General features: G+C 35.0%; 2 protein-coding genes across 6 annotated transcripts; one reads left to right on the forward strand and one right to left on the reverse strand.

Annotated features, from left to right (window-relative positions):
• The first annotated feature begins 3,047 nt into the window (after positions 1-3,047).
• Positions 3,048-48,685, forward strand: LOC128986854 (glyoxalase domain-containing protein 4-like). Of its 2 annotated transcripts, XM_054407425.1 has the most exons (7): positions 3,048-3,495; positions 15,777-15,826; positions 21,505-21,770; positions 41,147-41,230; positions 42,688-42,843; positions 42,978-43,153; positions 47,950-48,685. In XM_054407425.1, exons 1-7 carry the CDS (start codon positions 3,400-3,402, stop codon positions 48,070-48,072), a joined length of 951 nt encoding a protein of 316 aa, XP_054263400.1. In that variant the 5' UTR covers positions 3,048-3,399; the 3' UTR covers positions 48,073-48,685. The 2 variants fall into 2 exon arrangements, with proteins under 2 accessions (XP_054263400.1, XP_054263401.1); XM_054407426.1 differs by lacking the exon at positions 41,147-41,230 and having other exon boundaries at positions 3,050-3,495.
• A 2,651-nt stretch (positions 48,686-51,336) lies between these two features.
• Positions 51,337-95,838, reverse strand: LOC128987720 (INO80 complex subunit B-like). 4 transcript variants are annotated; one of them, XM_054408716.1, is made up of 9 exons: positions 95,723-95,838; positions 95,456-95,545; positions 92,862-93,015; positions 89,945-90,092; positions 88,733-88,868; positions 81,630-81,730; positions 67,077-67,246; positions 62,330-62,472; positions 51,337-51,532 (listed from the first exon to the last, which is right to left on the reverse strand). In XM_054408716.1, the coding sequence occupies exons 2-9, from the start codon at positions 95,499-95,501 to the stop codon at positions 51,405-51,407; spliced, it is 1,026 nt and encodes a 341-aa protein (XP_054264691.1). In that variant the 5' UTR covers positions 95,502-95,545; positions 95,723-95,838; the 3' UTR covers positions 51,337-51,404. The 4 variants fall into 4 exon arrangements, with proteins under 4 accessions (XP_054264691.1, XP_054264692.1, XP_054264690.1 ...); XM_054408717.1 differs by lacking the exon at positions 95,723-95,838 and having other exon boundaries at positions 92,862-93,012; positions 95,456-95,702; XM_054408715.1 differs by lacking the exon at positions 95,723-95,838 and having other exon boundaries at positions 95,456-95,702.
• Between the last annotated feature and the right edge of the window lie 48,341 nt (positions 95,839-144,179).

Consider the following 144,179-nt stretch of genomic DNA (forward strand, 5'->3'; position numbering starts at 1 on the left):
CGAACTCCAACCTAAAGGTGAGTGAGCGTAGCGAACGAACTTCAACCAGGACCTGATTGAGCTATGCGAACGAGCTCACTTATGAAGTTAAACGGGGCAAAGCCCGCGGGTACAGCTAGTTAGGTAAATCTGAATTGGTAATAATCGGACCACAGGACTTTTCCCTACGTGAATTTAAACTTTTAGAAATTTAACATGGGCTCTTAAAATAGGTTAGTTGGTTGCCATGGCATTATTTTCGAGATAACTACTAAAACAAAAGGGTACTTTCCTGTTAAAGGGAAACAAGAGTCGAAACTTGTTAGTCAACGAATCGTCTGAAATAGCTGACTAGTGACTACAAACCGTACAGAGGAAACGGGGAGAACAATCGTATTAATAGCATTGAGCATAATTTACTACAAAATGAATAACCAATAATATAGGGGTTGCCGGAATCCGGAATTAGGCATATTGCGTTTGGATACTGTAAATAAAAATAACTTTTACAGTATTTTATGTGAGCAAGACGGCACATTAAGACTTTGAATATGTACTGCAAACCCTATTTGAAGTCTACAAATAGGAATACCATTAATGTAAACCAAATATAACACTCATAGTTTCGATATACTGCAATAATTAGACAATTCGTTGGCGTGAACCCGTTGTATCATTGACTTTGAATACTGCACATAGACATAGACATCCCATATAAGTGAAGCAGAAGTACGTCCAAGCCTACCATTTACAAATTTACCATTTACATAGTACCTTTACCTTTACCGGTTCTTCATCGTTGCCCAGCCATAGCTAGATAGATTGCGTTATGAAAAATTAAAACTTTGACTATATACACTATATACAAGGCGGTGGATCATGACTATGTTTTATCTATGACTAAACTGAGTCAGGGGTTTCAAAAAATTCCCTGGTTGAGTAAAGGCAAGGCCGCACTAGATATACACGTGCTTCAACTCCCTAGACATGTGTGCTACGAACGCTTTAACTGGTAAGGCCTCTGATCTCAACACTGAGACTAGCTTTATGGCCAGAGTGGGGAAACTAATTATTGCAGTCTTACTGAGCCGATGGGATGGAAGGTCAATTTGGCTCCGCACGAGTGTTGCAGCTATGAAGGTCACCCCTGAAGCTAAAATCATTTAAGTTTTTCTTTATGTGTACAACACTGTTTAAAATGTAGGGTACTGGGTACTGGCTGAACAATGTCAAAACTCTAAACCGAAGTACTCTTCATGTTTATACAGGCAAGCCTGGGTTAGAGTACGTATTTTATGTGAGCAAGACGGCACATTAAGACTTTGAATATGTACTGCAAACCCTATTTGAAGTCTACAAATAGGAATTCCATTAATGTAAACCAAATATAACACTCATAGTTTCGATATACTGCAATAATTAGACAATTCGTTGGCGTGAACCCGTTGTATCATTGACTTTGAATACTGCACATAGACATCCCATATAAGTGAAGCAGAAGTACGTCCAAGCCTACCATTTACAATTTACCATTTACATAGTACCTTTACCTTTACCGGTTCTTCATCGTTGCCCAGCCATAGCTGGATAGATTGCGTTATGAAAAATTAAAACTTTGACTATATACACTATATACAAGGCGGTGGATCATCACTAAACCATAGACTAAGGAGTATGTTTTATCTATGACTAAACTGAGTCAGGGGTTTCAAAAAATTCCCTGGTTGAGTAAAGGCAAGGCCGCACTAGATATACGTGCTTCAACTCCCTAGACATGTGCGCTACGAACGCTTTAACTGGTAAGGCCTCTGATCTCAACACTGAGACTAGCTTTATGGCCAGAGTGGGGAAACTATTTGCAGTCTTACTGAGCCGATGGGATGGAAGGTCAATTTGGCTCCGCACGAGTGTTGCAGCTATGAAGGTCACCCCTGAAGCTAAAATCATTTAAGTTTTTCTTTATGTGTACAACACTGTTTAAAACGTAGGGTACTGGGTACTGGCTGAACAATGTCAAAACTCTAAACCGAAGTACTCTTCATGTTTATACAGGCAAGCCTGGGTTAGAGTACGTAGTTTTTAAAACACACAGGTTTTTTATGGATGCAGGCAAGAAATTGTACATTTTAACACCTTGGTACTCAAAACTATTTTGAGTGGCTGTATACTTGCCTTAGTGTAGACAGATTATCTTTTGATCTAGTACAATAGTTGTGCACATCAGATATCTTTTCAAAGTGAGAAATGTTTTCTTTTACATACAACAAACTTGCCAAAACATACAAAGATGGATAGCTTGTCGTAAGGTGGGATATATGGTCTTCCCACGAGAGCTGGCTGTCCATCCAGAAACCTAACAATTTGACATTGAGTCTTCGATGGAACTATGTTTTTTTTAGAGTACAGAGGTTTTGGGCCTTAGAACCATTCAGCTTAAGCTTATTCTGCGCATTGACTTCGGATACTGCAATTAGGCATTTTATTTATGTGAAAAAAATAAATAGACCATTGATTTAGGATACTGCAAGTAGACTATTCATTTACATGTAGCCTACCATTGAGTTTGGATACTACAAGTAAACAATCCGTCTACGTTAACCAGACGTACCATTGACTTTAGAATCTGTAAATAGGCATTCCATTTATGCGAACCAAATATATCATTGGCATTGGATACTGCAAGTAGACATTTAATTTATGAGAACCAGATGAAACTTGGATGAAACTAGAATATGGTTCCTGCAAGTAGACAATTCATTCACTTAATTCTGACTTATGATTGACTTTGGATACCTCATGCAAATAGGCATTCTAAATGCGAACCAAATATATCATTGACATTGAATTATCTGGCTCCGCTCAATATTGCAAGCAGACAACTGCATTGTACACCTAGTTTTAATTTTGGATGATATCATTGACTGATGCTATCGAGGATTCTGCGAAAAATTTTAGAATCCTTTCGAGGAAAAAAAGAGGATTTCCGTCGTTTCCCGCGGGGAAAACCAAAGAGGTCGGTTGGCAACAGTGCTTACTGGACAGTGTCATACGTCATAATCATACCTTCTGTCTGCTGTGTTTCTGCTGCTGCTGCTGTAGCATAGCAACTAGCAAGTGGTTCGTCGAAGTGCAACTGCAAGTTGGATGTTGGATTTGAGTAATGTTTCTTGGGATGCTTGCTTATGTAACTTAAAACAGGAAACTTCTACCAGTTCTACGCCTAGCCGACAATTACTGACGTCAGCTCAGTCGCTGGAGACAAATTGGTGAACATTCAATTTCACCGAACGTGTGCATAAAAACTATTCACAAAGTGATCAGTTTTTAAATTTATAAATCGCGAGTCTTTCAAGGATTGTGAATAACTTAAGTCATTACTATATTTTTCCTTTATATTGCCAGTTTTAGAGTGAAAAGAAAATGGTTGTAAAAAGTGGCAGAGCATTGCATTTTGTGTTTAAAGTTGCTGATCGTGCTGAAACAACAAAATTTTACCTTTCAGTATTGGGAATGAAGGTAAGCACATTATTTAATGTCAGACTAGGGTACAAAACAGTTTCTTAACAGGCTACGCTAATATCGATTGAAACTATTGATTCGATTAGTAAACCTTCATTCGATTTTTTCATTATCATCAGCAAGTTTGGTTAGTTAGGTTAGGCTATGACAGTTTCATTGTAGGCCTATACTGCCCTCGTAAGCTAAAAGGCAGTAACTACAAAAATATCACATTTCGAGGTAAGTGCAAATCTTTATGTTTTGAAGGTCGAGGAATCCAAAAATGTAGGCGAAAACGCCGTATCTCAAGCCGTTTTTGAGATATCAAACTAGTTATTTACCGTATCTACCAACAAATGTGCAAATACTAAGTCAAAACACCGTAACTTTGGTTTACTTGGCCAGAAAACAGTAAGCAAAAAACAGTTACGGCTTTCTGGAATAGTATTTCTGCCTTACTGTTTTTTGGCTTAGTATAGTCTCGCCCAAATCCACTTACGGTTCAAAATTTTACCATTAAAATGCATAGGAAAGCAAAACATTAAATTTTGAAGACCTTCCTATAATTTCTGTTTTACATACTCTATGCATCACATGAACATCTTGTTGTTAGGTGGTAAATGAATTTTACAAAAAAACAACTTGGAGGGAAAGTATCACAATAGGCTGTTTTCAGTGGGACTCCCTATTTTGTTGACCCGGGTCAACAAATGCAATATATTTAGAAAAAAAAACCACTTTGAATGTAGAAATTTACATGAAACTTGGAACGAAGGTATATCCACATGTATTCTACTCGTATGTAAAATTTGGTAACGATAACAAAATATTTACCTACCTATTTTATTAACTAAAAACCGGCCAAAATAGCTCATTTTATTTTGTTGACCCGGGTCAATCGCCTAAAAAAAGGTACTTAGAATTAAACTATATACATGAAACTTGGAAAGAAGGTATATCCACATGTATTCTACACGTATGTTAAATTTGGTAACAATTAAAAAATATTTAGGTATCTATTTCATTAACTAAAAACCGGCCAAAATAGCTCATTTTATTTTGTTGACCCGGGTCAATCGCCTAAAAAAGGTACTTAGAATTAAACTATATACATGAAACTTGGAAAGAAGGTATATCCACATGTATTCTACACGTATGTTAAATTTGGTAACGATAAATAAATATTTATCTATTTTATTAACTAAAAACCGGCCAAAATAGCTCATTTTATTTTGTTGACCCGGGTCAATCGCCTAAAAAAAGTACTTAGAATTAAACTACATGAAACTTGGAACGAAGGTATATCCATATGTATTCTACACGTATGTTAAATTTGGTAACAATTAAAAAATATTTATCTATTTCATTAACTAAAAACCGGCCAAAATAGCTCATTTTATTTTGTTGACCTGGGTCAATCGCCTAAAAAAGGTACTTAGAATTAAACTATATACATGAAACTTGGAACGAAGGTATATCCACATGTATTCTACACGTATGTTAAATTTGGTAACGATAAATAAATACCTATTTATCTATTTTATTAACTAAAAACCAGCCAAAATAGCTCATTTTATTTTGTTGACCCGGGTAAATCGCCTAAAAAAGGTACTTAGAATTAAACTATATACATGAAACTTGGAAAGAAGGTATATCCACATGTATTCTACACGTATGTTAAATTTGGTAACGATAAATAAATATTTATCTATTTTATTAACTAAAAACCGGCCAAAATAGCTCATTTTATTTTGTTGACCCGGGTCAATCGCCTAAAAGAAGTACTTAGAATTAAACTATATACATGAAACTTGGAAAGAAGGTATATCCACATGTGTATTCTACACGTATGTTAAATTTGGTAACAATTAAAAAATATTTAGGTATCTATTTCATTAACTAAAAACCGGCCAAAATAGCTCATTTTATTTTGTTGACCCGGGTCAATCGCCTAAAAAAGGTACTTAGAATTAAACTATATACATGAAACTTGGAAAGAAGGTATATCCACATGTATTCTACACGTATGTTAAATTTGGTAACAATTAAAAAATATTTAGGTATCTATTTCATTAACTAAAAACCGGCCAAAATAGCTCATTTTATTTTGTTGACCCGGGTCAATCGCCTAAAAAAAGTACTTAGAATTAAACTATATACATGAAACTTGGAACAAAGGTATATCCATATGTATTCTACACGTATGTTAAATTTGGTAACGATTAAAAAATATTTATCTATTTTATTAACTAAAAACCAGCCAAAATAGCCCATTTTATTTTGTTGACCCGGGTCAATCGCCTAAAAAAGGTACTTAGAATTAAACTATTTACATGAAACTTGGAACGAAGGTATAACTGATAAATATTTTTTAATCGTTACCAAATTTAACATACGTGTAGAAACTTGTGTGAACCTGGCAATAACTCCAGCCATAAGTAGTTCGCGCGCCCTCAAAAATCTATTGCTGGCCGATTTGCGGCAAAATACGGCCGCGTAACATAATACCGATGATGTCACCAGATAGAGGACACTTTAACGGACACGACAGTATCAATATCATGTACCTGGGGGATAAGGAAGGGGGGGTAAAGTCAGCAATAAGTAGAGCGCGCGCCCTCAAAAATCTATTGCTGGCCGATTTGCGGCAAAATACGGCCGCGTAACATAATACCGATGATGTCACCAGATAGAGGACACTTTAACGGACACGACAGTATCAATATCATGTACCTGGGGGATAAGGAAGGGGAGGCAAAGTCAGCAATAAGTAGAGCGCGCGCCCGAAAAATCTATTGCTCGCCGATTTGCGGCAAAATACGGCCGCGTAACATAATACCGATGATGTCACCAGATAGAGGACACTTTAACGGACACGCCAGTATCAATATCATGTACCTGGGGGATAAGGAAGGGGAGGCAAAGTCAGCAATAAGTAGAGCGCGCGCCCGAAAAATCTATTGCTCGCCGATTTGCGGCAAAATACGGCCGCGTAACATAATACCGATGATGTCACCAGATAGAGGACACTTTAACGGACACGACAGTATCAATATCATGTACCTGGGGGATAAGGAAGAGGAGGTAAAGTCAGCAATAAGTAGAGCGCGCGCCCGAAAAATCTATTGCTCGCCGATTTCCGTCAAAATACGGCCGCGTAACATAATACCGATGATGTCACCAGATAGAGGACACTTTAACGGACACGACAGTATCAATATCATGTACCTGGGGGATAAGGAAGAGGAGGTAAAGTCAGCAATAAGTAGAGCGTGCGCCCGAAAAATCTATTGCTGGCCGATTTCCGGCAAAATACGGCCGCGTAACATAATACCGATGATGTCACCAGATAGAGGACACTTTAACGGACACGACAGTATCAATATCATGTACCTGGGGGATAAGGAAGGGGGGTAAAGTCAGCAATAAGTAGAGCGCGCGCCCGAAAAATCTATTGCTCGCCGATTTGCGGCAAAATACGGCCGCGTAACATAATACCGATGATGTCACCAGATAGAGGACACTTTAACGGACACGCCAGTATCAATATCATGTACCTGGGGGATAAGGAAGGGGAGGCAAAGTCAGCAATAAGTAGAGCGCGCGCCCGAAAAATCTCTTGCTCGCCGATTTGCGGCAAAATACGGCCGCGTAACATAATACCGATGATGTCACCAGATAGAGGACACTTTAACGGACACGACAGTATCAATATCATGTACCTGGGGGATAAGGAAGAGGAGGTAAAGTCAGCAATAAGTAGAGCGCGCGCCCGAAAAATCGATTGCTCGCCGATTTGCGGCAAAATACGGCCGCGTAACATAATACCGATGATGTCACCAGATAGAGGACACTTTAACGGACACGACAGTATCAATATCATGTACCTGGCGGATAAGAAAGAGGGGATAAAGTCAGCAATAAGTAGCGCGCGCGTTCTTATCCGCCAGGTACATGATATTGATACTGTCGTGTCCGTTAAAGTGTCCTCTATCTGGTGATATCATCGGTATTATGATACCCGGCCGTATTTTGCCGCAAATCGGCGAGCAATAGATTTTTCGGGCGCGCCCACTACTTATTGCTGACTTTACCCCCCCCCCTTTCTTATCCCTCAGGTACATGATATTGATACTGACGTGTCCGTTAAAGTGTCCTCTATCTGGTGACATCATCGGTATTATGTTACGCGGCCGTATTTATCCGCAAATCGGCCAGCAATAGATTTTTTGGGCGCGCGCTCTACTTATTGCTGACTTTACCCCCCCTTCCTTATCCCTTAGGTACATGATAATGATACTGTCGTGTCCGTTAAAGTGTCCTCTATCTGGTGACATCATCGGTATTATGTTACGCGGCCGTATTTTGCCGCAAATCGGCGAGCAATAGATTTTTCGGGCGCGCGCTCTACTTATTGCTGACTTTACCTCCCCTTCCTTATCCCCCAGGTACATGATATATATACTGTCGTGTCCGTTAAAGTGTCCTCTATCTGGTGACATCATCGGTATTATGTTACGCGGCCGTATTTATCCGCAAATCGGCCAGCAATAGATTTTTCGGGCGCGCGCTCTACTTATTGCTGACTTTACCTCCCCTTCCTTATCCCCCAGGTACATGATATTGATACTGTCGTGTCCGTTAAAGTGTCCTCTATATGGTGACATCATCGGTATTATGTTACGCGGCCGTATTTATCCGCAAATCGGCCAGCAATAGATTTTTTGGGCGCGCGCTCTACTTATTGCTGACTTTACCCCCCCTTCCTTATCCCTTAGGTACATGATAATGATACTGTCGTGTCCGTTAAAGTGTCCTCTATCTGGTGACATCATCGGTATTATGTTACGCGGCCGTATTTTGCCGCAAATTGGCGAGCAATAGATTTTTCGGGCGCGCGCTCTACTTATTGCTGACTTTACCTCCCCTTCCTTATCCCCCAGGTACATGATATATATACTGTCGTGTCCGTTAAAGTGTCCTCTATCTGGTGACATCATCGGTATTATGTTACGCGGCCGTATTTTGCCGCAAATCGGCGAGCGATAGATTTTTCGGGCGCGCGCTCTATTTATTGCTGACTTTACCTCCCCTTCCTTATCCCCCAGGTACATGATATATATACTGTCGTGTCTGTTAAAGTGTCCTCTATCTGGTGACATCATCGGTATTATGTTACGCGGCCGTATTTTGCCGCAAATCGGCGAGCAATAGATTTTTCGGGCGCGCGCTCTACTTATTGCTGACTTTACCTCCTCTTCCTTATCCCCCAGGTACATGATATTGATACTGTCGTGTCCGTTAAAGTGTCCTCTATCTGGTGACATCATCGGTATTATGTTACGCGGCCGTATTTTGCCGCAAATCGGCGAGCAATAGATTTTTCGGGCGCGCGCTCTACTTATTGCTGACTTTACCCCCCCTTCCTTATCCCCCAGGTACATGATATTGATACTGTCGTGTCCGTTAAAGTGTCCTCTATCTGGTGACATCATCGGTATTATGTTACGCGGCCGTATTTTGCCGCAAATCGGCCAGCAATAGATTTTTGAGGGCGCGCGAACTACTTATGGCTGGAGTTATTGCCAGGTTCACACCAATCGTGTAGAATACATGTGGACATACCTTCTTTCCAAGTTCAATGTGTTTAGTTTTGTGTGTTTAGTTTCGTGTCCCGTAGGCCTACCGTTTTCAGTATTTTACAGCTTTAAATGTTCTTTTTTATGTCCGTGTACGTGTTTGTGTTTTGTTTATTTATTTATTATCCATTGACGACCTTCGAATGAAGCGAGAAGACATCTTAAAACTGCCTGAAGATGACTCCATTGTGAGTTGAAACCGGTAGCAACTCAGCTACAACACAAGATCGCATAAATGCAGGTATTTTACACCAATTTATAGAATGAAATAAGCTTTTTACGGCAGTTTTCTGTTTATAAAATAGGTAAATATTTTTTAATCTTTACCAAATATTACATACGTGTAGAATAAATGTAGATATACCTTCTTTCCAAGTTTCATATATATAGTTTAATTCTAAGTACCTTTTATTGGCGATTGACCCCTTTTTACTGTTAATGTTTACTAGGCTAAAAAGCCGTATCACAACCTACCTCCTTTTGGCATGGGAAAATTTTGTTTCTTAAAAGACATTTTCCTAAGCCAAAAAAAGGTAAGTTGAGATACGGCTTTTTGGCCTAAAAAACGTTAACAGTAAAAAGGGTAACTGGATTAAAAAATATGAATGTATCATTATACATTAATAAAAATATATTCATAGTCTCCTACATTGAAAAAGAAGTAGTTTGAAAAAAAAATTATTGAATTCGGTCAACCGGTTAAATTAGAAATCGAAAAAACATGACTCTGACTGGCTTTGACAAAACATCCATTTTCTCAGATTCGTCATTTATGTTGATACGGCCTTTTTGCTTACCACGGCAGTATAGGGTAGGCCTAATTGAAATTGTTCAGTTTTCAGAACTCACCTAAAACGTCCTATGAGTTAAAACGTTTGGTACAAATTTAGGACCCAGACCCCAGCTTAAAAACACTTTCTGAAGTGTGAAATTGTGTTTCAAAATGAAGTTTTGGAGGATTAATTGGGGAAAAGCAATTCCAGTCCCAAAAATTGTCTGTAATTTAAGTTAATAAAACTGACCCTAAACAATAGTTCCTCCAAAACCTCAATATACACCAATTTTACACAATTCCACACTTCAAGAATGTTGGATTCACTATATCGACGTGAAAAATTCACAAGGAATATGCACTCGACATATAATTTACTGCTGTCTCACTCAAAGATAACCAAAACCGGCACGCACGGAAAGCACCATGTCTTGGTTTGCCGATAGTCAACCAGCAACTAAGTTTAGCCTACAACAAAAATTAAAATCACTTCGTCCAACAAGTACATATTGATAGGTATCCACATATTTCACCAGGAATCACTCCGTTTCCTACATAATGTCTAACGTGATTTTCCGACACAATCAGAATGAAAATTAATCACAAATTTGATTTACGTCCTCCTTTGTCACTACCGGTACTTCAATTTGAACTAACAACATGGAGTCATGGAGACAGTTCTAAACAAACAACTAACGAAGAAACCACCAGCCAATCAGAGAACTGCACGATTACGAGTATCACCACTCACCAGCTGTTTCAGTACGGATACTGAATTAAAAGTAAATATTTAATATAGATTCTACTGATATGGTGGCAATTTTCACTGTAGGCCTACTTCAATTACCCCTAGAATTCCCTCATTTTAACGTTTAACCCTCCGAGTGTTATGTGTCGAAAAATCGACACATAATACACTTTGTTAGTGTTTTGTGTCGATTTTTCGACTCACAAACACTGTTTACGGCAAAGGCTCTATGACTGACAAAATCTGATTGAACTGGATCGAGTTAGGTATCGTTTTATTTGGCAGATTCTAAGCTTTCTCCCGAGGTCTGTCTCTAAGCGCTTTTTTTTCTCGAGGTGATCATAATTGTAGCAGACAGCTGACGTGCATATTTGTAAACAGCTTGGTTAACCTCGCACTGATGACTGATGTGTTTTATTACCTTTATCATTGTTTTAGTACTTATTAAAAATCAAAAGTAGTGATATACGTGGTGCATTATAAGAAGATTTAAGTGATTTTGAAGGGCTGGTTGATGATCCTGAAGAAGTAGGTAGTGATATTGATGTAAATTATCAGCCAGATTCCTAGCTATGGTTAGGCTACTTATGCATTCTTAGCTAAACGCTATGTACTGAAATCTGTTTTTTGCCCATAACTTATTTATATGCAAATCTACTTCCTTATATTATTATATATTTGTAATCCTCATAAAATTTAGAACAAAGTGGCTATTTTCAAATATTTATAGGCCTATAATTTATACAATTTCGTTGAGCGCAAACTTATATTTTTGTTGAAAATTTTCCAAAATATTTTTTTTTACCTAAAAATTTTTTTTGAAACAAATGTTTCTTATGTTTTATGTATAATATTGAAGCCCATGATTTTCCAAACAAAATGGTACATAGAACAGTATAATTAACATTGTTTTTAAGCTTCTCAGATCCGTTTTAATAAAACCTTGTGCAAATGCGCAAAAAATAGGCAAACATTAAGGCCAAAACTAGGGACACTCGGAGGGTTAACCTGAATTCCCTCTGTATTCCCCGTAAAATCCCGGTTTCAATAATGAGATGAAACTGTTGTAAACTAACCAAACCAACCAAACTTGCTGTATGAGTTCATGAGAAAAAAATAATTGTTGATTATTAAATGAAACTGTTCTAAACTAACCAAACCAACCAAACTTGCTGTATGAGTTCATGAGGAAAAAATAATTTTTGATTATGAAATGAAACTGTTCTAAACTAACCAAACCAACCAAACTTGCTGTGTATGATTTCAAGAGGAAATAATAATGGTTCATTATGAAATTAAACTGATCTAAACTAATCAAACCAACCAATCTTGCTGTATGATTTCATGAGAAAAAAATAATTCTTGATTTTTAAATGAAACTGTTTTAAACTAACCAAACCAACCAAACTTGCTGTATGATTTCACGAGGAAAAAATAATGGTTCATTATGAAATCAACCTGTTCTAAGCTAACCAAGCCAACCAAACTTGCTGTATGATTTCATAAATCGGTTTTATAAGAGAACTCGTTACCCAGATACAACAAAACAGTAAAGTACAAACCATGAAGCTAAATAACAAATAAATAACCCTATTAATAAATCAGATTTTGTAGACACCAGCGCCAGTGTCACCAACATGAATAACTGTAAACACAATAAACGAGTAACAACTTGTGTTGGTTAGTTCCATAGATATGTTTATTTATTTATTAACCCTCCGAGTGTTATTTGTCGCTGCAGCGACCCACAAACACTGTTTACGGCGAAGGCTCTATGACTGACAAAATCGGATTGAACTGGATCGAGTAAGGTATCGTTTTATTTGACAGATTCAGAGCTTTCTCCGGAGGTATGTCTCTTAGCGCTATTCATTTTAGTTCCAAAAATATTGTAGCAGACAGCTGACTTGCGTATTTGTAAACAGCTTGGTTATCCTCGGACCGATGACTGATGTGTTTTATTACGTTTATCATTGTTTTAGTGTTAAAAATAAAAAGTAGTGATATACGTGGTGCATTATAAGAAGATTTAAGTGATTTTGAAGGGCTGGTTGATGATCCTGAAGAAGTAGGTAGGTAGCGATATTGATGTAAATTATCAGCCAGATTCCTAGCTATGGTTAGGCTATGCATTCTTAGCTAAACACTACCTATGTACTGAAATCTGTTTTTTGCCCATAACTTATTTATTTGCAAATCTACTTCCTTATATTATTATATATTTGTAATCCTAATAAAATTTAGAACAAAGTGGCTATTTTCAAATATTTATAGGCCTATAATTTATACAATTTCATTGGGCTCAAACTTATTTTTTTTTTAATTTTTCCAAAATATTTTTTTTTTACCTAAAAATTTTTTTTGAAACAAATGTTCCTTATGTTCTATGTATAATATTGAAGCCCATGATTTTCCAAACAAAATGGTATATAGAACAGTATAATTAACATTCACTCGCCTACGGCTCGTGAGTAAGTATTTCTCTCGAGTGTTTTCAAGCTTCTCAGATCCGTTTTAATAAAACCTTGCAAATTAGCAAAAAATAGGCAGACATTAAGGCCAAAACAAGGGACACTTGGAGGGTTAATTCCATACTCCTTGAGGAGTTTGTTTTCTCTATGTATTCGTAACATATGTCTGCAGAAATATCGATATATCGTTTCTAAGTACAGTGAAAATTGCCACCATATCAGTAGGCCAAGCATAAATTTAATATTCTAAAATATTTTTATTTTCAATATAAACAAACATGGAAATAGGCCTAGGTTATGATCTGTTTAAATATGTTTTATTGATGTTTTGAATGTAAAAATTCAGTTAAGATCGGTGTACGTTTTTAATGAACTTGAATGAAATAAAACTATCTATCTTCAAACAAAAGAAGACTGAAAACTTAACTTCACGTTTTTAGAAGTAGGCCTAACTTAAGGATAGGCTATTCATACAGGTGATAGATGTTACACCACTTTTTATTGACCTATTTTAATATTTTTAAAGCTATTTTTGACTAAATACATAGGATAAAATAAAGAAACAACTTTATTTTTACTTTGTTATTGTTTTTATTTATATCATATGGTACAATACAATTCTGATGGTCTTCCTGTATCTGCCGGCTCTGCTGGTCGTTGTCGGCGGCAAAGGAAAGTACCCATTTATACAGACTAATTTCCCATTCCTGCTGGGTAATTAGGCTACCTACCTATAAATAACCCTTTTACCTGTTGAATTACCCTTTTCTCCACATTATTAACCATGTTTTATCTCCCCCACCCAAAACCCCGAATTCCCACCGGCCCCCTAGTGTGTTGGGATTATTGTATATATATTTAACTAGTAAAAAAAGGAGGCCTCGGCGCCAAAAAATTCTTTTATAAAGTTGTGTAGGTAGTATTGATGTCCTAGAATACCATAGTTCAAAAGATTTTAGAAAGTTTAAGCTGGATTCTGGGTCCTAAATAAATACCAGATGTTTTTAAACTGTTCCTAGTCACCAGCACTACAACTTTCTCAAATGACTTTTTGGTCGCCGACAATTCCTGTAGACACCATGCCTAGATTACTAGACACCACCCCTGAAAAACTCGCTTAAACATCGTGACAGGGCAGTTTACTATACTATACACCCCATCAAGTTACTAGACACCACACCCAGATTACTAGACACAATTACCAAGATTAATAGACACCCTACCTAGATTACTAGACACCAAGCAAATCTTACTATACACCGTTACCTACATTACTAGACTCCACGCCCAGATTATGGTTAGGTTAGGTTAATCTAGGTAATGTTGTCTAGTAATCTAGGTAATGGTGTCTAGTAATCTAAGTAATGGTGTCTAGTAATCTGAGCGTGGTGTCTAAGTGCTAGACAGATTGCTCAATCTTGGTAAGGTGTCTAGTATATGAAACGACCCTGTCACGATGTTAAAGCAAGTTTTTCAGGCGTGGTGTCTAGTAATCTAGGGAGCGTGGTGTCTACAGGAAGCATCGGTGACACAAAAGTCATTTAAGAAAGTTGTTGTGGTGGTGTCTAGGAACAGTAGAACGTTTTAGGTGAGTTCTGGAAACTGAATATTTACCGATGTTGTTAAAAATATTGATTTTTAATCAATATTTTCAATTGATATTAGCGTAGCCCAGTTAAGAAACTGTAGTTACCCGGTTAGGTTATGAGAGTTTCATTTTGCCTAGTTAAAAATATTGGTTAACCGGTTAGGTCGATCGATATTTTTATTTGGTTGCTTGTGCCAACAGATGTAGAAGTGTACCCAATATTAGCATAACTTAGCCCACTTAAGAAACTGTAGGCCTACCCGTCAGACTAAGTTTTACCGTTATGCTACACCTCGATAAACATAAATAGTACAGGACTAAATGATATATACTAAGATAGTAATTAGATATATAGACTCTATCGGTTAAATAGAAAGAATGTTTTAACCCTTTGCGGTAACTGTAATTATGTCTCCCTAGTGTCCTTTGAGGTATCTTAGGCCACTCTTAGTGCCCAGAATTCCACAGTCAAGTATTGGCGGTTAACCAATGGCGCGGGCCCCCAGATGTCCCTCAGATACGTTAGACCATTCAGTGTGCCCACTAGCGAGTAGCGATATGCTCGAACGGTCTCTAGGTCACTCATAGTGCCCAAGGAAGTTAGTTCATACGGTTTTACAAATATGTCATTCAAGCTAACTTAGTATCTAGCCGTCTGTTTAAAATAATGCAATTTTTTCCCTACCCCTTGAAATTTGTCTTATAGAGGTTTGACTGTATAGGTATAGGTATTCTAGTTGTAGTGAAGTGAAGTGACGTCATTAACCTTATTGCTGATGACAGAATCAAGATTTAGTTAATAAAGCCGTCACTTTCAGTTGCTTGGAGTTTAAAACAATCAGCTGTAGGACAGTTCATTCAACTTGTAAATGTCATCATCCGTGCTTCCTTGTTTATTCAAACGTTCTATATTTGAACAACGATATCTTCTTTACTATTCATTTGCGGTGAAAACTAATGTTATTATTAGATTCAGGAGGTAAAAAACTATATTAAATCCATGTAAAAGTTAGTGTAAATCCTAACTTCTAGGCCCTACCAATATTTGATTTCACAAACCAATATCAAATTGATGTTTCAGGCATTAAGACATGAAGAATTTCAAGAAGGATGTGATGCTGCTTGTAATGGGTTAGTACAAATTGTTTAAGCATATATAAATATGCCTGTCCAATCCTTTTATTAAATTTCTTCTTTTTGATGAGGATAATATAAATGCTAGGTTCTAGGCGACCGGTACAAAAAACACTGCAAACAGTCAGATATATCCGACCCTCTATTGGTTAAATTTTTATTTTTACTTGGGTTCTGTGTGTACCCCAAAGTTTTAGGTCAAGCCAAGCTAACAGTTTGGCCTAGAGTAAATAACTTTTGGGTCAAGCTTGGGTTGGGTTATTTATGTTATAGGTGTGTGACTGGCTTGAATTTTGAGCCTGGTGATGTTTGCAATCTTATTAAACCTATGCAGAGATTGTGCGATTAAAAATTCACGATTTAATTGCCATTACGGGAGATGTTCACTAGGATATTTATAGGCATGCACTGTGGATGCGATACTCCCTGGTGTGGATTAACGTCCGCACGGGTGAGTACTACGACTATCTGCAGTACTATCCTGATAATTAGACCGATTCGTAATTACCAAGGCTCGGATAGATGTGGTTCGGATTCCACTATAAACTGTAGGTCCCTTAGTTGCCATTAGCTGTATGGGCTATTAATTAACAGCTGTGTCTAAGGAATGTCGGCCTTAGTCACTAACAAGACTACAAGATCGCACCACTCATCCTACACTCATCTCCATTCATACTTGGCTTAAAATACCTACTTTGTATGGTCGCCATTTCCTAACAGTATTAACAGACTTGACCACTAGATTTTTGCAATATCTCAATTGTGGTATGATAATTATTTGTATCTAGAAAAATATATTTTGTATACATTTTTCAATAATCAATATTTTTCAATAAGCTATTCATTATATTTTTCGAAGCAACCCAATTTTTAGGCATACTTGTCCTGATTTTGGTCTGAGGACTAAGACACCTCGCCATTTTAGGTAGAAGAAGTGAAACTGTAGAGAACAGTTAATAAAATTCACAAGGTTTTCCTTTATGCTGTAGTTTTCCAGAACTCATCTTTTGCATTAAGTAAAACTAAACCTATACCTAAGTGCTCTTTTATGGATTCGATTACCTGAACTACCTACCATAACCTTAAACCTTAATGATTGGTGAATGAGTGGCTCAGTCGTTAGTGCAATCAACTGTAGAATTATTGCAGCGGTGTCATGAGTTGTAGCATTAATGGTTGAGGTCCTGGTTCTCGTCACTACATTTTATCAGTACAGTTGACTTTTGCTTTGCTGGATGCGTTCCAAGCACGGGCCCAAGATCCCTGTGGACGGGTGCACATAAATGCAAGGTTATAAGGGGCTAACAATCACTTGTCTTACAAAATTATACGCCAATCAATGCAATTCAATTAGTTTATTAACCAGTATCAACCAGTTAACATTATAGACTTGAATTAGTAGCCTACAAGCATTTTACAATTGACAAGATGACATGTATTTTCAATCAAAATCCAACTAATCCATATACAAAGTGTTCATTTTTTATCAGAACAGTTTTATTTGAGTAAAAAAACCTTTTTGATAAAATGTTTAATACAAAACACCCTTTTGGCCAGCACAAAGTTAAGTCCAGTCACAGCAATCATAATGAGTAAAGGTTTCTCTGTTGCTGATGCTTGCAAGAAATGTTTGGGCAATTATTCCGTATGTTTACACTGGGAAAAGATGTCATTTATTTTTATGTCTTCCTACAGTTTTTCACACTGAATCCACAAATGAGATAAGTTTTTGTCGGAGAAATTCTTTAAGTGGCTGTAAAATTAAGGTTAAAATTACAAATCTAATGTTTATTGAACAGTACTGATAGTAATATGGCGTGGTCTGGACACCCGTATGTAGGCTCAGGACTGAGTGAAGAGAGCAAACAGCTGTTTATACTCGACTTAATGCAGATTGAAATCAATTCATTTTGAAACTAAATATTCAGCCCTTATTTAGGCATGTGGGGAAGGTAAGTCAGGTTTTATGTGGATTTGTGACTGTAAGTGTATTAAATTTATATTACACTAGCTGTTGTACCCGTGCTTTGCAACGGGAAGAGAACACAAAATTGAAACATTTTTATCTTTACATATGGTAATGAAATAGTTACGCATAAGCCTTTAAAAACAAAATTTAACCTTTATGGCCTTTATAGGATAGATTTTGTCATAAATGTAAAAAATAATAGTACTGCACCCTAAGCCTTGTAACTTTTTAATGCTATTCAATATCATAGAACCAACTTGTGTAGTTGAAACAGCTGACAAAATTCTTTTATTCCTTTTAAATATTATTATACATAAGGTTAACATGGGAAACTCCAGAGCCACTGGGGCGGAGCCCGAAAGGACTTTTGAGATAAGAATGCATACATATATGTTAATTGGGAATGTGAGCTATCATCATACCAAATTTCAGCCCAATCTGACGAGTATTTTTTGCGTTTACTTGTCACAAACATACATCCATACATCCAAACTTTCTCATTTATAATATTAATAGGATTAGGAAGTAGTGGGGTCGTATAGCTTCATATGATGGCAGAATATTTCAGTTCTGGCAGAGAGGCTGCAATTTTAGGTGGTTATAGTATACAAGTTTCTGAACCTAAAACCGCCCAGACCCCAATTTTTAAGGACCTCGGTCGTCCGTAATGACGTCATCAAAATGGCGGCCGTAAGAGGATGCTGGGTCCCCATGAATTGGCTATAATGACCGAATGCCTGAACCGATTTTCATGAAATTTGGCACACAAGTGCTTGAATACATTATCTCGGCCTGGGTTGAAAATGGTCAAGTTTCATCAAGTCATTTCAAAATGGCGGCTGTTCAAAACTAAAAAAAATATGAGGAAAATAATTGTGAATTGTTTTATACAGGGTGAGTTTCAAAAGAGTTCCCCCCTACTTTTTTATACATTTCGTAAGATATCAACTCCGAACCAGGTCAGATAATTGTAGAGTAGCGAGTACTTCATTTTGACTGGGTTTTATTTTATCCGTTTTTTGTTATCAAGCTTTCTTGATAAAATATAACAATTATTTTGATTTAAAATGTCAATATTTCAAAAACCAAATATGACAATGAAAAACGGATTGCGGCATTGAATTCAACATAAAAAAGTAGTTCACAATGATGGGTCACAACACCACCTTCATATTTAAAATAATTTATCACACTTCAAAATGGCGGATCCAAGATGGCGGCTGAAAAAAATACATCCGTCATAACTGAGTGAAAATAGGTCAACAATGAATGGTGGTGTCCACTTATCTTTATCTAGCACTATTTTGAGATTATGACCTTAGTTTGTAAATGCACAATGTTATAATGGACTAAAAATAAAGTTATAAAAGTTCTCATAACTTTAGAATGGATCAACATTTTTTTAAACGGATTGCAGCATCGTATTCAGCGTAAAAGTCTTGTTTGAAACGGTGGGTCACAACCCTGCCTTTACATTGCGGATCCAAGATGGCGGCCAAAAATTTAAACCCAGTCAAAATGAAGTACTTGCTACACTAGAATGATCTGACATGGTTTAAAGTTGATATCTTAAGAAATGTATAAAAAAGTAGGGGGGGAACTCATTTAAAACTCACCCTGTATAAAACAATTCACAATTATTTTCCTCATATTTTTTTTAGTTTTGAACAGCCACCATTTTGAAATGACTTGATGAAACTTGACCATTTTCAACCCAGGCCGAGATAATGTATTCAAGCACTTGTGTGCCAAATTTCATGAAAATTGGTTCAGGCATTCGGTCGTTATAGCCAATTCATGGGGACCCAGCATCCTCTTACGGCCGCCATTTTGATGACGTCATTACGGACGACCGAGGTCCTTAAAAATTGGGGTCTGGGCGGTTTTAGGTTCAGAAACTTGTATACTATAACCACCTAAAATTGCAGCCTCTCTGCCAGAACTGAAATATTTTCCTGCTACCCAACCTGACTAAAGGTAAAGTTTAGGTTATAACAAACTGACTCATCAATTTATGCTACCTCCAGACTGCTTCAGCACAATCGAAATAGTGGGTGAAACATAATGAAATAACAATATCAAAAATTCTTGATGTTGGAGTTTTGCAATGAATGTTGGTAAGGTTAATACATTTTAGCGAACTTCCCTATTTGGAATTAGCGAATTTCCCTATAGGAAAGTAGCTATTACTGTAGGTCTCATGGTAAGACTTGAGCCCGGAACCGATTTACTTTTTCATTTTGATGTGATCAGAGGCCAAAAACACTATTCGTTCAAATAACTTGAGTAATTTTGTTTGATTTTGATTAAATTTGGTTTGAAGGTGTAAGGTGGGATAAACTTGAATGAGTTAGTGAACCAGCAAGATCGGCCGATGGGAAATAGGTTTTGCAGGGGGTTTTATGGGGTAAAAATAGGTTTTTCTCATTTATGACCATCAAAAGACAAAATTTACCAATTTCTTTCTAGACCATTAGAGCTTTAAATGACAAATAATTAAGTTTTCTGAAGTGTTTTGTGCAATTATCAGTTACGGAGAAAATTCCAAAAAATTAAATTAAAAATTCCCATGTTATTCTTATAGAGAATATTGTAAAATGTTGTAGTTTGCTTGATTATGGATATATAGATCAAAGTTGGCAAATTTATTTATTTTACACTAAGCCATTATTATTTTACTGGAAACACACTTTATTGGCCCCCCTGTAGCAGCAAACCTAGGTACCGTACTCGTTTAACCAAATGTTATTTAAATAGATTTAATCTTACTAATATTATAAATCTGAAAGTTTGTGAGTTTGTGCGTGTGTTTGTGCGTGTGTTTGTGTGTGTGTTTGTGTGTATGTTTGTTGCTCAATCACGCATAAACTACTGGACGGATTGGGCTGAAATTTGGCATGATGATAGCTCACATTCCCGATTAACATTAAAGCATATTCTTATCTCAAAAATCCTTTCGGGCTCCGCCCCAGTGGCTCTGTAGTTCCCCATGTTAACCTTATGATTTTTCATATTTAAAGGAATTAATGAATCTTAACAGCTGTTTCAATTAAACAAGTTGGTTCTGTTCTATAATGCCCAATAGCATCAAAGTTACAAGGATTACCAATAGAGTGCAGCACTATTATTTTTTTTTATTTATGACAACAGCTAATTTCCAACCAAAAGGTGAGTGAGCGTAGCGAACGAACTTCAACTTGGAAGCGAGTTAGCGTAGCAAACGAGCTAACCTGAAGGCAAGTGAGCGCAGCGAACGAGCTCTAACCTAAAGGTGAGTGAGCGTAGCGAACGAACTTCAACCAGGACGTGAATGAGCCATGCGAATACTTATGAAGTTAAACGGGGCAAAGCCCGCGGGTACAGCTAGTTGTATATAAATTCAGTCAAATGGAAATTCGCTTAGTCTGCAGGTTTGCTGCAGCGGGGTATTTATATTGTAATTTTGCTTGTTTTTTTGGTTGGAAATGATTATTTAAGTTTCATAAATATTTTTTTTTGTAATCTCAGTTAAGATTGTAATATTTTTTGTACTATTTCCCATGGTGCCTAAAGTTACTTATGGTCATTTGTCCTGTGAACTTATCTTGCAACTTAATACATTCCTATTGTTTGCTTTGCAATCACTGTGCATATTATTTTCCTATATTTAAGTTTTCTTTACTAGGTACTTAAGTAGGAAGTTTCCATAAAGTATTTATATTTTTAGGCCTTACGACAATCGATGGAGTAAGACAATGGTAGGATACGGCCCAGAAGATACCCATTTTGTGGTAGAGCTCACATACAATTATAATGTTCACAAGTATGAACAGGGTAATGACTTTCAAGGAATCACAATCAGATCTCGTGAAGCTATTGAGCGAGCTAAAGCTGCTGGTTGGCCAATTAAGGAGGAAAACGGAGTTCACGTTGTCGAAGCACCTGGTGGATACAAATATTTTCTGTTAAATGAACCTCAGCCTACAGATAAAGGTAAATTCAACTATGCTTCTTCTGTTGATAAAAATTGTGGTTTGTTAATTGATATGTAGAGGTCGTACGGAACGAGGTGAAGCTTGGAGGGGAATAGTGGTGTGGCGGGGGAAGTTTCGCTATGCGAGGCGACGATCGGCTCGTCTCCTACCCCCACCATGGATTTCCCCGCTTTAGAACGTTCCCACCGAAAATCTCAGGCTTCACCTCGTTCCGCACGACCTCTAACTGGATAAATTCAAGTGGAAATCAATACCTATTTAAAAGTCAAACCTGCACAAAACAGTGCAATCACTACTATTTCCTCTATGTATTTTTATACCTATTGCATTTTTTAAACTTTTTAAGGTAACGGTCCTAACCCTAGTATTATTTCTATGTAACATTGACCTTTTGTTAGATATAAAATTACTATCAAATGATAGACTAATGAAAAATGGAATTTGATCTCGGTCCAGAATCCTACCTGGGATTGGGATTGAACTAGAAAAAACCTAAGATTTGAAGGCAAGCAGAATTGCCACTCCTATGCCCAGATAATTATCCCAATATCGCTTTAATAATACAGTAGACTCCCTCTTATCCAGACTCCTCGGGACTGAGGCCAGTCCAGATAACGGTTTTTCCAGTTAAACCAGGGGTGCCCAGAGGGGGGTACTGTGGCGCGTTTGCGCCACAGGAATTTTTGGGGGGGACTATTTTTAAGGGATTTTGGGGGGGATATTTAATTTTTGCTAGCTGTCATAATGGCTGTATAATTTTGTACAAGCAGTCCGAAAAAGTGTTTCTCACTAAAAGTAGCTCACTATCAACACCAACATTTTGCCGTTCGTAATTAAGATTGCTTCTAACCAATCTAAAATGAAATCTAAGCTACAAAAATATGTAAAAACTTATCAGATTTGTATAGCAGGAGATTTTAATATAGATATTTTAGAAACCTGCAGCTCACCCAGCCATAAAACTAGGTTTTTAAATTTAATCAGCATGTACGGTTTTACAATTAATTTTCGTTCTCCAACTAGAATAACTATAAATACAAGCTCATGCATTGACAATATTTTAACTAATGACAACTTTGTTTTTAACCAGAATATAAGATCTAAAATGAACCTTGAACTAGGTGTTTCGGATCACAGGGCACTTTTTATTGAAATTTCAAGAAATACTGCACTTTGCAAAAAAATACAGTACAAAAAAAGATTATTTTCAAAACAAAATAAAGCGCTTTTTTATCAACACATATCAGGAGTTAATTGGAATACATTGCCTCAACAAGATGCTCAAACTAATTTTAACCATTTTTTCAATCAGTTGTTAGTAAATTTTGATAAATGTTTCCCTCTTAAATTTTACACTAACAAACCACCCAAAAATAAATATAGGAAAAGCTGGGTGACTAAAGGTATTAAAATATCAAGTCAGAGAAAAAGAGAGCTAAGCACTATTGCCAAAACGGTTCAAGATGTTAATTTTAAAAAGTATTACAAAAACTATAGAAAAATATTTAAAGCTGTTTGCGATAAGGCTAGGAAAATGTTTAATTGTAAAGTTATATCATCTTCAGATAATAAGAGCAAAGCGGTGTGGAATGTTGTGAAGTCTGAACTTGGAGTCCTGAATTCCAATCATTTGGATTTCCCTGATTTGTGTGTCGGAGACAAGCAATTAAAAGATGGACAAAATGTGGTAAATTTTCTCAATGATAAATTTTGTAACATTTACAAAAATATAAATTGTATGCCTTGCTTACACACTGCAACTAATTTGATTAATAATACTAGTAGGCCTAATAATATAAGAATGAAATTTCAGTTCAGACATGTATCGATTTTAGAAATTAAAAAAACCGTTAGAAATTTAAAAAATAAAAAATCTTCTGGATGGGATGAAATTCCTATTGAATTAATTAAAAATGTCATAAACCATATTGCAGAGCCTCTGTGTCTAGTAATCAATCAATGTTTTGATGAAGGAATTTTTCCTTATCAATTAAAAATGCTGGGCTGAAACCACTTTTCAAAAAAGGCTCAGTAATGGACCCTGATAACTATCGTCCTATTTCAATACTCCCATCTTTGTCTAAAATCTTTGAAAAAATTGCTTACAACCAAATCTATTCATATTTCGAAAATAATGATTTATTTACCAATAAACAATATGGTTTTAGATCTGGGAAAAACACTATATCTGCTGTCTCAGATTTCATAAATCAGGTTTCTGATGGCTTGGATGGGTCTCAGAGCACAGCTGCGGTGTTCTGTGATCTATCCAAGGCATTTGACTGTGTAAATTACAATATATTAATGAGTAAACTTAAATATTATGAATTTTCTGATATGGCTCTGTCTTGGATGCATTCATATTTGACTAACAGACATCAAAGAACAATAATCGTAAAAAATGGTAAAAAATGTATTTCACAGTGGCTTAACACTAAATGTGGGGTTCCGCAAGGGTCAATACTAGGCCCCTTGCTATTTTTAATATTTATAAATGACTTACCTCGAAATGTATCGTCTAACCTTATCTTATATGCTGATGACACTACAGCAATAGTTAAATCAAATAATTTGCAAAATCTTAAACAAGAAATCAGTCTTTCTATTCTTAATTTATCTAATTGGTTTACAGCCAACGGGCTAAAACTTAATAATTCTAAAACGCAGGTGATGTTATTTCAAACAATTCAGAATAGGCAAAACTCCACTGTTGAATTATCTTATGATAATAATATTATATCCTTTACTGAAAATGCAAAATTTTTGGGTTTAGATATCGATAAGAATTTAACATGGAAAACACACATAAAAATGGTAGTTGGTAAATTAAATACGGCTTGCTTTCAAATGTATGTTTTGAGAAATGTAATAGATTTAAAAACTAAACTCACAGTGTACTATGCAATGTTCTTTTCTGTCTTGCAATACGGGATTGAATTATGGGGAGCAACTTCTTATTCTAAAGCAGTTTTCAAAATTCAGAAGAAATTTATAAGGATTTTATCATTTATGCCTAAAAGAACCTCATGCAGAGCTTTATTTGCTAAATATGAGATATTAACTTTGCCTTCACTTTATATATTTAAAATGATGGTGAATTTTAAAATTAATTATCAAATGTACAATGATAAACAAATCAGTCATCCATATCTTACACGCTCAAAAAATTTTCAATATCCAAGACATCGCCTTTGTTTATATGAAAGATCTCCTTATTATATGGGATTAAGGCTTTACAACAGTCTACCCACTAATTTCAAAGAAATTAACAGTATTTCAAAATTTAAAAATGATTTCAAACGATACCTTTTACAGAAAAATTATTATAATATTTCCGATTATTTAAATGATAAGTAAATATATTTTAGTTTAAGCTATGTGGATTTTAGTTTTGTTATGTAACTTAGTGTTTAAGATCTCTGACAATATCACCTGTTTCACCAGCTAACGCTGGATCTGTGAAATGTTTTGTGATAATAAAGTAATATTTCATTTCATTTCATTTCATTTCATTTCTAAGAATGGTAAAGCACCTTGTCAGACAACCCTTAACATACCAGTGTAGAATTTTACATGCTACATATGTTTTGTTGGTTCTTTAACTCCACCATAGTCAGGATTTACAAAAGATCCCCTTCTGGAGGTGTCGTCAGTATACGTTACAAACATTTAACACAAAACACGAAACGATTACAGATAGGCTTATCTATTCACGCACGTACATTGCCGTCGGCAAGACTGGAAGTAAACTGAATCGGGTTCAGGTTATGACGGACCGACGTGGTCTCTGAATTGTCGTCTGCGTTTTCAACAGCTGATATTGGACTATTGTTATAGTGACTGAGAAGAGTATTGAAAATATAATGGCTTTCATAATTAATTGAGTGTTTTCACTCAAAAATGTTGTGCTGTCCCCAATTTTATGTATTCATATATTTCAAACTCCTCAAAGTATTTAAAAATTTCCTTTCGTGCAGTACTATAGAATTTCGAGACCATCATTTATATCCAGCATATAAATTGGTTATTATTGTCAATAGTTTTGAATGGAAAACTCAATTATGAATCCCGTTGTATTTTCAACATACTCCGTCACTACAATTAGTCCAATATCAGCTTTTGATAACGCAGACGACAATCCAGAGACCACGTCTTTCCGTCATAACCTGATTCAGTTTACTTCCAGTCCTTCCCGCGGCAATATACACGCGTGGATTGATAGGCCTATCTGTTATCGTTTCGTGTTTTGTGTACAAACGGATTGTCTGACAAAATACGTTCCTACCATTTTAGTCATAAAAGGCAATCCTGGGGCTATCAAAATGAATTATAAGATTACTTCGTCACAAAAACCTTTTGTTCTGGTAACATGGTATTTTGCCCGGCGATTTTTGTAGAAGGCAGCCTGGAAGTGGCTAGCAACAAGTCTGACTTATTTCGTGACTCTGCCTATAATTTTGAAACAATTAAGATACTTTTTGCCAAAGTATTATTAATACACTTAAAGCTGTTTGAATTCTTAATACCCTCTAAACATTAAATCCACCTAATATATTGTACAGTTACAGTACTGTGTTGGAGTAGAGTAATTCACCGAGTATAGGCCTATTGTTGAACGTGTTGAAGACGTTGTCTATAGCAATACTGAGCACATGTTGGCTGACAATACTAATTCGGAATTTTGTAAATTGAAAAACTTCTAATTCAACCATTACTTAGATATGTATTGTTAAATGACGTTTCATATTAAACATTTAATTTTGATTCTCAATCAGCAAGTTTGTTTTTTGTACCTCAAGTTTACTAAATACTTTAAATACTCGTTTAATGAGGTAAAGGGAAATTGTCAGATAAATTGGTGGGGGGAGGGTAGGTTTAAATAGACGACAACATAAATTGGGGGGACTACTCCTTTGGCTTAGGGGGGGGGGGGATCGCGCCTCTGGGTTTAGGGGGGATGGGCACCTCTGAGTTAAACCTACGTTCCCAAAAACTCGTTAAAACGGACTGTTTAACTGCATCCGCATACTGTATACAGTATTTGACTTAAATTTAGGAGAGCATTGTATTTAGATACGCGATCACTGCTCTCAAGTCTTTCCTACGAGAACAGTCGTTTCAGTACCCCCACTTCCTGCCGATCTAGTCCGATTAAACCGATGTGCTGATAAAAATTGTCCGGTTAAAGAGATGTCATTTCCGCCAAGTGCAGTCCGGTTAAACCGATGTTAGGTTGAAAGGTGTCCGGACAAGAGGGAGTCTATTGTATGACAAAGTATATACGAACAGGCTAATCATGTTACATAACGAGCACTTGTAACATTTAAATAACATTAACCCCACCAGTTAACATTTTTATTTCAATGGAAGAGATTTAATCCATGCTACTATTATGTGATGACAATCACTTTCATTTCGGTTATTGTTGTGAAGATACCGTGTTATCATCCCATTGATAACACACAAGTGCTCACACTAATCTAAAGGTGTCACTTACCACCTGCATGCTCTTCAAGTTATGTAATACAGATTTAAATCTCAGCCTTGTAATTGACCCTTGTCATCTACCTTGAAAGATAAACCTCAAAAACTTAATTCCGAGTGTAATCTGATTGAGAACCTTATACGTAGGACTATACTTGAGGCCGTTATAAAGTTGGGATTAAAAAGGTTTTTTTTTGTGTGGGTGTTGCAATTGATTTTAGAGTGGGTGGTGTTATCATGCCCCAAAATGAAACAACATTACAAACAAGAGTATAGCAATTCCTTGCTTGATACACCATAACTAGTAGCCAAGCCTACCTTTGTCTACATGGTAAACATTTAGAAAAATAAAAGAAGTTAAAAACATTATTGCCTAATCATTATCAATTCTTAACTGTGATCAGTTCGAGACGTAGGAATTGGCTAACTCAGGAACTCGCTAACTCGGTCGTGTGTCGGAACTGGCTAACCGTCTCAGTCAGGAATTGGCTAAGTCCGGAATCCGCTAACTCGATTTTGTCTCGCGGCGGAATTCGCTAACTCTGGAAGTCGCTAACCCGGCCGCGCCCACTGCACGGAGCGTTGCCAACCTTATACGACAAAATAATCGTACACTGCCGTATTTCAAAATGTCCGTGTCAATAAAGATACAGTAAATGTTATTGTTTTTTGTATCAATTCCACTTTTAACAGATAACTAGCCCAAAGTAATTCAAAGACAATTAAAAAATCATTAAAAAGTGTTTTTTTTATTAAACTGTACAATGGCCAGTTAAATGTTTATGATTTCGATCTTAAATATAAATGCCATCAGTATAAAAGAAAACAAGCTGCTATACCCGTGCTTTGCAACGGGAAGAAAATGTGACCTAGAGAGCTATTCAAGTGGTGCTGATGTGTGTTTTAAAATACAGCAACTCTATGATTTAGTTTGAAAATATAAACTGATTTAAAAGTGTAATCCTACTTTCAAACCCCTACTTTTGATGTTAATAGATCCAAAAGAACATACCTCCATACGGACACATACCTTAGCATCAATTTCTTCATATTGCTGCTTCATAAATGACATGTTTTACCATAATTCTTCAATTTTAGTCAAGCCTCTTTCCATGTAGCTTACTATATAAATTACAAAATAAAAACTTTGAGCAATACTTTAACACAACTTATACAACCTTTCTTTAAAACCAAACATAACCCTCCTCAATCTTCATTTTTCTAGTAAATAAACAAACATCAATTCATTGCACTGACCAGCTGTTTCATTAACTAAATTGAATTATATCATTTGAACTTTGGAAATATGCCAGGGGTAGCCCTTTGGAAATTAGCCTGTGGGGTAGAGCCCTTAGGAAATTCGTCCATATCAATACTTTTCGGCAAATCTACACACTCTAAGCTTCATTTTGATGTGCCATATGCCTATATTTTTATTTTTTAAATGACCTTAACCGTTTACATAAAATTTGATTGTATCACTTTAATAATATAATAGATAATAGAATATGAAAAATATTGAAAATTCAGTTTAATTGGTACTAAATAATTAAACCTCTACGAAATTAAGCTAAAATACACACAAGTTCTTAAACACGGAAAACAGATTTAATCGTAATGTCGTAATAAACCAAAACCATTAATTAATACAGTCATCAACCATCGTAACTTTCATTACTAATTCATAGATTTTAAATTAAATGTTCGTCGTTGAACCGTCCAACTTACGTGTACAAATATGATGACATAGACTAAGTTTTTATCTAGACCTAATAGCAATAATGTTACATGTTTTAAAACCGTTTATAGATTGTACACCTAAGCACCACTAGTAAAAAATAGGAGAAGATATAATATTCATATAATAAAACGTGACAGAGTTATTTTAATTTACGATTCTTATAAACGAATTGACGGATTTTCCTGATTTGAGTGTTGGGTTTCCTTTATATTGCTTTCACAATCGATATAAACTATACCAAGCCATTGCTCGGTTCACCGTTCCCCAGTACTGAGCTACACAATAGACAATAGCTTTGTTTTTGGATAAGATTAAGTAATTTTAGCTATGGCCACCATTCATAAGAATTGTAACAAACAAGAACGCCTGGGTCCATTTAGAACCAGCCAGGAGAAAAACTCCAGACTTTTAAAAAGTAGGCCTACTGAAAGACGTAAAATTAATATTAATTCAACAAAATTAAGAGGATGACCCGGGTTCTACACTAATAGCCTACGATAAACGAAATTAACAAGTTGTATTTACGCATAGACTAACTTTTAATGCAATCCATGAATACATTAGGCCTACCACTTTATAATGTATTGATAAATATTTATTTAAATTCAATAGCTCTATTTAAAAATACATTACCACTACAATGTAATTTTGTAATGACGTTTAGCGTGTAAATTTTATTATGATGTATGATTCAAGATTACAAGGCCAGTATATAATATACGAACTCAATAATTTTATTTGCAGAAGTTCACAAAATGGTATTTATTCGAATAAAAGAAACAAATCACGGACTACGAAAATAGATATTTCATAACATGTAATAGATCCAAATTAAATGTGCATTTTTACCTTTTTGCATACCAATAAGCTACTATTTAAGTAAAATACCCCAGCCGCAGCACACCTGCAGACTAAGCGAATTTCAACTTGTCTGATTACATTTTTACTAAAATATTTCCATAAATAAAACATAAGTTATATACAGGGTGTCCCGGAACTCTCTACCAATATTTTAGGGCATTGATCCTGGGTAAGAAACGTACCTAAATATCATATTTAAATTGTCCGGAAGTCCTTAGTTACGCACACAGCCGTCATTTTGTTTTTTTCAGTTATTAATTTTTTTCTAAAGAATGGTTAAACATACGAAATGGAAACTTTGCACAAACATTTATGACAACTAGACAACGCTACAAAAAAATTATGAAGATTTTTCAAATTCATAAAACAAAATGGCGGCCATTTAAAATTTTTGTAAAATCAATGGTTTTTGAGTTATTTAAGAAAGAAAATTTTATATGGCCGCCATTTTGTTTTATGATTTTGAAAAATCTTCAAAATTTTTTTGTAGCGTTGTCTTGTTGTCATAAATGTTTGTGCAAAGTTTCCATTTCGTATGTTAAACCATTCTCTAGAAAAAAATTAATAACTGAAAAAACAAAATGGCGGCTGTGTGAGTAACTAAGCACTTCCGGACAGTTTAAATATGATATTTAGTTATGTTTCTTACCCAAGAGCAATGCCCTAAAATATTGGTAGAGAGTTCCGGGACACCCTGTATTTCCAATTTAAATAACATCAGATTTAACGAGTGCTTAGGTTTGCTGCTACGGAGAAGGTAAAAAGTGTTTTTTGACAATATGTCAATAGTATAGGATGAAATAAATAAATTTGCCAAATTGTATCAACATTATATCCATAAACAAGTAAATTACAACAGTTTTCATTTTCTCCATAAGAATAACATGGGAATTTTAAATTACACTTTTTTTTAATTTTCTCCGTGACCGTTAGGCATACAACAGCATTTCAATATACTAAATTATTTCTTTTTTTAAGCTCTACATAATGGTTGAGAAAGAAAATACAAAATTTGTTGTTTTAAGGTTAAAAAATGGGAAAAACCCATTTTTTAAAACCCCCATAAAATCCCCCATAAACCCCTGTTTCCATGGTCCGATTATGCTAGTTCGCGAACTCGTTCGAATGAACGTAGGTTTACATGTTTGTACCAAATTTCATCAAAATCGGATCATTTTTGCTCGAGTTATCGCGCTAACGGACACATATATAAATATATACATATATATGAATTTGAACGGACGGTGTTTTTGGCCTCTGGGGACCTCAAAACGAAAAAGTAAATCGGTCCCGTGTCTAGGTCTTACCATGAGGTCGTGTTTCGTTTACAATTGTTTCTTGTTTTCAGTAATTTAAAACCTTGTTTAAGCAAATAAAACGTTCTTATCATAACTAATAACACGTCTCCTAGTTATATAACCAAACAGTAAAGAACAAATCATGAAGTTAACTATAAAATAATAGAAACACAATTTTGTCGACACTAGCGATCAGTGTTACCGGACATGAACTAGACACGAAAAACGAGCTTCAAAGTTTACAATGGGATGTAAAGTTTACTTGTGTTGGTCTATTGTTTTGAGTTATAGTCTATGGTAAGACTATAATGCATTTTTCCACCCTAATAATCATAAGAATAATGTTAAACATACTTCTAAATATATTTATTTTATCGACTACGTTGCTCTTACTCCTAATTAATCGTAGGATACGACATTATGGTACCGACACGATATAGGTACTACACTTTCGGCAACACTGGCCAAAAATATTCGTGCTTGGCTCCCATTGGACGGCCCGCGAGGCTTCTGATTGGGAGTTAGCGAGTTCCGCCGAGGGACCGAGTTAGCGACTTCCGTACGAGGACGGAATTCGCTAACCCGGCTCTAGAGCGGGTTAGCGGGATCCGGAGTTAGCCAATTCCGAAACCGAACAAGTTAGCGAGTTCCTCTAATCGACCAAATTTGAAGATAGGGCGTTTAACATGGGGTTAGCGAGTTCCAGAGTTAGCCAATTCCGCGGACCCATCAGTTCAGTTTGGAAAACTTGTAAACATCAGTTTCAGTTCAAATAATGTGTGGTGTTAAAAATTTTACACTGTAGCAATTTATCCCAGTCAATATAAAACTACTGATCAGCCAAATATAGTAATAACAGTTACAAAATAACAACATTGTAATAATTAGACGACAGTCTCATTTCAAGGTTGATAGAGGAGTAGTCTGAGGCTGCTATAATTAGAAATCTACTAGCAGAGTACCCGTCCTTCGTACGGGGTTGGCGTATAAGTTTAAAATGCTTATTGCAGTTATACTCAAGCTTTGCGTTTGCAATGGGGGAGGACAAAGTTTGATAAATTTTGCTTCTTTAAATTGACTGTATACTAATGGTATTACACATCTACCATAGCCATAATGTTCTACCACTTTACCTAAACAATAAAGAAAAATAAATTACTACGAATTCACAAAAAACCACAAATTATTCATGACACTAATAACATAAACATAACTGTAAACAATCCTCCTTTGACAGTTCTTATTGCATATCACAGTTTTTGTTACTGCTTAATTCAAATTAGTTGTTTACATAAATGAAATAAAAAAATTTAGTGCTGCACCCTGTTGGTAAATCTTATAACTTTTTAATGCTTTTGTAACTCATAGAACCAACTTTTTTAGTTGAAACAGCTGACTAAATTCTTTAATTCCCATTAAATATGAATACTCATAAGGTTAACATTAGGAACTAAAGATCCACTGGGGCGGAGCCCGAAAGGATTTTTGAGCTATCATCATGCCAAATTTCAGCCCAATCCATCCAGTGGTTTATTCGTGATTGAACTTCAAACAAACAAACACACAAACTTTCACACCTATCTATCTATATCTATCTATCTATATACTATTATAAAGAAGAGGTGGTGTCTGTGTGTGTGTTTGTATGAGATAATCTCAAAAACTACTGAACCGACTGGGCCCAATTTCACAAAAATGAAGCTACAGCTCCGAGGATACATATAGAACTATTCCTGCTTTGATATTGTCTTAGGGCTCTGTCCCGTGGGCTTTCAAAAATTTGAGGTGAGAGATTTAAAAGTAAATATTGATTGATGGTATCCATGGTAACAAAGAACAAACCTACACGAAACGGCACACGGAAGATTTCTCAGGTGCCGTTTGACGTCACCAACTGAATAATGAATAATGAATAATGAAGTTTATTTCCCACAAAAAACCACAATATAACAATACATGAGATGTAGAGAAATAGAACTGGCTACTTGATCCAGTAGTGTAACCAGTTTGCTTAAACTAACTTATCGGCTAACATGACGTTGTAATTTATGGTCTAGCATCTGTTATAAAACATTGAATTCCGCCTGAACTGTGCATCTGATGGACAAAAACAAGAACTGTTTTAATAAAGAATGAAAGTTATTACAACAGGATATTATTGATATAATTTATGTCCTGCTGAGAAGAAAGCCAAATTATCGTTGCTTTGCTAAAATGCTTTAAATTTAAACTATTCTTTATTTGAAGTGGTAGATAATTATAGTATTTTGGACCTAGATATTGAAAAGAGTGACGAAAAATAGCTTTATTTACTTTGGGTAGTTTCAGAGTATTATTGGTAATGCTTCTTGTTATGTATGTGTGTGTAATATTTGGTATGACGTTAACTCTGTTTCCACTTCGAACAAAAAACAGTCTAAGAACTTTGAAAACAAAAAGGTGCTGTATGGGCAAAATTTTTAACTGTTGGTAGAGTGGAAATGAACTTGTTCTTTTAGGTTGTTTCAAAATTATCCGCATAAAAAAGTTTTGTGTTGTTCTTAATCTATTTATCAAGGTTTTATAAGTTCCTCCCCAGCATGGCAAGGCATATTGCAATCTTGAGTTGATTAGTGCAAAGTATAATGTTCTCAAAAGTGATTCGTTACAAAAATTTCTTAAAAAATAAAATTTTCTTATTTGTGTTCGTATCTTAGCATGTAGATTTAATATATGAGGTTCGAAGGTGACTTTTTCATCGAGTAGAACTCCTAAATATTTTATAGATTTTACTTTTTCTAACGGCTGGCAATTACATAGTTGTGGACTGCAATTTGAGGAGTGAAAAATTAAAGGAGATGGCAATTCAAAACCAGTTGAGTGGAAATTAACAAATTTGGTTTTGTTTACATTTACCTGCATTCTATTGATCAAACACCAATTTCTTAAAAGTAAAAGATCATCGTTTATTAAATTTTCCATCAACATCAAATCGTTTTGTGTGTAAAAAAGAGCAATGTCATCAGCAAAAGCAAAGATATTTCCGTTAAAAGGTAGATTTAATAAATCGTTGATGAACACTAAAAATAAAATACCTGAGGTCGTTGACCCTTGGGGCACACCCGTTTGTACAATGAGAGGATTACTGTAGTCATTGTTTATTTTTACTTGTTGCCTCCTATTTGTGATGAAACTCTTAAACCACTCAAAAGCTGTACCTCTTATTCCTACGTTTTGCAATTTATTTAAAAGAATGTTGTGATTTACCATGTCAAAAGCTTTTTTAAAATCAATAAATAGACCTGTTGTTTTCAGTTTTGAGTTTAATCCTTGGAAGATGTGATCGGTTACTGCCAATAAAGCACTTTCTGTTGACCTGCCTTTAATAAAACCAAACTGCTTATTACTGAAAAAATGTGTTTTATTTAAAAAATTTTCAATTCTAATCATCATGAGCTTCTCGAGTATTTTAGAAAAAACTGAAAGTAAGCTAATGGGTCTGAGATTTTCTAAATTAAAAGAATTATTTTTTTTCAAAATGGGTACAATTAAACTTAATTTGAGTGTCTCTGGAAAAATACCTTTGTTGAAACTCATATTAAATATGTATTCTAAAACAAGAGATATTTCGTCAATTATATGTTTAAGTAAACTAACACTGATGCCATCAAAGCCAGTAGATTTTTTGTTCTTTAAATTACTAACAACTGACTTTATTTCCTGCACTGTAGTTGGTGCTATAAAAAACGTTTGTGGACAGATGTACATAGGAGGTAGAATTGCTGCAGGGAAAGTGATTGGTTGTCCAGCCTGTATTGAGACAAGGTGGTTGTTTATTTCCTGGGCGATAAGGCCAGGCTCTGTTATCAGTGTCCCATCGTTTAGCTCAATCCTATCAATGTTCTTATCTTTTACATTTCCAGTCAAGTTATTAATGATTTTCCATTGTTGGGCAATATTACCATTACATTCTTGAAGTTTATTTGAATAATATAAGTTTTTTGCTGTGTCAATGTCAACTTTTAAATTGTCTGTAAATCTTTTGAAATAGGTGTTGAAAGCAGTGTCATATGGTCTTTTTTTGGAAAGTATATAAAGCTTTCTTCTCCTTTTTATTCGATTAAAAATGTTTTTTGTAATCCAAGGACTCGATAACTTTGCTTTCCTCAGTTTAGAGTCAACATGAACAGTTTTTTTACTAGTATTAACAACGTTCATTAATTTTTCATAAAAAATACTAAAACAATTGTTTACATCTAATTCAGAATAAATATCTTCCCAGTTAGTATTCTTAAGCTTAGTTTTTACAAGATCAAAATCAAGTATTTGTTTCTTAAGGTTTATGTTATCATCACATGTGTTAACAGTTTTTGTATTGGACAAATATCTAAATTTAAGACCTAGAACACAATGGTCAGTGATACCTAAATCGAATACTCCACTGGAAAACTGTTGCATATATCTATTTCTTACAAACATGTGGTCTATTAATGTTTTTGTAAAGTGAGTAATTCTAGTAGGAGAGTTAACTATGGATATAAACCCATTATTGTTTAGGACACTATTGTAGCTTTCAGATATAGCACTTTCCTCCAAAAGATTAATATTTATGTCACCAATATATATTGCATTATTTTTTATTTCTAACATCAGCTGAGATAAATCTATTAAAAATGAGTTTTCTGGAATTTTTTGTAATCTGTACAGGCATACTAGCTTAAAATACACTTGGTTCATTTTTATATTAGTCCAGTCAATGAATGATCCAAAAGTAGGTGTAGAGTGCGTGAGCAGGTAACTAAGCGATTCCTTCAGAAACTTGTTCAGGGGGCTTAGGGTGTTAACATACCAAAAGTCCTGACTCCTAGGTGGTGAGCCAGGGGGTGGAGGGGGGAAAAAGGGGGGGAAAAAGGTACGCATTTTGGGTTTTTTGATTATATCTCGAAAACTATCAACTTTTTGTATACTATAGTAAATTATAAAATTGAAGAAGATTAAATTTTCTACAAGAAAAGTATATAATGTGTTTATTTTGGTTCAACAGATTACGAGTTATAACTTATTTAATTGATATCTTATTAAAATACTCCTTCCATAAGAAATACATGTAAATTAGTATGCGAAATGGGGCGAATCCTATCCGCCCAAAGTAAATATAACTGATATTCTGGAAATATTGACAAAATTTCCAGTAATTTGACACTTTAATCATGAAATTTTGTCAAAAATTAAAGCGAGGGTGAGTGTTTAAAAATGGGATGATTTAAGGTTTTTTTTATATTTCCAATAAAAAAACACCAAAACTCAAAATTTTGTTACCTCGCCCTCGCCTTAATTTTGGATCAATTTTAATGATTAAAGTGTCAAATTACTGGAAATTTTGTCAAGATTTCCAGAATATCATTTATATTTCCTTTGGGCGGATAGGATTCGCCCCATTTCGCATACTAATTTACATGTATTTCTTATGGAAGAAGATTTTAATAAGATATCAATTAAATAAGTTATAACTCGTAATCTGTTGAACCAAAACAAACACATTATGTACTTTTCTTGTAGAAAATTTAATCTTCTTCAATTTTATAATTTACTATAGTATACAAAAAGTTGATAGTTTTTGAGATATAGTCAAAAACCCAAAATTCGTACCTTTCTCCCCCCCCTTTTTCCCCTCTCCACCCCCTGGCTCACCACCTAGGAGTCAGGACTTTTGGTATGTTAACACCTTAAGCCCCCTGAACAAGTTTCTGAAGGAATCGCTTAGTTACCTGCTCACGCACTCTACACCTCATTCCTTGACTGGACTATATCCAGCAATAAGATATCAGCTGATCTTGGGTTAAAAGACAACTTTACATCCTTACTTTCTATTGATTTGTCAACAAAACACAAAACACCTCCAGCTCTGTATTCATCGTTGCATGAGGTAAAAAGGTTATATCCTGGTATGCTATATAAATTTGCTTCATTACTGTCAATCCAAATTTCACTAAGGACAATGAAATGTATTTTGTGTTTTATACTACTTATTTCAGCAATGAAGCTATTGAAATTTTTTCTCAAGCTCCTTATATTAGTATATATTAAATTAAATTCTTTTGTAGCGTTCCCAGGCAAAAAGAAATCCTGTATTTCAGATTGAGAATTGTGTTTCAGTATGTGATGATTCATTTAAACAGTATGCATTTTTAACTCTAAAAATAAATTGTTTATATGTACGGTTTTATAAAGATAAACAACTGTCACACTCCTTGATGACAGAGAAGTAAATAGAACCTGAGATAAAAATAAACATTTCATAGAATATATAAAGATAATAACAATAAAGAGATAACAAACATTATATATATATTTTTTATTGGACAAAAATAGTGTAGGTTGACTCATGTTGACTTACATGTTATTTAAGTTTCTCAAGTTCCTCGTAGGTGTCCACTCTGAGGCAGCGATCATTGTCACACTTCCGTACGAAGAATTTACCTTCTCTGCACCACGCATACTTGTATCCGACTTCTTTACACTTTTCTTTAAGCTTTGACAGAAATTGTTTATTTTCTGGAGAGAGGTGTTCGTTGACGTAGACGCTCCGGGCTGGGAAGGCTGCATGGATTTCTTTGGCTGTCATCGTCTTCTTCTCCCTAAAACTTTTCAGCAAGGTTTCACGAGATGTCCTCCTGGAGAACTGGACGATAAGTGGCTGCGTGCGTTCTTTTTTGAAGGATGGAACACGGTGTGCAATCGATATGTCACCTTCCTGGATGTCGATTCCCAGAGCAGCTCCAACATCTTTTACCAACTTAACCACATCTTCATTTGGAGTTTGAGGGATCCCGCTTATCTCAACGTTGTTTTTCCTGGAATATTGTTCCAGTGAGCGGACTCTGTCTTTCAAAGAGGTCACTTCCACAGTAAGGGTTGCATTTTCTTTGCGGAGATCATCATTTTCCTTCTTCAATGTAGCTAGTTCTCCTTTTATTTCCGTCATTAGTTTGTTTGAATCATCCATCATGTTTGATACAAAATTTAAAGATTCCTTAAGTTCACTTATATCGTTTCTAGTAGATTTCAACTCCATGAAGACCTTTTGTTTGAAATCTTCCAGTGCTTGTAACAGCTCTTTCGTGCCATCCGCACTAACCTCCGATGTAGCTGATAGTGAAGGACGACACTTTTTGCATTTCCAGTCTCGTAGAGATCGCGTCTTAGCACCAACCAGATCATCTTGAGCACAGCGAGAATGGAAGAAATTACCACAAACACCGGTACACTTGATGTTCTGTTCACTTTCACTGTTCTCGATCGATACACCACAGATGCCACAGTTCGACGACATAATTAAGTAAAAATTGTTTTCATTAATAGCTCAATAGACACGTATAAATAGTAAAACACTGTCTAGGTTAAATGGCGTGTCGCGTCCAGTAGACCTGTACACGACGGGAGCAATGTAGATAACGTCTTATCAGCTCGGCGGACTGAGCTAGACTGAACTGCTAACGTTACTTTGAGGGAACACCAATACCGCAACGATACGGTTTGGTATCGTTGCGGTATTGTTTAAAATTTATTTATAAACATCAATAAATTTCCATAAATTAAAATTGTTGTATTTATAAATCTAATTTCAAGGTATCAATAAATTTAAATGTTATATAAAATTTGTTCGTAGTTCTATTTACCTCTGTATATATAGAACCTCTCTATACTCATAGCTGCCGTAAAATGAAAAGGCCAATTCTTAAAATTGTTTTAAGTCTGCAATTTAAAAATAAGACCACAACCTAGTTCTTGGAGTTTTTGCCATACATGGTCAAAAAGCATATCACGTAACACTTCTGAATTTTGAATACATCTATGAATAAAGCGCATTTACTGTTTATCACACATTTTACTCCATAATTGTACTTAGGCAACAAACACAAACATAAACAATCAAAAGTATTCTAAAGGCCTGGTTCCACAGGATGCGGAATCTCCGCCGTGCGGTGCGATTTTTTCCGCTGCGGAATTAAAACGACACTGGTTTAATGGAGTTCCCATGTATGCAGTTCCACTGACTTGCGATTCCGCATCCCGAAATTTCCGTTCCGCATGGCGGAGAAATCATACTGGTCTGAGAGTAGTAGCAGTGCGGATTCCGCCAGCGGAGAAGAGCCATCAAATATTGCGATCGTGCAGTTTTATTATGTTTTGTGCTGTAAAAAGAGATATAGATGAACGATTATAAAGTAACACCTATAATCGCAACACCGATTTTCAACAAACTTACTGTTATAAATTATTATAATACATTTAACATAAACGGTCGAAAATGTTAGACCTGACGAACAATTATCCTGAGATGTTTGGGTATCAAGTGTTAAACGGGATCTCGTGATTGCAACGCCTTAAGTTTTGTTAAATAAATAGCAAAAATAGGCCCCTTCACTGTCTCGATTCTTAAATATGTCACTTCGATCACTGTGACATGACGCTAACAAAGATAAAAGATCGACAACATCATCATCAATGGCACCATATAGCATCAAAGCCAAAAGGGCTTTCCTCTTTCTATCCATACTCGTCGCTAGTTTGGACAGAACTGAATCTCCGCAACGTTATTTTCGCAGTCTGTAGAACCACCCCTCTAGATTTTTCGCTGCGTAATTTTCCGCTGCGAAAAATTACGCACCGCATGGCGGAGATTCCGCATCCTGTGGAACCATAGCTTAAGTTAAGTAAAATAGTTAAGTTTTACAAAAAAACTTCTGATATTTCCGCCTACCTGTTTGCAAGGATTGTTAGCAGAATCGGAACTGAAACCAGCTAACAATAAGTTCAAACTTTTTGACTTTAATTTGTTGCTATTTTTAAAAAAAGTCCTATTCATTTTTATTTTACTTGCGCCACTTGTGTGCACACGTTTAATTTTATTAACTGAACGATTCACGTGTAATTACTCTTTTAAACAAGACGTCATAACCCACAACGTAGGAATGACTGGAACAGTCACACGTCGGTGATTGAAACTATGTAGTCGTAAGCACCATACTCGACCTTTTAGTGTTGATGCTGACTGGTCGAATGAAATCAGTTGTAGATAAACTGACGTATACTGACGTAAAAAATTGGGAACAGTTTTTAGGGATGATACATAAAATGTAAATGTATGTATTTTTGTTGTTAAAAAAATATAAAATTGCCAAGCCAATTCATTGTGTTTTATATACTCATGATTTAGATGTTAATGCCTGTAGTAAAATCTGTTTAAAGACCAGCTAACGAATAAATAGGAATATTTGTTATACTGAGTTAGAGACATTAGGCCTACTGAATAATTTAAATCTTGCAGTCATGTAATAAACTAAAAATGTTTAAATTAATTACCTGAAAAATCAATCAAGAAGTTATTCATTAAATTAATTGTAAATGTTGTCATTCCATTACGTTTTATAACAAAGTAATAAAATATTAATGGGAATAACAACAAACAATAGGAATGAAGCGCAAAAACTCCAATGTTTAAAGTTAAATTATATTCAATAATTTTCTTTGCAATGACTGAAACCACTGCACCGATTGAACGCCACCAGTTGTTGTTGTAGTGGAATCGTAGAATTCACTCAGGTTTTCATTCGACTGAAACAACGACTGGTTTTAAAAATAATCGATTGACTAGTCGATAGTTTTTTTAAGTCGGTTGTCCCATCACTACTAGTTCAAGTGCTAAGCTGTCTGCTTGAGTAACCCAGGCAGACAAGCCGGCACGGCAATGTCGGGTCACGGAGCACTGGGAGCTGAGCTGATTCGAACAGTGCGGTGTAGTGAGATCGGCGACTATCCTCTTCCTCTAGTACCGAGTGACTATCACTGTACTTAGGGGCTACCCTTAACTGTAATAATCAATAAAAAAACTTATTGTTTATTAAAAATTGTTTTTGCAAGACTAGGCCTACGTCGCTGTGAATCAGTAAAACTAAATTTTTTTTATTAAAAAAATTTTGTTGACTTGTTTTTTTTTGGCTTTTGTAGGCCCCCTTCAGCCGGAGGCCCTCGGCGATCGCCGACCAGCCGCCCTGAAATTAAATTTTGTGACAGTAGCGCACAGTGGCTCAGGTGAATACGCCATGAAACAGCTCGGGAAACGTCGGGAAACAGCTTTATCTCCGGTAATGCTTTGGGGATAGGGATTGCCAGTCGATGTTATTCTTTGGTCGCTTGTTTTACCTCCCTCTTACGATCTGAGTGATCCAAGAGTGAGTGACCTCAGAATCTTCCAACATCCAACCGAAGGTACGCTCGATTTTGTAGGCCGTCTTCCTCGCAGTGACTTTAAAATGCAGGTCAATAGGAGTAAGGTTGAGAAGGTAGTCCAGTGAGGCTCCCTGGCAGCTGCTCATTGCACCCGTGATGATGAGACAGGCATTAGGGCCGTAATTTTCCGATATGGTGGATATTCGCAGACGAGTCGGGTATCGGAATTGACTTTGAATGGTCAATTCTAAACTTTACATTCTGTACATTTCTATACCTACGTGAATTGTGTCAAGACAATAATTAAACAACATCAAACAACAATAATACATAATTACAATAACAAATAACAAATAAATAACAAATACAATAACAAATAATAACAACAATAATAAATACAATACAAATAAATAAATAATTATACATCATATAAATAACACAATAATAAATAATTATACATCATACTAATATTATAAATGTGAAAGTTTGTGTGTTTGTTTGTTTGTTTGTTTCTTTGTTTGAAGTTCAATCACGCATGAACTACTGGTCGGATTGTGTTGAAATTTGGTATGATGATAGCTCTCATTCCCGATTAACATATAGACATATTCTCACCTCAAAAATCCTTTCGGGCTCCGCCCCAGCGGCTCTAGAGTTTCCCATGTTAACCTTATGAGTATTCATATTTAATAGGAATTAAATAATTTTGCCAGCTGTTTCAACTACACAATTTGTTTCTATGATATTCAATAGCATTAAAAGGTTATATGGTTTACCAACAGGGTGCACCACCATTAGTTCTTTATACATTTATGACAACAGCTAATTTGAACCAAGCAGCAACAAAAACCTGAGTGTGAGAACTTTACTTCTTTCTATTGTTTAGGTAAAGTGGTAAAACATTATGGCTATGGTAGATATTCTATATACTATAGTACACCGTAGATTATAGTAAACCAAATTTTCTCAAAACGTGTCCTCTCTCATTGCAAATGCAAAGCACGAGTAGGGCATATTTAACTACAATAAGCATTGTATACCAACCCCGTACGAGGGACGGGTACTCAGCTAGTTTGGCATATTTGCAGCACTAATTATCAAGACGATTAATTCTTTTTAATTTTCTCCCTTTACGATTTATTTAAATTTTTATGGTTTTTTTGTGTATTGCGACTCACTTAGAGCCATTTGACAACATTAAAGTTGTTAGAGGCCTTTTATAACATTTTTCTAAGGGCCCAATGGGTTATGGTTCAAACCCTAGATTAGTGGCCAACACAAACCATTGCAGTTTCTTTGACTGAAAACTATTATTACAGATCCAGTTGAAAAAGTTACCCTCTCCAGCTCAAACCTTGCTCGCACTCTGGCTTATTGGAATGAGATCCTTGGACTCAAGATTTTCTCTAAGGAAAATGACAAGGCTCTTCTTGCTTTTGCAGAATCTCAGGCTAAACTGGAATTCAAGGATATCGGTGAGAAATATTTTTAAAATATTAAGAAGTACTGAGTTTGTAAAATTATTGAGAACTTTAAGATTTATGAATTTGTTTCATCACTATTTTAGTCTAATAAAATGTGTTATTTAAGAGAATCAATCTTTTTCCAGGTAAGCCTGTTGATCATGCAACAGCGTATGGACGCATTGCATACTCTGTGCCAAAAGCTGAACAACCAGTCATTGATAAGAAGATCAAAGAGACAGGAAACAAGATCTTAACTCCTCTCATCACGCTGGACACTCCAGGCAAGGCTTCAGTCACCGTCATCATTCTTGCTGATCCAGTCAGTATATACATCATTGCATTTATTTAGTATTCTGATTACATTTAAACTGACTGATTCTTTAAATTGTGAACCATCAATGCAATTTGTTAGTATAATTTAAACTATTATAAAATTGAGGTGGTGTCTGTCTGTCTGTCTGGGTAGCTGTCACAACTAAAATAAAATACTAAACCGATACAGCCAAAATTAAGCACAAATATGGTCCACATATCTTGGGAATGTCTTAGGCCTATTCACTTCTCACTATTCACTCTTGATTTGAAATTAAATTAAATGAACATTCTTTATTTATACAGGCAAATTTAGGACCACATGGCCCTCTCTTACACTTAACCAGTGGATAAAGATTTAAACTAGTGATGGGTCGGTCGTCAAATGTCGGTTCCACCGGCTGAATGCAGGCTTGGCTGTTTGTGATGTAGCCATTTAGTCTCATCCATCAAAAAATAAATTTAACCCGTCGAACTTGAAATTTTAATTAGTAGTCTTGTGCAATGCACAGTGTTGCCATTTGTTACAGTGGTTACTGATCAAATACAATATGAGTCATCAAAATCATGAGTACCCCAACATTTAACCATTGGATGTAAAATTAACTGGACTGGACTGAGTCAAACAGTTAGAGTAAACTAGAATGAGTTTGAGGTTCGAGTCCTACTCTCATAGCTATTAATGCTGCTTCTTTATTTCCATAGTTCCTACAAAACAAAGTTAAAAATTAACAGTATGAATTATAAAATAATCTTGTAACTTGTAACTATTATTAATCAGATAAGGAAAGGATGGTTTTAAGTAAGGTAGGTCTAGTCTAGTGTATAATAATTTTACGCCATACTACACAGTTTTGACGAACTTCCCACGCAAGGAAACAGTCCAGAAAACAGCTGTTTGCCGCCAGCTTAATCAAAAGGGGTTTCATTACGTACTACTGTGCTGTAATGATACTGGGCACCAACCAGCTGATTATACTGTATTTAGCAATGAGTGGTTATAAACAAAAACATAACCTCTCTTAGATGTTATGACTAGTGGTTGTTAGTCCTTAAGTCGGTGGTAATATATAAGGATTTGTAGTTTGTACAGATTTATTAGTGTGGTGTAAAATACCGTACGTCACTCGTACAAAATGTGTTTACCGGACTCTTGTGGTAATCCCATACTCGACATCGTCTCGCACGGGAACGACCACACTCCTCTGGTAAAAACCTATTTTCAGAACTAGTAACATAATATACTATTGTTGAGTCCAAATGAATCATTTATTTGATCCAATCTTTATCAGGTCTTTATTTCATTTATACTTTTGAACCAATCCTGTTAAGTTTTAGTTTACAAAAGTTAAACTGATTTTTGAACAGACAAATTTTTTGGAGTGGCTTGGCTTTGTACAAATGTGTTTAGTTGCAATGGCGAGTAGGATGCACATGCACTCAAGAACCCTTCCCCTTCTCGCTTTTATCATTTTGTACAATCATTTCAACATGGTGTGACTTCCGGTGTTGTTAGGAGGCTTTCCCTCATCCCTCCCACACACCGTCCTGATTTACAACATCTTGATTATTGACGTATATACAGTCCACTCTCTCGGTATTTCAAACATTTGATAAAGAACACTTATTATAGTTCAAATTGAAAGCTCAGTCGGTATATCTCTTAAATATCTAAAGTTTGACAGTGCGTTTGTTTTGATACACTCAGTATTTTAAAGTCCAAGCATAGGGCAGGTCGATTTTGAATACAGTAATTCAAAGTTTTGTTGGCAGAACTCAATAAGTTTAAGGGATGGAGGTGGATTTATAGATTTATTCTAGCCATAACAAGAAACTATCGATCCTGTTAGACACAGTAGCTCCGGTGTTAAGCTAAAACCGTAGTTGAATCGTCTGGTTGACAGTGTTTGCTCATTGTTAAAGCCGCAAAGCCCAGGTGATTTAAATGCATCCAGTCGTTAATTATACTTTAATACTTTAAATGAAATGCTCCTCATTTGTAGAACAAGAAACTTGAGCTATTTCTGACGCAATGTCAAAGATGCAGCCGCTTGAACAAAGGCATCATACAAATTACAAAAGTAACCTTCTGTATCAATAAATTTAACTCTTTGTAGTTCAAAATGGTTTCTTTTTCTCTCAATAAATCAAACCCCTTGATAATTTAAATTTATTGGCTTGACCCTCCAAATAATAATTATTTAGAATTATCAAGAGTCTTTTAGTGAAAAGAACCTCATTTAAATAGTAAAAATACCTTAAATAAAAGTTAGAGGGTTCCACTAAATATTATTGTTTATTTGTAGATATTAGCCCAGACACCTATTTATTATCAGTATTTTTACTTTTTTGGTAGCCTAAGGTGTCCAAAATTCTTATTTCCTGCGAGACGCGTTTCGCATTAATTACAATGCATCTTCAGTCGCTGTCACAGGTCTCAACATTGCCCACAGAAGTGGTTGTCACAATTTACAAAACATTTAACACAGTTCACCAAACACATATTTATATACAGTTTTACGACCATGGTCACACACGTACTGTACATCAAGCGAGCGGGAGAAGACACACGATACCGCACAAGGTTGTAGGCCTACTCTTGTAGGTCTACTCAAGAGTAGACCTACAACCTTGTGCGGTATCGCGTGTCTTCTCCCGCTCGCTTGATGTACAGTATGTGTGTGACCATGGTCGTAAAACTGTATATAAATATGTGTTTCGTGAACTGCGTTAAATGTTTTGTAAATTGTGACAACCACTTCTGTGGGCAATGTTGAGACCTGTGACAGCGACTGAAGATGCATTGTAATTAATGCGAAACGCGTCTCACAGGAGATAAGAATTTTGGACACCTTAGCTACCAAAAAGGTAAAAATACTGATAATTATTGTTTAATTTATCATACTTTTAAAAGTAATAAACAATTAACCCTCCGAGTGCTAAGTGTCGTGTAATCGACGCACAACACACCCGCCGTGGTGTTATGCGTCGCTTTTGCAACACATAAACATCGTTTACGGCGAAGGCTCTGAGACTGACTGAATCAGATTGAACTGGATCGAGATTGGTATCGTTGTTTTCGGCAGATTCTAAGCTTTCTCCTGATTTCTGTTTCTAGACGCTTTTCATTTTAGTTCTGAAAATATTGTAGCAGACAGCTGACGTGCGTATTTGTAATCAACTTAACCTTGCACCGATGACTGATGTGTTTTATTATGTTTATCATTGTTTTAGTGTTAAAAATAAAAAGTAGTGATATAGGTGGTGCATTATAAGAAGATTTAAGTGATTTTGAAGGGCTGATTGATGATCCTGAAGAAGTAGGTAGCGATATTGATGTAAATTATCAGCCAGATTCCTAGCTATGGTTAGGCTATGCATTCTTAGCTAACGCTAAATGTACGAAATCTGTTTTTCACCCATAACTTATTTATTTGCAAATTTACTTCCTTATATTATACAGGGTGGTAAAAAAGTCCCTGGACAGTTGAATATTTTAAAAAAATAATGCAGATAGAGCTATAATACTTGGTACAAAGTTACAGGGCATAAAACTCTATTTTAACACATATTCAGTGATCCAATAACCCTTCAGGGGGACGGCCCACAAGGAGTCAGAAGAAAATCTTAAACGGAAGCATAGGTCAATATGCACATCAAATTAAAAGTCTTTTTTTGTAGAATACAATGCCGCAAACCGCACTTCAAAAGGTTGATCCTGCGCAAAATGGCAGATGTTCAAAGATTTCTTGAATCCGCCATTTTAAATCTTTGAACGACTGCCATTTTTTACTCAGGCATTCTTTTGAGCTTGAATTTACGGCATCGTAATCTACTAGTGAAGACCTTTAATTTGATGTGCATATCGACCTATGCTTACGTTAACAATTTTCTTCCGATTCTTAGGGCTGTGCCCCTGAGGAGTAAGCGTATAATAGCAATGTAAATTAAATGAATCTTTGAACAACTGTCATTTTGCGCAGAATCAACCTTTTGAAGTGCGGTTTGCGGCATTGTATTCTACAAAAAAAGACCTTTAATTTGATGTGCATATTGACCTATGCTTCCGTTTAAGATTTTCTTCTGACTCCTTGTGGGCCGTCCCCCTGAAGGGTTATTGGATCACTGAATATGTGTTAAAATAGAGTTTTATGCCCTGTAACTTTGTACCAAGTATTATAGCTCTATCTGCATTATTTTTTAAAATATTCAACTGTCCAGGGACTTTTTTTACCACCCTGTATTATATTTCTGTAATCCTTATAAAATTTAGAACAAAGTGGCTATTTTAAAATATTTGTAGACTTATGAATTATAACAATTTATTGAGCGCAAACATAAATTTTTTAGTTTATTTTATAATTTTTGAGAAATGTTAACCTCACAAAAATTGTTGAAATTTGTTTTGTAACGTTTTATATATTACATTGAAGCCCATAATTTCCCAAAGAAAATGATATATAAAACAGTATACTTTACATTGTTTTTAAGTTTCTAAGATACATTTTAATAAAACCCTGCAATCGCGCAATAAATGGGCGGACATTAATACCATTATAATGGACACTTGGAGGGTTAATTGTTTAGAGCAAATAAAAATGAACCACTTTTGTTGGAGAAGCCTAAAAGAATGTCTCTTTGTTTATTTTTCTCTTCTTAGCAACCAAAATTCAATAAAACTAAAACTATTTAAAACATCTGTCAGCTGATAGATCTGTCAGCTCACTACAGTCTAATGTAAGTACATACAAGTTAGTTTACAAGTATATAATAACAAGGCTTCCTTGCATGGTATTGTTTCAGGATGAACATGAAATTTGCTTCGTAGATGACGAAAGCTTCAGAGTTTTGTCAGAAGTGGATCCAAAAGCTGAAGCATCTCTTTACAAATACATTGAGAAAGATGAAAAAAGAAGAAAGGTGTAATGAAATTCTTCACTTCCTCTTTGGTGGTGGACTGGACTTGGTACTTATTGTGATATTTACTTATTGCTTTCAAACATTACACTCCAAAAACATTGAGAAAATATGTTGTTTAAAACTATTGTAATACTTGTCTCTACTTTCTACAATATTATATAATAATGTTATCCTACATTAATTATTATTTTGTGCTTGTTAAATATATATATTAGTTTTTTAGAAAATTCACATTATTTACCGTATGTACCCAAGTCTTTTACATAGTTATGAATTTAGTGTTTATTTTATAGATACAATCTCTAAGTCAATATGTAATTATGTAGTGGAACAACTCCATATCTATAGCCCAAATCCTCGTTTTGTTGACACTTATATTATACAAATACCTGGTCTTCACTTCCAAAGACAGACTCTAAAGTCTGTTCCCTTCCCACCTCCTAAAGTAATGAAAATTTAATATGTATTTTTTGTTTGGTCATGAAACTTAAATTAGTGAAAAATGTGTATATATTTAAGTTTATTGTCATTTGGAAATCGACCACAAAAGATTCCTTACACATGAGGTTCTTGAACCTTTATAAGTTAGGCTCATAAACTTTGAAACATTATTTTCATACTTTAGAGTTATTTCTCTTCCTTATACAAAAATATGTCTTGTTTACATGATAAGTTAACATGACATAATTGACATGGAATTGAAAATATAAGAAATTATAACTTATTTGGAGTTTACATCAGATATATGAAAGAAACAAGATTCTGTATTTAAAAACAACACCCAAAATAAAAAAAAAATAAATAAAAAACTAGGGAACCCGTGCGGCTCAATGAGTTGTATAGTATAAAACAAAGTTGAGGAAGCTTTGTGTTTGAAATAACACATGTAATACTTTGTAATTGCTCAAATTTGAGCAACAGGTGCACTAGTGTTCTGTGTTAAGTGATAAATTAATCAAATTTTTGCTATGATACTGCATTGGTTTTAATTCATGTTCAACCCAATACACTGGTAAACTATTTTTGATGGTCCTGAACTTCATCTATTTTCTTGGCTACAAATTTTTATATCACATGGGAAGTCTATTTTGTGTATAGTCAATGGTAATACAGTTTGCGGCAAAATAATCTCCCGATTTTTGTTGCGTCGTGGTGAGTAGTGGGAGACACATAGGGGGGATGGCGGCTGTCGACACCAGTCGCCATTATGGCGTGGACGAATGAAACACAAAGCCTTAGCGGTTGAAGCGTTCATTCGCAACAATGAGTCTGTTATACTCACAGCGTGCTTTTCGAACGCGATATCAAATTTCTCTTCGTGGATCTGTACCGGACAGAAAGACTATTCTTTTGTGGGTAAAAAAACTTCAGGGAGACTGGTTCAGTTGTAAAAAAACGGGGTGGAAGACATTGTAGTGCGCGTACACCTGAAAACATCAATGCTGTCAGGCAGTCAGTGTTGCAGTCCCCTCAACGATCAGCTCACAAACACGCAGCCGACCTTCGGATGTCTGACCATAGTGTTCGTCGAATCCTTCACATGGACCTCCATTTTCATCCTTATAAGATGGTTTTTGTGCAAGAACTGTCTCAACGAGATTGGCAGTCGCACGGAAGTACATCTTGGAACGACTTCCACCAGACGCCATTGTGTTTTTCAGTGACGAGGCACATTTTCATTTGTCTGGCAACGTTAATAAGCAAAATTATCGTTATTGGAGTCAAAACAATCCCAATGAAATCGACGAGAGACCACTTCACAGCGAGCGTGTAAATGTGTGGTGCGCTATTTCATGACTTGAAATCATCGGACCATATTTCTTCGAAGAAGAAGGCGTTGCATTTACTGTGAACTCACACAGGTATACTAACATGATTCAGAATTTTTTTGAACCAGAGGTATTTTGAACATGTATGGTTTCAGCAGGATGGTGCCACATCTCATACTGCTCGGTTAACAATGACCGTTTTGCGGCAGATGTTTCCTGGCTAATTAATTTCTTGGGGAGGGGACATCCCCAGCACGATCCCCAGATCTCACTCCATGTGATTTTTTTTATGGGGTTACTTGAAGGCCGAGGTGTTCAAACGTCGCCTCAGGAATCTGCCAGACCTGAAAGAGGCAATACGCCAGGAAATTCTGCGAATACCTCAAGCCATGCTCGAGACAGTCCACGACAGCTTCAGAGTTTGTCTGCAGCAGTGTATCAACAGCCATGGTCACCATTTAACAGACATTCTTTTTAAAATTAAGTAAAAGTAAACTTCCCTTGTTAGAGAATAAGTAAAAAAAATAAAAACTGTTTTATCTTGAAAACCTGTTTTTTTATTTACGTTTAAAAATAGGGAGGTTATTTTGCCGCACCCTGTAGTAACTGTAGGAAAAAAATATATGTGTAACACAAGGGCAAACCGCCTTTGCTGCACTCGAGAAACTTTCTACACTCGCATACGGCTTGTGCGTAAATATTTATGTGGTGTGCAGCAACGCCCAATTGTTACACAATAGTTATTTGTTTAACTAGTGAGCAAAGTGGCACTTTGCTGCACACGAGAGCAATGTTTACGAATGATCTCGAATGCAGCAAAGGCCTTTTGCACTCGTTTTACACATTATATTTTTCCTACAGTCACTATAAAACATATAAATAATTAGTCTTTCAAACATTATACAACATGTTTTTTGGTTCAGCTGGCAACACAAATAGGTGCCCTAGAGAAAGTAGTCACCGGTCCATCGCTCCGCTATTTTTCCACCGCAAGCAATGTTCTCCACGACTTGAGAAAATAGTTCCGTATGTTTTTGGAATTTGAAGTGGTTTCCGCGCCTAAAAAAATGCTTTAAAGGTATTTTCTTGTTTATTAAGATCTTAGGAATGTTTTAAAAACGTTTAAAAGAAAAGTCCAGAAAATTCAGAAATACAGAAACTATAAACACAAAATGACAGGTTGTATGGTAGTTATAATAGTAAATCAGCTGCTCTTAGTATTATTATCTTTAAGTGTTGCCAACCTATTTCCAAGCGTACACGGATTACGTGCATAATAGAACCACACTGTTTTGTGTTGTTTCGTTGGAATCCTGATGTGCGCCAAAGTATAAACCGTATGACAAAGTATAAATATGCAGCAATTTGCAGCTTTCTGTACTATAAACAGTACAAGGAAGCCAACTTTGTCCGACTGTAGGAAAATAACTATTGTGTACTGTGCTGAATTGCACAACAGCCAACTAGTTAAATTGTTTAAACTAGGAAAACAATATTTGCTTTTAGTGAATAATTTATTGTAGTCTTAAAAACTAAAATCACAGCAATTTTATGTGCTTCGAGTGTCGTTTAGGCTGAGGTTTTTCTTATAGCATTGTAGGCTACAAAGAGAGACGCCAGTTTTTGAGCAGGAATACCTTCGAGGATTTTTGCAGCCAAGTACAGCACATTTAGGTAAAGGGTGAGGAGATCTACACCTGCCAACAAATCAGAACAAGGTTAGTATGTAGGTACTCAAGCAAATAAAGTTAAGAAATAAACAAATATAAATTAATAATGTGCAGTAGAACTTTGATAATCCACCTTAAAAAAGCTATTAGCTGATCAGGCTTAAGTAGGCCTGATTTAGGATTGCGCCAGACCATCAAGATTCTTTTCAAATTGGGTGAGTTAGAGTTAAGATCGAATAACTTCAATCTAAATTTGAAGTTTAAATTAAATGAAGAAAATTGATTTTTTAAACCTCTTTAGTGCTGACTGCGACGATGTGTTTTTACCTTAAATTGAGAGCGTCGCTGAGAGCAACTATTCGTATAGTACGCATATATGCCGTGGCTGGTTAATTCGTCGGTATGTTCCAAAGGCTTCAAATTATCGATTGCCGGGAATTTTGCTCCGTTACTGTCAAAGGTCAGTTGTTTATGTATCACGACCGTGATAGTTGTCGTGACAATAATTTAATCAGGAATGAACTAAATTAAATAAGACTTTATTTAAACATGTCTTTTGTAAGAAGTCTATAACACTAACAATATTTGTTTACATCTCATCATAATAATCTAAATAAAACATATGTTTTATTTTGCAGTCTTTATGAAACATCCCCCTCCTTAAAGATCGAGTTTCCTTGGAGGATGTACTTCACGTCCGTGTCTCGTCTTGTAACTTGAGTTGTCCTCTCGTGGTTTTGGGCTTCTGGTACACACACTTGTTGAATTTCGTTCTGTCACATTGTCTGGTGAGGGTGTACTTTTTAAATTATCTGGAAATGGTAGAAGATGGAAACGGTTTCTTCTTAGGTCTTTTGTATCAGTCCTGACAATATATGATCGTGGTTCAGTTCCTGTTTTTACAACCGTTCCAGGTTTTCCCAAGTCAGATATCGCTGTCCCCAGATTTCAAACTTCCAAGAGATTTGGCAGCATGCCTGGAGTCATATTTCTCTTGTACTTTTCTCTGTAATTCCTCGAAGTCGAAGGCACACTTCGGACAACTTGTAGAAGGTTAAGCTTTTCAAAGGCTGTTTTACCTAGGAGCGGTGTTTTACATTTTCCTGCTACATAAAAACGTTCGAAACAAGATTTGTTCTTATACTCTAACTTTACATTTACCATCCCTCATACAGATAACTGAGTCCCATCCGGTCCTGAGAGTCTTTTACAAGTATGTTCCAATGGAACTTTTTTGTTTAGCTTGATATTAGCTGGCAAAACTGAAACGTCTGCTCCGGTATTGATTTTAAACTTAATAATGTCAGAATCATTAAACCTGAGGTCAATTACCCAAGATTCAGGGTTTAGAGAGCACTGTTTTCGGTAATTTTACCTATGAATTCTTCAGAATTTGATGAATTTGTACAAGATTGATTAAAAAACTGAGGTTCACTACTGACTTCATTAACCTTTTGCTTAGAACAAACTTGATAAAAGTGGCCGTTTGCTTTACAGTTGTTACACCGAACATTTTTGGCAGGACACAAGCCTCGGCGATGAGATGGCGTATTACCAAACCATTTACATAGGTTCCCTGAATTAGATTTTCCATGGTTATTAGAAACAGTTTTGTTACAAAAAGACTTTTTGGAAGTGGTGTTTAATTTTACCCGATCAACGAAGGGATCAGCTAGGTCAAGTTTTGGCCTAACTAATGCCTCTGAACTACGAAGAGCATCAACTGCAGATTCTAATTTTAGTGAGCTTTGTAACTGTAAGCGATCACTAAGGTTTTGACCATTCATTCCAACGATAAATTGTATGAGAATCATTTCATTCATTTCATCCCTTAAATCCCCCCAGTTGCATGGTTTTGCAAGAGTATGTAAGTCAGTGATGAAGTTTTCAGCAGACTCTGAGGATCGCTGTTTTCGTCTAAGAAATTTAGTACGCTGATAAATTATGTTTGTTTTGGGAAGGAAATGGTTTTCGAATTTCCCCATAATCAATTCATAAGTCTCCAACTCGTCAGGGATTAGATTAAAGCCTCGTTCACACGGTGCAAGTTTACAAGCTACTCGCCGGCGTGTAAGAAGCCGGCGAGTTGGCGAGTGTGCTTGTATTTGTTCACACGGAGCTTGTCCACTCGGCAACTCGCAAACGTGTAGAAAGACGTCGGCGAGTGCGCTTGTAGTCGTTCACACAATGCTTTTTCCACTCGCTAAGTAGCTGGCTCGAACCAAATCCTCCAACATCTTTGTGTAACATGCGCACAAGCACAAGCAACTGTGTTCACACTGGGCTACTTTACACGCCTACTCGCTCAAAAGCTGGCGAGTTGGCGTGTAAAGTAGCGGCAGCGTCAACTTTTTCAAGAGCTTTTGAGCGAGTACTTCGTTCACACTGAGCTATTTTACTAGCTGCGTGTAAAAAAGCCGGCGTGTAGCTTGTAAACTCGGGGCTTAAAGGAATCAAATATTTCCTCAGCCTTATCCCCCGTACAGTAGCAAAGAATATCAACTTGCCTTTTCCCAGGTGCTTTATGTAGATCGCTGACCTGTATCTTTCAAAGCGTTTCTTCCACGCACTCCAATCATAGGGGTTGAAGGAAAAATTGTCTGGAGGCTTGACATGGATTTGATTTCTTTGAAGTCTGTTCTCTTCAATTTCTTGTTGGATCTGTAGGTTTACATCACGCTGCGCCATGTATCACGACCGTCGATAGTTTTCGTGACAATAATAATTAGGAATGAACTAAATCAATAACATTTTATTTAAATACATGTCTTTTGTAAGAAGTTTATAACAAGAATAATATTTGTTTACATCTTCATCATAATAATCTAAATAAAATACATGTTTTATTTTTCAATCTTTATGAAACAATTTAAATTTCAATTCTTTGTTTCTTTGAGCGCAATGAGGCTGTGACTGACGACAAATTACGTTTGCGCTGTTGTTTGATTTGGAACAAAGTTATTTCTCAAGTTAGTACATGTAGTGTTTAATTTGTATATAGTTATTGTGTAGTTTTTAGTTATTTGTTTGAGAAAACCAAAACAAATCCAATATAAAGTGCATTATTGGTGAATGTTTTACATAGCTTAGACAGTAAACTATGGGTCGGGATAACTTTGCAGGAGATAAGGAAAGGCTTTTGTGCCTCGATAAGTGATATTTCCTTTAGCACATTTAGTTATGTTGATAAATAAAAGGAATTTGATTCAGCCACCTCGGGACCGGACCACTGGCCGGACTACAAGATGGCCGGACTAACAGGATATAGTAGAACCTCAATTATCTGGGCTAATGGGGGGAGGGAAATGAATGAAATGAAATGAAAATCCTTCTTTATTGAGGCGAACTTAGGACCTCATGGTCCTTTCGCCTTTCTTACAGTTAACCTCTAAAAAACTAATGATAACAACAAAATAATAATAAAAAATACAACACAGTTTGTAACAAAACAAGTTATAAAATATCATAATTTATTTAATCTTCCCTAACATACATTCACACACACACACACACGTACACCCTCTGTTGCATCTAGGCCTAACGCATGCCATCCCGCCAAGCCACAGCCATCCGGTCAAGGTAATATCCTTTCAGCGTCACCATCAGCCGGGATCGGTTTTCTATAGATTTAATATGAAAAGGTATGGAGTTCCATAGGCGGCATGCTGTTACTAAAAATGATTTGTTATAAACAGTTGTTCTGTGATGAGGAATGCGAAGCGTGGACGAGCCAGAGCGGGTATCCCTTGCGCCTCTTTCATTCAAAAATTTAAAATTCTTTGCAAGATAATTTGGAATTCCAAGATTGATGGCCGAATGAGTAATGGAAAGTATTCGTATTTTTCTGATGTCTTCTAATTTCAAAATTGATTCATTTATGTAATAGGGTGTGACATGGTCATCACGCCTAAGATTGAACAAGAATCGAACACAATAATTTTGTACACGTTGTAATTTTTGTTGCCAAAACCACAGTCATATCATTAACCACAGTGTTGCAGTAGTTGAAGTGTGGCAACAGAATAGAATAGAATAGAAAAATTCTTTATTGCTCAATGTACATAATATACAGTTATTGTAAACAATCACAATAGTATTGAACACAATTTTGGTTATACTATTTATACAAATATGCCTATGAACTTACACAAAATTTTTTAAACCTTAACTGTTTAAAACATGGGATATAATAATAAAGAGAATCATAGAGCAATAAAGCCCTGAGGTTATAAACCTGTGCGGGATCTATATTTGAATCTTACACAAACTCAGTAGTAGGGTAGAGAGTGCCTGGCCGGATCAGTACCACAGTTATACTACACAATATTTAAAAATAACATAAACGTGGCTTCTTCACATGAAACAATATTAACTTCCTTAATTCTTACGTCTTATTAAAGTATTAGGCATTGTTTAACAAACTATAACTAAGACTATAACTATCAAAGGAAAACACTATGTCTTTATATTAGAGTAGTAAAAAATTGATTAATGTCATTATGGTTAAGTAAGTAGTTACGTATAATTTTATTGAATTGGTTCTTGTTTTTACACTCTTTAATATAGTTTGGAAGTAGATTATAAAACGTTGGTGCTAAGTACAAAAAATATTTTTTGAAGTGGGATAAATTGGGTCGCGGAACATACATTTTACCCACGTTCCTTAATGTGATATAGCCCTGGTTCATTCTGTGTGTATCACATCTATTAAAAAAAATTCTTAAAACCTTAAAAACGTATAAGTTTCTAAAGGGCAAAATGTTTAAACTTTGGAAAAGAGGTAGAGAAGGTTTGGTTTTTGTTTCGTTTAGTATTATTCTGACGAAGGCTTTTTGTAGTGTGATTATTGGTTTTAATGTGGTAAAATATGTCCCACCCCAGATTTCTATGCCATATTCAATTTTTGAATTTATGAATGCGAAATAAATTGATCTAAAAAGCTGTATATAACATACGCTTCTGAGCATGTAGAATATACGGATGTATTTTACTAATTTTAGTTTTAAGTATGAAATATGTTCTTTCCAATTAAGTTGGCTGTCCACGTATAAGCCTAAATACTTTATGCTTCCTACTTGCTCGAGGTCTTGACAGTTACAAATGTTAAAACTTGTAGGGCATGTTACGTTGTGATATTTCAGGGATTTTGCAAAGTGTGTATGTTTTGTTAGGTTGAATATGATATATTTGGTTTTTGGGCTCATAACCATTAAATTTGATGTAAACCACCACCTCAGAGCATTCACGTCATGTTGCATTTTAGTATTTAACTCACATAATGAGTTTGCTTCGTATGACAGAGCTGTATCGTCAGCGAAAGCTACTAAATTACCTTTAAATTTGCCGTTACAAAGGTCATTGATAAAAATCAGAAACAAGGGACCGGACAAAACTGAGCCCTGTGGTATGCCAAGTTTTACCCGACCTTCCTCACTAACACAATTATTTGCCCTTGTGGTTTGGCTTCGTCCTGACAGGTAGGAACGGAACCATTTTAGAGCAACTCCCCTTATTCCAGCATGATACATCCTTTCCAACAGAATTCCATGGTCTACCATATCGAATGCCTTCATCAGGTCTACGAAAATACCTCCACAGACTTTACCATTATTAACATTTGTGTAAATATCCGACATATACTCAATAAGAGCAGAACAAGTGTTTAATTTGCTTTGGAATCCAAATTGTTTTTTGCTAAAGAATTGATGCTTAGTTAAAAAATTTACCAACCTAACTTTTACTATTTTTTCGAGTATTTTTGAGAAAATTGGTAAGAGGGCTATTGGTCGATAGTTACTTGGATTATATCTATCATTCTTTTTATATAACGGTGTAACGACTGCTTTTTTCAATTTAACTGGAAATTCCCCAGCTGCTAAGCTTAAATTAAAAATGTAGGCTAAAACATGTACAATGGAATTAGCTATAGTTTTTATTATATTAGGAGTTAAATTGTCATAACCTGGTGCTTTGTTATCATTTAATGAATTTATAACTTTCATTATTTCCTCCTCGCACGTTGGGTAAAGAAAAATTGAATCTTTAGTTGAGGTCCTTTCAAAGGTATTCCTGTAAGGGTCAAATACACTATTGATGTTTGCCTTATCGAACAAGATTTCGTTCCTCAAGTCATCAGCCACTGAGCAAAAGAAGTTATTTAAGGTATTCGTAACCTCATCGGGGTTGTCAATCAATTGCCCGATTTCATTTCTTAGTACAATTGGGGTACTACCTTTATGCTTTGCACCTGTTAACTCTTTTATCAAATTCCATTGGTTTTTACTATTTTTCATGTTATTTTCTAACTGGTCTGAAAAGTACTTATTTTTCGCATATCTTATTTGGTTTATAACTAAATTCTTAAAATGTTTGTATCTCTGTTCTAATGTTGGGTCATTTGGTTTTTTCAAGAAATCTCTATAAAGTTTGTTTTTAATTTTAATATTATGTTTTATAGTTGCATTCATCCAAGGGTTTTTAAAGTTTGATTTTATGTTTATAATTTTATAGGACTCATTAATGCAATGTTGTAGTTTATGTGAAAAATAATCAAAGGAAGTCGAAGCTGAATTTGTTGAAAAGGCCGAACTCCAATCTGTTTTGCTTACAACTGTTTTCAAATGTGCAATGTCCAGTTTTGAAAATTGTTTGGTTTTACTATTTTCCTTAACTTGAACCGGTTTATTGTACCTCATACAAGCTACAGTTGACCAATGATCGGTTATACATGTTTTGATTACTTGGGCTTCACAAATGAAATTACTGTTAAGTTTACTTCGTAAAAAGACATGGTCAATACATGTTTTTGTTAGCTTTGTAACCCTGGTGGGCTCATTGATTAGTGACTTTAGACCATGACTGGCCATTCTAATTAAGTATTTATCACATAAAATTGATTTATCAATAATGTTAATATTAATATCTCCATTTATCATTAAGTTAGCGGTTTTAATTAATGCTAGTATTGTATCTAATTCATCAACGAAATTGTCCGCGGCGAATTCATGTAATCTATAAATCGCCAAGATTTCAAAGGAATTATTGGCGATTAAGGATATTTTTAAATGCACACAATCAGCTGTTATCATATTTGTGCTGTCCAACTGGATAGCTGTTATCTTATCAGTCACAAATACAACTACTCCACCTGATCTTTGATTAGAGTTACATTTTACAAACATTGAATAATTAGGTAGGCTGTAGAAATTTACCTCGCTTGTATCAATCCAAATCTCTGTTAAAATTATAATATCTGGCATTTGATCAATGGAATGTAATTCCGAGACAAAAGAATCAAAATTTTTCCTTAAGCTACGAATGTTTTGCTGTAACACTACGATATCATTTGAACAAAGATTATTAAAACTAATACTATTCATTTGAATGATTAAACCTTAATGTACAATTGCACTTCCATTTCTGAATAAAAGACCAAAAACACAAAAGACAAAAAGTAACACCAAGAAAATAATACTGTTTACTGTTCGGAGGAGGCCGCATCCTGAGAATCAGATGAATTCGGCGACGCTGGCGCAGGTGCAGGTTCAGGGGCATGTCTTGGTAGCTTCTCCAAGTCCTCCATTGTAGTGACTGCAATTATTCTAGCGCCTTCCGTTGGTCGTACGAGGATCGTTCCACCTCTCACCCATACGTAGCTGTATTTATAAGTTTTCTTTAGAGTTCGGACTTCCTTGTAAACTTCACGTCTTGCTTTGGTCAAACTTTCATTAATGTAGACAATTTCAGCAGGATGATCAACATAGCCAACGTCATGTGTATTGAGATCACGCTTAACTCTTCTCTGCTTTAGGAACTCTTCCTTTTTGATTCTTCTGGTAAACTTAACTATTATACCTCGGGGCTGGATTCCACTTCTGTGCTTAGGTCCAAGTCTGTGACACGCATCCACTGACTCTTCCGTTAATGCTACGTCTAAGCTTCTTCCAACACTTTTTACCACTTCTAAAACATCTTCTTTCTCAATCTCGGGTATTCCATTTATCTCGATACAATTTATACGAGAATACTGGTTTGACTCATCTTCACGCCGCTCAAGTTCCTTTATGCGTAGGTGTAGTTTTTTATTTTCTTCAAACAAAGAATCAAACATTTTTTCAAATTTATTTAAAGACTCAGTCTGTTTTTGAACTGTTCTCCTTAGGTCCTCAATGGTTTCATGGCAGTTTTCCACCGATTTACCAAGTTCGGTTTCCAGGTTCTTTATTTGGTCTTTATTTTCTTTTCTTAGTTCCTTGAGTAGGTTGATAACATCTTGGATGTCTGGCTTATTTTCTTCAAGTTTTGATTCGACCTGCATACTTTTTCTTCGCTCCTTACTACAACCATCACATCTCCATATTTGCTTTTCTTTTTGCATGAATTCTGCATCTTCTTTTGATATATTTACACAAGATCCATGAAAATGTAATAAACAATCCTTGCACTGCACTTTAGGATGCCGATTTGTGATGTTTTTTTGGCAGCTCTTACACTTTTCAGACATTTTATTTAGCAACACCGAACAAAAACTATATAAAACACTTAAATGAAGGACGCACTGAGAACTGAATTTATTTAACAAGATAATACTTAAAAGAGTTGGATTTGGGAAGCCAAAAACATAAACATTAAATGAGCAGGAATAGCTTATCAATACCTTATCAGTGGCATCTGACCGACCGGCAGGGCAACCGTACACTCCGAGCGCTGGCTCATAACACGAGTGATTTGACCAGTAAGAGATTAATGTGAAAAGGTAGAAGTCGTTGCATCTTCTTCAGCGTGTGAACAGCGGCAAACACTCTTTTACAAGTGCTTACCACCGCGTCAGTCCAGTCCAATGTTCGGTTTAAAGTCAAACCAAGACTTTTTACTTTGTCCTGGTATTGCAAAGTGGTTCCATTTACAGTGATTTTGGTAAAATGTCTAAGTCCACTTTGTTGAGTAACCGTGAGTGACCTATGATGATTGGCTTTGTCTTGTCAGGATTGAGTCTAAGTCCATTCCTTTCTGCCCATTGAACAATTCTGTCGATGTCATGGTTCATCAATTGTATAGTTTCATTTGCATTGCTCACTTTAAAATGAGAATAGATTTGCAAGTCATCAGCGTACAAATGAAACTTTACATGGTGTAGAACTGTACTGATGTTATTGATGTAAATGGTGAAAAGCAGAGGACCAAGAATTGAACCCTGGGGAACTCCGCAGGGAACATGTCTCCAGTCGGACGTCAAGTTGTCATGACACACACACTGCTTTCGGCTCTGAAGATATGATCTCATCCATTTTAGTGAATTATCAGAAAAACCTAAAAGTTGGAGTTTAGCTAGAAGAATGCTATGGTTTACGGTATCGAAGGCTTTACTGAAGTCAAATAATGTTAAGATAGTACATTGGCTGCGATCCATAGCAAGTCGTATGTCATCAGTTACATGAAGCATTGCTGTTTCAGTGCTGTATGATTTACGAAAACCTGATTGAAAGCTATTGAGGATGTTATTTTGTGCCAAGAAATCAGAAACTTGAGAGTGAATGACTCTTTCTAGTGCTTTAGAAAGGGCGGGAAGAATGTTAATTGGTCTGTAGTCTTGCGGGAGAGATGGGGATGAGATTTTATTCAAGAGACGGACAAGCGCAGACTTCCACTTTTCTGGGAAAATACCTGATCTTAGTGAAGTATTAAATATGAAAGTTAATGTTGGAAGGAGAGCAAACAAGATTCGTTTAATTAAAGAAATTGGGATTCTGTCAGAACCAGTGGCGTCAGACGTTAACCGCCTTATAGCCTTCAAAACATCAATTTGCAATATTGGCTTCAAGTTAAATTTAGTGATGGAATTTGGCAAGAGACGTAATTTTAACTCAGTTAAATGGTTCTGAATTATTGTACCGTTTGTCTGTGATGAAATTGATAAAAAATAATTATTCAAATCGTTCAAGGGAATTGATATGGGAACAACTTTAACTTGCTTTCCAAATCCAAAACGTTTTAGATTACGCCAGCAAGCAGCAGAGGATTGTTTTCCTTCGGGAAACAATCTATGAAAATATTGGAGTCGAGCATTACGTAAATGCTGTTTTACTTTATTTCTAAGCTGGCGGTAGTGGGCCATGAGCCCCTGATCCCTAGTTCTTTTGGCTCTGCGATGGACTGAGTCCCGCCGAGCCATTAAGCCAATGATCTCCTCACTAATCCAAGGAACGGATCGACTTTTACTAACCCTAAGGTTGACAATTGGAGCGTGCTTGTCATATAATTTTAAAATGGTTTCATTAAGTGAATCCACCATATCATCAACTGACTCCAGGGTATGTATGGAGTGCCAAGGTGTTAAATTTACATCAGACAAAAAATTTGCTTCATTAAAATTTCTAAAATCTCTGTAAGAGATAAGCTTTTGTTTGGGCTTGGGAGCTCTCGTGGCAAGGGCACAATAAATTAGGTCATGTCGAGAAATGGCAGGGATTGGAAGCTGGCCATGGTGGACTGAAAATTCGGGATCACTTATAATAATAAGGTCTAGTAGGGTGTCAGCTTCAGCAGTGTGATGGGTCGAGTCCAGTTGTAGTATCGTCATGTTGCAAGAGTCAAACATGTTTGACAATTGTCTGCAATCGTAACGTCAAGGTTTGAGTAAGTCACAGTTAAAGTCACCCATGATCAAGACACGACTGTAGCCTGGCATGAAGCGCAAGAGAGTATTTTCAAAGTCGGCCAAATGCCCCACTCCTGGAGGACGGTAACATGTCCCCAGGAGAAGAGCATCCGAACCACACAAACGAATTTCCAAAAAAATTAATTTGGGTTTAGCAGAGTACTCACCCGGGGACTCGTACAACTGCCTGGCTTGCAAACCGTCCTTTACATAAACGGCAACGCCGCCACCTGTTTTTCCTAAGCGATCGTTTCTGAAAACGGAATAGCCAGGCAGTGCGATCAACCCAGGCGAGGGAGACCATGGATAACTGAAAGCCAATATGGCATAAACATAATACCCATAAAAACACCTATACTGTATAAAATGGATGGTAATGTGATAAATAATTTGCATTTTACATAATTAAAATACAAAAAATAGTATTGCACAATCGTGATTGTTATGTCATTAACAATAATAAAAACTGCTAACGTTTAACATTTAAAATCACGCTCACTCAAGCAAAACAAAAATTACACAACACTGTACGTACAGCAATAAATGACGTAAAAAAACTGAACAATAGACAGTCTAGCACTGTACTGCAAGCTACTGCTACCGTAGTCAGCATAGGCTACTACTACACGTTGTTTCAGAAAATTAGACATAAGAATGTCTATAAAAACATTAGATAACTCATAAAACTGCATAAAATCATAGTAATTAGTCTTAAAGATAATAACAACAGTTGTAAAATAGGATAAAGATAACAATGGATGACGTTCTTTCTCATCTATAATATTAAAACAAAACAGTGTTTTTTTATTTCACGATTCTGAATCAACCACTCGACGGATTTTCATGATTTTTGTGTTGAAAGAAAGATAATTTTGAGAACTAGGGAATGTCGGAGCCATAATTTTAGTTTAAGGTCCCAGTTTTTTAGAAATTACGTTTTAATTTTTTTTAAGTCTAGCAGCCGACGGAAGAGTTAAAGTCGTTTTAGTGGTGGTTTAACTAACAGCTGGTTTCTAACTGTCATTGAAATGTTTATGTTACAAGTTGTTTGTAAACAAAAATATTGATTCAGAGTTTGCCTACACACTATTTCACTTTAAAATGCAGTTTATTACCTACCGTAAAAGATCTATGTTATCAGGAGATTGTGTAATTTTGAACTAAACATTTTAAACGTATAATCAAGTTTTGTCATAAATGCAATCCGTCTAATCCTTTAAGATATAAGTGGTTTACGTGTTGATACATCTTTTTCTAAATGTTTGAATATAAGTATGACTGCATACAGTACACATGAAAATGTCAACCGGTGTAGTAGGTCTCCAGAAAACTGACCAGTAAGCTGCAGGGTGTCAGTAGAACCCAAAATCGATTCATACCATATCATAACTATCCCAGTAGTACTGTATGATTCAGAAACTTGATAAAGGGGTACATTCCAAAAGGCTCAGATCTCGGATGGGCTAGGCAGGCTTTGCATGGCGGAGAGAAGATACTTCAACTTTTAAAGGTATCTTCCTTAGAAATGGCAGGGGATAGAAGAGAACGGGAGGCCAGGATCATTTTAGAGGTTTCAGTGGCCAAGGTGGTAATATAAGGTACAGTAAGTGATAGTAGGCCTATGCAGTGGAAGGTGGTATGTAGCTACTGTACTCAAAGCCAGTGTGTGTGAATCGGTCACCAAGTTGTAAACTAGCTGTTCTGAATCATATAGTTTTAATGGACTACTCGATTCCCGTACGTAGGACGGGCCAAACTGCTCATTGTTATTATAATCTTTCTTTGGTTTCTCTTCATCCACACATACAACAAGTTGCCATGGTTACTATTCACCCAATCACAAACTGTAGTGAGATAGCAAAAGCGCACAGTAGACTGTTGTGTAAGGAGCAGACGATTGTCAGAGCAAGCTAATAGCTTGACCTTGAAGCTAACTATGGCTATTTTTTCTTTGTTTTGCTTTTGATTTTTGTCAAATAAACCATTGTGTTTCAAAAACAATAATGGGGGAACCTACTGCATATAAAAAATGGCCATAAATATTTAATTTTATAGTGCTTTCAACATATTAGAGTATCCTACTTGTAAAAAATCGTCCAGTTATTATTTTATTACAAACTAAGAAATCTTTTTCATTTGTAAAATGAGATTCCATTTTTTTGTAAAAACAATATTTTGTCAGACTGGTTTAAAAACAACTGTTTTTGACACATGCGTTGATATTCAAAAGTTCTTCTTTTTAGTCTTTTACTAAAAATATCATTGTTGATGATACTTTTGATTCAAGGTCGTCATAATTAGATTAAAATGTGTTTGGTTATAAATAATCGAAACATTCATTGTTGTGTTGTATTGCTATTATTTTTGTGTTAGTTTCCCGTAGACGGTGAGGTGAGGGACAATTGTGAGTGACATGATGGATGAAATTAGTAGGCCTAAGGATTTGTATCGAAATATAATGGAAAAAGCCCAAGAAAATAGTTTATAGTACTGGTGTAAGTTTCTATTGTTAAGTGCGTTATGTACAGGGTTTTAATAAAATAATAGTGGGGTTTAGTTATGAAATAAAAAGAAAATGAGAAAAGATAAAAACAATTTATTTTGTTGAATAACTGACATCAAAAAGATTTTAAATACATAGCCAATAAGCTTCAACATGTCAACCATTTTTTGCTCTACGGTCGACCAGAGTATGATTATTTTAGCCCACACGAGCAATATTTCTCTTGTTACAATGGAGACTGCATCTCTGGTTCTTTCTAGTAGATGTGCTAAATTTCAAGTTTTGTTGGAATAAACTATGTTTTTGACATCATAAAATGACCGTTATACTAGAGTGACTGACTTTAGTTCACTTAGCTACACACTTAGCCTTTTCTTGACGGAAAACATGTTTAAAAGAAAATACAACTCAAAGTTTAGTTAAAAGAATAAGTACTTAGGTTGTCGATTAGAACAACAATCAACACAGCTGTTTCAATCAATGTAAACAAAACTGTTTGAGCTACCGTATGCAGGGGTATTAATATGAAATATTTGTCTTATAATAGTTTTACAGACAGTTAAACCTCACCAATTTTTTTATGAAACCCCTGTTTTTACTAAAATTAGTTAAGAGAACACAAGGCTTTTTATTTATTTACATACACAAATAAATAATAACAGGAATACTGTAAGGCAAAATATTTCAACTACGGAGTTAAAATATTTTGCCTTACAGTCATTCCCTCCTAGACTAGCAACTTACAATCCATTCATATTTTTCATATAATACCCTTTTTACTGTTAATGTTTTCTAGGCTAAAAAGTCGTAAAAAGGGAAACTTAACAATATCAACATGCGGCGTTTTCAAGCTTATTTTTCTCACGTAAACGTTTTGAGCGTTGTGATTTATTTTTACGTGAGAAAAATAACCTTGAAAACGCCGCCGGATGTTGATATTGGTGCGGCGAAATGTCGGAGTTAGAGAACTTAAGTCTGTGATTTTATTTTTATTTTTGCATTTTTTATCAATGTGTGTGTACAATGAACTGTCATGACAAGGACTGTGTTCTCCTGGTTCCGATAAGGTGAGTGATGTCCAAAAATACATATCCAACTGAATGTTTGTTTACGTTTATTAGAACAAACATTTATTTTCCAAATCTGAGTGTTTTGTTTTTACTTCATCCATGGTGACCAACATAGTTAATCTGTGCTTTCTACGATAAATAACTCCATCGATGAAATCAGATTATTCACTTTAAAGAAATCTAAACAAGAACAAGTCAAAAGTAAGTACCACATGGACTCTTTAAGCTTTTATATTTCTTTACTAGCAGCTACCCGGCATGCGTTGCTGCGCTTAACAACTATTATTTTAAATGGTAATTTGTTCTTTACGATGAATAATAAAAGTCTATACCAAATATAAAAATAGAATATTTTACTTAATTGCCAGTGGATAAACAATGTTTTTGTTTTTTCTTTAGGTGTATAAATATATTATTATCCATTATCCAAGATAGGTTGTAGCTCACTTGGGCACCTACACTATCAAAGCGAAGTTGGCTGACTCCGGTCAAACTGTCACACTACGCAATAGTCTGTAGTTTTCTCAAACTGACTAAGAAGGAATTTCCCTTAAAAGTTACCTTTTCACAGCTTTAATTAAGGAACATGACCACAAAGTTTCGGGAGAAAGTTTGGAAACACCCATATACTAGCCGACCCGTGCGAAGCATTTGCACTGAATTGTTTTAAAATCCCACTTATTGAGGTACAAAACATGCATACAGTTAATTCTGAGTAGTAAGTGCATTGTTGATTTAAGTATGGGTCCTTGCTTCAGAAATAGATGTTGGTCTACATAGATAATTAACCTTTTCAAAAAAACTTTTAAGTTATTTACGTTTTTACATGTTTACAGGATTTATTTTACCTTCTTAAATTTCCTAATTTAATATAGTATACAAAAAGTTAAAGTTTGCGAGATATTTAGGAAAAACCTAAAAATTGCACCTAGAATCCAAGATGGCGGCCATTTTCTGACCCCCCACCATGGGTTTTTTGTTGTTGTTTAAAATAGACACCTAGGAGGGCATTTTAAAGCAATTTCCAGAACTATAAGATTTTTTTCATTTTTTAAGGCATTAAATGACTGTGCTGATAGTGATAGGTGAAAAAGCCATGCCTGAGACAAAAGTGGATCAACTTTGGTTGATTTTAAAAACAAACAAATTGTGTTATGTATGTTCTATGACTCTATTCTAAAAATGTTGTATTGTTTTTTTTTTAAACAAATTCTACTAAATTTTTTTCTTACTATAAGTAGGAAATTCTTATGCGATTGGAGATTTAATCAGACTTTTACTTGCGATTTTGGTAACAGTTAATACCGCTTACTTTTTACCATTTCCACGATGCTGTCTTACCTTAAAGGTTTAAGTGGAAATTCAATATCAGGAGGCAATGTGATAGCAATTCCTTGCAGGTTGTTGGTCAAAGTCACAGTTGGAACCTGGCGTCTCACTGCTCGACCTTTGGCACTCATCTTCACTGGCTTACTCTCTTGTTTGCGTAGCAATCGCTCCATTGTCTTTTTCTGTAATATGTGAGGTACCAAATTTTAACGGGGATAAAAACGTACTGCTATTCAACAAACACCGTAACTTACCAGTTTTCATCCACAATAGCCTACTCCTAGGCCTATGTGTTGGCCATAGCTTCGGCTATGGGCCAAAGAACGTAAGCCTATTTTTAATCACAGTAAAGTATGTTGACAACTCATCTAGTCTGGATTAGTGATGGACCATCATATGTTTTTACATTTTACATATGCAGTTGTTTTACAAAATATAATTCAGTGTTGTGTTGTGTTTGTAAGAAAATAAGAGAGTTTATAACAATTTATTCTTTCATTAACTTTAATTTCACCAACAAAGGTTATGGGCCATTTGGAATAATAAAATAATCATTTTACAGTATTCTGTGCTTAAAAATAAGTAAAATGAGTTTTGGCTATAGAATTGAACCTTTGAAACGAAATAATTATGACACTTGGAAAATTCAAGCTGAAGCTATATTAATCCAACAAAACCTAATGGAATATGTATCTGGAGAGAACAAATGTCCTGAGGATGAAGTTGGTAAGAATGCCGGGATAGTTAAAGATCTTAAAGCAAAATCAGAACTAATATTGATAATTTCACCTAGTGAATTGAAATTAGTAAAAAACTGCAAAACTTCCAAAGAAGTATGGGATTGCCTGCAGAACAATTACCAAAGTTCTGGTCCTGCAAGGAAAGCCACATTATTAAAGCAGTTAATAGTTCATAAAATGAAAGATGGAGAAGATGCTAGGGATAATGTCAACAAATTTATGGAGATTGTTGACAAACTTCAAGAAATGGACATAATTATCAATTCAGACTTACTTAGCATTATGCTACTTTACAGCTTATCATCATCATTTGAAAATTTCTGGGTAGCAATTGAGTCTAGAGACACTTTACCTTCTCCTAATGATTTAAAAATAAAAGTAATTGAGGAGAGTGAAGCTAGGTCAAAAGACACTTGTACGAATAATGAAGATACATTGTATTGCAAAACAAACTAGTTCAACTCCAAGAAAGGTATTCGCAACACTTATAGTCATAAGAAACAAGAGAAGAACAACACTACAAAAGTAGGTTTCAAAGTTATATGTTTTAGATGTGGAAAAATAGGACACAAAGCCAATAACTGTAGATCCAAACAAATGGGAGATAGTTTCAAAGCAGAGGCTGAATGTTTCTCTTCAAATTTGAACATTTTAGGTTCTACTTCATCTGATTGGTGTATTGATAGTGGATGTACATCGCACATGTGTGGAGAGAAATTACAGTTCAGAGATATCAAAAATTCAAACGGAATTTTGGAACTTGCTTCTAAAGGAAAGACATCTGACGTTTCTGGAACAGGAACGGTTTCGCTGGAATAAAAAAATTCTGAAATCATACATTTGAATAACACTCTGTTTGTACCAGACTTTGGCAACAAATCTAATGAGTGTCAGTAAAATAACAGATAAAGGATTTAAAGTGATTTTTGAAAAAGAGAAAGCTGTCGTCCAAAACCAAAGAGGAAATGTAATTGTGGCAGCAGAACGCCAGGGTGGTCTTTATTATGTCAAAAGTACAAAATCTGTAATGGTAAATGAAAAATCAAACTATACAAAAGAACCTGAGATCATAGATTGGCATAAGAAGTTTATTGATTTCATCCTATACTATTGATGTATGGTCAAAAAACACTTCTACCTTCCCCGTAGCAGCAAACCTAAGCACTCGTTAAATTTCTAAATTGGGAATAAATATGACGTCTTATTTATGGAAATATTTTAGTAAAAATGTAATCAGACAAGTTGAAATTCGCTTAGTCTGCAGGTTTGCTGCGGCGGCGGTATTCTCATATTTGACCCTCAAAATACAAAATTTACAAATTTCTCTCAAAGACCTTAAAAAACAAATGATTTAGTACCGTATATCAAAGTGTTTTTTTTACAGTTATTGGTAAGGGAGAAAAATAAAAAAAAAATTAAATTTAAAACTCCCATGTTATTCTTATGGAGAATATTGTAAAATGTTGTAGTTTGTTTGTTTATGGATATATTTTGATCAAACTTGGAAATTTTTTTAAATTTTATACCAAACTATTAATATTTCACTAAAAAACACACTTAACTAGTCTCCTTGTAGCAGCAAACTTAGGTACTCGTTAAACCTAATGTTATTTATAGATTTAATTGAAAATCAATTCAGACAAATGGAAATTTGCTTAGTCGGCAGGTTTGAAATGAAATGAAATGAATGAAATGAAATGTGTTTATTGTCCTTAGAATTTTCACAAATTATTGACAAAGTCATACAACTGCTAAGGTTTATAGCATAGTCAGTTAATAAATACAGTAAGATACAATATAGCTAACTACATAAAATGAGACACTTTACAATACACATTTTAAATATTACAATTGAATAGGTAATCTTAATCTTAAGAAAAATTTGTGGCATTGAAAATAATGGAAGTGATTAAACCGCATAACCAACAAAGTCCAACAGTAAATAATTTGGTCAATTCGCAAACTCTTAACTCTACTTAAAAATTAATACCAGACATTTCAAAAAATTCATTTAGAGAATAGAATGGGTTGTTCAAAAGCCATCTGTAGAATTTTGTTTTAAAAGTGTTTTCAGGATATTTTTGTATTAAATGTATTAGTTTGTTGTATATTTTTAGTGAGATTACAATATGGCTTTTAAGAGTTTTAGACAGTCTGAAAAAATCTATGGCAGCAACGCTTTTATTCCTAGTATAATGAACATGAGAAATTTGTTTGATTAAGTTGGGATTTTTTAGAACGTATGATACAGAGTCAAATAAATAAATGTCAATCACTGTTGGAATTTGTAGCTGAATGAACAGGGGTTTACAGTGTTCCTGTTGGGGTTCATAGGATATAATTCTAACCAACTTCTTTTGTAAGACTAGAATTTCCTCTATCCTACTGCAATTGCCGTAAAATATAATATTGTATCTAAAAATGGATTGAAAATAAGCAAAGTAGGCTGTTTTAATATAATTTTGATCTATACAATGTATTAGTTTAGTCATAAGACAAATTACCCTTGAAAGCTTAGAACTTATGTAATCAATATGAGGTCCCCAGGAAAGAGTCTTATCCAGATAAATACCAAGAAATTTCACGTTGTCTACATAGCCATCCAACATATTTAATTCACACGGTCTAAGGCGAAAAACAATTTTTTGAGTTTTATCTTTATTTAAGAGGAAGCCATTAGATTCAAACCAGATAGAAGCTTCATTAATTGAGTTTTGAGCTAACTCTTGAAGTTGTTTAAGATCAGGATTAATATTTAAAAATGTTGTGTCATCTGCATACAAATAAGTTTTACTAGTTATACATGCTGGGAGGTCGTTAATACAAATTAAAAATAACAGAGGACCTAGAACAGACCCCTGAGGCACGCCATATTTTATTTTTAATTCTTGGGACCAGTCTCCATCAATATTGACTTTTTGTGTTCTATTGTTTAAGTATGACTTGAAAAAAGAAAGTGGAGTTCCGTTGATACCGTAAAAACTTAATTTCATTATCAGGTCATCATGGTCCACACAATCAAAAGCCCTACTCAGGTCACAAAAAGTGGCCTGAGCAAGTGACTTCCTCTCAAAGACCATTAGTACCTCATTAATCAATTTATCTATTGCGTCTGATGTACACTTGCCCTTTCTAAATCCAAATTGCGAAACACTTAAAAAGTTGTTTCTTTCAAAAAAAGAATTCAGCTGATCAAAGACCACGATTTCAAACAATTTTGATACTACAGGAATGATTGATATTGGGCGATAACTTTCTGGAATGTCTTTTTTACCTTTTTTAAAAATGGGACAGACTCTGGTGACCTTTAATTCATCTGGAAAGACGCCTTCAAGGAGACAGAGATTAAAGCAGTAAGATAGAGGTTCAGCTAGATTACCAATTATCTGTTTAAGCAAACTATTATGAAATGAAATGAAATGAAAATCCTTCTTTATTGAGGCGAACTTAGGACCTCATGGTCCTTTCTTACAGTTAACCTCTAAATAATAATAGTAATAACAATAATACATGATATGAACAAAAGTAAAATACACATTTCGTAACATAATTAATAATAAACAACATAACATGCGTTTATTTTCCTAGCATACAGTCACACACACATACACTCTTTGCAGCAGCTAAGCCTAACGCACGCCATCCCGCCACGCCACTACCATCCGGTTGAGATAATATTCTTTCAGTGTCGCCTTCAGTCGGGATCGGTTTTCTATGGATATTAGACATAAGATAAACATCATTACTGCTAGAGTTTTTTAGTTTTTTTGTGGCTTTTATTAGATCATTAGGTGCGATAAAATTCCAGGAAAAAGGCACAGGAGTAATGGAAGACTTATTAACTAAATCTTTTGAACTGTAGGCATTACTAACAATTTTCATTTTTATGTTTTCAATTGATTCAATAAAAAATGTATTGAAAATATCAGGAGATATTTTAGGTTTTTTTGTATTAATTAAAGAGTTGCCACTGGTTTTAATGACTTGCCAAGCAGTTTTACATCTGTTATTACTTTTTTCTATGAGATTTGTGTTGTATTCTATTTTTGCCTTCTTAATTGAATGCTTATATTGATTTTTTAACCCATTATATGCTTGTTTTGTTTCATTTGAAACACTTCGACTATTTTTTACAATTTTATTAAGAAAAATTAATCTTTCTTTCATAACTCTTAACTCACTAGTATACCAAGCATTACTTTTATTTTTTTTGGAATTTTCAGTCTGAATTTTTACTACTTTAGAAAAATAAAAAATGTTATCTTTTAAAACTTTGAAAAACATTTTAAAGATATTTTCTGCTTTTGGATTTATACAATTAAGAACTTTTGTCCAATCATAAGTACCAAGCTTATCCACTAACACACCCACCGAATCTTTTGGCAAAATTACTTTAGAAAAGGAGTTCAAAGCAGCATATTGATTAACGCAATTTTTTCCCAAATTCAAAGTTATATTTAATAGAAGACCATTGTGGTCGGAGAAAGGAAAATAAAAAACTTTACAGCTTATGTTTGCATTTTTATTACAGTTTGTTAATATGTTGTCCAGGCAATTGTTGCCTCGAGTGGGGTAGTGATTTAGGAAGTGAAAATTGTGCTGGCGGAGTATATTAAGAAATTGTTTAGAGAGGTAGTTGTTCTGTGTCAAGTCAAAATTTTTATTAAAATCTCCTCCAATAATTGAAACATAATTAGTCCAACGAGAAAGATGAGTTAATAATTTATCAAAATTTTCAAGAAAAACCACAGGGTTGCCCGAAGGTGAGTGGTAGACTGAAACAAAAATTAATTTAAAATCCTCGATAAAGACCGCTGCTGCTTCTAAACTCATTTCAGAACAAAACTGGTCCAAATCACACATTTTAACCTTTAAAAAGTTTTTAGTGAAAATTAAAGAGCCCCCCCTTATATGATCAGTTCTGCAGAAAAAACTACTACAACAGAAACCATCAGGATATGCCAAGGCAACTTCTTCTGTTCTTAACCAATGTTCAGTTAGACCGATAGCAGAAATATTATTACTGAGTAAAAATGACTCTAAAATTGATATTTTATTTTTTAAGCCCTGGATATTTAGAAACAAGAAAGTAGTATCCGCATTTACAACTGATGGGTTTTTTAGTGGTTTTAGCTTGGCAGTCTTATTAAGGCTAAACACTATTATTAGGCCTACTTGGATCTACAGAAACAAATGATGCATTGGTACTGAGATCAACACTACACATCTGGGAAATGACTTTATCAGTTAGCTTATCTAGATCTCTTATATTACTCACATCCTTGGCACAATTACTCTGCTTTAGCACTTCACTTGAGACACACTGGACACTATCAGGGGCTTTTTCGTCTGTCACGTTGAACTGTAGTTGCTGCTGAGCCGGGGGAGTATGAATATTGGTCTCTGTAGTCTCCAGAGAGGCATTGGTAGGAGAGGATGGTGTTGGAGCTATGGTGTCTGTAGCATGTCTTGTGAAACTCTTAGGTGTGGATGTAACAGATGTGTTCCTTGGTGGTTCAATGGTATGTAGGGCTGGAGATTTTTCTTGTAGGGATTTAGAGTGTCTACTATGGTTTGTGAGAAGTTCTGTTAGCTTTTTATGAAGACCACCGCTTATCTTTGACATTCTTTTGGTTTCTTTTTCGTCTAAAACTATGTAGACTGTGGCGCCAGTGACAGATTGAAAACTAATAATCTTATTAATAAAGTGCTCAGGCTGTATAAAGTCTCTAACGCACCCCATTGGGGAACAGATCAAAGTTTTTAGGCCTCTGTTTTGAAAGTCGTTGATGAGTTGATCAAAAGCCTTGTCATAGTTTTCTTGTGTTGGTTTTTCGTGATATTTAGCTTTGGTCACAATACTATACACCAAAGCACCATTTTGTACCTGTTGGCATGTTAAATTACTGCAAATCAAATCATCGTTTTTAGGACTTCCAATGTTGTTCTTGAACACCACTGCCACACCTGCTGACATGTGTTTAGGGTCTTCAAAGTCCGCAGATATTGAATGGGCAAATGCTAGAGACTGCTTATTCCTCCACTTCTTGATCATGGCGTCCATATTTCCCTCGACAATATTTATAGTCTGAAGGCAATCATTAAGTGTGATCTCTGATTTATTCTTAGCAGTATTACCCTTCAGTATCATCTGTGCAACAGTCTTAGCTATGGTGACTTTTCCTCTCTTGTTAAAATGCAGGCCATGTCTCGTAAACAGATGACGTGGTAGCAAGTGCAAGGAGAGTAAAGTTGTATCTTCCTGCTCTTTAACTATATCCTCGATTGCAGTATTTACTCTGGATATTTTATAGTCTAGGTTAGGATTGTCGTGCCTCATTGGTATGGTTGCAATAATTAGATTTGTGTGCTTTGAGTTTTTTATAAGTTTTTTTACATCTTCAGTGAGTCGTTTTATTCCGGTGGTTTCTATGTTGTTAGTTCCTGCTAGTACTAAAAGGTGATCCTCTTTACCCAAATCTTTGCTTAAATTTTTTATTTCTTCTGTGACTCTATCAAACTTTGCCCCAGGCCTTACATATGAACAAACATTGACATTTGTTCTTGGTTCTATTAAAGAACTTAAATTTTTCCCATGACTATCAGCTAAAATTACAAGCCTTTTCCTCGGAATGTTTGATTTAAGATTAGTTGAAGTTGGGTCTTGGTTTTTAGCTTCTTTTGAGATTTCTTCAGTGAAAACAGAATTGGATTCCTGGTATTTATTCCTTGTTAAGACTGTAGGTGGTTGATGACAGTTATTTATTATGTTAATTCTATTTGTTTGCTCCATTGTTGCTGTGTTCCGTCCCGTTTGGTTGTCATGTCCGATTCTTGTCGCATTTTCAACTTCATCTGGATGCAGCATCAATGATCTTAAAAGGTGAGTATTTACAGAGCCATTGTTCAGAACAAAATAAGCAATCTGTGTCCTTTTAGTTAGAATTGCAGCTTCATTCAAAGGAGGGAAGATAAGATTTTCCAAAGAGATATTGGTGTTTGAGGGTTGTTGTAGTATGTAGGTCAAAATTATTTCAGTGACAGCAATAGTGAAAACTCCACAGTCATAAGTATTCTCCTGCTGTGGTGAATGAGTAACAGAGGTAAAGTTAGAAACTCCAAGTTTGTCCTCGTTTAAGAAGTAGAACATTTTTTCAGCAAGTTTTTTAGCTGGTCCAATATTATACTGTTTTAAGGAGTCATAGTGAAAAAATGTTGCTTGCGATGAATCATACACCAGCAAACTCCAATGAGAACCTACTCCCTTAACTTCATTGTCTAGATTGATAACAGATTCCACTGCTTGAAGATCATCGCTGTCGTTAACAGGCAAAAATAAATACCTTGCTGCCTTTACATTTAGACTATTAAGTATAAAATTATAGTCTTGTAGTAGTTTTATTGCTTGACAAATAGTAGGATCTAAGCATATAATCCCCTTGCCATTTAAAAGGTTATTATTCAACACTTCGTTATATTTCCAGATTGTGTTATCTGTGATCCAATTGGGACCAAGGATGCTGACAATATTTTCATATTTTCTCAAGTCAGCTTTACTACATAAAATTTGTGTTTCCGTATTTGTAGAATTCGTGTCTGTGCAATATGTTATGGGTAATGGGCTTGAGAGTGGGCTACTAATTGCCGATGGTTCATCAGAGACTGTCAAATTGTTGTTCAGAGTACAACTAATATTGCTGGATTCCTGCTTATCATCATTTAAGGATTTAAAGCCAGAGTTGAAACTTTTGTCAGCTTCTCTGATCGCTGTGTTAAATTTCATATTTTTTACCTTTGATTTTCCATAAAGGGATTTATTCTCTTTATAAGCACAAATATCAACATCCTTTACCACACCAATCTCATTAGTGCCATAAAATTGAACGGTATATTTAATTATTTTCTTAGATGAATCTATTGCTGTTACAGTAGCTGGCCAATGTGGATGTCCTTTTATTTTTGCAAATACTTTGTCCCCAGTATTAAATGTACTTTTCGTTTGACTCATGTTTAGTACATATTTTATAGGCTAAACAATTAAAATTAAAAATAAAACTCTGTGATATGTAAAATAAAAATGTCCACTTGTCCGTTTTGAATAATAATAATATCAGTTTAAATAGTTAAGGAAACTTCAAGTGCAACAACTAGGATAATAATGAAACCTAAGTCCTATCAGTGAATAGTGATAAGAGTTGCAGGCCTTTGACCTAGGCTGAGATGTTGATGCTAATCAGATTGTGAGCTGCACCTTGGCAATAGCTTGGTTATCTCTAGCATGTAATGCAGTTTTGTTTATTGATTATTTTAAATAGTTATTTTCAAAAAAGCTCTTCTTTTATATAAACTATTATTTATGTCAAGTACAATGGTGCCCATAAATGGCCCATATTTGCTGCGGCGGGGGTATTTTTTTTTTTTAATTATTTAAGAACCATAACACATTCATTTTTATTCAAATCGGCTTTTTCCTTAAAATCCGGTTTTTCGCTGTTTAATGGGGGTTTTTATGGGAAAATAACATAAGTTACATTAACTTTTGAACCGTAATTTGTCTGGAAATGGGATTTGTACATTTTTTTTTTAAACTTAAAGGACCATAACATACTAATTTTAATCTAAACCGTTCTATTTCTAAAATCCAATTTTTTGTTATTTATGGGGTTTTTGTGGGAAAATAACATAAGTTACAATAACTTTGAAACCATCATTTATATGGAAATGGGATTTGTACTATTTTGTTCGGAATTTAAAGGACTATAACATACTTAAATTGTTATCAAAATTGTACGACCATTTTTTGGAAAATCTTATTTTTCCTTTATTTCACAGGATTATAAGGGAGAATTGCTATTATATAAATAAAAATAAAAACAACTATTAGAAAACGCCTGGAGATACTATGGATTAGTACCTACATACCAAATTTGATCAAAATCGGACTACAAGCAAGTGTGGTCTGTAGCTCTGTACACTTCCACACACACACACACACACAGACATCACTTCGAAAACCACTTTTTTGGGTTTAGAGGGACCCAAAACGGATATATCCACTCAAAACTCAAACATGTTGATGAAAAAAATACTTTCTACATATACTATGTCTAGGGGGAGAAAGTAAAAATAAAATATGAATACATGAAAGGTATAGCAATGACTATACCTTAACTAAGGGTTTTTCAGAAACAAAATTTATTTAGAAGAATTGCATTATTTTTTACAGTTCCAAAATTAAGTGAAGACTTAAGGGTCCGCTCTACCCGTGCCGTTTTGTTTAAACGCAAGGGTCTGGGGCAACAGTGTTTCCGAAGGCTTAATTTCACGTAGAATAAAAGTTAGGGTGTCATTTTATCAAAAATATGGTGGTTGCAATATGTTTACTATCATACCATAAAGCCTGAAAATCTTCTTTTGAATGTAGATGAAACTTGACAATTTTCTGTTGGAGTTACAACATCATCCAATTTACTTATTACCTGTTTTATAAAATCATATGTTATATATCTAGTTTTGTTATGCTTATAAGTAAATAAAAGTTATTATTGTGTGAGTGTTATTAAAGAATAGTTGATTCAATTTTAACAGATTATAAGACTCAATTAAGTGAGGAATATGGAAAGAAATATGAGTTATCACATTGAACTTTTGAACAGAAATAATTATGACACATGGAAAATGCAGATGGAAGAAATTTTAGTTAAAAATGATTTACTTGGGTATGTGTTAGGAACCATTAAAAGGCCTCTAGAAGAAGGTGAAAGAATGACTGCTTGGCTAATCACTGATGCAAAGGCAAAGGCAGATATAATCCTCTCTATCAGCCCAAGCGAATTAAAGCAAGTGAAAGGATGTAACACTTCAGCAGAGATATGGGAAAAATTAAAAGGCATTTATGATTCCAGTGGACCAGCAAGGAAAGCCTGTTTGTTAAAGAAGCTAATTTTGGCAAAACTGACACCTGATTATGATGTCAGAGATTACATGAATATGTTTTTTGATGTAGTGGACAAATTAAAAGGAATGGACATCGATATTAATGAGGATCTTTTGACAATTATTCTTTTGTATTCCCTGTCAGATGAATTTGAAAACTTTAGAATTGCTATTGAAACTAGAGATGCACTGCCTTCTCCTGAAACTTTGAAAATAAAAATTGTAGAAGAGTGGGAAGCGAGAAAAGAACATGGTAAGAAAGAGAGTAGTGAAGCTCTGCTAGGAAAATTTCAGAAAAAAGTTAGATTTCAACCAGGAAGATTTTCAAAAGACTCTTATAGAAATAGAACGGAATCAGTTGATTTTCCGTTTCGATGCTTTATATGTAAAGCGATCGGGCATAAAGCAAAATTTTGTCCCAAAGCAAATAAAGATCAACAAAACGTAGCGATTGCTAAGCTAGAAGAAGTAGGACTTAATTCTTCTGTACAAGATGACTCTTATTTTAGAAACTTGTCAATAAAAGTGTCAATATACAGTGGTGTTTGGACAGTGGATGCACTTCACATATGACTCATGTGAACAGTAAATTTACCAAGTACAAGCCTGTAAATGGAAGAAGTATATCTCTTGCCAACAATTCATCAACTGATGCAAGAGGGGTTGGAACAGTTAATATGAACATTTTAAATGGAAGTACAAATCTAAGCGTTAATTTGTATGACACTTTGTATGTACCAGAACTTCGAACAAACCTGATGTCTGTAGCTAAAATTACTGACCATGGGTATCAAGTTTTGTTTAAAAAAGATGCTGCTTTAATAATAGATCAGAATGGACAGACAAAGATCCATGCGAATAGGTTAAATGGACTTTATTACATACAAGAGAGTAGTGAAGAAATGAATATAAGCTGTGAAAAATCAAGTCTATTGTCTTGGCACCAACATTTTGGACACTTGAACTTTGGAGACTTGAAAAGAATAATCAATTTAAATATGGTTAAAGGTATTAAAGTGAACACAAAAGAGCTTATTCCACAATGCGAGGTGTGTATTCAAGGAAAATTTACAAAAAGACCCTTTCCTAAAAGTGAAAGAACATCTGAAGTGCTGGACATTATTCACTCTGACATCTGTGGACCAATGAAAACTGAGTCACATGGAAAATCTCAATATTTCATTACTTTTATTGATGATAGCTCAAGATGGGTTGAAGTTTACTTTTTGAAGAAGAAAAGTGATGCATTAGATTCTTTCAAAAGGTACAAGAACAAAGTAGAAAATTTTACAGGAAGAAAAATTAAATATCTTCAAACAGACAATGGAGGAGAGTATGTTAACAGAGAGTTCGATGGATTTTTGAATTGTAATGGTATTCAGAGAAGATTAACATGTAGCGGAACGCCTCAACAAAACGGAGTGGCTGAACGGATGAATCGTACATTAAACAACATGGCAAGATGTTTGCTCATTGAAGCAAATCTTCCTCAAACGTTTTGGGCAGAGGCAGTTGCAACAGCAGCTCATGTTAGGAATAGATGCCCATCAGATGCAATTGATGGTGTATTACCATATCATAGATGGTATAGGAAAATTCCAAATGTTTCATATCTAAAAAAGTTTGGTTGTAAAGGTTTTATCCTAGACAAGACAAATGACAAGTTTCAATCAAGAGCAAAAGAAGGGATATTTGTTGATTACTCAGATGTATCATTTGTTGGTTACTCAGATGTATCAAAGGGCTGGAGGATGTGGTTACCCGAAGATAGGAAAATCATTACAACTCGAGATGTAGTTTTTGACACATCTTCCTTTCCACATGTCGATGCAAATCATACTAATTCAAGCTTTAGGGTATTGCCTGTAGACAGTTTACTCCAAAGACACGAAAAGGTCGAAGAAAATCAAAGAAGTGTTCAAGATGATCAACCAAAAGGTACTGATGAGAAAAATGTACTTGATGATAGGCAAACATTAACAAATGAAACTAAAGCACATATGTCAAATGAAATGGAAGAGATTGAACATGACGAGCCATATATGATTGATGGGGATAATAATGGAGATGATCATCAGAATAATGATATTAACTTGAAAGTAAGAAAATCTTAAAGAAAAACAAAAGGTGTTCCTCCTAACAGACTATCATTAATAGCTCAAGGAAATGTGATTGAGCCAAAATCTTGGAAACAATTGGAGAAATTGCCTGAACCTGAGAAAAAACAATGGGTTGTAGCAGCTCAAGAAGAAATGGAAGCCTTATTAAAAAATGATACATGGGAACTCGTAGATTTACCTCCACAGAAAACAGCAGTTGGATGTAAATGGATATTTAAAGCAAAGTATGGAGATGACGGTATGGTTGAGCGCTATAAGGCACGTTTAGTAGCCAAAGGTTACTCACAGAAATATGGAGAAGACTATGATGAAATATTTGCTCCTGTTGGTAATTCAACAACAGTAAGAATTTTACTAACCATAGCAGCGACAAAAGATCTGACTGTGCATCATTTTGATGTAAAAACAGCCTTTTTAAATGGAAAATTAGAAGAAGAAATATATATGCAACAGGCCGAAGGTTTTGTGAAATCTGATAATGAAGATAAAGTTTATAAATTAAAGAAATCAATTTATGGGCTAAAACAAGCAGCTCGGGCCTGGAATGAAACACTGAATACAACAATGATGAGCATGGGATTTGAAAAAAGCAATTCTGACCCTTGTTTATATACGAGTAATACTGATGGAAATTATACATACGTAGTGGTTCATGTTGATGACATTTTGTGTGTTGGATCAATTGAAAATGTCAAGAAAACATTTCAAAAACTGACACAATGCTTTGAAATGAAAGACTTAGGAGTTGTTCACAACTACTTAGGAGTTGAAATTGATAAGATGGATGGAGACTTTTACATTCACCAAAGAAGAAAAATAAATAAAGTCATAATTGAACATGGGCTGGAAAACAGTAAACCAGCAAGAACACCAATGGAAGTTGGATTCACAACAGCCATGTCACCAGATCTGCCAGATAACAAAATGTACAGGAAGGCAATAGGATCACTTCTTTATCTTGCTGTGACATCAAGACCGGATATTTTGTCAGCTGTTGGAATTCCAGCCAGAAGAGTTGAAAAACCCACCCAAAGTGATTGGAATGCTGTAAAGTGAATAATAAGATATCTGAAAAGTACCATTGACAAGAAATTAAAATTAGGGGTGGAAAAAGAATTGAAATTGTCATGCTATGTAGATGCTGATTGGGGGGGTGATTTAGCAGATAGAAAATCAATCAGCGGAATGATGTACAAGTTAGGAAACAGCACTATAAACTGGATTAGCAAAAAAACAGACCAATGTCACTCTTTCTTCAACAGAAGCTGAATTCATGGCCGCAAGCTTAGCCACTCAAGAAGTAGTGTGGTTAAGACTATTGTTGAAAGATATGGGCTTCCCCCAAGAAAATCCTACAGTAATATTTGAAGACAATCAGAGCTGTATCAAGTTTATTGAAAATGAAAAGATGAGTGCTAGAATAAAACATTTAGATATTCGAAAACATTACGTCCGAGAAATGATAAATAAGAACAAAGTATTTCTGGAATACTGTCCAAGTGAAAATAATCAAGCGGACCTTTTAACAAAGCCACTTCTAGGGCAAGTGTTTAAAAGATCACTCTTTTACCTAGGACTTTACTAGGCATGATGTTGAGAGGGTGTGTTGGAGTTACAACATCATCCAATTTACTTATTACCTGTTTTATAAAATCATATGTTATATATCTAGTTTTGTTATGATTATAAGTAAATAAAAGTTATTATTGTGTGAGTGTTATTAAAGAATAGTTGATTCAATTTTAACATTTTCAACTGCTGTAACTTACCTTATCCTTTTCTCTTTTTTCATCTGCTTGTTGTTTACGTTTTTGAGACTTAATCTGGGCCTTGAGTGCCATTTCCGGCGTCATGACCTTTTCTCTGTATCCTGGAATGAAATATAATCATTAACATTGTTCTGTTCATTCCCTAACAAACCACCTAAAAAAGGCATATTTCAAATTAGGCTTATTTCAAACTCACTACAGAAGTCATCAGTGCAGGACTTTCGGATCATACTGCTCAACTCTGTACTGTAAACTTTAACTCACACATCAACTCAAGTTATCCAGCCCAAATTGGATGCTGCCTAAAAAATAAAAACCTGCAAGACCTCAAGTATCTTCTCAGTCAAGAAAACTGGCTTAGTGTTACCTCAATAATCAATGCCGAAGAAGCTTTTAAAACTTTTAGTAACATTGTGAGAGTAGCTATGGATGCGGCCTGCCCCCAAAAGAAGATAAAAACACAAAGAAAACATAAACTAAAATTCTCTATGGACCCAGAAGCAGTGAGACTTAAAGCCGAATTTCTTAAAGCTCTAAGAAAGTTTGAGGTGGCGGGAAATCCAGATGACAGAAGGGTTTCATTCCTAAACGACATGGTATATTAGGTGAGGTCAATACTTCAGTATGATAATTTTATGTTGGGCATCACTCACCTTATTGGAATCACGAGAACGCAGTCCTTGTCAAATCACAATCAACACAGTTCATTACACATAAAAATATACAAAAATAAAAATTAAACTAAATCTAAAATTTCAGACTTAAGTTCCCAACACCGACGTTTCGCCGCACCAAAATCAACATGCGGCGTTTTCAAGGTTATTTCTCTTCTCACGCAATCGTTGTGAGCGCCTAACCAAGACTAACGACCCCGGTGGTGGAGGAGGGGGAGGGGAGACTCTGTTATCTAGAACAGCTGATGGCATTATCTTCTTTTGTTTAGATTTTTCTATGCATCCTTTAATTTCTTTCTCTATTAGTGTATTGTAAACCGGGCTGATATCAATGGATGCGTTGGCTAATGAATCTTGATCTGAAGTAATAAACAAAGCCTCAATAATATTCCTTTTCTTCCAATTAGGCTCCTTGTATAATACACAGCTTTCCTCCCACTTTATACAATGCCCGGTGTCATGAACGTGTTCAGATATTTTTGAACCATAGGTTACACGTGTATCAACTTTTTTCATGTGTTCATGAACCCGTATGAGAGCTGGTCTTGAAGTTTGACCTACATAGCAACGTTTACACGAGCATGGGACCTTGTACACCACGTTTTATTGTCATTACCACAGTTAGGAGGCTTCACTTTAGATACATGTCTTCTTATCACGTTTTTTGAGGTAAAGACCGTCCTAATACCTTGCTTAGCATTCACGCGCCGTATTTTCTCCGAAAGGTTTTTAAGTTGATACACGTGTAACCTATGGTTAAAAAATATCTGAACACGTTCCTGACACCGGGCATTATATAAAGTGGGAGGAAAGCTGTGTATTATACAAGGAGCCTAATTGGAAGAAAAGGAATATTATTGAGGCTTTGTTTATTACTTCAGATCAAGATTCATTAGCCAACGCATCCATTGATATCAGCCCGGTTTACAATACACTAATAGAAAAAGAAATTAAAGGATGCGTAGAAAAATCTAAACAAAAGAAGATAATGCCATCAGCTGTTCTAGATAACAGAGTCTCCCCTCCCCCTCCTCCACCACCGGGGTCGTCAGTCGTGGTTAGGCGCTCACAACGATTCCGTGAGAAGAGAAATAACCTTGAAAACGCCGCACGTTGATTTTGGTGCGGCAAAACGTCGGTGTTGGGAACTTAAGTCTGAAATTTTAAATTTAGTTTTATTTTTATTTTTGTATATTTTTATGTGTAATGAACTGTGTTGATTGTGATTTGACAAGGACTGCGTTCTCGTGATTCCAATAAGGTGAGTGATGCCCAACATAAAATTATCATACAGAAGGGTTTCAATTGAAAATAAAACGAACTATGACCTGTACTTGAAAACGATGCGGAAAAAGGTTAATTCTGACCAGTTGATGAAAGCTGAAAATAAATCTAAAGCTATCTGGGAAACAATAAACACAGTGTGGTCCAAAAAGGAAACACCCCTAAATAAAATAACCCTTCAAGTTGATGGCAAACTTATAAGTAATGTGACCCATGTTGCAGAGCATTAATTTGAATACATTTTTTACACAGGTAGCAGAAAAAACAGTAGAGAAACAAAAACACCTAAAGAACACAGCTCAAACCCCACACGTAACTCAAACAGGTCCACCGTTTTCCTCCTTTCAAAGCACGGACGAGAGGGAAGTTAAAATGATTATAAACAAACTTAAAGCAAAAAACTCGTCTGGAATCGATGAAGTCTCATCAAAAATACTTAAGCATTGCTTCAATGAACTAGCACTACCCTTGGCTGATTTGATAAATAAGTCCCTAAAACAAGGCATCTTTCCTTCACTACTTAAAATAACCAAAGTATATCCAAAATTCAAAAAAGGTAGCACATTAGAATCAAGCAACTACAGACCAATTTCCCTTGTTTCCACCTTCTCCACAATATACGAAAAAGTTGTTTTAAAAAGACTTTTAGACCACTGCACAAATCACAACCTGTTGAACAACCTGCAACATGGATTTACAAAAGGGAAATCCACAACAACAGCAATAATTCAGATGGTTGAGTCCCTGATTGACAGCCTAGATGAACGAAATCTATCAACAGGAATCTTTCTTGATTTCAGTAAGGCATTTGACTGCCTTGACCACGAGCTAATCATTAAAAAGCTGAATTTCCTTGGGGTATCAGGGATAGTAAGAGAATGGTTTCAAAGCTACCTCACAGGCAGGAGTCAGTTTGTAGAACTAAGGCACAGAGATAACAGCCAAATAAGAAAAGCCAGATCAAGTTTTCAACCAATAAATCGAGGAGTTCCCCAAGGGTCTGTTATGGGTCCGGTACTATTTATCCTTTTTAACAACGATTTGCTGCAACAAATAGGAGCGCCTGCCTTACTCTTATGTACAGTAGACTCCCTCTTATCCGGACACCTTTTAACCGGACTACACTCGGCGGAACCGACATCTCTTTAACCGGAAAATTTTTATCAGCACATCGGTTTAACCGGACTAGATCGGCAGGAAGTGGGCGGCACTGAAACAATTGTTCTCGTGGGATCGATATTAGACCAGCGATCACGTGTCTAAATACAATGCTCTCCTAAATTAAGTAAAATATTTGGGTTAGTGTTTGAGTGAATCCCGTGGTGTAAACATGTATTGCTAGTCGCGTTCATACGGTGTGTACAGTACCCTGCACTAAATCATTGTGGTTGATGTGAATGTTTGTACCGATCGTTGAAGTACAATACAGTATATTACCGTGTACAGTATTGTCCAGTATACTGCTGCGTGCATTTTCTTTTTTGGACCTAGGCTAGTAGTTTTAATGTGATTACTGTATCCATATATTTAGTGCGTTTTCTTTAAGAGAATGAGTGACAAACGTAGGCGTAAAGTTGTGACAGTTGAACGAAAGCTCAATGCAATTGAACGCCTAGATAAAGGAGAATCGGTAAAAATAATTTGCAATGAACTGAATGTAGGGAAGAGTACAATTTACGACTGGCAAAAAAACCGAAAATCGCTCCAAGATTTTGTTACACAAGTGGAATCTAATAAAGCACTGACTTCACGATGCACACTGAGAAAACCAATTAACGAGCTCGTAGACGATGCGTTGTGGTTCCAACAAGAACGTCGGAGGGGTACTCCACCTAGTGGACCTATTCTTAAGGAGAAAGCAAATTTACTTCATTCGAAAATTGAAAATGGGGCCAATTTGTAGCTAGTGAAGGGTGGCTGACGAGGTGGAAGAAACGTCACGGAATCCATTTTATAGGCATATGCGGCAAAAAACTGTCAGCAGACACTATTGCATCAAGTGAATGTCCAATCAAATTTAAAGAATATCTAACCAAGCAAGGGTTACATCCTGAGCAGGTGTTCAACATGGATGAAACCGGACTGAACTTTAAAATGTTGCCACAAAGAACATTTGCGGGAAACCAAGAAAAGTCAGCTGCTGGCTTTAAAGTAAATAAAGAGCGACTGACAGTAGGTGTTTGTGCTAATGCAACCGGAACACACAAACTTCCGCTTTTTGTTATTGGAAAGGCCATGAAGCCACGAGCATTTAAAAATATAAACACGGCGTCTCTTCCTGTACACTACCGTGCGCAAAAGTCAGCATGGATGGATGCCTATTTATTCAAAGAGTGGTTTGTGTCTGAGTTTGTTCCTAGTGTTAAAAATCACCTCTTAAGTTTAAAAATGCCTATAAAGGCTGTTCTTGTACTTGACAACGCCCCTACACATCCAGAGGTAGAGCTACAGTGTGAGGGAGCAGAAGACATCAAGCTCTACTACTTACCTGCCCATACAACAAGTGTAATACAGCCAATGGACCAAGGAGTAATTACAAGTCTTAAGCGGCGTTACAGATACAAACTTCTTTCCGAAATACTTTCAAAGTTGGATGAAAATGGAGACACTGGACTAATAACTGCTTTGAAGACCATAAATATCAAGGATGTGATTTAAATGTTGGCTAAGGTCTACGAAGAAATGCCAAGCTCGACATTTATGAAGTCCTGGAGAAAACTCTGGCCAGACGTCATGGATGCGATCGAGAACAATAAAGACGACAATCCTGCTGCCCCTGCCATCCAGACTGCAACAGAACCGAATGAACCTGAACCCGACGATGACAACATGCTAAATGGTTTAAAAACCGTATCCCATTGCGATGCATTAACTGTTGAGGACTTAAATGAATGGATTACGGCCGATGACAAACTTGAAAATGAGTTTTTTACTGATGATGAAATAGTACAAGCGGTTGTTGCTGCAGAGGAAGATGTAAATGAAGAAGAAGAGGAAAATATTCAAGAGGAAAATGTTGAACGAGTTAATCACGCTGAAGCAAAAACAGCACTGGAACTAATCACATCTTACATTGAACAACAGGATGTATCTACACCGGCAGATATAATGTTTATTAAGAAATGGCGTGATTACGCATTCAAAGGAGCCGTGGACACTGAGAAACAAAAGAAAATCGACGATTACTTCAAAAACTAAATCAAATCTCAAGTTAGCAAAACATGTACACCTGTATAAGACTATAGGTTGTTTTATAGCAAAATGTGTGTTGTAATTACATAAAGCTGTGTGGTTTAATACAATAATAAATAAAATGAGTTTTGTTCAATTGTGGCCTGTTTTATGTGTTTTGTTTTTGTACAGTTTGGATAATGTTCTAAGGTAAGTGAACAGTACAAAGGTTGAATTTTATTTACAGTACAGTACAGTATAATTTATGTAAAATAAATATACAGTACGGTACAGTATTGCATTAATATATCTACAGTATAGGAATTGGCTCAAATGTGTTTATGTTTGTTTTCATGTTGTGTTAAATAAAACGTAAACCATATTTTCGTAAGGCAATGGAGTACAGTAGAATGGGCGAGACTGTAGTGGGAGAGGGTTTCAATGACAGGGACACTGCTAGTCACGAGTGTTGGGGGAGAGGAAGCCAAAACAAACCATGGAAAGAGGGGGAGAGGGACAGATGTTGTTGACGACTTGGATTCTTGGAAGTCGGTCACTAGGAAATGCAATAAATAATACATCTTGCACATATCATGAATTGTAATGGTTGTTTGTTTGTTAAATATTTAAAAGTTACCGCCTCATCATGTTTTCTAGAGTTTTGAGTTTACAGTAGTTATCATAAAGTGTCTAGTTTTACTGTTCTTACGTAATAATCATTATTGGCTTATAAGGTATGCATTTAAACGGTCCGTTTTAACAAGTTTTTGGGGACGTCGGTTTAACCGGAAAACCGTTATCCGTACTGGCCTCGGTCCCGAGGAGTCCGGATAAGAGGGAGTCTACTGTATGCTGATGACACAACCTTAGTGTTTAATGAACCACTAGCTGAAAATCTAGAAGTAAAATCCTATGAGTCACTCAGTATGGCCTACCAATACTGCTACAACAATGATCTCGCAGTAAACATGTCTACAACAACTCAAATAGCTTTTGGCCGTAAATCTCAAGAAGTGCCACAACTTCCAGATGTAGAAGTGGAAGATGAAGCTAAGTTTTTGGGCATCACACTCGACAAAAATTTAACCTGGACCCCTCATGTGGACAATTTATGTGAAAAATTAAGTTCAAGCATCTATGCTCTTAAACATATAAAAAATGCAACAGATTACATCATAACAAAAGTAGCATACTTTGCACTTTTCGAGTCGCACATGAGGTATGGACTTGTAGCATGGGGTGGAGCCTCTGCCACTAACATGCAAAGAGTTCTCACAAAACAAAAAAAGGCAGTCAGAATAACTGCAGGACTCCACAGACTCGACAGCTGCAGGGAAACATTCAGGTCACTCAAAGTACTTACCATTGTAGCGCTCTACATACAGGAAGTTGTGTTATTTGCAGTAAGAAATAACCTTACAAGGCGTGGCGAAATGCACCAACACAACCTGAGAAACACCATGCAGTACAACCTTCCACAACATCGCACGGCACAGTTTGAAAAGAAACCTTCATACACAGGAATGAATATCTTCAACAGGCTACCTCCAGATTTAAGAGGCAAGACAGAAGATGGCCTCAAACCAGCTTTGCATCAATGGCTCATTATTCATTAATCAACCTTTTTACTCTTTAAAAGAATACTATCAACAGATCTTTGACTAAACAACACCTCAACCACATATTTAGAAAAAATTGTAAATTGACGCTACTACTATTCCTAATGAATGTGTAAATAGCCTAAAGATTAATTGTCTATTGAATTATTTTTTTTTATTTACCCAAATCTTTTCACCCATATGAGGGGTACTACTGTATTTGTTTGATGACTTGTACAAAAATATTATATATGACTTTCCTAATCCATGGGGCTTCTCAGCAGTTTAACTGTCCCTCTTTTCTCAAAGTCACTGACTAAAATCTTGCCACCTCCTTACGACCATCCAGTTAAGTTGCTAGTGTTACAGTACTCACCAGTGGGCAGTGCCAATAGCTGTTCTCCACTGGAGCCAGGCTCTTTATCTGTGGTTTTTCGCTCCAACATTGCTCTTTGCCTTGCAGTCATCAGCTTAGGATCCTTAGGCTTTATCTTTTTCAATTCGTCATCTACCTGATGATAACACATACCAAGACTTAGAATGAGGGTGTGACTTCCTTTGGAAGGAGATGTAGGCTACTTTTTAGGAACAAAAGAACATGAAATAAACTGAAATTCTTTATAAAGTGGACATGAATACATATTTGGAAATGTCAACCAGCTGTCAAAGGTCATACTTTGCACTAACAATTTGTGATTACCAGTGGCGGATCCCCCCCCTCGGACATAACAATTTTTAACTATTGGGTAGGCCTGGCCTACACTCTTACCAAATAATTACTTAACTGCCAAAAATTGACAAATTTATGTATTTCCCCTCGTAACTTACTTAGCCCTGCAAGTACACTTACACTTCAGTAGCTTTTAATTTGAGAAAGCAGTCACACTCGACTCAATAAAGGATATTTTGCTTACTTCAGATTTCAGAATGTGTTGCAGTATATCAACTCCAGTCCAGTTGAGTGCATCTCCCGTGAACACCAAGACATTATAATAGTCTTTGGCAATGTCGACAAAATTCTGAACAACCCCATAAGTGTCAAGACACTATCATCGTCTACCACGATTTCGGAAATATCTTGAACATCCACATGCATGCTAAGACTCGTTATCCTGAGATCCGGACAATACACTGAACACCTAGCACGATTGCAATTTGTTAAAATATCATCATTGTGTTTCGCGATCGTGGCAAAATCTTCACGTCCCCTTTCAAGTCCCGCGCCATCACGGGGACATCATAATCGTCTTCATACCGTGCATACCGTAGGCCAGGTGATTTAATAAAGGACTGTTAAAACACTTAAAACTGACAATGGCCCTGAGTGTAGCTCCAATAAAAAAGCCAAGCAATAAGAATCTGCCGTTCCCTCCAATAGCACCACCAAAAAATTTGTAATTACCTAAGTTTGGAAATTGACAAGCATCAAGATGTAGGTCAAAATCAAAGAAAAAAACATGACATTTTCACTTAGTAGGCCTATTGTGCATAAATTGTCAATCAATGAAATTGCTCTGTTTGCAGTTAACTTCTAGAAATAATTGGAAATTGTACTAATCTAAGCTTATGTTCTGTTAAAGTTACTTACCTCTTCTAATTTTCCAGATTCTATAGCATCTAACCATCTTTCCTCTTCACTTGATGTTGCACTCTCCTTACCTTTCTTCTTTTTTTTGGAACTACTTTTGGAAGGTGAGGTAGATGTTGACGCGGGCTTTGATACAGTAGTTGATATGCTAAAAATTAAAGTTATGTCATGAACAACAGTATTTACAACAAATAAGTAGTATAGATAGATAATGTAGTAATTTAAACATGGGCTATTTAAAAATGTACTCAACTAGATAAAAAAAGGTGTAATAAAAATGTACAAACTCAAGTTTATATATCTAGGTTAATAGTTATATGCCTACTTTTGATCTATATTTATTTGAAATCACAATCAGAGTATTAGAAAAAGTGCTATATTGATTATTACTTACTATGAATATGACATAAAATACAGTAATTTTGCTCCATAGCACACATACAACAATGGTCAAATGACCGTCTGCTGGATTGGCATACAGTAAATTTTTTATATCTAGGTACGGTAGGTCCTATATATCCTACATATATGTTTATATCTGACAAATATATAATTTATATTTTTGTCCCATATAATGAATTTACAGAGCACTAAAAACAAAACACAAAATATAATCACACATTGGCTACATATATATTTTATTCTATCATTTATTAAAGATATAAATAGGCTATAACAAAATGGTTTACACAATGTTAATAGGTACACATAGATTGTTTATAGATATAAAATTTTCAAAATTAAATTACTTAACTAACTCCCATCTACCTTTCCATGCAATTTAATAAAAAAGCTTCCAAAACCCCGCCAATCCTTTCCATTCAAAGGTTTCCCAAAATACAAGAGTCGCAAGTCATTGAACACAGGGCAACTAGCAACAAAGTGTGAAACTGTTTCATTCTCGTTTTAATTACACAAGGAACAAGCGTGTTTTTTGTCGACAATCCAGGGTTATAGTCGAGGTCTATACATTTAACTATCCAAGAAATGGTTCGGTTGTCTAAACCAGTTTCTAAGAAGCTATTGTTGCCAAGGTCAAAGTCGACGACGAGGTATTGAGAGTGATAAGCTGAAGTACGCGCTCTGCCTAGACACTCAGCTCTCCAGCTGTTCTTGCTGCATGTACGACGTTAACCAACTTAGACTTTAACGTACCACGCCCCTCGCCACCCCATTCGTATATAAATTCAGGTCCACTTTCATGCCCAATTTGATTCCTAATGCTTTCCACGCTCAACACCAATCTACATTACAGTATTTCCTAACACTTCAGCAGCTAATATTCTTGGTAAACGGTCAGTCCGCTACAAGAGACAAGTCCAACGCGTAAGGTCACGTGACGCAACTAGGCTAGGTGCGCGCGCAGCCAAGGATCCACCCGCACAAACAGACGAAGAAGGAGTACATCTACATTTTGGATGAGTACTATTAGAATGAGTAGATGATATAGCAGGGGTAAGGTGCAGGGGTAGGTGAAGGGCTAGGGCCATGAATTAGCAATTTACTATCTAATTTATTAGGTTTACCAAATGGTCGTGGTCTAGTGATCAATGTTCTAAATTTGTGCAATTAATATTTGAATTCACGTTAAGGTACATCTAGTTAGTGTTACGAATCAGAATAAGTCCATTTACATAATTATTTAGACTCTGTTCACTATGTATTAATTAGATATATTAAACAACATAAAAGCTGGCTGTGATATGCAGCTAAGGTATTATTGTGCACTTTGACAAAGTAGTTAGCTTCTTCCTAATAGAGTTTGAACCACGACAGGAAATTGTAAGATTTAGTAGTGGTTAGTGGAAGATATATTGGGCCCAGGTATCTTTATTAACACTCATACCACTGCATTTCACTACAGCCCCATCCTTATATATAATACGTGAAGGCGATTTCTACAAAACACCACTCCTCCGTTAAAAATGGACGGATTTTTACAAACGAGGTGTTGAAGTTAAGTATTGTTTTTGTAGACGCCCCCTTTCACAAATTCCTGTAATAAAAGTCCTCAAGCTTTGCCCAACTAATTTCCAGGCTAATATAATTTTCATCAAACCTATAGGCCTACAATAGAACTGCAATCTCATCAATTGGGACTATACCACCACATTTGGAAAGTCCAGAATTTGTGGTAATTTTCAGAAAATAGGCCGAGTTGAACCACGTCCTTTTACTATTGCGATCGCGAAATGTGTCTGCGTAGATTTTTTAATAACAAAATTCAAGATTTTGCCACCATTGCAGAGGTTGATAAAGTTTTTCTTTAACCGCAGGAGACAATGATGGTACGGTATGTCTACACGGCCGTGAGATATATTCAACATTTTTCGGCTATCATGGAAAACGATGATGAAATGAATATCACATATATATATATATTATATATTTTAGCATTATATATTTTTTTAGTTATAATGCTTCTTTATTGAGGCGAGCTCAGGACCTCATGGTCCTTTCTTACCTCTATGATCATGTTTCCACGACTGCGGGAGACGATGATGATGTCTACAAGACCGCGGAAGATGTAGCCTACAATGCGAAAAACGATGACGATATTTCTGTGAACGCAGAGTGATTTTTTATTTTGCTGCAATCACAGCCTTTTTGCCTTCTTTAATAACGATTCTCGTTACTGGTTTAAAATTCTTTCTGTAAGCGATTCAGATGGTTAGAGGTCTACTGTACTTCTAAATTGGTTCTCAAAAAGGCTGTTTTGGGTGGCAGCTGACATAGCTGGTGGATCCTAGATGTGACAGTTCAGCGTTCAACCAGCACCAAAGATTCAATGTGCGTATAATTTCTTTAGCAATAACTGAATAATACATGTAACTGAAAACTTTTTTGCTACAGATGGTTGGTTGTGTAAATTAAGGAAATTTATAACACTATAGGCCTATGTAACATTGACTATCACCTTAATGTATCTGGATCGTCTTCATTAGCACTGATAAGGCCCAACTTCAAAAGATCTACCTTGGATTCAGAATCTAACTCAGATTTTTTCTTCTTATGTTTTTTGTGTTTATGTTTCTTGTGTTTCTTTACAGCCATTGATATAAAGTCACCTTCTGAAACCATGTACATGAGTGCATTTAAACCACACAATTATGCAATAACTTAGGCCTATTAAATCTGTTATTAATAACAGGCTTACTAAACTATACACAAAATATTGCTTTAGGTTGATTCATAGAAGGTAGCCTCAATAAATTTATAAATAAGTTAGGAAACTTCTTCATCAACACTTGTTAATGTTACTAAATTTACAGAAAGTAAATAAAAATATTGTAGAACCTCTTTAATCCGAACTATTTGGGACCGGGGGTAGTTCGGATTATTAAATAGTTCGGATTACAGAACATATTGTTGTTTTTACATAACAATAGCTAAAATGTGGCTAAAAAATGGCTCTTAATTCTTACAGGAAGAGTGAAAAAAATGCTTTATAAAGTAAAATACAGTGTTTATTTAATACAGTAGTAAACATAGTAAATAAAAAGTACTGTAAATTACAATAGAAACAATTACGGTGCGTACGTATACAATAAATAAATACTGTACTGTGTATAGAATACAGTTCAATGAGGTGTTCGGATTAGTGGACTTTCGGAATACGGGGGTTCGGATTAAAGTGGTTCTACGGTATGTCTAATAACACTCTTGAAACATGCATAGGTACACTTATAATATAGTACTGTTAACTCACAAGACAGTAGAGACATTATAAGGGTGGTGATAGAATTTGAGTTTTCAGTGTTAATTCACTTTAAATTGTTATCTGTTGAAGCAATATAAAAATATAGGCTGCACTTTACTTGACGTCCTACACTCATTCGAATGAAAATATCGATCGATATATCGATTAATCGATTGCTTCATTCGATATATCGTTTGGTTAGTTAGGTAAGGTTAACCTAACCTAACTAACCAAACGATATATATCGAATGAAACAATCGAATGAAAATATCGAATCGAAAAAACAATCGAATGAGTGTAGGACGTCAAGTAAAGTGCAGCCAAAATATATCAAAATATATGGTTCATATAACTTATATAGGCCTATGAGCTACCTATTTAAAGAAAAATCCTAATAATTTTCACTAACTTATTGTCTTCACTATAGACCGGGCGTCGCAAATATGCGACACACAAAAGGATATAAAAAATATTTAAAAAAACAAGAATATATTATTGACAAACACGATTGCAGCGTATTAAAAAGTAAATGATCACTGTTAAATATAACAGGTTGGTATTTATTCCGTATAGGTGCCTCCAAACGAATTGTTAATTTTTATATCTTACTTTATAGTTTTTTACCTCCTGAATCCAAATATACCATTATTTTTCACCGCTGATAAATATTTCTCAAGATATCGCCGTAAAAACATGCTTAAGTTTAACATTACAATAAACAAGATAGGATGGATAACATTTCAAGTGATTCTGTAGTCAAATAACTTAATGTTCTCTATAATAGGAATTTCGTCACATTATGGAGATATAGATGGACTGGAGGACTAATTACTTGTAGTTCTTATTTAGGCATGTCATAAAGCACGACCTATCACCCTGACATACCTTTTCTGACATCAAAAGGAGTTTGCTTACACATTCTAGAGGTTAGGTTATGTTAGAATAGCACCATTTTAGTATGTAATTTCTAAACGGCGAAATATAAATCAATAAATCATTAATAAGGATAAAATACCCATAGTAGTACATTCCACTTTTAAATGGCATCCATCCTACCTTGTTTATTGTAATGTTGTATATTATTACGGCGATATCTTGAGAAATATTCATCAGCTGTGAAAAATAGTGGTACCTATATTTGGATTCAGGAGGTAAAAAACTATAAAGTAAGATATCAAAATTAAAAATTTGTTTGGAGGCACCTATACGGAATAATTACCAACACGTTTTCACCCGTGGTCTGCGTGTTACTGTTAACCAAGTGACAGCCGGTCTACATGAAAGATTAAATTGGATACCTCGGTTCGTGGCAATGATCGCGGTGTCGCATAAACGTGTTAGTTAATAGTTGTCTAGAGCAAATTCTCTTACTACAGCTATTGTGGAATGGATCAATCAGTTATTGGCACAGAACTAGGCCTAAGCTTAAATCAATTCAAGATTTCATTTTATTAGACTTTGGTGTGGATTCTAACTTATACAGAACTGTAACTACAACTACAATCAGTTTTTAGAATCTAAGACAATGTTATTTTCATTGTGGTTAGGGGTACAAACGATCGGTTACATGGCTTCGGGCGATCAAACAGTTATTTCTAAGATATTGATTATAGGCTACTAGCCTAAGGTGTTTACAACGAGGTGAACAAGTTTGTAAGTTAGATTTAACTATACTTATATGTATACTCCCTCATAACCTTGACTTAATATTACAAACTTTTCATATGTTAATGAACATCAAATGAATGTCTAAGTCAATACAGTATAGGCTAGACTAGGGTAGCATAATAAACATATTGCTATAGACCTACCTAACATTGCTTCCTCCTCTGTGCTGGTATCCTTTCTCTTTCCCATACTTTAAAGCTGAGTTGTTATTGGGATTAGCAACCGACAATAATCTAGAAACAAGGCGAATTTATTTATGTGCAGGATGAATTAATATTATCTGGACTGGGCAAACAACTGACTTATCATCTACAATTTGGTAGGTTACCAATAGTCAATGGTTTGTTTACACCACGAATACTAAACTAAAATAAAACCTTTCAAGTATTCATGGTTTACACTAAACTTACACTTTTGTTTGTCAATAAATTGACATTCGAATTCGATTTGCTTGCAGACAGCGAGACAGCAGACAGACAACACAAATGGAATGGAATGGAATATGGAGTGGAGTGACTGGAGAGTGGAGACTGACTGCGACGGGAGAACAACATTTTACACTATATAAACACCTTCAGATAAAAGGACAAATTAATTAATTGTAGTAGTTTTCTAGAACAACAAAACTGATTGCCGATGCAAACGTATTTAAGCTGTATTGACAAGATTTGTTTTACATTTCTCAATGCCATTGCCAGTCTCCTAATTTCTTTGTAAGCTACAATCAGTTTATGTCGCTACACTACTGTAAAATGACCTATTTCGAATCATGCCATCACCAGCGCCATCATCATGCAGGTTCACCTGCGAAAATACATAATTACATTGTTTAGCCTACTACGGAAAAAAAATTTACTATGCAAAAGTTGTTTACAGCATTTATTTCTTCACCTTGGTATGTATCTAATAAAGTTATTCGTCAAGATACAAAGTTACTTTTTATCAGAGAAGAAATAAAAAACAAAGCGAAAAATATCAAAGAAAATTCGAAAATCATCCAAATTTCCTGGCAGTCAACCTCCTTGATAATAGCGATGCTACTTATAGGCTCAGAAGAAAACATCCAATCGATCTTCTAAATCGTTTCTAGTTTATTTTTTATGAAATGTTTTGTTTTATGTTAGTGCACTCGCTGGAGTGTAATTAACTCATGTTAAATTGTCATGACATGTACTTATTGTTTCAGTATAGAACGTCAGATTGTAAATAAAATACTTGTAAAGAAAATGTTTCTGGTTCAATGAGATATTCACAGAAGTGTTAACAAAATAAGAACAAGAAATTAAAAATAATAATATCATGGGTTCACCCAGACCTGAGACACCCTCTGTAACATAATCAGTTTAGATAAACATATTAAATTTTCTTTAGGCTTCATTCATCCAATAAATCTCAAGGGGGCCTTCCACGTAGCCTCCTACAAGGCCCCACTAGAAAAACAAATTTTTTCTAGTGGCAGTGGGACCTTATTGTCTCATGTTCTCAGTTGCTTCGCCAAGATTAAATGCCAGTGCTCCAGGAACATTGTTTAAAGACTTCAGAAATTTGGAGGGGGTTTTCCAATGAAGGCCGAGATAGACTCTGTGCTGTTTGGTATTTTTAGAATTGTTATCATATGTTACATATTTGGTGTCTGTTTTGAATGTACTGTATTGTTGTTTTACCTGGATTAATTATTTTATCGCGCCTCGTTTTCCCCTTCCAGAAACTGATGAGAACCTCTTTAGAGAAGGAGTGGGGGCGTGACGGTACCAGCGAACACATAACAAAATAGAAGCGCTACTCGGAGCGGAGGAGCGTGGCAGTCTGACTAGCCGACGAAACGGACAAAGATGGCGGCGCTAGCCTAGTCCCGGCGTCAGCAACGCGCTGGTCGTCTGCTATGCTTCGAGTCAGTGTTGTTTACATAGGCTTTGTTTAAATGTAAAAATACTTTTGTATAAAAATTACTTAGGTTTTTCTGGAAGTACATTGTCGTATTAGTATATTGTTGGAAATGTCTTAAAGTAAATCAATTGTTTTTACCGTAGTAAATCGATTTTTTTTTATCGCGGGAGAAATTTTTGTTTACAAATATATATCTGTTTAAAAAAACATCTTTGTTCACATTATAAATCTGTCATATTAGTGTTATTTTATTTCTTGTGTCACGACAAACACGATGGCATTTTGAACGACATTTTTAGCGTCTTATTAACGATGTTAGCATACGTTTTAAAAATAAACATCACCATAAAGACTATTGTGAGTAAAAATTTTAAAATGCATGGAACTGTTAACAATAAACCTACCAATAAGCCATAACAATTTCACAAATATTGGCTGAGTAGTTTGTTTACAATTAAATTTTAAACTTCAGTGTTAGTGCAGAGTTTCTTAAAAATCGGTACTTTTTAGGATCTTTCAACTATATAAATTTTTCTAGTAAACGGAATTTTTTTAATTTTTACCACGTAAAATGTATTTAAACCAGATTATATTTAATTTTTGTCTCAACAAAATCTGATAGTTCATCTCAAGAGATATTTAGGCTCAAACTCGAGTGCACATATTTATTTCCCCAACAGTAGTCCCGGCGTGTGCAGCGCGCTAGTCGTCTGTTATGCTTGATGAGAATAGTGTAGATATAAAGTTAACGATATTAGTGTAAAGGAAAACAATGTAATTGAGGACTTAACGAACAAAGTACTTGGACAATGTGTAGGTGTAAATTTGTTTCCAAATATTACACATTTCTCAGGATATGAAACAATATGGACAAAAATCATTTTTGTTTCGTACCTAATTAAAATTATTGCTCAAAAATATTCCAATGTTAGAGTTTGCTACTACTGTAAAATAAGTAACGAAAGTCTTCACAAAAATAAAATCAGGCAACATCTCAATAAAACTGTAATTTTTCTGGGGCAATAAATTGAGTGTAATTTTACAAATATATTTGGGAAGTTTAATTTAACTTACAGAATTATCTTTAGTTTATCTCGGATGATATTGAAAGCTAATTAGTCCTTAAAAAGTTGTGCTAAACGGTTGAAAATTTTACATAGACAATATATTTGAAAATGTCATTAATATATACAATATTACAGTACAACAGTATAAATTATTAAAACACTGCACGCTAAATGTATAGAAGACGGCCGGCGGTGCAGCGGCGTGGCGCGGAGCAGCGGCAATGGATCCCTTTTGTACCTGATTTTTTAGAAAACCGAACATGATAAAAAATTTTGGTGAATCGTATAGTTAAATTTGGTTATTTATCCACAACTTTCCCGCTGACGAAATTTCTCTGACCAAAAAATAAAAAATGTCGTCGCAATACAACTTTTTCATGTCTGAATTTGAAAAATTAAACTACATAAGTATTAAACATATTTATAACTCAATTACTATCATAACTAATAATTTTATATTAACACCATCGTTTTTCTCAGTATCATATCTACAAGTGTGCAAAATTTCAGAATTTGTTGTCAACTATTAATGTTGTTTATGATCGTGTATTTGTTGCGGGGTTTTTAATGCGAACTGAGCTCGCGGGTCTTGGATTCAGGCTGTATGACGGACCAAGATGGCGGATTTGGCCACACTTTCAGTGCATTTGGTTAAACGCCGTGTCCTCTCTATTATTATTATTATTATGTGCTCGCTGGACGGTACTCTTCTCTTTCTTAAATCGACGTGAGGGGATCATCGATGTATAATAACTCCCTGGATTGCGCGCTCAGGTTGAAGTAGGGCTCGTAAACGGTCCGTCGCTACCACGCTCTGTCCGCGAGGAGTGGGGATAAAGGCATGAGTCACCCTAGTGGCGAGCGTCGTGCCCGCTCTCGCTGTGTATTGCTATTTAGTTTTGTGGAAATATTCCGAGGATAATTGATTGTAATGAACTTAAGGAGGTTTTATAAGCAGATATAATTAATCTACGTACTTGCTCACACTTTATAGACTATGTGTCAAAAGTAAATCACATAAGAAATGTAGTGGTGATATAGAAGAGTTAGATTTATTTATATTTGAACATTAACCAGAGCAAAGTATATCACAATAATTATTTGATCACATATGCATGTCATCATTTGCTTCGGTGAGGCCCAATTATTGAGAGACTTTGCATCATTTAAGAATATATATTTTGTTTATATCAATATCAATATGTTTCTTTGTCATACTGATTAACGTGTTTGGAAAACATATTATGCTGCTAAATAAAATAAGTGTATAATATTTAATGTCAATATCTCAAATGTATTCATTATTCTCACTGAAGTATAATAACAAAATATTTTTTTAGGTATTAAATACTAATGTGAAATCCAACATTTATTCTTTGATTCAAAGAATTTTGTTAACTATAGACTACTGGTAAGCATTAAAATGCACAAACATACGCCTGTAAATTAAGTTACCATTATTCGTAATGTAATGACATATTTGATGTAATATAATGATAATTAAATGCTAGAAACTCAGTTTCTATATCCCGTAAACTGATGCTGAGCCGGCCGAGCTCCTAGCGCCAATGCCGCGCCAAGCGATTTTATGCCTATTTTTAATCGCTTAAAAATGATACAAGCAGGCTCCGTATCAAAAAAAGCTTAGAATAAAAAATAAAATTCATACTTTGATCTAAAACTTTGCCGAAGGAATTTTTTTCCTGACCAAAAAATAAAAAAGTTCCTCGCTTACTACATTTTTCATGTTTTTAATGGTGTTAAAAAACAATCATCTGTTTTATTTTGCCTAAATAAATTATAAAAAATATGTTAATGTAAAAACTAGCTACACAGTAATGAGCACTTGGTTTTCCAGCAAAATAATACATCAATTTGAAATTTTTATGTCAAGAAATAAGTGTAGCAGAGCAGGTTGAGTGAATGTATGTTTGTGTAAAACAGAGAGGTTCAATCGGCCCGTCCGCCTCGGTATCCCGCTAATTCGATTGGCGGGCACGGACCGTTTTCCACCACCTAGCGCGCTATCCAGTAGAGTTATCATACATCGATGCCACCACCTAGCGCGCTATCCAGTAGAGTTATTATACATCGATGGAGGGGATCTCCCACAATCCCCCACTCCTTCGCAGAAAAGGTTCTCATCAGTTTCTGGAAGGGTAAAATGAGACGCTAGTTAATTATTTGGCTGATGATTAGGTTGCCATGAAAAATGTATTGGTTCTTGTGGCACATCAATCATTACGTTTGAGTTATTTGTGAGTCGTAACAAACGGTTTCCGTAAAAATAGTATGGCATAAAAAAATATCGTACGTCACTCGTACAAAATGTGTTTACGGACTCGTATGGTAATTCCACACTCGACTTCGTCTCGCATGGCAAATACCAGTAATACCACACTAATCCGGTAAACACAAAATTTTCAGGACTAGTAACGTAATACCTGTATAGCCTACTGTTACAGTCGATAGTATAAATCACTCGTTTATACTGTAACAGCATTAATAATAGCCTATATACTTGTACTAAACTGTTTTGACAGATTGTTTAAATTAAAACAGCTGATTGAAAATCTATATATTTAATACGTGATATGAAACTTTGTGAACAATAAGGCTTTTTTGTTTTAAGATTTAACCCCACATATTATATATCAAGATGTTCGTCTAGGTGTGTAGATGTGCAAACTGGCTTTAGATTGTCGAAATATACAATTTTAAGGGCGTGGGGTGCCCTCAAAGTTCCTTCCATAAGGATAACATTGTGATTGATTTGAATGATATTATACAATTCCGAAACAGATGTCAATACATTAGTAAAATAAACGGTATCAGCATTCTGACACATACTTTCTCCCATAAGTTTGTCAAAAACCTTTATCATATGTAAGTGGTGAGAGTAAATATACGCAAATGGGTTTTGTACAATTTGTTAAGAATGTAAAGGACTATAACATGCTAAATTTTTATGAAAATCGATCGGGCCATTTTTGGGAAAATCAGATTTTTCTGTTATTTTACGGGGGTTTTATGGGAAAATGACATAATTTACAACAACCGTAATTTTTACAGAATTGGGATTTGTACCATTTTGTTCAGAATATAAAGGACTATAACATACTAAATGTTTATCAAAATCGTTCGGGCCATTTTTGGGAAAATTATATTTTTCCGTTATTTTGTGGGGTTTTATGGGAAAATCCCCATTAAAAATAAAAATTTCTAAATAAATAAAAAAAAAAACTATAAAAACTGTAAGGACTATAACATACAATGTTAAATCAAAACCGGATTATTTTCTAAAATCCTATTTTTTGTTATTTTATGGGGTTTTTATGGGAAAATAACATATTTGACCATAACTTTTGAACCGTAATTTTTACAGATATGGGATTTAGACCATTTTATTTCGAATTTAAATGGCTACAACATACTAAATTTTTATCAAAATCGTTCGGGCCATTTTTGAGAAAATCCGATTTTTCCGGTTTTTTATGGGTTTTTATGGGAAAATCCCCATTAAAAATACAAATTTCAAAAAAATGAAAAAAACGCCTGGAGATACCATGGATTAGAACCTACATACTAAATTTCATCGAAATCGGACCACAGGTGTGGTTTCTAGCTCTGTACACATACACACACACACACACACACACACACACACACACACACACACACACACACACAGACATCACTTCGAAAACCACTTTTTTGGGTCCAGGGGGACCCAAAACGAATATATCCACTCAAAACTCAAACTCGAAAATTTTGACGAAAACAATACTTTCTCCATATACTATGGTATAGGGGGAGAAAGTAAAAAAATAAATCCCAGCTGTTTTGTTTGGTTTTGAAATGTAAACAGTTTGTAAGTTTTAAAAAAATAATTAGATACCCGGCAGCACGATTTTTATTTCAGCTGCAGTTTTTTAATACGGACAAAATGAGAGTTTAAAAATTAGAAATTAAAAAAAATTATTATAGGCCTAAAACTAAAAAAAAATATAATTATTTTTTTAATTAAACTGTCATAACCTAACTTAACCAACCAAACTTGCTGATAATGACAAAATTGAATGAAGGTTTACTAATAGAAAACCTATTTCTGTTCATAAGATAAAACTATAAATGCCTCAAATTAAATTTTATATTTTTTAATTATAAAATTAAACTGTCATAACCTAACCAAACTAACCAAACTTGCTGATAATGAAAAAATTGAATGAAGGTTTACTAATCGAAAAAATAATTCTGTTCATAAAATAAAACTATAAATAGCTCAAATTCAATTTTATAATGTTTTAATTATAAAATTTAACTGTTATAACCTAACAAAACTAACCAAACTTGCTGATAATGCAAAAATCTTATACAAAAAGTTTATGCCCCCGATGAGTTTCGAACCTGGTACCATAAGATTCATAGTCCAGCACGCTAACCACTGGACCACCAAGGCCGATTGCTTCGTATCGTTTCATTGCGCTAATGGTGTTCCCTCAGCCAATAGAATGCTCTCATTTTATTGTTATTAAAATAACTGCAGCTGAAATAAAAATTGTGCTACCCGCCAAAGAAATGCTACCTATATAGAGTAAAGGTTTTACATTATATTTTCGTTTAAACATGCCAATGATCCGACGACATAGAAATATTGCTGGTCGGACACGGCGAGTCAACATACGGCAAGCAATGCAAAACGTGGAGTCCAGACGAGGAGCTGGAACAACAGTTAGTGACAACGTGTACTTACAAAATTACACTGACAAATACAAGAATTCACCAGCATTCACTTGGCGAGATGGCATTAAAATGTCAGAAATGTGCTGCGGTACATTTTAAAAAAGAACAAAGAGGACGAGGTGAAGGATTGTCATCCTGCTGCCATAAAGGAAAAATGAATCTACCACCATACCGAGAAATCTATTATATCCAGAGCCTACTTAAATGGAGCAAATCGTTTGAGCAGGAAATACAAAGAGAACATTAGATCGTACAACTCTGCACTCGCAATGGTCAGCACTCGAGGGCCTTTCATGTATAAGGTGCACGACACAATTTATCACTCAATTGGCACCTTACAACCGTCAGAAGGCGAGCATCCCACATATGCCCAAATTTATATCGACGACGTTGAAACCGCTTTTCAAGAAGGAATGCTAAACAAAGCTAATAGCTCTTGCAGCACTGAACTCTTGCACATCTTGACTCATCATTTGGTTTATATTAGTCCATACGCGCAAGTTTTCAGCATTATGAGCTCCGTCCTGCAAAATACTCCTACTGGCAGCAAAAAGAACTTAGAATGCATATATCCAACGATCGAGCCTAAGACCAAAGTCGATACAACGACGCAACTTCTAACGACGTTGCTATAATATCCCAATTCATTATTCGTGCGAATTCGCACAGGTTCACCTAGTGTTTGATTAAATTCTTATCCATTTTTTTGACATAGTTTTATTTACAATCTGTTTTGCATTAAACAATAAGTAAATATGATGGCATTTTTAACAATAAAATAAAAATTTGAATGCATGAGTTAGCAGCTAAACAGCTTTAGCACTAACAAAAAAGAAAAGAAAAAAAGAAAATAAATTTCAGAGCTGCTGTACAAATCGAGTCGGAAGGTCTAAAAAATTTTCTCTTTTTAGTCTGTAGACATGTTGACTGTTGTCTAGGAGGTTGAGGGCCAAATGGTTCGGATGATACTCAAGCTTTGAGATGTATTTTTTACTGCAGCTCGTAACTTCTTCAGTAACAAATGGAATTTTGCAATCATTGTGAATGGTAACGTTGGATACATACCAAGGGGCTTTTAGGATGGTTCTTAGTAATTTTGACTGAAATCTTTGTAATATATCCAAGTTTGATTTTGAAGCTGTTCCCCACAAAGAAATGCCATATGTCCAAATTGGTTTAAGGACAACCTTGTAAAGCAATAATTTATTTTCTATTGACAGTTTTGAATTTTTATTCATGAGCCAGGCCATTTGTAGAAACTTTGAATTTAGATGTCGCCGTTTGTTCCAAATATGGCTTCGCCAGATAAGTTTTCTGTCGAGGTGGATGCCCAAATATTTTACTTCATTGTGGTGAGGCAGAAGTAAGTTGTTTAAGTGGACTGGGGGACAGTTAGCTGTTCTGGTGGTGAATGTTATGTGTGCAGACTTGCTTTCGTTCACTTTGATTCTCCATTTTTGTAGCCACGTGTAAAGTCTGTTTAGGCCAATTTGTAGTGTTTGAGAAGCTAAAATTGGGTGTTCATGGGATGTTAGGAGTGCTGTGTCGTCTGCAAATGTAGATAAAAATAAATTTGGATTTTCAGGTATGTCTGACGTATATATGAGATAGAGAATTGGTCCCAGGACGCTGCCCTGCGGTACACCTGACTCTTATTTTGCGTAGCTTGGTGTAAATTCCTTGGTGTTTTATTCTAAAATGTCTGTTTTCCAGGTAAGATTTAAACAATAGAAAATAGTTATGAGGGAGAGAACGTTTAATTTTGAATAAAAGTCCAGGATGCCACACTTTAGCAAAGGCTTGGCTTACATCAAAAAACGCTGCAGAGCAATATTCTTTTTTCTCCAGGCTCTGTCTTATTCTGTCTGAAAGTCGGTGCACTTGTTGAATGGTAGAATGGTTTTGACGGAAGCCGAATTGATGATTAGGTATAACATTATGTTCATCCAACAGTGGGCCTAATCTTTTTAAAAGTAGTTTTTCGAATACCTTAGACGTTATGGGAAGGAGACTGATGGGCCTGTACGAGGTTACTTCGTTTGGGAGTTTTCCAGGTTTTGGTAGAACGATAATTTCTGAAACCTTCCATTGAGTCGGAAAGTATTCGAGGCAAATTCTTATCCATGATGGTGTTTTTATATATAAAAAAAAATAATAATAATAACATTCAAATCAAAACAAATACATACTAATTAGTCAGTTACAATCAGATGATCTTTTGTTTGCAATCCGAGTGACGTCAGAATATAACGGGAATAGCACACCTATGTATTTTCTTTCCACCATGATTCTTATCTAAGATTATTAAAATAGCACCTGGGGACCGAGCTTTGCTCGGGGAAATTCATTACCCCACTCTGCGATGCCAGCCTTTACTACTTCCTTCGCCGTTTCTTACGTCATTGACCTGTTTCCTTCCCTTCTCATAGTATTTAAGTATTACAGATACATTAATCGAACTGCCACAAACGGTTACCACACTCTGCGATGCTAAACTTTACTACTTCCTACGTAGTGGACCTGTTTTCATCTCTTTCCATAGCATTTTTTAGTATTTTAAATACATTAATCTAATTGCCACTGTAAACTTATGTGGTTTTGATTTACTTTAAATGTGAAAAATACAAAGTGCCTACTAAGCTCAGTATACTCGCTTGGCATATGTGAGAATACTCAGGAACTGATTGAACTGACACCATTGTATGAGTTACTAAATTTTATTTAATTATTTAGTCTAATGTATGTAACCCTTTAAAACACATTATATATATATATATATATATATATATATGATGATCAATAAACCAAATTACGTATTAACCAAAGGAATTAAACATTTTTGGGGCCCCAGTATCAAGATAAGAGAATTGAACACATATAAGATTAAAAGTGATACATATAATACCAATGTAAAATGACTCGTTCTTAATTAATTAAACCCTTTTATATAAATATATGGATATTCATAAATGTTATTAATCTACATCTTTGCCATTTGGCCAAAGTCCAGTTCACAAAACTTAATACACAATCCTAATATGAAATTCTATAAAATTAATACACTTTGCAAACAAAGACTTTTCACAATTTAGCAAAGTATCAAAAATAGTCGTTTGAAAACGAAATACTAAATGAGAAATTAATTATATTAAATACATTATTTTACAGGTATAACCTTTAAGGCTATATTGTTGTTGTTTTGTTTAGCAGTAAATTATTTATTTATAATTGTTTATTTTGTTTTATATCATCAATTTATTTAGGTTTTCAATTTTATTTTTAGTTAGGTTTAGTTTGAATGAATTGTAGTTACTTAACTTAGGCCTTTTTTTTTATAATTTAAATTTATCTTCTTTCTTCTAAAATTTGTTGTCCTGGGAATTATAATTGAATTTTGACATACCGAGGAGAAGATCTTGAGGGTAGATGAATTCCCCGAGGTGACGTCTCGTGATGTCCAGGCCTCCCCTTGTCTCCGTTGGCAGATGACTCGGTGGTTGATCCTGGTCCTCGATGGTGGATGACGACCCCCTTGAACCTCTTCTCTCGGCGTGGGCTGAGTAGGTGAAGTAGTTTGGCCTAGGACGTATTCAGGTGGCAGATTTTACCAATCCTGATATAATTTGGGGCCTGCTCGATCCGACCCCGTCCTAAGCCTCGCAAATCTTCTTCCAGACTGATCCCATCTTGCTCCTCCTGTCCCTTCCTTTTTTTTTGAGATTTCCCATCATTCTAATTAACCACGCCTACAGTGTCCAATCATAGATGATCCCTTTGGTGCTCAATGCTGTGATTGGCTGCCACTTCGATCAGCAGTTCACTGTAGACGTCAGGTTGTGCGTCCATTGCCCGGGACCTTGAATATGATACTTGTAGACTCGTCGGTGCCATTCAACATGTCTCTTTGTATTAGAAAATTGTAATATTTGATTTACTTCGGATTAATATAATTGTTTTAAATGGGCCTAATACGAATTTTAAAAATATGAGCATGAATGAAATTTAAGAATTTAATTAAAATATAAATATGTTTACACCACAAACATTTCCCACACTCCGCACTGCTAGCATTTACTACTTCTTTCGCCATTTCCTATGTCTTGGACATGTTTCCATCCCATATCATAGCATTTCAGTATTTCCGCACTCAGGATAGCTCACATTGACTACTTCCTTCTCCACTTCCTACGTCACGGATCTGTTTCCTAACCTTCCCATAGCATTTTAGGATTGCAGATACCTTACCATCCTTATGGAACAGCTGAAGCCACTTTGGGTCGCCGGAATTGTACCCCCCTGGAATTGTACCCCCCGGTGATCGTTGACGTCATTTTGACGTCACGCCTAGGGGGGGTACAATTCCACCCCGTACACTTTGATTTTAACGAAATCTAATCTATTTAATGTGGGCAAGTGATCAGTGAACCGGATAATTATATTAAATATTAAAAAGAGCAGGAGATGTACGGCCCGGAATTGTACCCCCTGCCAACATCTAAATATTTACGTACGGGGTGGAATTGTACCCCCCTGGAATTGTACCCCCCATCAGAAAGCCAAATGTGTACGGGGTGGAATTGTACCCCCCGGAATTGTACCCCCCTCTTGGACAGCTAGCTTGGCTTGTGCATGTACGGGCTGGAATTGTACCCCCCACCCACTCGATAAACTTAATTGGTATTATGAAAATGAAGTAGTAGAGAATGCCTTCTACAGTGACATATGTTTTATTTTCAAACCTGTACAGAATATAGTGATTGTACTAAGGAACTATAATTGTGAAGAGATTATCCAAAAATCTGGCTTCGCCACTTTACTTCGCCTCGGGCCATATGCCTATTTTATTAATTTTCTTTAAACCACGAACAACCTGATTAAATCTATCTATATATTTAATATGCGACATGAAACTTTGTATGGTTTTATATTTAATAAGGCTTTTTAAAACGTTTTTATTAGCTCGCTTTCTTGTCCGGTACAAACTTTGCAATCAATTTTATACTAACTTCCCGATGAGCTAGAGACTTGAAACTTGAAACATAGCTCACAAATGGAAGACAATGCAATATTATATAATTTAACTTTCATATTTCCCTTGGGCTACGCCCCATGGGCTTCCAAATGTTCCATAAATATATCAATTAATTTAAGTCAGCTGTAAATACTTAAATTTGACAGTTCGAAGACGAGAGGTTAAGAGGTAGAGGTTAGTCTAGTTAGGCCATAGTTAGTAGGTAGGCCATACATTCAATCTAATACATAATTACATGAAAAGAAACTCAAATAATCCTTAGATTTCCACATGCCTCTGTCTTAATCTGATATAGATGCTTGAAATAGATTTAACATCCGCACACATTAAAAACTAAAAAGTAGAAAATAATTTATAAATAAAAAACTTTTTTAAACAAACCGTTTTTAAACGCATTCAAAAGTAGAAAATAATTTTTAAATATGTGGAAAGTATAAATACTTGTAAGATTTAAAACGAAAAACGTGGGGTGCATGCAATTGATAATAATACATTAGTTCAATAGGTTAAGGTAATTGTAAATTATCAATTGCTGCACCCCACGTTTTTCGTTTTAAATCTTACAAGTATTTATACTCTCCACATATTTAAAAATTATTTCTACTTTTTAGTGAGTTTAAAAACGTTTTGTTTTAAAAAAGTTGTTTATTTATAAATTATTTATTTTAAGATTTAACCCCACATAGTATATACCAAAATGTTCGTCTAGGTGTGTAGATGTGCAAACAAGCTTTAGATTTTCGATATATATCTTTTTAAGGGCATGGGCTGCCCTCAAAGTTCCTTCCATAAGGATAACATTGTGATTGATTTGAATGTTATTATATTCTGAAACAGATGTCAGTAAATTAGTTTAAAGAAAAATAAATCCCAGCTGTTATGTTTGGTTTTGAAATGTTAACAGTTTGCATGTTTTTAAACATAATTATAAACCCTGCAAAGAAATTTTACCTATAGGACACGACGGGAGAAATGTTTTATTTTATAGTTTCTGTTATACATGCCAAGGACCCGACGGAAAAGAAATATTGCCGGTCGGACACGGCGAGTCAACATACGGCAAGCAATGCAAAACGCAAGGAGCCCAGACGAGGAGCTGGAACAGTTAGTGGCAACGTGTACTTACAAAATTGCACTGACTAATACAAGAATTCAGCAGCATTCACTTGGAGAGATGGCATTAAAATGTCAGAAATGTGGTGCGCTACATTTTAAAGAAGAAAAATGAGGACGAGGCGAAGGATTTTCATCCTGCTGCCATAAAGGAAAAGAGAATCTACCACCATACCGAGAAAGCCGGTATATCCAGACAGGGTGTCCACCAGGCCAACCAAAAAAAAAAATCATGAGTAATTCGTGAGTAAAAACATCCAGTACCGGTAGTACAGAATACAGTTCGTACTTTTCAAACTAAAATTTCCAACGTGTTCTGCGCCAACTCTCGCATTGCTGTTTTAGCGCTAACACAGCTCGCTATTTTAGTTATCGGATAGAGCATTCTCAGTTAAAGAAACAAAATTGATGATTACTGTAATATTGCCTGACACAAGTATTCAATTTTTATATATTACTGTTTAAATCATCCGAAAATTAAAAACTAATGCTTAAACCTGCAATTAATCAATAACTTCTTAGAAATAGTGATATGTCGATATACAAAAATTATTTGAATCTCTGTACAGACACCTGAAAAATAGATTCTTAATACTGATCATTTCAATTTTACCAAATTTTCTGTAATGACTACTACACCAACCCCCCTGTCTTTAGATACTTTCATATAGTATGTAATCTTGGAGTTATAGGTTGTTTCTCAAGTGAACTACAGAAATAATTAAGAAATAATTATCTCTGAATAATATAGTTTTAACGTAGCCGTTATTGTACAGAATGTCTTCTTCAAGTTTGTTTAGGAGTTTTTTTATTTATTATCCTGGCTTTCGTCCAAGTACACATCATACAGTTAATACTAGGCAGTAAACGCATCGTTGATTTAAGTATGCGTCCTTACTTCAGGAATAGACGTGGGTTTACATTTTGGATAGTTAACTTATTCAAAATATAATGTTAAGCTACGTTTTACATGTTTACAGAGCCTCTTTGAAGACTGTGTTTTAAACAATATGGTCATATACGTTGTTTTAATGGCTTTGCTATTATACAGACATAGTTTTCACTGAAAAATTGCACCCAGCAAAGCCACAAACAACTTGTGTAAAACGAAACAGAGTCCGTCACGTACCACGGCCACCTTTAACTACAGGCCGCGGCCTGGTAGAATTGGTAACGTCGCAAGTGGTGTTGTTTAGTGACAGACGTCCCATAAGATAACATGGCGAACAGGTAACATCAGCTCATTAATTCGCGATTTATAGATTTAAATTTAAGAACATACAGTTATTAAAATATTGAAAATAAAACATACCCTACAGAATTGAAAAATGAAACAACATGAATAAAAAATCTATATCTGTACATTTTAAGCAGAGTCAATATTCTCATAGTCCAGTAATCAATATTTCGTAAAAACAAAAATACCATTAGCTGCTTCCAAACAAAACAGCTGTTATTGTTAATCCTAACAAACTTTGTTTTCAAGAGGAGTCGCAAGCAGCGAATTTCGGCTTAGTCATATATATTTGAAATACTTACCTTTTGATTACTGCACATAGGCCTAATAACTAAGCTAAACTAGTTTGTATACAATAACTATGCTATAAGAATGGAATGGTTATTTATTCACGTCGCTCTTTTCAACGTAATTTAATATGACCGCGAAAAGAAGTTAATGTATTTCATTTTTGTTCATTCAAACATATGCATTATTGTTCATTCGGTAACAAATTATGAACAGCTATTACTGGCAAAGGTGGACAAAATACCTGTTGTAAAATTTAGTTGTAGGTATCTGGTACAAAGTATTTCACGGTTTGTTATTAAGTTTTAACCTTTGTGAATTTAATCTAACCCATGAACAGCTAGTAGCCTTATTGGGAAGGTTAAGAAAATATTAATGAATAACGTACAAAGAAGTCTGTTAGGCCTCTCGCACTCGGAATGGCCTTAATTTGCAGTTTCTTAGAATATCCTTTCACAACAAGCAATTCATTAGGTGTCGGGTAACATGGTTCAGTTCACTTTCGTGTGATTCCCCTCTAATATCCAACATAACTATTGTTTTGATTTTGCTTGGTAATCATAATAGACAAGCTCCTGGGTGAAATGGGGGGTACAATTCCAGGGGGTACAATTCCGGGCCGTACATCTTCTTCTGCGGTCACCAGGGGGTACAATTCCAGGGGGGTACAATTCCGGTCCTATAAGAAGAGCTAGACTGCCGGGGGGGTACAATTCCAGGGGGGTACAATTCCACCCCGTACACTAGCCAAATAAAAGTGAGTTCTAACTGAGGGGGTACAATTCCAGGGGGGTACAATTCCGGTCCGTACAGTTTTTTAGATGCCAGTGGATTTTATCAAACCACTCGTGCATAATAATATCAAAGTTTTATGAGGGGGGTACAATTCCAGCCCGTACACGCCGTTTTGGTAGAGAAAATGAGACGTCATCGTGACGTCACTAAACTGCAGGGGATACAATTCCAGGGGGGTACAATTCCGCCACCCCGCCACTTTTATTGTTAGTTCTGTCTGGTTTTCTGTAGATGTCATGTTTTGTTTACAATTTTTTTCTATTATTTTAGGGTTAGTTTCTCATTATTTGTGTCTCACTGTTTTTTTATATAGCTAACGATAGTAATATAGTAATATAGTACGGTAATATAGTGAACGAGTCATCGTTTATGATTAAATAGTATTATTTGGTTAAACGAGGTTTTAAATTACTGAAATAACAAGAAACAAATTGTAAACAAAGCACAGCATCTGCAGAAATCCAAATTTTATCCAATTGATCATTGATCAAAATATGTTATGAACAAGCAAACAAAATGTCAAAATGTTTAGACCGGATTGATTTTTGTTTTAAAATTGTAAGAATTATTTTATTTTATTTTGAGGGGTATTTTTAATTTTTAATTTGCTTTAACTTAATAAGTGTTTAGAAATTATATTCTGATGGTTCTATGTTGACCAGGACTAAGATATTTTATTTAATTTTAATGAATAAGATATATTGTTGTTGTTAACTAGAAAAGTTGTTTTATGTAAGTGTACATATATTTTTTAAGAGTGACCAGCGAGTGCCATGGACTCTTCCTCACACACAGACGTGTAGTCTTGTGAGGAATATTTTTTCCTTTTATAAAATGTGTCACTTTTTATTTATTGTACATTATTGGAAAACAAAGAATCTTGAATCTTGAAACTACAACGTTTACATGTTCTCCATAAGAATAACAACGGAATCTTAAATTTACATTTGTTTGGAATTTTCTCTGTAACCATTAGGTGCATAATTACGGTTCAATATACTAAATTATTTGTTTTTTAAGCTCTACAAAATGGTTTGGAAAGAAATTGCTAAATTTTATGTTTTTTTTTGTCAAAACTGGGAAAAACCTATTTTCCCCATAAAGCCCTTCGTAAACCCCCGTTCCCATAGTCTGATCATGCTGGTTCGCGAACTCGTTCGAATAAATGTAGGTTTACACGTTTATACCAAATTTCATCAAAATCGGATTATTTTTGCTCGAGTTATCGTGCTAGCGGACACACACACACACACACTGTGACCATGTTTTCGGTGGGGTGTTCGGAATATCTAAATCGGCGCCCAAAATAGTTCAGTCTGCGCGGGTTTCCAAACTTCCAGGGGTCAAGCGAGGTTTGTCTTTACCTAAACACGGTCGCAAGGGTTTTGGTTTTGTAGGAGAAGGCTCAGCACTCTGTCCAGACTCGAAACACCAAGGTTTATTCTGTGAGGCTCATCATCACCAACAGGGTCGAATCATTGAACAGGGTCGGTCAAGTGACCCAGGGTGTCAGGGTAGCGGCCCTGGTTCCCAAAACGATGAAACGGCGAGCTAGCGTCGAGGGATCGTGCCTCGATCACTAGTAACGAAGAACGACGAATAAAGTCGGTCAAGTGACCCGGGGTGTCAGGGTAGCGGCCCTGGTTCCCAAAACGATGAAACGGTGAGCTAGCGTCGAGGGATCGTGCCTCGATCGCTAGTAACGAAGAACGGCAAACGAAGTCAGTCAAGTGACCCGGGGTGTCAGGGTAACGGCCCTGGTTCCCAAAACGATGAAACGGCGAGCTAGCGTCGAGGGATTGTGCCTCGATCGCTAGTAACGAAGAACGACGAATAAAGTCGGTCAAGTGACCCGGGGTGTCAGGGTAGCGGCCCTGGTTCCCAAAACGAAGAAACGGTGAGCTAGCGTCGAGGGATCGTGCCTCGATCGCTAGTAACGAAGAACGACGAATAAAGTCGGTCAAGTGACCCGGGGTGTCAATGTAGCGGCCCTGGTTCCCAAAACGAAGAAACGGTGAGCTAGCGTCGAGGGATCGTGCCTCGATCGCTAGTAACGAAGAACGACGAATAAAGTCGGTCAAGTGACCCGGGGTGTCAATGTAGCGGCCCTGGTTCCCAAAACGATGAAACGGCGGGCTAGCGTCGGGGGATCGTGCCTCGATCGCTAGTAACGAAGAACGGCGAACACGGTCGGTCAAGTGACCCGGGGTGTCAGGGTAGCGGCCCTGGTTCCCTAAACGATGAAACGGCGGGCTAGCGTCGGGGGATCGTGCCTCGATCGCTAGTAACGAAGAACGACGAATAAAGTCGGTCAAGTGACCCGGGGTGCCAGGGTAGCGGCCCTGGTTCCCAAAACGATGAAACGGCGAGCTAGCGTCGGGGGATCGTGCCTCGATCGCTAGTAACGAAGAACGGCGAACAAGGTCGGTCAGGTGACCCGGGGTGTCAGGGGAACGACCCTGGTTCCCTAAACAACCTCTATGAAAAACTAAAAATGCAAACAAAAGTATATTTATCTTTTAATTAACAAAACGAAATAATACTTAAAGCAACGATCGAACATATTTTACGTTATCGAGCGTCTAAGCGAACGTAAGAGCGGTAAAGTGTAGCTACAGTATTACTAACGTGTAACCAAAGGTATACTGCACTCACCGGGGAGGATGTGTCTAACTGGGATGGTGGCTGGGTCGAGACTGACCAGTGTTTCCATCCGCAAGAAAAAAATATCCCTGGGCCAACGTCAAAAAATCCCTAGTTATCCCTAGTCCATGTTCTAATAATCCCTCCAATTATCCCTCTTCATCAAATCGAGATAACTTATTATTTTTGCAGCAATACCAATGGATCATGTATAGCCACCTAAAATATGGTAACTGGTGATATTATTCTTCAATATCCCATATTATTTATAAAGTAATACTATACAAAAAACATTTTTGCACCATTAAAACCACGGCCATCTTTAACTCCAGGCAGGCCGCGGCCTGGTAGAATTGGCAATATCAATATCAATATCAATTATTTAAGATGGGGGACGCCACTATGTGAGTATTTTAACCCAAATATGAGTGAAGGATGAGTGTAGGATGAGTGGCGCGATCTTGTAGTCTTGTTAGTGACTAAGGCCGACATGTTCCTTAGACACAGCTGTTAATTAATAGCCCATACAGCTAATGGCAACTAAGGGACATACAGTTTATAGTGGAATCCGAACCACATTTTTCCAACGTTGCAAGTACCGCAGTATTGTTTAGCACCAGACGTCCCATAGGTTAACATGGAATTAAAACATAATATATAATCGAAAACCAAAACAATATAAATTGAACATCTATTTCTGTACATTCAATGTGGAGTCAACATTTTCATAGCCCAGTAACCAAGCTTTCGTATTCTTAAAAAAATACATAAATATCATTAGCTTAGCGTTCTCCAAACAAACACCTTTTACAACACTAACACTATACTTGCAACGTTGCCATTTCGAAGGCTGCGGCCTCCGGCCTGGAATGATAGGTAGCCGTGATTAAACTGTCTATGTGGTACAAAACAAGATTAATTAACTAAAAAATGAAACAAATAGTTATTAATTTTAGAAACTAATAATGTTCATTTATAAATGAATATAATAATATAAGTATTTAAAATTGTTTCAAAAATATTCCTCAAGTGTCCAAATTTCAAACTTAATAGTCTTTTTCAAACATTGCCACCATGCCTTGGTGAAAAGGTTAAACACCAAGTTACTTACTAACCAAAAAACATCACAGAAATCACCGGCAAACAAAATCAAAACGAAAACAAACATTCGACATTGACACAGGGCACAGGGCTACAACAAACACAACCACAATAATACAGTAATCTAAATACACAGTACATAGAACAATAGTGTATTTAATAAATACAGTAATCTAGATCCTCCATTCCATTCCACCGACCGACTCCAGTCCTTTGCTTGTTTCGTGCAGTGTTGGCTGTTACTCTTCCTATTGTGTGTTCCGACTTTGAAAAATTAGCCTTGCAAAATTAGCCAAAATAGGTCATTAAAGTTGTTGAAATACAGCCATATGTATTATTTTATCAATATTTCAATTTTATAATGGTAAAGGCCTAAAATCCCTAGAAAATCTAAAAAATCCTTCAATTTCGCTGATTATCCCTCAATCCCTTTTCAATCCCTCGAAGGCCCTAAATATCCCTAGAAAGGGATTTTTATCCCTCAAATGGAAACACTGAGACTGACTTAACCGGCAACCGAGCTCTCCGTTGCCGCTCGCTCTTGCCTTCCCCCACCCCGCACGCGGCCCGACACCAGCGCCTGGCGAAGCAGCGGCCGTTCCGAGAATCGTCCGGGATGAGGAGGGGTCAACGTTTGCTTAGCCCAGTACTTTTCCACTCCTTTCATTACTACTTCCATAACCCACAACAAATAAAACGATCTTCTCTCCTTGTTCAATACGTCGTTTATTATGTATAAGGTCAAACATTTTTAGGTGTCTATTTTTGACCGTTACAACACACACACACACACAGACATAATTTCGAAAACCACTTTTTTGGGTCCAGGGGGACCCAAAACAAATATATCCACTCAAAACTTAAACTCGAATATTTTGACGAAAACAATACTTTCTCTATATACTATGGTATAGGGGGAGAAAGTAAAAATTTGAACGAAGGATGTTTTTGGCTTCTGGGGACATCAAAAAAGTAAATCGGTCCCAAGCCTAGGTCTTACCGTGCCACCTATGGTAATAGCTACTTCCCTATATAGGGAAATTCGCTAAAAGTATTGACCACAAAAATCGACGCTATTTTGGCGTTTCTAATAATTATTATTTTAGCTGCTTGAGATGTACAATTATTGTACTTCACAAGCAGCTAAAACTGTACTTGCATTTTATAGTGTCATCATGCTTTGGTAGTTTTGTGGAAGTAGTAGGGTTGATCCCTGTTAAGAAACTATACGAGTCTTTTTTAGCTGAAAAAGTAAAAAAGCTAAATTTCTGACAGTGGTTTACATTATTTTCAGATAGTTAAACACAACAATTATGCTAATAGATACATGTTTAGGGAGTTAACAAATCTATTTAATAGTACAACATGAATTTTGTGATAATTGTTTTGAAGCTGCTACGCATCCGAACACCAAGTTTAAGGTGTCGTTGGATAGGCCGTGGTACGTAGATTTGCCATAAAACAAAACATGTTTTTAATTCCATCAGGGCTCTGCCCCAATGGCCCAGTTCCCATGTTATTCTTATTAAGAAAATAAATGTTTATATTTAAACATATGAATACTTGGAAGTTATACACTGTCATTTAAAACAGCTGATTATAATAAAATTGAAACTAATGGAAACATGTGCAATAAGGATTCATTTAGATTAGTTGAAAAAATTAGATATTACTTTCTCCCCCTATACGATAGTATATGGAGAAAATATTGTTTTCGTCAAAATGTTCGAGTTTGAGTTTTGAGTGGATATATTCGTTTTGGGTCCCCCTGGACCCAAAAAAGTGGTTTTCGAATTGATAACTGTGTGTGTGTCTGGATGTGTACAGAGCTAGGGACTACACCTGTGGTCCGATTTCAATGAAATTTGGTATGTAGGTTCTAATCCATGGTATCTCCAGGTGGTTTTTAAATTTTTTTGATATTTTGATTTTTAATGGGGATTTTCCCATAAAACCCATAAAAACCCGGAAAAATCTAATTTGATCAAAAATGGCCTTAACGATTTTGATAAAAATTGAGTATGTTGTAGCCCTTAAAATTCTGAACAAAATGGTACAAATTCCATATCTGTAAAAATTACCGTTTAAAAGTTATTGTAAATTATGTTATTCTCCCATAAAAACCCCCATCAAATAACGAAAAATAGGATTTTCGAATAAAAATCCGGTTTTAATTTAACATAGTATGTTATGGAACTTACAATTTTGATAGTTTTTTTTCATTTTTTAGACATTTTGATTTTTGATGGGGATTTTCTCATAAAACCCCATAATATAACGAAAAAATGGCCCGAACGATTTTGATAAAAATGTATTATGTTATAGTACTTTAAATTCTGAACGATCCGTATATTTACTCTCACCGCTTACACATGATAAGGTTGTTGACAAACTTATGGGAGAAAGTGTGTGTCAGAATGCTGATACCGTTTATTTTGTGTAGGTAACTATTTAGTATTAACTTACCTTCCAGACAGTACATTACTTCAATTGAAATGGAAATGGTAAATGGTAACTATGTGTGTTATTTGACAGTGGTATTAAACATTTTAAGGAATGGATAAATTTGGATAAAAGAATAATTGGTCATTTGCCTGTTCAAGAATATTATTAGCGACCACTCACTGGAATTTAAGTAAGTACTAAATTTTTAGTGAGAAAGGTTGCGTCATCAGCATGTAGAATAGATTTACATTCAACATTTGACGACAGGTCGTTTATGGCTATTAGAAACAGTAGAGGGCCCAGGTCCGGTCCCTGTGGTACCCCGTTCGTATGCGAATAAAGGATTTTTTGTAGTAGGGCCTACTTAGTTCTACGAATTTTTAAAAGGCTCAGTAAAGTAACAAATTACAATCTGTCTCATGCATGCAAGTGGAATTGTGTCACACCAACAACAATGTGCACAACTCCATGCCGTCCGCGCGCATGCTCAAGTAAGTTTTACCGCCCAACTTTACCCGCCAGTTGGTTGCGAAGCGCGTTGGCGGGAAGGTAATACTGTATTGATGTTGTTCTTCTACCGTTGTTTCGATGTCTATTGTCGGTTTAATAGAACCCTAAATGAATACGCTGTTTGATAAATTGTTAAGTGTTGAACATGACAAAACTAACTATCTGCCTAAAAAAGAAACAACTATTTTATAACATACATAAGTTATCAAGCAACCTATTTTTGCGTGATGTTAAAGTATAACTTTTTGTCAAAATAAAATCAACTTAAAGGCGTCAAAAATTGCTGAAATAAAACAAGGTGAGTTTTTAACAGGTGAATTTTTCAATCATTTAGCTTCACAATCAATTCCATTCGTAGTGTTATTAGGAAATTCTAGTAGGCCTAAATAAAAAAAAGTGGTTTCTTGTTATTTATGAAACCCTTGGCAAAAACATATTACCATAATGGACAAAACCAAAGCATATGAACTTAACTTTGGCTGTACCTAAAAATAGTGAATAAAAAATGAAATACCATTAGTAGGAATTTTTTATAAATAAATATTGTTTTTGTTTGGTAAAGATGAGTAAAATATTAAAATTGGCTTCTTTCCTCTAGATATAGCCTCTAATCTCTAATCTAGTATAATAGATTTGCTGAGTAGTAAAACTCACAACAACATTGGCTGTACATTACAGCTTTTAATTTAGGCATATTAGCTTTGAAGTTGTCAATTTGTCGTAAACTTGTAATTCAAACATAAATTGGTATATATTATAACGAGAGTATTTTTGCGCATTTTGGCAAGTAGCTTTTAAATGCTTTACCGCCATATCTTAATTAATGCCGTTAGTTGCATGTGCAAAGCAAATAAAGGTCAATAAGGTGCATAAAGCAAATCACAAGCTCACTAATTGATTAACTTACCGGAAACAGTTTAACAATTTATGCAATAATATATATATATATATACATAACTATATCCGTATGAATGTTTTTACAATCTCACGTCATGCTATTGTATTGTTTTAAAGTTATCATTTAAAAAAAAATCGTTGACTGTTGGTTGATATAAAAACCAATGATAAATCTTAAATAAAAAACACAATAATATCAGCACAATTGGGACAAATAAATATTTTGGGAAGTTAAAAAGTAACTATTATTCTTCGCAAAATCTTACGTTAGGAATTCGTATGTTACCTTTAAACTGTTCCATCAGAAACCTGGGGGTTGTATTATCATAAATGAATGATAAAATATAAAACAATAACATGATATAGTTGTTTATAGATTTTCTACCCTACATAAACGTAAGTCAAATAAGAATTGTATATTATTTTAAAAACACAATGCTATGCATTACAAAAACTACACACGTACTGTTTTTCATTTTTATTGTTGTGACATGTTACTAAAAGATGTAAATTATACAAAAATGTATTGGCCGTGAAGATGCACGGTTTCGAATTAGAATTAACCACATTTTATAAAGATTATTGAGTTGGCTTGTTCCAAAGACTTGTTTTTGTACTACAATTTGTTTGTTGGTATCGATGAGTTACGGGAGTGTGGCTTTTTAGTACAACGAGGCAACCTGTAGATCGTAATATAGCATAAATAAAGCAAAGAACTGCCGTTAGATTGTTCTCTAACCTACATAGGGTACACCAGCCATCATTTTATATAAAATATGCTTTGGTAAAAATAATTAAAAGGTTTAAAAATTAATCGTAAAAAACAATCAATAAAAAATGAATGTATAGATAGAAAATATGGACCATAATAACCTTTAACAATAAGTTAGCCTAGTCAACAAACAAAGTCAAAGTCTTTTGGACTATTTTATTTTAGAGCAAATAATTATGCGCTTAGCACTACTTATATTTACCTATGTATAATAATTATACGCATAGGATAACTTACATTTATGTACAATAATTATGCACTTATGACTACTTATATATATGTACAATTATTAATCGAGAAAGTGGCGATTTGTGGGACTTTGTAGTCGGAACAGAATGATTCTGTGCAAGGAAGGATCTACTGTAGTTGGAGGTTGGGCCAAGGACCGTCATATCGCGCTTGGCCTAAGTGGCTGAAGAAGGATGTGAGGGGAGACGCTGGTCAGTTATCATCGTCAACATCACACATTGACCCAAGATGTATGGAGTAAAGGAGGTGGGCCAGACAGAGCGGACTGCGCGCGATGACGTCACTGCAGTCCCGGCCGCGGCTGCTTCGCCGCTAGATACATGCTAAACGCACAAACCTTACTTTTTCAGACACGATTTACGCTGGTTTGGAGGAGGTATTTACCGTTATGACACAAATATCTTTGTGTACTAAATAATGATTTTTATGATTTTGAACTAAACATGAATTGTGAACAGTTTGACAATAGTAAATAACCAATTAGGCCTGAATGTTGCATAGAAAGTGATGAAATGCGGGCGTCTACCGATTCAGTTGGAATAATATTACACTTAAGAATTATTTTAGATTAAGATAATAATAACACTCCCCTTTTTCAGGTCAGTTAATAAAAAATATCTTTTAGCACTAGGTAAAAAAGTTGCCTGTTTAAAAGTTACTTCAACTGCTTTTTGGTGTTAGTTATAAATGAAACGCCATCCTTTTTCATGTTTTATTTCTTTTTTTTCCTTTTTAATGATAAACTTATTTGGGTTTGTTGATAAAAAAACAAAAAAAAAACAACAACAACCAATTATTTAATAGTTTACATGAGAATCATAAATTTTGCTTACAAATCAAAGTCAACTACGACACTGTATTACTATTTTACAGGAATTAAATAGACCACAAAAATCTGTTTGGATAAATGGCATTGACCAAAGAATACGCTCAGAGAATACTAATGATTTTCCCCGAGGAAAGCTTGTTTCACAGGTACTTTTAAAGAAAAATATTTATTCCGTATGTATATACATATATTTCATTTTAGACTTTATTATTTTCGTGTTAAGAGGATTTTCTCTTTTATGTAAGTGCACGTTGTTCGGTGTTTTTATACGAGTTTACTTTCTGAGATAAAAAATGCTAGCTATATATATAATGACAGTTACCTATTTTAAAACTAAAACTCAATCCGACATAAGAGTCATATTTTATTCGCAAACAAAATATACTTTGTCTTTATTAAAATGTGCAAAAGAAACAATTTTTGGATTTCAATCATTTTTATATTTGTTTATTTTGAAGATGTTTAAAGGAATTAATTTCATGATTATTGAGTTTGGGGAATGTTAAACATTCGTGAGCCCTGCATCAAACTTGTGTCTACTGAACACAGTATTATCGCAGTGATGCGGAGGAATGTTCTACAAAACGAAAATTGAGAAAACTTTACCGGGGAAACAAAAAAGTTGTGCAAGCTGTGTTGTAATAATAAAACACCACAATGTAGGCTAAATGACAAATTGAGAGTTTGGAAAAGGAATTTTTAAAATCGAAAATTAAATAGGTATTTTACCTATATAGGCCTATTTAAAATGCTTTGATATGAATAAATGACCCTGTTAAGAAAGTAAAGACATTAAGCCATTACGCCATAAAGTTCATCGTTTACCTCTAGACCGTCTTGAGCTATTTGCTAAAGAAGAATAGTAGAGTCTAATGATATTGAAGTTTTTTTAATCAGGCAAAAACAAATGAACAGCAACAAAAAATCAAAAACAATCAACTAAGAAACGTCATCGTCAGTACTAAATTTAAGAGTAAGTAAAAGATTTCAAGAACTCCACAACTCAATGTGTTTATATCTGATTGCATGTCCAATGGTGAGAGATACACTTTGTAAATAAAGTGTTTTTATTTCAAATGTGTTTTCTTTCCATTCATAAAAATATAAATCTCCATTCCTAATTACACTAATCTAATGATGATTGTACATTACCAAAAGCTACTTTTATTTTGTATATCTGTATAGTGAAAAATGTTTGTTTGATTTAAATAATAATTTGAAAAATGTTAAGGGTATCTAATTTAGTTACTAATATATTCATGAACAACTGTAGTTAAGTAGGCTATCCTAAAAATATATAGATCATAAAATTAGATGCTATTTACCGGATCAGAGTAGATCCTTCGTGATATAACAACAATTTGCAGAAATGGACATCAATTTAATCAACAATTGCTCTAATATTTGAGTAGTAATATAATAAGGAATAACATATTAATATATTTAAAACCAAGGAAAACCAATTTTAACAATTGCGTAGTACAAACTGGCGTAAACAGCGCAAAACAACATCTAAAAGTGTTGTGTACGGGCTGTGAGTAGCGGCTCGAGGACTGCAGTGACGTCACTGCCTCAGTCCGATGGGCGAGGGGGGGAGAGGGGCGCGCTCTGTCTGGCCCACCTCTTTTACTCCATGCATCTTGACATTGACCACTCAACACTGTCACTCTAGTACACACACACACACACACACACACACACAAACACACATACACAAAACCTATAAACTGGTGGTCATATCTGACCATCGATATATTTCCACCAGAAAACTAGTTAGGAACGTTCGTGAGCTGTTCTTAATAGTTTAGCTTTGGGAATGGACTTGGATAGTTAATTACTACACACTATCAATATATGGAGATGCTCTCCTAAAACGACAAGTTGGATGCAGCATAGGGTCAGTAGTTGGGTCAAATTTTTCGAACCTTCAAACAGCTATTAACCTTGCTCGGGACCCACTTAGCTACCCAGCTATTTTACCGGGATGTACCTACTACATACTAAGTATGTAGTAGTACAGAGTGTCACAAAAAGTAACTAGGTATTGTATTCATAACCAGGTTTTACATAGAAAAGCAAATACATCCTCGTTAGTGTTCTTCAACACGGTTTAGAAATAAATCATAGTTATAGAAACCCACACGAAATTTGTCAGTTAAACTCCTTCGCAATTTCTAAACAGATTTTGACCATTCAAGTCTCATTGGAAAGAGCGTGTCGCGTAGATGTGTAAACTGGCCACAAACCGTTGAAAAAGTCCCTTGGGCTCTGCCCCTAGTGGCTTTTAAAGTTCCCATGAAAAACTAAACTATTGTATCCTCATACCACAAACATTACATTTACCATTTACTATAAACGGACTAAACTGTTTATAGTCGATGATTTGACTGACTTGGTTGAAATTAAATATTTACAATTTGAATTTGGGGTTGCGTACATATTGCCATGGAAAAAGCGAGAAAGCATGGATAATTTGATATACTGTATTTCACCAAATAAGAACACTGAATAGACATTTCTTGAGTAATCATTGAAAGAACCAATTAGCAAATTATGGAAACCTAAAAAGTCATAGAACGCAGCCAAGTAGAAGAAATAGAGATTACATTTTTAAGAATTTATAATCGTTATTAGCCTATGAAGAAAACCTAAGAGATGAAGATTTATACAAACAATGAACGAGGATGTTAACTTAGTGCTAGCACTTTTAGTAGGAAAAATGTACTCAATTTTGTAATTATATGCAGGGGAAAGCACCCTAAGGCTAAATACAACTACTGGTACGTCAAGGACATTCATAATCTACGTTTTAATAGAACTGAAGCGATTTTAGAAGAATATGATTCATCCAAGAAACCTTTACTAAAACTCTTATTAAAGGCAATTATTATTCACAGTTAAGGTAAACAAAGAACCTGAACAAAATCAGGCCTTTTAACTCGACATTTTCTCAGGTAAATACAATTGATGTTATTACAGCAACCAATCAAAATAATGCCAATTCAAGCAAAGAAAATTGTGACGGACGGGTTATGCAGGAAATCAGGTAGTTCTTAAGTAATGTGAACAAATTTTATCGCCATTTAAACAATGACTAAAATTCTTAAACATACTAGCTACCACGAAAACATATTAAACATACGAAGATAAACACGGACAACCTAATTAATGCAGTTATTAGGGAAAAACATTTGTAGAAAACCGTAAAAACACAATCAGATTTTGAAAAAATTTATAAATAAAAAACTTTTTTAAACAAAACGTTTTTAAACGCCCTAAAAAGTAGAAAATAATTTACAAATAATTTATAAATATGTTGAGAGAGTATAAATACTTGTACGATTTAAAACGAAAAACGTGGGGTGCATGCAATAGATGGTTACAATTACCTTCACCTACTGAACTAATGTATTATTATCAATTAATTGCATGCACCCAACGTTTTTCGTTTTAAATCGTACAAGTATTTATACTCTCTCAACATATTTATAAATTATTTGTAAATTATTTTCTACTTTTTAGGGCGTTTAAAAACGTTTTGTTTAAACAAGTTTTTTATTTATAAATTATTTTATACTTTTTAGTTTTAATAAAAGGCTGAGAAGTCTCCACAAATGAGTTGCTGGAATAAATCTCGTAGGCTGGTGGAGTGCTTGAGCTCCTCTGATAGGTGGCAACTGAAACAAATCTCCAAAAAACATAATGTTGATGCCACCGAATGGTTCACTTTCCTCCTCCTTCATTTGTCGCAACCTAGAGTCGATCATGCACAACATTTCGTATGGGACCATGGAAATCTCATCGATGAACAGGAATTTGATATCCTTCCATTTACTTCGAAGGATCTTCAAATAGTTACCAGTGAGTGGTGACAAATGTTGTACCATTTTTCCATTTTTTTTCAACTGGTAATTTAAATAATGTGTGCAGCGTAGTTCCGCCAATAAGTCTAGCCGCAACACCAGTCAATGCGCCAACGTTAACTGCTTTCTTGCCATAGCAACGATTGACCTGTTCTTTTAGCACATTGAATGTGAATGTTTTGCCAACTCCAGCACCTCCGGTGACAAACATTCTGATGCGATTTGGGGTTCCATTCAATTGGGTCTGGATACTGCGAGTAATGGTGTTAAATATATCTCGCTGTTGTAAATTCATTGCAGAACACACATTCTGGAACTGCTCATTTGCCATAGCTCTTTCGGTAACTTCATCTTCAAGTTCTGCCTCAACATTTTCTTCTGGACTCTCAAGAAGATTGAAAGCATGTGCCTGATTGAATGCAGTTTCAAGATGTCTATCTCTGGCACGATATATTTCAAGGTATGCATTTGTTTCTCTCAATTGATCTTCTCGAGCAATAAAAGACTCGCGTGCATTGTTATGCTCATCAATTAACTCATTCTCAGAGTAAGATGGTACATATTGTACCAGCAGACTGTAGAAGTAATTTTCAGGATCTGTCTGCATTTGAAAGAATGGCAATCTTCATTTCTTATTACCATTTTCGTATTGTTTTGCAGTTTGATGAGTCTTCGTTTTATTTGTTGACCGTCTTCTTATGCATCTATGCTTTTCAACTTCCCGTTGAGCATAGGCCTGACGCTGACGTAGTAGTCTTGCCGATTTACAAACCTGCGTAGCTCGCTTACGCCATTTGGCTAATCTTGCCGATTTACAAGTCTTCGATTCATGTTGAAGCTTAACTTGTCTTTTTTTCTTCTCCTTCTCTAGCCGTAGCTTGCGTTGGGAGGCTGTCTCCTTCCAATAAGCCGTGGATTGAACATAGGCCTGACGCTGACAGTCTTGCCGATTTACAAACCTCCGATTCCTGTTGAAGCTTAACTAGTCTTTTTTTCTTTTCCTTCTCTAGGCGTCGCTTGCGTTGGGTGACTGTCTCCTTGACCATAATATGAGTTATCATGCAATATTCACAAATAATTGATACTAGCTGAGTACCCGTCCTTCGTACGGGGTTGGTATACAATGCTTATTGTAGTTAAATACTCGTGCTTTGCATTTGCAATGAGAGAGGACACGTTTTGAGAAAATTTGGTTTACTATAATCTACGGTATACTATAGTATATAGAAAACCTACCATAGCCATAATATTCTACCACTTCACCTAAACAATAGAAAGAAGCTAAGTTCTCACACTCGGGTTTTTGTTGCTGCTTGGTTCAAATTAGCTGTTGTCATAAATGTTTAAGGAACTGTAGGGTGCTGCACCCTGTCGGTAAACCTTATAACCTTTTAATGCTATTGAATATCATAGAATGTGAGCTATCATCATGCCAAGTTTCAACACAATCCGACCAGTAGTTAATGCGTGATTGAACTTCAAACAAACAAACAAACAAATAAACAAACAAACACACAAACTTTTACATTTATAATATTAGTATGATTATTACATGTTTACAGTTCGTTAATCCGAAAACTCACAATATGTAATAATTTAACTATAGTTTTTTATGGAATTTCTCTGCAATGCATTCACTCGAAATATTTATTGTTTACTTTATAGAATACTAAATAAACAAAAATTGACATTATTTACAAACACCTTGATACGTGCAATCAGATTGTTTATCTTTATTTTGAAATGTTTGTTTGTATAAAGAATCTCTTGGGAGCATAACCTGTACCTCTTAACCTCTGCTCTTCGAACTGTCAAATTTAAGTATTTACAGCTGACTTAAATTAGTTGATATATTTACATCCTTTCAAAATGTAAACATGAAAAATTTGGAAGCCCGTGGGGCGTAGCCCAAAGGGAAATATGAAAATTAAATGATATAATATTGCATTAACATGCATTTGTGCGCTATGTTTCAAATTTCAAGTCTCTAGCTTATCGGGAACATCGTTTAAAATTGATATCAAAATTTGTAGGAAAGCGAGCTAATAAAAACAAGCCCATGGGGCGTAGCCCGAAAGGAAATATGAAAATTAAATGATATAATATTGCAATGTCATCCATTTGTGAGCTATGTTTCAAATTTCAAGTCTCTAGCTCATCGGGAAGTATCAAAATTTGCAAGAAATCGATTTAATAAAAACAAGCCGATGAGGCGTAGCCCAAGGGAAATATGAAAATTAAATTGTATAATATTGCATTGTCTTCCAGTTGTGAGATACGTTACAAGTTTCAAGTCCCTAGCTCATCGGGAAGTTAGTATAAAATCGGTTGCAAAATTTGTAGCGGACAAGAAAGCAACCTAATAAAAACGTTTTAATAAAATGATAACAAATTTACAAGAAAAATATTGATTATATATAACTGTTATGTATGTAGTGAGTATATAGTGACTCTTTAAACCCATCGGAAATGATGACTGTTATTATTTGAAATAACTCCTGTAATACTTTGCAGTTGCTCGAATTCGGGCAACAAGTACACTAGAATAGTATTGTTCTAGTATCCGTGCTAGTATATTAAATATTTTGACGCCCGAAAATTCTCAACATACGAGAAATTTGGAGGATGATTAAATTGTATAGAAAATAACGTTCACATTTATAACAATATTGAAAATAGCTGGTTTTGGACAATTTATACCATCTATCGTCCATTATTTTATTAAAATCGATAAGGTAAAGTTTGAGGTAATTGTTTAAGGTCAATAACCAAATAAAAGTATACGCATATGGCAGATCCAAATTAAGCGTATAATGGGTATATTTACCAAAAATTATTCGTATAAAAAAATCTCTAAGGGTTCGGGATTTCCATGGGGGGAGGGGCAGGCTGATTTCTTAAGGTTGTCTTTCATGCTTTACAGGCTCTTGCTATTTGTTTATCTAAAATAATTCTAACCTGTGAGGACAACCTAAATATTATTATTAACGTACAGCAAATAGTTGAGATTGATTCAAAGTTAAGTAATATCCGTAAAGGCGTTTCCCGCATTTGTTGTTTAATTCATTTATAAGTGGTATTGAACGGTTAAAATTACCATAAATGGCAACAATTTGACTTGAAACTGAACCAATTTTTGGTAAAAAGTTCAATTGACGTTTTCTATCTACAAGTAAAAGAATAAAAACATTCTGCTGGTAGAGTAGATAAACCACGAGAAAAAAGCTACTGTAAGGCCTCTCGCCCACTATACGATTTCGGTCGTACGACACTGTGTCGGAACGACAACATTTCCGCAGTGAACCATTGGATCTTATGAGAGCTTGCCCACTGTACGATAATCTCACGACTACGACAAACTGTCGTGAAGCAGTCGTCCACTGCCACTGTGATACACGACTGTCGTACGACTGTCTAACTCGCAGTGGCGTGTACGATCAAATGGGCGCTCGCCCACTATACGATTTTTATCGTATGTCGTGCGTTCTCCCCAGTAGTCTTATATACTGTAGGCCTATACTTTTTGCAATTAACTCATACTTCGTCATTATTATAGTTGTTATATCACTTTGCGTATTTCTTATCGTGAATAAATATTTTTTACAATTCATGCATACTTTTTTATTATAATGTTTGATATATCACTTGGTCTTATTTTTCAACCATTATTTTGCGTAATTTTGATATTCCTATTTATTTTTTACAATTTGTTTATATTTTTCTTTATATTATGTCTAAATATTGCATCACTTATGAGTAAATATACCAAAATAATTATTGAAACAATTTGCTAGTTTGGCTATTATTTATTATTGTATAATCTTAATTATTAATTACTAGCTGTAACCCGCGGGCTTTGCCCCGTTTAACTTCTTAATTTTCAAGATTATCTCGTTCGCATGGCTCAATCACGTCCTGGTTGAAGTTTGTTCGCTACGCTCACTCACCTTTAGGTTGGAGCTCGTTCGCTACGCTCACTCACCTTTAGGTTGGAGCTCGTTCGCTACGCTCACTCACCTTTAGGTTGGAGCTCGTTCGCTGCGCTCACTTGCCTTCAGGTTAGCTCGTTCGCTACGCTAACTCGCCTCCAGGTTGAAGTTCGTTCGCTACGCTCACTCACCTTTTGGTTGCAAATTAGCTGTTGTCATAAATGTAAAAGAAATAATAGTGCTGCACCCTGTTGGTAATTTTTGTAACTTTAATGCTATTGAACATCACAGAACAGAACCAACTTGTTTAATTGAAACAGCTGTTAAGATTCAATAATTTCATTTCTCATAAGGTTAACATGGGAAACTCCAGAGCCACTGGGGCGGAGCCCGAAAGGATTTTTGAAATAAGAATATGCCTATATGTTAATCGGGAATGTGAGCTATCATCATGCCAAATTTCAGCCCAATCCGACCAGTATTTTTCGCGTTCACTTGTCACAAACATACATCCATACATCCATACATCCATCCATCCAAACTTTCTCATTTATAATATTAGTAGGATATTGTGTAAAAAAGTTTCACTAAAACCTATAAATATAATTTTTTGTAGATTATAATGATAAAATTAAATCTATTTAAAAACTAATCCAAAACAATTTAACATACATACTTTTTACCAGACTATCCCGAAACCCTATGATAGTTATGGTAAATTTAAAAACTTGTAAAATGCATGGACTAATATAATTTGAAAATTTCTTTAAATACATTAACTTAAAAAATAATTTACACATAAAAATAAATGTTTCTTTAATGCTGTAGGCCTACATTGGCCACTATCGCCACAGCAGCCATATTGCAACAACACGTAACGGAATCATTGTTTTACTATTTGATACAGAACCACTGTTTTAAGATATTGCGCAATACACCCACACCTCACTCTTCCAGGGCTACCGAGCAACTGGCCATTTATCCGACAAAGTGTCGTAAAGTGGGCGAGGACCACACAGATGATAAGAATATCGTACGACACAGTGTCGAACGACCGAAATCGTATAGTGGGCGAGAGGCCTAATTGTTAATTTTTCACGGAAAATAATTTATTTTGGTTTCAGAAATAGTTATTTGTGCAACTAGTGAGCAAAGGGAGCAATTGACTCACTCGATAGAAATACTTACTCACGAGCCGTAGGCGAGTGAGGAATGTTTTCTCGAGTGAGGCAATTGCACTTTGCACTCGAGTTGCACATTATATTTTCCCTACAGTTACCATAAAACAAATAAATTGGTAAAGAAACGAGACATATTTTTACACAGAAGTGAACTTTTAATATTACATTTCATGATACAACAGTACAACAGCTGACCAGTTGATTTACAGCCAGTGCTGCCAACGTATTTCACGCGCATACGACCTTGTCTGCATGTTACGCGCTCACTATTTCGTGCCTTCACGTTGCAAATCTGGAGTGAGTGAGACAAAGTAATTAATGAGCGAATTGGCCACTTTGCTTTCTCAAATCAGTGAGAGAACATGTACATTGTTAGGTAACTGTAGGAAAAATATAGGCATAGAATACCTCGTGTATATTATTTTCTCCATAACACGACTCCACACATGACTCCGGTTTGTGTTATTTTGATTTTAACAAAACGCGTGTAGGCCTACTATAAATTAGTATAGGTACTAACCTGATATAATGATTGATTCTGAAACATGCTCAGTCCATTTTATTGTTTCATATGTATTCAATAAATAATAGATATTTACTGCAGAGGAATAAAGTGCACATCTTGCTATAAGTATTACGAGGTGAACCCGTGCGAATTCGCACGAATAATAAATTTGGATATAATAGCAACGTCGTTAGAAGTTGCGTCATTGTATCGACGTTGGTCTTGAGCTCGATCGTTGGCTATATTCATTTTAAGTTCTTTTTGCTGTTCATTAGGAGTATTTTGAAGAACGGAGCTCATCATGCTGAAAACTTGCGCGTATGGATTAATATCAACCAAATGTTGAGTCAATATGTGCATGAGTTTAGTGCTGCAAGAGCCATTAGCTTTGTTTAGCATTCTTTCTTGATCAGCGGTTTCGACGTCGTAGATATAAATTTGGGCACATGTGGGATGCTCCCCTTCTGACGGTTGTAAGGTGCCAATTGAGTGATAAATTGTGTAGTGCACCTTAAACATGAAAGGCCCTCCACCGTTATGTTCTTCAATTTTAGCTCGAGTGCTGACCATTGCGAGCGCAGAGTTGTACGACCTAATGTTCTCTTTGTAGTTTCTGCTCAAATTATAGGCTCCATTTAATAGGCTCTGGATATAATAGCTCTCTCGGTATGGTGGTAGATTCACTTTTCCTGAAAATCCTTCGCCTCATCCTGTTTGTTCTTCTCTGCCATCTCGCCAAGTGAATGCTGCTGAGTTCTTGTCAGTGGAATTTTGTAAGTACACGTTGCCCACTGTTCCAGCTCCTCGTCTGGGCTCCTTACATTTTGCATTGCTTGCCGTATGTTGACTCGCCGTGTCCGACCAACAATATTTCTTTGTCGTCAGGTCCTTGGCATGTTTAAACGAAAATAAAATGTAAAACTTTTCTCCCGTCGTGTCCTATAGATAACATTTCCTTGCCGGGTTTCTAATTATTTTTAAAAACATGCAAACTGTTTACATTTCAAAACAAAAAACAAAAAACAGCTGGAATTTATTTTTTTAACTTATGTATTTACTTCTGTTTCAGAATATAATAACATTCAAATCAATCACAATGTTATCCTTATGGAAGGAACTTTGAGGGCAGCCCACGCCCTTAAAAAGATATATTTCAAAAATCTAACGCCAGTTTGCACATCTACACACGTAGACGAACATTTTGGTATATAATATGTGGTTAAATCTTAAAACAAAAAAGCCTTAGTGTTCACAAAGTTTCATGTCGCGTATTAAATATATGGATTTAGAAAACATTTAGGGACTTGACTATTTGTTTAAGGGCTTCACTTCTGTGTTTATCAACTATATTTATTATAAATAGTTGTACAAAGTTTGGGACTACATATAGTTTTCTTGAGGCCTCAGTAGTCTATTTATTTGTTATTGTAATGGCTATTGTAGTAAGGAAATGTTATACTATTTTGGAGTTTAAGTCCGTATACATAAGAAAAGGACAGTGTTGGGGAAGCTACTTTTAAAATGTAGCTAGCTACAACTACTGCTACATTTCCAAAAAAGTAGCATAGCTACAGCTACAGCTACTATTAAAAGTAGCTACAGCTACAATTTTAGCTACTTTTCCAAAGATGTTACTTTTTATTCCACGCACATTAGGTAAATGTAAAATTAATTGCAACTACATTTTTGTTGAACAAAAAAAAATCAGTATTGAATCTAACATTACTCGGAAAACTAATTATTCCTAGATTGTATTTAATTTGTTGGCATTATAAACCTAACATTATAACAACAGAACCAAATAGTTGGGTGCCCCATCATATTTAGTACTTATTTTTAAATATTGCATTATTTTTAAGCATCTTAAATGTAAATTTCATTAAGTTCAAAGGACATACAACCAAACTATATTTTAAAAGCTCATTTTATTTCTTTAATATAGATTCATTTATAGATGTCTTATATCAACAATTAAGACCAATAAAACTGTAAAACGATTATTTAAAAATACTTTTTTGTGTTACAGAGCCTAGCCTACTGAAATTGGAGTTTATTGCTTTTCTTTACTTTGAATGTTAAAAACGACATTGCTATAACTTTTAACCATAGTGATGAGTTACTTGTTCTATGAGTAACACTTTTCAATGTCAAGAAATCGTCCTTTATAGTCATTATGCATAGGGCAAATTGTGCTTCAACCTAGTTGGTACAGAAAACAGTATTCAGCAACTTATACTGAAATCGGCTTTTAATTTAAACATGTTGAAATTTGTAAAGTAAAAATAACATGTAGGCCTACTTGGCCATGTAACAAGTCGGCTGTATTAGGTTTGTTCTTGCAAGGACTAAATAGATATTCCTAATAATTGAACTTGGAACTTGGTATTCGTCTTAAACCATAGCATAGCCTAGGAATAGTCCTATACAAGAGCTGTTAGCAGGAGCAAACTATGCTATTTTTTCAATGTAAGTTTCATGTATATGGAGATTTTTTCGTTACAATTATCATGTAGGCCTAGTCTAGGCATATCTTAAATCTCATCAGGTAATTTCCTCTTTGTTAATTTAGTAAACCGTTGAAAAATCTTCGTAATCTAACCAAGGAAGGGCTTGTGATGATAAACCACAATCAACAGCTGAAACAAAGGTTGATAGACCAGCTTTCTCATTATTTTAAGTAGTGTTGGTTTCAATTAAAACCCAAGTTGAAACACTATCGATATAATAAAGAAACTAAATTTATTACTAATTTCCCTGTCAATCACTTGCAAGCATTCAATAGCTTCTCTTGACACCGGTAACGTTTAAACGTCGTCTGCATCTAGCGATTTTATTTTATCTGACAGTAATCATAGAGTAGTAAATTAAGGAAATGGGAGCCAAAAATGTGGATAACACTCATTTAATGGCCTCCATGTCCACACAACGTTGTAATAGGGAATGAAACAGCTGCAACCAGCTGTATGAAGCCAAGAAAGTAGGCCTAATCTTTTGAAAATCCCAGTTTGAAAGAGTTTGTTTCACGTAAGGTTGGGGTTATGATAAAAATCACTATCTCAAACAATGTTAATGTAGCGAGAAAAGTAGCTAAAATTCCGCTACAACTACTTAAAAAATGTAGCTAGCTACAGCTAAAGCTACAAAATCTTAAAAGTAGCGTAGCTACAGCTAACGCTACAAAAAAAGTAGCGCGCTACTTCCCAACACTGGAAAAGGATAAGATACGATAAACGAGTTAAGAAAGTAAATTAAGTCCAGTGATTGTTAAACAAATCAATGAACTCTTTTAATGAATTTAATTAAACTTGTCAAGCCGAGAATACTTTTTCAAAACTGGAACTAAAAAATTAATTGGTTTTCAAATCCAATAATTGAAAACTATAGACCGATTATATTTGACCAATTTAGGTTTACCGACATTCCACAGTTTAATAAAGACAATAATAAATATCAAAGCCAATTTTCTAATCTTATTTTAAGTTTTGGAATACACTCAAACGCTTAGAACAACCTTTCATTATTTTATAGGTATAAAGTGGTTAAATAGAAGTACAAGAATACAACATAGAAATTACGTGAAGTGGTTAACATAGGAATTGATAGGGATACAATAGTAAGATAAGACAATCATTTTTATAACTAAAATAGGTTACTCGCCAAGTTTTGTAGCGTATTTATTTGATATGCCTTGTGTTTGAAATCGATACGCGTTATCTTGAGGCTCAATTTAAATGTAAGTTTAAATTGAGAATATAAAAAAATAATATTCTTTAAGTAATTACTTTCGAAATGATTAATCTAATTTACACTCAAATAATCAGAAGGGATGTATTTTTAAAGGATGATATTTACTCTTTTAGGTAAAATATTAACCCATTTGGGAAAAAAAACTGTTTCCCAAAAACTACTCACGGCGTCTAGGGCATTTATAAAATTTTTCATCCAATTACGACTACTTGAAGACTTGCTCTAAGTAACTAAAAAGTTTGATAAATAAATGTACTTTAGATATAATCTTTAGTTCATACTGCAACTGCATCCAGGCCCCTGGTCTTCTCATGATTGTTGTGATAGTTAGATAGTTCATTTTAAACTGAAGTTTGAACTTGATTACAAAGCCTTTATTTTGATGAACCAAGGTTTAAACTTTATTGTACCATATTGTTTACCGACACTTTTAGTAAAATCGTTTCCTAGTCGTTTGCCTGACAATAACAATTTTTTTAATTATAAGAACAATTACAAATCAATTTCAATCAAAACCGTGTGTTTTCTTTCAAAAATCCGATTTTCCTTTATTTTATCGGTTTTTAATGGAAAATAACATCAGTTTCAATAACTTTCGAACCGTAACCTTTACAGCAATGGTGGTTGCACTATTTCGTTTCGGGTTATAAAGACCCTAACAAACTAGTTTTCATCAAAACCGGGGGTTTTTCTTTAAATAATCTGATTGTCCATTATTTTATTGAATTTCAATGGGAAATACCCTAAACTACAGTGACTTTTGAATCATAATTTTTTCAGCAATGGGAGTTGCATAATTTTGTTATCAATGTAAAGGATGACTGTTATTTTTTAATAACTCCTGTATAATACCGATACTTGACAATTAATTGCTCGATTTCGAGCAACAGGCACAATAGTTTTATGTGAAAATCAACATACACGCACGAAAGGACATCACTTCGAAATCCAACTTTTTTGGTTCAGGGGCACCCAAAATGGATACATCCACTCAAACTCAAACTCGAAAATTTGAATGAAAACAATACCTTCTCTCCATATACTATTTATAGGGGGAGAAAGTAAAATGGTTGAACTATAATATGGTTGAACCATATTACTCTCACCTAGGTATTTTCATATTGATACTACTGGATACGTGTCTGGTCACTTGCAATTCGCATACGGTGTTTGTATGAATACTCTATAACAGTTCAACCATTTTTAGCGAATTTCCCATATAGGGAATAAGCTATTACCGTAGTACTCATGGTAAGACCTGGACGCGGGACCGATTTTTTTTTTCGTTTTGAGGTCCCTAGAGGCCAAAAACACCACCCGTTCAAATTCATATATATATATATATATATTTATATATTTATATATATATATATATATTTATATATTTATATATATATATATATATATATATATATGTGTCCGTCAGCACGATAACTCGAGCAAAAATGATCCGATTTTGATGAAATTTGGTACAAACGTGTAAACGTACATTTATTCGAACGAGTTCGCGATCCAGCATGATCGGACCATGGGAACGGGGGTTTACGGGGGGTTTTATGGGGTAAAAATAGGTTTTTCCCATTTTTGACCCAAAAAAACATAAAATTTAGCAATTTCTTTCCAAACCATTTTGTAGAGCTTAAAAAAGCAAATAATTTAGTATATTGAAGCGTTATTATGCGCCTAATGGTTACGGAGAAAATTCCAAAAAATTGTAAATTTAAAATTCCCATGTTATTCTTATGGAGAATAAGTAAACTGTTGTAGTTTGCTTTTTTGTGAACATATTTTGATCAAATTTGGAAAATGTTTTTATTTCTTACTAACTATTCACATTAAAAAAAAAAAACAGTTTTACCCTCCCTGATGCAGCAAACCTAATTACTTGAATTCTATTTAAATCAAGAATAAATGTTATATTTTTAAGTAGACATTTCAGTGTAAATCCAATCAGTCAAATGGAAATTCGCTTAGTCTGCAGGTTTGCTGTGGCGGGGGTATTACTTTCTCCCCCCATAAATAGTATATGGAGAGAAAGTATTGTTTTCGTTCCCAAGTAATGTGGCCAAATGACAACCATCAACTAACGTTAACTGACCCTGTGTAAAATGGACAAACAAGCCCCTTCCCCTCCCAACCGTCACCAACCAGACTGTCTCATGTAACATCAACTGACTCTTTTCCTAAAGAACTTGGGTTACCCCATTATAATAACCTCTTTTACAGTTGCACGTTTCTTTGACGACATAGGTGTCCTGCTATTAGCTTATTTATAATGAATTTGTTAAGCCTTTAAGGTGACACAGTACTCCCTATCCCGCCTATGTTAAAATGGCAGTTTTTAGGTACACATAACTTTTACAAATATTAACCTATCAACTTGAAATTTTTGTACTAAGTTTAATACATTATTACCAACAATAGTATGAAGCAAAAAAAGTTTTTGAGCAAAATTAAATTATAAGTATGATTTTAAAAATTTTATAAAATATTTTGTAATTTTTTAACATAAAATATTTTTTTATTTCAAAGGTTTTTGGTTGTCATGGAAACTGATTCATATTATTGTTCCTTATCATATGAGGAACACACACACCAATTTTTATTGAAATTGGATTATAATTGAGGAAGAAAAGTGTACCTGACTAAAAACCACTTGACTTTCGGAAAACGACAAAAGTACCCCCTGTCACGGATAGTAGTAGGACCCTTGGGCATGCTAAAGTAAGAGTGTATAAAAGACGCTGTATAGCTTAAAATAATTTTTTCTTCCATAATATTTGGTATGTACGTGTTCAGGAAAGTGTGTTCTACAAAACTAAATAATAAAAAATGTTTAAAAAAAATAATATTTGACGGCGTACCCTCTGCGTCTTGATTAGTAGTAGGACCTTGGACATGCTAAATTAGGCTGAAATAGTTTATAAAAGTAGCTGAAGATTTTTAAAATATTTTTTTTCTTCCTTAATTTTTATTATCTACGTGTTCAGAAAAGTCGGTTCTACAAAACTAAATAATAAAAAATTTAAAAAAAATTTTATATTTGAGTACTGTGTTACCTTAAAATACTACCTCAACCTCACTACTGCACACTTTATTCGGGATAAAATTTTCATTGACAATAGTGCTTTTGTCTTTTCCAAGAAACACTGAGAAATAAGGACATTAATGCGTTACTAACAGACATACACACACAAATACAGAATTGAATTAGGGGATTTGCTACGCTTTAACCAAAGCAAATTAGATACAAAATAATTATTTGAAAGTTTTGATAGTGTCATCAAATGTTATGATAATAGGCCTAATCAAACTGTAAAATTTGTGTAAATCCGTTGGCAAATATATAAATAAGTATATAAATACACAATTCACAAAACATTTATACGTTAACAACGCAGAAGCTTTAATAATTCATGATAGTTTGCTAAAAATGCTTTCAATAATGTTTGATCATTTCATAGCATAAACTAACATTTTGGAGTCCAGACAGAAAACGCAAAAATTATACAGTAAGACATCAATTAAATTTAATAAGAAATAAGGTACAGCTAATAGGCTGCAATAGTTTATAAAAGTAGCCGAAAATTTTAAAAATAATTTTTTTCTTCCTTAATTTTTATTATCTACGTGTTCTGAAAAGTATGTTCTACAAAACTAAATAATAATAAAAAAAATTTAATTTTTTTTATTTAAGTACTGTGTTACCTTAATCTGCTACTTTGAATTCTTTTACAACCCAGCAACGAATGATTTTTTTTATCCTTAATACCCTGCGTACTTGTAATATTATCACCCTAACCTTTACAATGTATAAACAGAATAAATGCAAAGATCTTTCATCTCATCTGATTTTCTTACACGGCCAAACGCCAAATAAATGTTCAATGAGAGTAAAAATCTCTTTAAAATCATAAATATAGCTACTTATGAAATTTTTTTAGAGCAAAATATTGAACGTTATTCTAATTAAACACTATTATATTTGCCTGAAAATAAAGGGAATAAAAACGCTAGAAGCAACAGTATAATTTAAAACAGTGTACAAAAGGCAATGGAACGGTCAGTATTAACACACATCTGTGATAAGCCTGACTGGGCAAATGTTTGTAATGTAACTAACTGTATTGACACATTGGCCGTCAGACGTCACCAGATGGGCATCATTCAATTGACTTGTGTGTTCGTTGCGGAAATGCCGTCACTATTTAAAACGAAACTAAAATATCCGACCCTACATATGTTTAATTCAGTATGGATATTTTTGGTCTAGATGTAACTTTTGGTTGAATTTCGATATCGTCGCCACTGAAGATCGTTAAATTGCAATTTGGTCACTAAAAGTTATTTTAATAGTGTTCAAAACATGTATACTTTAATCAGCTGAGTTTAGAGCTTTTGGCAGAGTTACATTCAATATTAAAAGTGCGAGTAAAATACAGTATCAATCGTTTAAAAATACAAGGTTTTTTTATTAATGTAAAATGAACCCATTAATAGTTTTGCCAAAGATGAAAGCACAATAATCTGTATTTATTATACATTCGCCCACAACTACACAATCTCATTATAGGTTTAGAATCACCAAGAATTGTACCTTTTACCTTTTAAGGTATGTTTCTGTATTGTGGTTATTGAACTCATTGATGTACAGGATTTTATCATGGATAAACACATTCCCTTAGTCATCATAATTTTATTATCTTTAAAATAGTTAGAATAAAACATAACACTAAATTTTAACCTATTGTCTTTTACGCTATTGTTACCAAGCTATTGTTAGTAGTGTACCGCTATCGTACTACAGTATATAAAATAAAGCAAAATATGCAATCGTTATATTACTGTAGTGTAATAAATTACTTGTTTTTCATCCGTATGAATATAGATAGTGCCCGATATGAAATTCATGTATCTAAAAAAGTCAATGACAATTAGACCTTATTTATAAAACAATAGTTAGTACGGTTACAAAGAGCTAATTTGGTGTAAAAATATGATTAAGTAGTTATAAAAAGGATAAAAGCAACAAGATTGGCTGATATAAGACTTACGACTGTCGTTTGGATTTTGCAAAAGTGCTTCACCTGGAAAACGATAAACGAAACATTCTTACCTTATCTGGGCTAATAATTTATTTTATTGTATCAACTGTACAAGTATATTTAAATAATACAAAACTTCGTGTAAATCAGTACAACATAGATAAAAACATAGATACATCTTCAACCGTAAGCCATAAAATTGAATATACGCATGAAATATTAACAGTCTTATCTCACTTCAGTGACTATTTGCCGTCCTCAGCACAGTTTGAAAGTAAATGACCAACTGGAAGGGGACGAATCACATGGCCCACGAAGCACGAGATGAATGATGACGAATCACATGGCCCACGAAGCACGAGATGAATGATGACGAATCACATGGCCCACGAAGCACGAGATGAATGATGACGAATCACATGGCCCACGAAGCACGAGATGAATGATGACGAATCACATGGCCCACGAAGCACGAGATGAATGATGACGAATCACATGGCCCACGAAGCACGGTATGAATGATGACGTATCAATTTAGATATCAGCCAATGAACGAGATAGCTATAATTAGAGAATTTCCCATAATACAGCGAATGTCATAGGTGGCTCGGTAAGTCATATACCGGGAACCGATTCATTTTTTTTGTTTTGATAACACCCCAGACCAAATGTCCATAAATACGATAACCTGAGTATTTTAGGCAAGATATTAATGACATTTAGGTAAGAATGTTTTGGTGGTTGGATAAATGTGAATGTGTTCACGAACCGACAAGGAATAGTAAATGTGGTGTTTGGAGTTTGAAAACATTTCCTAAAACTCGTTTTTTTAAAATTTGTGATTAAAATTAAGTATTTTATAGTAATTTTAATTCTAAACAAAATTTTGCAATCCCCATAGCTGTAAATTTACAGTTTAAAAGTTATTGCAACTTTTATAAAATGTCATAGTTATTCAAACCATTTTCCCATGACAAGGGTTGTTGATAATTTAATGGGATAAATCTATGTGTCAGGACTGATGATACTGTACCATTTAGTATTAAATCTCTTCAAAATATCCCGCATTTAAGTACTATAGCATATCTTTAAATAACGAAATGTGTATGTAATATTAAAATGTAATAAGTATAAATATATTGTAATAAGAATGTAATATAGTAACAATACATTTTGACGAGTCGTTTATGCAACATTTTAAACAAGTCACACGAAACTGTCCTCGTAGTTGGAATATTTATGGGTACACTCATAACAGACGCCGTTTGAGCGGAATAAAACTGTCTGCTCCGTTGTACGCTAAAGCGGGCTGTGCATTAAAAATGAATGAGAACCGGAATCTTAAAAATTTGTCTGTGATCTGATGTGAATATAAAAAATATTCCTAGAACATACCTTTTTAAAGCTGATTCTCAATATAGTTAAAACAAATATGAGCTGAACACTGTTAGCTATGTTTTTATTGTTGTTACATCTTAAAGTAGCTTTTGTTAAAGTAAATACTTTATAAATAGTCAGATAAAATAGTCTGTAGTAAAGTTATGCTATAGTCAGTAAGTAAGATATTATTTAAGAACATATTTTTGTGTTTTGGCAGATCAATTTGAAGCCTTCCATAAAACGTTTGCAGCATTTGCAACATTTGTAAACATGTTTAAACTGACACCATTACATAGTTTGGAGAAGTATATGTGGAATAAAATCACCCGACATTGAATGTTTCGAAATGTGCCATACCTATTACCAGTCCTTTGTTGTACTTCTACTAATGGTTAATTTACTTTTACAATTTTACTTTATGGAACTTGAAAGTAATCCTTTCAACCACGGCAGTAGATTTTTTAGCTTTAGACAACACTAAACACTTTAATGGAAAGCTGTTCTAAACCCATTACAATACTTTTACTTTATACTCGCCTTACTTTATACTGACATATCGCCTAGTTTGAATCCTCCACGAAAATTAGAGTAATACAAAATGGTTATCCAACTGTACCCGTTACATATTTGTTTTAATTTTATCAACTCATAAGGACTGTTAAATGGACTTACCTAATTTCCTAACTCACCTTCACATAGTTAATATCAATGTTATTACGAAATCTATCTACATACTTAATCCAATAATACTTTATATTACAATATAAGTGTTATCTCTGTTACATACCTTTTTCAAACGCCCTACGTAACAGACTTTACGATATTTCATTTTATTTCATGACTAGACATATTATTACTATCACACTACGTTTATTTATTTACTAGCTGTGTGCCCGTTCTACGCACGGGGATCTTATCATAGTCAGTTAAAACCTTCTTATATAAAGCACAGCAGTTGGTTTGCATACTTTCAGATATGCTGACAAAACTATTCCTTCGCAAATACAGTATCTGACAGCCAAAACTAATGCTTCGCAATAAAATGTCACCCGGATCTTGTTGGTCCATATGTTATATCCAATGATTAAACTAAATAAACGGTATCAGCATTCTGACACATACTTTCTCCCATAAGTTTGTCAACAACCTTTATCATGTGTAAGCGGTGAGAGTAAATATACGGAAATGGGATTTGTACAATTTTGTTCAGAATTTAAAGGACTATAACATAATGGTTAAAAGTATTTAAGGTACTACCTCAACCTCTTAATTTAACACTTTATTCGGGTCGACATTTTCATTATCAAGGCGCTCTTGTCCTTTCCGTGAAACATTGAGAAACAAGGACATTAATGCGTTACCATCATACATACACACAAAAATAGCTTATTCCCTATATGGGAAATTCACTAATACCGAACTTAATTAGGGAATCTGCTACGCTTTAAGCATAAAAAGGTACATATAAAATTAGTACTTGAAATCTTTGTTAATGCCATAAAATTTGATCATAACAATTTATATTTGCTTGGATCGGAGATGACTCGAAATTCTGTCGAAATGCTATCTGAATCGGTTTGCTATATGAAATGAAGTACAGTAGGCCTACTATAGACGATTTAGATTGGTAATTTGTAATAGAAATTACCAAAATAGGCCACGAACTATTGATACATAAACAACGTTCAAAGTGTTTGAACAATTCACGATGGTTTGCTGAATAAATGTTTTACTAAAATGCGTTATAGTTTTCTTAGCATAACATTTTGGAATCCAGACAGAAAAAGCAAAAAATATACAGTTAAGACATCAATTAAATTGAATAGGCCTACGCCTGTAATAAATAAGGTGCAACACCAACGATAACTAATTTGTAAATTACTGTGATGTGTTGGTACGTAAAAATGATTCTTGCTGCTACTAAAGGTTAAAAGGAAAAGAACCAGTACCGTACCAAAAACCAACGTTTACAGTTAAGCACTGTAGTACAGCCGACCAATTATATGCGTTAATCAAGGTTATTGATCTCTTGGTTTTGGATTTTCTCGTAAAAAGTTATCGGCAATCAAAGTTATTTCCCATTAATTGCTTTATTTGTACACAACTCTTAATGTAAACTTATCGGTGTCAGTTTGAAAAAAAAAACCTTATACAACATAACTTTCTGTTATTTAATAGATTACGTATTCTCTAAACAATGGTTGCTGGTATATATAATTATAAGGAAATGTGACAAAAATCACACAACGTTGGGTTTTTGGACGTTTCTAATTTTATTTCTTAAGTACCTAGGTAGGCCGTGTATTCTATGGAAAAGTACCGGTATCAAGGATCGTTGTCGAAAGGGTTGTTATAAATAATTGGGTAAGCATACGTACCACACGTACCCAAGAGAAGGGCTATGGGCCTATTGGCTGTATGGTCCAGCGATTGCATCACACGGTGAGTAGGAACTATTGAATTTATATAGTCAATGGTAGGAACAGAAAGTGACACATTGGAAAATCGAGTTCAGCATCATCCGTAAACCTCTGTTACAATCACCCACTGCAGTTGTAGTTTTTTGCTTTACACTTTACACAACCGCCATTGAAGAGCCGTCAATGAGTGGAACATTGTTTCTAAGCTATTGGCGACGGTCATTAGTAAATTTAAGTTTCCCAGCCGTATACAACACTGATTCAATCTTGATTCAATGTCTTCTTTCTGGTTATCAAAACTCCAAAACAATTTTATACACATATTTCTGGTTCCTGACCTGGATGATGCCTAGTTATTTAATTTACGGTTACACTATATTATTCCACTTGCGATTAATTAAATCCTTTATGTAATAAAAACGTTTTTAATCTCACTTGGATGGGATTTGCCTTCAAAACGTGATCGGAAATGGTTGTGGTGTTTGTAAACAACATTTGTAAACATTTCAGTGACAGCTAGAAAAAATAATCTTGATCCGAACAGCTGTTCGTTGTTTCATAGATGATTATGTGATACAAATTGGAAGAAAACTTGACAAAAATCGCACAAAACTGCATTTTTGAACGGCCGCAATTTTAATTACAAAGTAGTGAGACCATATTTTAATGGCTAAAGACACTCTCGCCAATCCAGTGAATACATTAAAATGACTTGGGTCTTGATAGGTACTCTCGTTTTCCTGGAGAAGATTGCGTAAAATGCCATCTTGAGTGTGTCAGACAGACAGACAGACAGACAGAAATTTAGATGAGACTTGTTTCGGCTTCTTTAATGTATAAAACGTAAAAATAACCTAAAAATGTATGATTCTGAGCAATGTACAGACAAAACTCTAATTTTATTTATATAGATAGCTTTATATTTAGTTCTTAGACGGGTTACTGTCCGAGATAAGAATGAATTTTAGAACTAATGCAAATATCTAAAGAATAAGTACGGACGTTCCTCATAATATTATAACCGTATTTAAGATAATTCCAGAATGTAAATATTTGAGAAATCACCGCATAGAATATCTATAAAATATTTAAAGACTATATACAATTGATTATCGTACCGGTTAACTTATTAAAATCGAACCTGGCAAAATAATATAATACTGGTCTCGTTCTGTCGTTCTGACTTATT

This window comes from Macrosteles quadrilineatus, unplaced genomic scaffold (genome assembly GCF_028750875.1).
Source record: "Macrosteles quadrilineatus isolate MER2022 unplaced genomic scaffold, UCM_ALF_1.0 Scaffold_2__2_contigs__length_208266976, whole genome shotgun sequence".
NCBI classification, from domain to species: domain Eukaryota; kingdom Metazoa; phylum Arthropoda; class Insecta; order Hemiptera; family Cicadellidae; genus Macrosteles; species Macrosteles quadrilineatus.

What these genes read in the sequence shown, in the direction of transcription:
- LOC128987720 (XM_054408716.1), bottom strand. Translation starts at nt 95,501, where the DNA reads ATGGGAAAGAGAAAGGATACCAGCACAGAGGAGGAAGCAATGTTAG. An exon ending in GCTATTGGCACTGCCCACTG is followed by an intron (nt 81,731 to 88,732) that starts GTGAGTACTGTA and finishes ATTTCATTCCAG; the next exon opens with GATACAGAGAAAAGGTCATG. An exon ending in TTTCCACTTAAACCTTTAAG is followed by an intron (nt 62,473 to 67,076) that starts GTAAGACAGCAT and finishes ATTGGCTTTCAG; the next exon opens with TTATCCATGGTCTCCCTCGC.
- LOC128986854 (XM_054407425.1), top strand. Translation starts at nt 3,400, where the DNA reads ATGGTTGTAAAAAGTGGCAGAGCATTGCATTTTGTGTTTAAAGTTGCT. An exon ending in TTTCAGTATTGGGAATGAAG is followed by an intron (nt 3,496 to 15,776) that starts GTAAGCACATTA and finishes TTGATGTTTCAG; the next exon opens with GCATTAAGACATGAAGAATT. An exon ending in TGTGATGCTGCTTGTAATGG is followed by an intron (nt 15,827 to 21,504) that starts GTTAGTACAAAT and finishes TTATATTTTTAG; the next exon opens with GCCTTACGACAATCGATGGA.